Genomic DNA, 139,026 nt, shown 5'->3' with positions numbered 1-139,026 from the left:
CTGTCCCCCAGCTTGGAGAACTGAACTCTGCAGTGACCTTGGTAACATGACTTCCCTAAAACAAAGGCTCTGGCTTTTCAACACATGGAAATCCCCTCTCGGGCTTCTAGACCTTGGGACCAGACGGCGTCCTTGTCCTTCCACTCCACTCCCAGGCCCCGTTCCTGGGAGAGAGGCTGACTCCAGGGAGGGGAGAGGAGTCCACATTGGCAGGCGGGGATGGGGGAAGGGAGAAGGAGTTCTTCTCCTGCAGTCTCAACCGCTACACCAAGACCACCTGCTACCTTCTCCAACACCTACCCCCAACCTTCAACACCAACCACCACCACCCCAACACCAAACACCCGCTCTCCAACAACCATCACCCCCTCAACACCAGCCATGCCTGCCATCACTGTTCTCAGTAGGGCCAATCCTAGGGTCCCAGGACTTTGAAGCCAGAAGTTTTAGAAACGTGTATCAGGGGTGGGAGAGAGGTGGGCAGCTCCAGCCCCAGTTGCCAGCTTGCACTAAAGCCTTACCACCCTGGGTAAACCCAGTCAGTCAGTCAGTCAGTCAGTCAGAGGGTCTCTCTGTCAGAGGCCTGGGTGAGAATTACCATCTTTCAGATCTTGGTGATATACTCAAGAATGGTTTTTAAGAGCACGAGAGTGAGACAGCTCACTTGTGGGCTGCCTGTGAGGGGTGATCCACTTTCCACAAAGGGAATTGAGGGTCAGAGAGGGAAGGAACAGAGCCAGGGAGCCCACGGGTCTGGGATTCCATGAGCTTAACAGTCCGGGATCAACCTTAACCGAGGCAACAAAAGTGTCACCACTGACAGGACAGCCAGCGCCACGGGCCTCCTGACAGCACGCCGTAACGTGACATCGCTTCTGTCTGTGTTGCCCGGCCACCTCCAGCAAGTGGCATGAAATGCCAGCCCATAAAACCTTGGCCTTCACAAACGCTCAAGGTCAGGACACATCGAGTTGGAGACATTGCGCCCTGAAGGAGACCAACGAGGTGGAGAACCAGATGCAACGCAGGAGCCTGAAAGGGATGATTGTGTGTACATGTGTGTACGTGTGTGTGTGCACCAAACTCACTGACATCGACTCAATGTCGACCCATAACCCCCCTCTAAACCCGGGTACAACCACCCCTCTTAGTATCCAAGACAGTAACTGTATGAGAATTGCAAGCCCAACTTTCATATATACAAAACTATAGCTGTTGTTGAAGCTATATAGTTGTTGTTATGTAGGATAGTTTGGGGACAAGAGGCAAAATAAGAATACAAACTGCCTAGATACTAGTATCGTTATCAACTCTTAGTGTTGCTGTGTTAGGCTGGGTACTTTAGAGGAACAAATCCACAGCAGCTCATGAAGAAGAGAGAGGTTTATATAAAGGGTAAGTATGCATCAAGACAACATCCCAACCCAGTGCTGCCCAAGCCCACAAGTCCAATGTTAACCCATCAACCCATATGTCCAACCCTAATCCACAAAGTCCTCCTCAATCTCACAAAACAGAGACAATGATGCCAACTACAGGAGGAAAGCTGAGTCAATGAATGTGTAAGCATCTCAGCACTGGCAGGGGTCTCCACGCGGCTGCTCCAGCACCCAGGGCTGCATCGGGGTAGGTCCATGCGGCTTCTCCTTGGATATGTCTTGCAGGAAGTGAGCCTTGCCAGCTGAAGCAGGGAACTGCTAAGGCAGCTGAACCCTGGTGCGACCATCATAAAGCAAGAGACCAGAGATCTAGAAAGGCGAGTCTCACTGAGCCATTTATCCCTCCGCCCTTCAATTAATCCCACATGTGTTTATTGACCAGGTTGGCACAATAAACTAACTACCTCAGTTGCCGGTTGCTTTGGGGGTCTACAATTCCAATGCAAGGCCACCCATGGGTGCAGAGGACAGCTGTGCTCCCGAGGAACTGCCAAGCCTCACTTCCGAGGAGGCACCCCTGGCGGGCATTGAACTGCCAACCCTACAGTTAGGAGTCCAACACTTAACCATTTGCACTCCTCAGGGACTCCCGCGTCAAGGATAAATTCCCTTCCTGAATTGGGTCATTGTCCGGGTGAGCGGCTGTACAAAAATCTCCTTACAACTTAGAAATACACACCAAAAATTATTCAGAAAGAAAGGGTCAAAATCGCTCTAGGCAATTAAAAAATTAAAAAGACATGGAGGGAGCGTGATACATTGTTCACCATGGGTGGAGCAGGAAGGGCAGTCAACAATTCTCTTGTCTACGCTTGCTTGCCAGTTCTCTGCAAGATCAAACGGCCTTCACATTAGATGTCGTGGCTTCAAAGTCTGTCGTCCTAAGGCTCTGTGTCCCTAAGATTGGCTCTGAGTCTGTTGCACGCATCTGTGGTCAGAGTTCGGGTGAACGCGCTGCTGCAGACACTGTCTAGGGGCGCGGTAAAGACCTTAGGGTGCGGTTAAGGGCACAGAAGGAACAAGGGGCGGGGCGTGGGCGGGACTAAAACACTGGGGGGCGTGGCCAGACCTCGGAGGCGTGGCCAGGGGAACGGTCCCTGGGAGGAAGGGGATGCTGTACCTAGCGCGCCCTCTTGTGGCGATTCCAAGGTCTAGTCTCACCTGGTCCCCGTATCACTTTTTTTCTTAACTCCCCTTTGCTCCTAACGATGTTGCTGGGGTTGGCAGAGTCGCTTCTGACTCCTGGTGGCCTCGTGTGTTACAGAGCAGGGCTGTTCTTGGCGGTGATCTTGAGAATCGGAATCAACTTGATGGCACCGGACAACAACACCAATCTTCATGGAAACAGGTGGCCCGGCCTTTCTTCTGTGGTGCTGGCTAGGTGGGTTCAAACCACCAGCCTTTAGGTTAGTTCGTTCTTCATAAATCTTCCTCCCCCACCTTGTTGTTGATAGGAGCTGTCTAGTGCGAGCGTGGAATTACCCAACAGGGTGTGCTAGACTGTAACCATGGGGCGACCACTAATCTATGCTGGACGTGTCCTATAAACGGGTCTTTTCATCCAATGTGTGGTCTTTTGTGACTGGTTCCTTTTCACTTAGCGTGATGTTCTCCAAGTAACCTTGTGGCAGGCAGGCATGAGAAATGGAGGCATTGCCACAAATGTTTCCAAGAGCAGAAGAGTCGCCCGCGGCGGATAGATGTCTCGGAGCTTCCAGACCAAGACAGATGAGGAAGAAGGAAGAGGCCGACCACTTCCGGAGGATGAGCCACCTAGTGAACATGTGCCCAACATTGTCTGAAGTGGTGCTGCAAGATGAGATTTTCAGGTTGGGGGGACAGAAAAAAAAAAACCACCTCACTGCCACTGAGGCGATGCCGACTCATAGCAACTCTGTAGGACAGGGTAGAACTGCCCTGTGGGTTTCTGAGACTGCAACTGTTTATGGGCGTAGAAAGCCCTGTCTCTATCCCACGTTGGAAGACACTCCAAATAGAACAATGGAAGAAATGTCTCCTCACCGTAGCCGATTATAATCAGGAGGATGGAGCAAAATGTCTGGGACCCTCGTTTGCTGATGAGACCCAATTCAAATATCCGATCAAACCCCAGGCATGTACAGAGCATGCATCTAGGAAAATTGGAAGTTGTCAAAACTAAAACGAAACACATAAAGATCCTGAGATGTGGTTCAAAATTGTCAAGGGTTTCGTTTTTCTTGGAACCACGATCAATGCTCAAGAGATCAAAGGACGCTTTCTATTTGGTCACTGCTGCATAAGATCTTTTGAAGGCGTTGAAGAGCCAGGATGTCACTTGCAGAACTGAGGTGAGCCATGCTTTTGTCCACCATCTCCTAACCACGAGGAAGCTGGACAGTGCATAAGGGGGCTGACCGGCGAAGAATCGGTGCATTCAAATGATGGTGCTGGCCAAGAATTTGGAAAGTACTATGGGCTTGCAGAAGAACAAGCAAATATGTCTTGGAGGAAGGGCACCCAGAGTGGCCCTGGGAAGCGAGGATGGTGAGACTTCATCTCATACTTTGGACATGTTGTCAGGAGAGACCAAAGGGGGGGGGGAAGAGGAAGGACATTATGCTGCGTGAAGTAGAGGGTCAGCGAGAAAGAGCAGGACCTTCAAGGAGCTGGATAGACAGGTGGCTGCAGTAATGGACTCAAGCACGGGAACAATGGGGAGACCGTCACAGGGCTGGGCAGTGCTTCCCTTTTTTTGAACAGAGGGTCACTCATTGTGAGTCACAACCCATTAGACAGCACCGGACAGCAACAAAGGTTAGGCTCCTGGGCATTGGGGAGCTGCCCTAGACTGGGATGGGCCATTTTGAACTCTGCTGGAAATGACACATTCAAGAATGGTGACACATTTGTCGTCAAGAAGAACATTTCAAGGTCTATCATGACGGACAGTGCCATCTGATAAGGTAATAGCTACACACTTACAGGGACGTCTAATTAATGCAACTATTATTAAAATGACGTACCAACCACTACGGCACACACACACACGCACGCACACACACACCACTGCCATTGAGTAGATTTAACTGCCCATATGGGTTTCCGAGACTGTAATCCTTTTTTTTTTTTTTACATTTTATTAGGGGCTCATACAACTCTTATCACAATCCATACTTATACGTACATCAATTGTATAAAGCACATATGTACATTCTTTGCTCTAATCATTTTCAAAGCATTTGCTCTCCACTTAAGCTCTTTGCAACAGGTCCTCTTTTTTATCCCCCTCCATCCCCGCTCCCCCCTCCCTCATGAGCCCTTGGCGTCTCCCTTCATCCCCTTCTCTGTTGTCTGTCCCCCAGGGAGGAGGACACATGTAGATCCTTGTAATCGGTTCCCCCTTTCCAACCCACTCACCCTCTACTCTCCCAGTATAGCCTCTCACACCCCTGGTCCTGAAGGGATCATCCACCCTGGATTCCCTGTGTTTCCAGTTCCTATCTGTACCAGTGTACATCCTCTGGTCTAGCCAGACTAGCAAGGTAGAATTCGGATCATGGTTGTTGGGGGGTAGAGACTGTAATTCTTTATAAGAGTAGAAAACCTCCTCTTTCTCCTGAGGAGCCGCTGGGGGGTTCAAACTGCTGACCTTGTGGTTAGCAGCCCAACGCTTAACCACCAGGCCACCAGGGCTCCTCCCATGACACTTAGTGACAAAGACACTGAAGAATTCTACCAACAGCTTCAGTCTGAAGTTGATCAAACCTGCAGTTGAGATGCATTGATCATTACCAGTGCCTGGAAGGCAAACGTTGGGATCAAAGAGGATGGATCAGTAGTTTGAAAATAGGGCCTTGGTGGTAGATAGATAAGGGAGCTCACATGAGACAGCTTTGCAAGCCCAACAACTTCTTCGTTGCAAAGATCATTTTGTCAACAACCTACACGGGGACTGTACACAGGGATCTTGCCAGATGAAATACACAGGAATCAAATAGATTGCATCTGTAGAAAGAGACCATGACGAAGCTCAATATGAGCAGTCAAATACCGAGGCCAGAGGCTGACTGTGGAATGGACCATGGTGAGATGCAAGTTCAGGGTTGAAGCTAAAGAAAATTAACGCGAGCCCACAGGAGCCAAAATACGACCTTGAGTAATCCCATCTCAGTAACAGATTTGACGTGCTGCATGCTATGGATGGAAAAGCAAACGAGTTGTGGGATGATATTAAGAACATCACACACGGGGAAAGCAACCGGTCATTAAAAAGGGGAAAAAGAAAAGACCAGAACGGATGTCAGAAGACACACTGCAACTTGCTCTTGAAGGTGGAGTCGCGTAAATGAATGGCAAAAGTGCAAAGGGAAAGGGCTGAACGGGAGATTTCAGAGGGCAGCTGGGAAAGCAAACATTAAAATGAAATGTGCGAAGACCTCAAGTTAGAGCACCCAAAGTGATGACCATGCTCGGCATTTCTCCACCTGAAAGGACTGAAGAAAAAAATCCAAGCCTGGAGTTGAACTAATGAGGGATTCTATGGGCAAAATACCGGGCAAGGCAAGAAGCATTAAAAGAAGATGGAAGGAATACACAGAGTCACTGCACCAAAAATAACTGGTCGACATTCAGCCATTCCAACAGGCAGCATATGAGCAAAGCCTCGCGGTTCTGAAGGACAAAGTCAAGGTGCAGTGAAGGCATTGGTGAGAAACTAGGCTCCAGGAATTGATGGAGCGCTAATCGAAATGATCCAACAAGCAGATGCGGTACTAGAAGTTCTCCCTAATCTATGACAAGACACTTAGAAGACAGTTATCTGGCTAACAGACTAAAAGAAGGCCATAAATAATTATGACAATCTATGTACAAATGTGCTTGATACAGTTGATGTATGGATTATTATAAAAGCTGTAAGAGCCCCCAATAAAATATTTTCATAACAAAAAAGACAACTGGATACCCCCTTACTGAAGGGTTGTGGGGAGGAGATGAGCCAGTCAAGGAGCAGGGTAGCAACAATGAAACATACAACTTTCCTCTAGTTCTTAAATGCTTCCTCCCCCAACTATCATGATCCCAATTCTACCTTACAAATTTGGCTAGACCAGATGATTTGCATTGGTACAGATAGGAACTGGAAATACAGGTAATCCAGGACAGATGACCCCTTCAGGACCAGTGATGAGAGTGGCGATACCTAGAGGGTGGAGAGAGGGTGGGGTAGAAAGGGGAAACCGATTACAAGGATCTACCTATAACTTCCTCCATGGGGGATGGACAACAGAAAAGTGGGTGAAGGGAGGCATTGGACAGTGTAAGATATGACATAATAATAATAATTTATGAATTATGAAAGGTTCATGAGGAAGGGGAAAATGGGAAAGGTTGGGGGAAATGAGAAACTGATATTAAGGACTCAAGTGGAAAGCAAATGTTTTGAAAATGATGATGGCAACAAATGTACAAATGTGCTTGGCATAGTGGATGGATGGATGGATGGATTGTGATAGGGATTGTACAAGCCCCAATAAAATGATTTAATAATAATAATAATAAAGAAAAAAGAAGGTCATGTTTGGGCTCATTTCCAAGAATTCCAATGGAATGGGGAAATTATTGAGCAACATTATTAATATCATACTCAAGTAAAATTTTGCTGAAGATAATTCCAAAGTGACTGATGCAGGGTATCAACAGGGAGCTGCCAGAAATTCAATTACATTCAAAAGAGGATGTAGAACGAGGGATATTATTGCTGATGTCCAATGACTCCTGGCTGCAAGCAGAGAATATCAGAAAGATGTTTGCTTGTGATTTACTGATTATGCAAACATTATAACCCACTATAGATCAGATTGTGAAGAATGGCAATTCCATAGCCCTAAATTGTCTCAAGGTGGTTTATATGAAGAATGTGGCATCAGGATTGGAGGAAGGCTTATTAACAACCTGCGGTATGCAGATGACACAACCTTGCTTGCTGAAAATGAGGAAGACTTGAAGCCCTTGCTGATGAAGATCAAAGATTGCAGCCTTCAGTCTGGATTAGGACTCAAATTGAAGAAGACCAGAATCCTCACAACTGGACCAATAGATAACATCACGATAAGGCTGAAGTTGTCAAGGATTTTGTCTTGTTTGGATCCCCAATCAATGCCCATGAAAACAGCAGTCCAGAGATCAAAAGACTGTGGGGTAACAGCTTCCACAATGGAACGGGTCCAAAGGGCAGGTGTGTAATTGAGGGGTAAAATTGGAAAGACATCAGACAAGATAAAGCATTCAAGGGCTCCTCTGATACCATCATGACTTTAGAACCAGGTCCATGCAGAGAGAGAATATATTTCCAACCAAGACTTATATATACTCTAGAGGCATGCCAGTCCCCTTAATTATAGGTAGTCACATGCATAACACGAAGGGATTGTAGATACACATATGTGTGACAGGAAGGCACACACATAACAAGATAGGTGGCCTCTGGAGACAAGATGACAGCCTAACCTTGGTCGTCCCTGAGTTGGCTTGACCTTAGGTGTCTTTGGACTCTCCTTCAGGGGAACAATCCATTCTCCTTATCAGAAGGGAGTGAGCCCAACTTTGGGTGGGACAGACAATAGGACCCGATTACCTTAGGTAGCTGACAACCTTCAGGCAGATAACCTTCAAGCAGCTGACGCCAAGTGTGCAGTCAGCGACCACGTGTTTGCAAACAGAACCTAAGGTTTGGCAAATATCAAGGGGGAACAACCTGTTTCCCACAAGAGACGTTATTGCATTAGGTAAACCTGCTGCACAAGACCTCTTTAAAGTGCTGAGGGGCGAGGGTGTTACTTTGAGGACTAAGGTGTGCCTGACTCAAGCCTTGGTATTGTCTCCATTGCATCATAGACATGTGAAAGTTGGACGTTGAACAAGGAAGACTGCACGAGACGTGATGCACTTGAATGGTGGTGCTGGAGAAGCATACTGAACATCCCTGGACTGCTAAAAGAAGAAATCAATCCATGTGGGAAGGAATAAAGTCAGAGTGCTCCTTGGGGGCAAGGATGGCAAGACGTAGTCTTACATAATTTGGATCTATTGTCAAGAGACAGCAGCCCCTGGAGAAAGGGACCGTGTTTGGTCAAGTGGAAGGCCAGAGCAAAAGAAGACCTACCATGGGACGGATTGACACAGCGGCTTCATCAGTGGGCTCGGGCATAGGGGCAATTGCGAGGATGTGTGGGAAACTGACACTGAGGGAAATGTGACAAGGACTCTATTCCCTCACTTATCACAGAGGGAATCTGGAAAGCTAGTGTTCCACGGTAGGAAAGCCTACACTTTGGTTAACTTAGAGATAAAGTCCAAGTTCATGATCCTACTTTAAATAGCGTTCCCACAGATTCTCCCTTAACAGCTCTGCTGCCTTAAAGTGAATACATGGTGGATTATATCTCCCTACAGAAGCAGACATCCTGTTGCTATCTCCTCCCCGCCATGTCACCCAGGCCCCCTGTCTTCCCTCAATGCAGGTATTAGATTTCCTCACCTGTGAGCTCAGGGACCTTAAGGTAGTTCCCACCCACCTTGTGACGTGCAACTACTGAATATGCATGTCTTATGGCTACCTATAAATATCCCAAGTTAGTAAAGACACTCTCCATTCTTCTGTCTTCTCCTATCTCCCTGTGGACCACCCAAGAGAGACTGAGGTGAGCATGCCACCATAAAATGTGTCTGACTCTTTTATTCTACTTTATTCTCTCTCCTATCCTCTATGACTGCGGTTCTCAACCTGTGGGTCGTGACCCCTTTGGGGGGTCGAACAACCCTTTCACAGGGGTCGCCCGATTCATAACAGTAGCAACATTACAGTTATGAAGTAGCAACAAAAATAATTTTATGGTTGGGAGTCTGAGGTCGTTACGGTTTATTGTGCAAACTTGGCCGATAAACACATGTGGGATTAATTGAAGGGTAGAGAGATCAATGTCTCAGTGAGCCTTGTCTTTCTAGTTCTCGGGTCTTTTGCTTTCTGATGGTCGGACCAGGGTGAAGCTGAGGGAAATGTGACCAGGGCTATATTCCCTAACTTATAACAGGGAATCTGGAAAGCAAAATTAAAGTCCAAGCACATTATCCTGCTTTAAAAGTATCTCACAGAACATATGGTTGATTCTGTCTCCCTGTAGAAGCAGACATTCCTTGATTATCTCCTCCCAGAGGCACCCATCCCCCACCTCATGCCTTCGCCCAATGCAGGTATTGGGTTTCCTCACCTGTGAGCTCAGTGACTTTACTGTGATCTTTCCTTATTATCACTGTACAATTGCACCTACTGGACCCATAATGATGTATTCGAGGCTGGCTTCCCCTGACAATCCTTATTGGATCGGTATGCTGAAGAAATAGCCCAATACGCTGGTTGATGGACAGAACATGTGGTGGGAGGCTCATTAACCACTGGCAGTATGCAGATGGCGCTAGCAGACGTGCTTGCTGAGAGGAGAGAAGGCTTGATGCACTTACTGGTGAATATCAAAGACTACAGTATGGATTAGAACCCAATGTACAGGAAACCCAAATCCTCCAGAAACAACATCGTGATAAAGGGAGAAGGAGAATAAAATTGATATGCATGTATGGATTGTGATAAGTGCCCCCAATAAAATGATTTTTAAAAATTGATGTTGGCAAGAATTTCCGTTTACTTGGGTCCACAATCAGGAGTCATGGAAGCAGCTGTCTAGAAATGCCTCGGGGAAACCACTGCCCAAAGCCTCCTTACGTTCTTCAAAAGCAAAGAGAGCGCTTTGAGGTCTGAGGTGCACCTGACGCAAGCCAAGGTTTGCGTCAATCTTTTTTTTTTTAATCGCCTCATTTGCATGTGAAGGCTGGACAATAGATATGGAAGACCCAGGAAGAGCGGATGTATTTGAAAGACAGTGTTGGCAGCGAATATTGCAAGTAAGAACTGCGGGCTGCCAGAAGAACAGACAGATCTGTCTTGTAAGAAGGACGGTCAGCACGCTCCTTATAAGTAAGGACGATGAGACTTTGTCTCGAATAATCTGGACACATTATCCAGAGGGACCTGATAGTCCCTGGAGAAGGACATCACGTTTGGTTAAGTAGAGGGTTTTGGGAAAAGAGGAAGACTGTGTTAGTCCGGGTTGACTAGAGAGATGAATTCATAGAGATTCATAGGTGAATGAGGTGATTAGTTTACTGTGCCAACCTGGCCGATAAACACATGTAGGATTCGTTGAAGGGCGGAGAGATAAATGGCTCCGCGAGCCTCACCTTTCTTGTCTCTTGCTTTTTTGATCATCGGACCAGTGTGAGGCTGCCTTGCTTGTTCTGTGCCTCCATTTGCAAGCTACACTACCTGTGGGACACCTAACCCGTGGACTGTGTCGCTGTAATTTGAGGTTCCTTCAAGACCTGCTTTGTCACACCATTGGAATTTACCTCTCTTGAGCTGGGGACTGTTGGACCCTGTCATCTGGCTGACTGTTGGTGACCTGCCTTGCTGTTTGCTGCCTGTGCCCAGATAGCCTGAATTGCTCTACAGAGGACTACCCGGCGGCCCTCAAGACTTGAAGGACTGCCAGTGTCTCACAACTGTCTCACAGGAGTGAGTTGCACTGAGCCATTTGTACTGCTTTATAATTTAATTAACTATTTATTTCTTATGTTATATATCTATCTGTATAAATATATATATAACTATTAGCATTCTGGTTTTGTTAGTTTAGAGAACACTAACACAGTGAATAACAAAGAGGTTTTTTTTGTTTTGTTTTTTTAACAATTTATTGGGGCTCATACAATTCTTATCACGGTTCATACATATACATACATCAGTTGTATAAAGCACATCTGTACAGTCTTTGCCCTAATCATTTTTTTCTCCTCTTTTCTTTTTTTACATTTTATTAGGGACTCATACAACTCTTATCACCATCCATACATATACATACATCAATTGTATAAAGCACATCCATACATTCCCTGCCCCAATCATTAACAAAGAGTTTTATATAAAAGAAATTTTATATTAAGAAAACATCCCAGCCCAGTCCACAAGTCCATAAATCCAATATTAGCCCATATGTCCGATACCAGTCTATAAATTCCTCTTCAGATTCACGCAACACGTGCAATGATGACGAATGCAAGAAGATCACAGGCCAGTGGGTGGAAAGTCTTGTGGATCCAGTGGCGGTAGAAGCATCTCAGCGCTGGTGTGGGTTTCCACGTGCCTTCTCCAGCTCCAGGACTCTGGCTCCATCACATAGCTCCATGTAGCTTGTCAACAATAGGAATATCTCCCAGAGAGTGTGTGTGTATCCCCCCCTCCAGGGAGGAAGACAGGAGTTCTCAGAATCCTCAGGAGAAGGCCACGCCCACACAGAAACGTCATTGGCTATGACCTGATTGACAGGCTAGAGTCCACGTCCTTTGCTCAAATTGACAGGCGATTATGTAACGGCTACAAAGACCCTCAAGGAGAGGGACTGACACAGCGGCTGCAACAATGGGCTCAACGTAGAAATGATAGTGAGAATGGTGTGGGCCTGGGGTGTCTTTTGTTCTGTTGTACATAAGGTTTCTATCAGTCAGAACCGATCGGACAGCCCCTGACAACAACATCATCATCTTTTATTATAAGCCATCCTGGGGGGGGTGAACGGTGTCCTGGTGGCACAGTGATTCCGCATTGGGCCGCTCACCTCAAGGGCGGCAGTTTGAAACCACCAGTCGCCCTGAGAGAAAGATGAGGCTTTCTACTCTTATAAAGAGTTGCAGTCTCAGACACTCACAGGGGCAATTCTACAAGGTCCTATGGGGTCACTAGGAGTCGGAGTGGACTCTACAGCAGTGTGTTCAGTTTAGCTGACTCCTATGAAGAATTCGTCTCAGACACCCACAGGGGCAGCTCTACTCTGTCCTATGGGGTTATGAGGATCAGGAACCAACTTGGTGGCAGGGTTGTGTCCCTCTGCCGTGGAGGAGCCCTGGTGGCATACTGGGCTACACACCGAGCTGCTAATCACAAGATCAGCAGTTCGAGACCACCAACCAGCCGCTCTGCAGAAAGATGAGGCAGTCCACTCCGGGAAAAAATGAGGCTTCAGAAAGGCAAAGCTCTCTATTCAGGTAAAGTTTCAGTCTCAGAAGAGTCAGCATAGACTTTATACCAGGGAGTTTGGGTTGGGTTTGAATACCAATGATTTGGGCAGCACTTCCTGTCACCCATTCTTAGCCACTGCCAATCAAAGGCTTTGGCACTTTGCCCTCTGGTGTTTTAGCCTACATATCCCTGCGCCTGCTTATCAGATCTCACCCGTCCTAGAAGCCTGAAATTCGTGTTCAGAACAGCCCAGCCCGCTTCTGTGCCGGAGTGTGTGTGCATATATGCATTCCCATGAAACAGCAACGCGGTCACTTAGCAACTAACCACAGATGGCCACTCCATCTCCCCAAAATTTCTCTCCAGGCCTTTCTTCCTCCCCACTCCATGTGGAATCCAACCGACCACCGCTCAGTCTGTAGCCAGGGGCAAATGATTTGTGCTACCAGGGAACCCGATTTCAGCTCTTCAATCATGGAAAACCCACTGCCAACGTGTGCACTCACCGTGACGATGGAGGACAATGTAGATGTACCCCCCCCAGGGAGTGTCCAAAGCTAAAGTTAAGGAGCTGGCTTAGGGACATTGGGTTGTCCCTCCCATGCCTGCAAGGACCCCCATAGAGGAGGTTGGAAAGAAATCAGGCAACCCTTAGACGTCTATGAAGACCCCAAACTGAGCATGCGCAGACACAAGCCCCCTAGGCCCAGGTAAAACCAATATCTTGGACACACCCACCTGAAGTACATCACACAGGTGGGCCTAACTCAGCCAATGGGGTCAGCCGATACCATCAACATACACCCGTTGCCGGCCTACTGGGGGCCCACATGCCCTTCATCTCTGGGACCCCATTCTCAGCCGCTAGGATTCTGGAGCTTCTGGCCTCCCAGAATCACCACCACCACCACCAGTGCTGCACCCATGGGTGCTCTTTTCCACGTGGTTGTTTTTGGCCCGTGGTGAACCCCTGTTCGGTTTCCATGGCTTCACATGCTTTCCAGAATGGCGTGCACCCTTCTGAGACTGTACAACCTGAAACATGTCCCGTCCCTTGGATGATACAAGCAGCTTCAGAGTGAATTCTTCCACTGTGCGATGCCAAGACCCGAGGAATTACCCGCTCCGGAAACCTGACCCTAACTCTTCACACTTTCGTTCTTCCAACAGTTTTACTGGCATATCATTCACACGGCACACGATCCCATCGTTCGGTCGCCTCAGGAGGAGTTGTACAATCGTCACCACAGTCAATGTTAGGGCACTGGCTTCCTTCTTTTGTTACGTAACCTCGTGAGCTCCCGGGTTTGCCCCAGCCTCCCCTGAAGGCTGACTCTACGCCAAGTGGGTTGCCACGTCGTTCTCCTGAGGAGCGTTGGCGGGTTCGAACTGCCAACAACCAGGTGGTCTGCGGCAGAGTGCTTAACCACTGTGCCATCTCTTAAACAAACAAAACAAAATAAACTTTAATTGCCCCACAGAGTTTCCGACACTGTAAATCTTCACAGGAGCAGACAGCCACGTCTTCCTCCCACCCCGCCCCCATCTGTTAGCACAGGAGAATCCTGACCTTGTGGAGTCCTTGGCGTGGCCTCTGTCGATCAGCCTACCAGAGTCTGTCCCTGCCCCGCTTTCTTGTCCGTGCTGGCTGGGACACATGGCTGCCTCTTTTCTTAAGTTGACCTGGAGTCTTATTTTTCAGTCACCACCTTGGCCTGTGTCAAGGTCATCTATCACGGCCCCGGGGTGGGAGGCCAGGGTGAGAGCCCCCCCCCACTCCACACTGCCCCTTCCCTGGGGAAGGGCGAGGCCCCTTGTTTCCGGTCTTCTCCTTTTCCCAAGAGGCTGCGATGAACCTCCCTGAGCCTGGCTCCAGTGTCCAGTGTCCGAGGGCCCTGCAAGATCCATTAGTGGGCTGGGAAATCAATTCAGCGGGTTGCAAACCAGATCTTTCCTCTAATGAGTCAGATGGGAATGGAATACAAGATGGTCGAGCGCCTTGCACAAGCTGAGGAGAAGAGCTGATCTGTGGGGCTCTTGTGGCCGGTTTAAGGCAAGCCAACAAAATGACCCTCGGATCCATTTTAGGATCAGGGCAACGTGTGTATGGTGGTGTGAGGGTGTCAGAATAGAACTGCCCTCCAAAGGCTGTGACCTTTCCAAAGCAGGTCACAAGGCCTTTCCTCTGAGGCACTGTTTGTAAGGTGGTAGCTTAGCTATCTCCTGTTGCTAGAAGTACCACAAGGGGGTGGCATTCATAAACAGCGATTCATTTTGTCACCGTTTTGCTGAGCGTTTGGGGCCGTTGGGAGCAATCTGGTGCACAACAGGATGCAACAGGGCCGGGGAGGTCTTACACCAGCCTCACCATGGTTGCTATGGCTGCAGCCACTGTGCGGGTTCATCTTTGTAAAGAGGAACTGAGGCACAGGGCGAGTGAGAGGTAAACTGAGGCATGGGGAGCCGGACAAAGATAGCTGACAGGACAAAGGGAGAGCAGAAACAGAAATCGCTTTATTGGGGGGAAGTCCTGAGTGAAGCCCCATGGTCTAACAAGCAGGCCAGTGGAATCGCGGGCTTGGCCTGGGTCTGGGTTTTTTTTAAAGGAAAGCGGGGAGAGGGAGGAGGTTCGTGCTGAGGCACCATGGTTTATGGTCCACGACGTCACCAGTGAGGTCAGCAGCCTAAGAGGTCAGCGGTAAGGTTTATGGCCCAGGAAGCAGTTGATCAGCTCTGGCTGGTAGGCTATCCGGCTAGCGGGGAGTCAGGCATCCCAGGCGCCATTTCTCAGTCTCCTCATTCCAGGGGGCACGTGCTGACCTCCAGGGACGGGTAGGGAAGCGGGGCCCCGACCTGTGTCAGCTTAGCCCGATCCATCTTGTCATGGGATGTGGTAGTTAGATTTTATGTCAACTTGAATTTGTATGAAAGAGTAGCGTGGGGTCCAACCCGTCAATGAGGTCATCGCCTGCTGATACTTCCTGGGCCATCTGGCCTCTTTATGAGAGTCACTAGGGGCCCCTCCTTTTGGCCTCATGCCCTTGGCTTTCATCCTTGCGGGGACTCTGTGTCAGCCTCCAGGGGCGGTGCCCTGTGGGCCGGGCTGCCCGACCCTGAGAGCTGTCAGTGCCCTGCCAGGTTGGCACCAACCTTGAATTCACACACCTGCGTCTACTGGCCTGGGACCTCCCTTCTTGCCGCCTCACCTTTCTGCGTCATCAGCCTGCAGCTGCAGCCCACGTTGCATCTGAAGAGGGTGCCAGCTAGCATCAGACCCAGAGATTTCCGTGGCACCGGGCTGGGTTGCCCTTCTTAAAATGAAATTCGAGATCAAAAAGTTCTTCCTTGTATCTACGTGTATGACCCGTTTTATTTCTCTAGACAGCCCAGCCTAACACATGGATGGTCTTTTATTTTTGCTGCCCCTCTACTTTACCAAGGATGACGTTGTCCTTCCCCAGGGACAGGTCCCTCCGGAAAATGTGTCTGGAGGAAGTGACACAAAGGCTCGCCATCCTTGAGTCTAGGGAGCATCCTGGCTGGATTCCAGAGCACACTTGTTCATTCTCTTGATGGTCCCGGGCATGCTCAGTATTCTGCCCTAATACCATTCTAAGGTATCGCCTTCCCTGGTCTTGCCTATTCATCCTGCAGCTTCCCCAACGCACAGGGGGCAAGTGGAGATAATACGGCTTGGTTTAGGCGCACCGAGTTAGTCTGGGTAGACTTGAGCAACAAATTCATAGACACGCCTATGTGTATAAGAAAGAGCTGTATATACAAGAGTAGTTGAATATTGAGAAAACATCCCGGGCCAGCCCAGATCAAGTCCATAAGTCTGATATTAGCCCATATGTCCGATACCAATCTATAAAGTGACTCTTCAGACTCACAAAACACATGCAATGAGGCTGAATGCAGGAAGTGGGCCAGTGGGGTGGGAAGTCTTGTGGATCTAGTGGCGGTGGAAGCATCTCAGCGCTGGCAGGGGTCTCCACGTGGCTTCTCCAGCTCCAGAGATCTGGCTCCCTCAGCCTCTCTCCATCTGTCTTCTCCACGGGGATGTCTCTGGGGGAGTGAGCATGTGTCCCGTCTGGAGTGAGCTGTTTTTCTCATTAGTGCCTCCAAATAAGGTCATCGAGCTGCTACCTGATTGACAGGCTAGACTCCACCCCTTCACTCTGAGTCCTCAAATTGACCTCAGATTAATGTGACTATCATACGCTCCTTAGTCTTAATGTGACGTCTTGGCTTCTTGACACATTAGGAGGCTAGGAGACTGAACCCAGGGCACTAGCTCAAGGAAAGACTTTCTCTCAGAGAGCTGTGCAGTAAGAGGAGCCTCTTCCCAGGTGATCTGGCATTTCTCTGTCCTCATCTCTGCTCCCTGGCTTGCTAATGGAGTATTCTCTCTCCAAAGGATTTCTGGTGGTATACTGGGTACATGTTGGGCTGCTAGCCTCAAGGTCCAAAATTCAAAACCCCCAGCCACTCCCTGGGAGGAAGATGGAGCTTTCTACCCCCCTAAACAGTGACAGTCTCAGAAACCCACAGGGGCAGTTCTACCCTGTCCTGTAGGGTCGCTGTGAGTCGGCATGCACAACATGGCTATGAGTTCAGTTTGCTAATTGTCTCTCAGAAGAGGCCTTAAGACACATCCTACACCATCATTAACATAACAAAGAACACCCATTCCCTGCTGGTATTATAACCATTACTGAGATAAGATTTCAAAACAGATACATTTATTTGTGTCAGTCTGAGTTGACTAGAGAAACAAATTGAGACACTCATATGTGTATAAGAAAGAGCTTTTATGTAAAGAGTAATTGTATATTAAAAAAAATCCCAGCCCAGTTCAGTTAAAGTCCATCTGTCCAATATTAGGACACTTGTCCCATACCAGTCTGTAAATTCCTCTTCAGACTTACGCAACACATGCAATGATGCCGAATGCAGGAAGATCACAGGCCAGTGGGTGGGAAGTCTTGTGGATCCAGTGGTGGTGGAAGCATCTCAGCGCTGGCGTGGGTCTCCACATGGCTCCTCCAGCTCCAGGGCTCCGGCTCCATCGATATAGCTCCCTGTATCTTGTCAACAGGAATGTCTTGCCAGGAGAGAGTGTGGGTCTGGCCTCCAGTGAGCTATTTATCTCCATCGAGCCTCCAAATGAGGTCATCAAGATGTGACTGGATTGAAAGGCTAAACTCCGCCCCTTCCTCAAGTTGACAGTAGATTATGTAACTGCCACATATATATACTGGGGGGCGGGGGTGGACGCACACGATTCCATCTCTCACAGGTGGGTTTCTAACAGCCCCCTGTACAGTACATAGCTGATCACTTAGTTGTTTATGCCAAATTCCCATGGTCACAGGAGCAGGGAATGTTTTTATGTCATCGTTCCAAAGGACAGAGTTGACCATGGATTTCTTCTGTGAAGGTTTGATGTCGTTGGAATAGGCAGCTCACCAACGATGGCGTCCAGGTGGTCCACAAAAACACAGAGAGATGATCGGGTTCATCGTCCACCTCAGAGATGTGGAGCAATGCGATGATGTGGTACCATTTCACCCTGGCACTGAGAGGAGAGCTAAGCAAATAGACAAACAGAAAATAACAGTTGCCAGGGAGGACGTGGAGAGATTGGAATCATTACACACTGCACACTCGCTGTGGGAAGGAGTCTGACATGTCAGTCCCCCAGCAAACAGGAATAGAAATAGCGCATGACCCAGCAGTCGCTCTGCTTCGTGTACACCCGAGAAATAAGGAGGTTCCGTGAACAGAAAATCATGCCCCCCTATGTTTATCTCATAATAGCACTGGGGAAGGAGCCGGGGCAGCATAGGGGTTACGTATTGGACTGCCAACGGGAAGGTCAGTGGCTCAAAACCACCAGCCACTCCTTGGGAATAAGATGAGGTTTTCTACTCCCATAAAAAGTTACAGTGTTACCTGGTACAGATAGGAACTGGAAACACAGAGAATCCAGGACTGATGATCCCTTCAGGACCAGTGGTGAGAACGGTGATGCGGGGAAGGTGGAGGGAGGGTGGGGTAGAAAGGAGGACCGGATTACAAGGATCTACATATAACCTCCTCCCTGGGGGACGGACAACAGAAAAGTGGGTGAAGGGAGACATCAGACAGTGCAAGATATGACAATATAATAATAATTTTTAAATTATGAAGGGTTCATGAGGGAGGGGGAGTGGGGAGGGAGAGGGAAAAATGAGGAGTTGATGCCAGGGGCTTATGTGGAAAGCAAATGTTTTGAGAAGAATGATGGCAATAAATGTACAAATGTGCTTAATACAACTGATTTATGTTGGATTATGATAACAGTTGTATTAGCCCCAATAAAGTGATTTTTTTAAAACATTAAACATGGCCAATATCAGTCCATTTCCTCTCAAGAAAAAGAAAAATATATATTTATAAATTATCAAGGGTTCATGAAAAGGGGAGGGGGAGGGGGAAATAACTTGATACCAAGGGCTCAAGTAGAAAGAAAATGTTTTGAAAAGGATGATGGCAACGTCTGTACCAATGTGCTCCACCCAATGGATGGATGGACGGATGGATTGTGTTGAGAGCTACAGGAGCTTTCAATAAAATGATTTAAGAAGAAAAGGTTTTCCTTAAGAAAGAAAGACTTGGATAGTTATGGGCCAGGAGATGGAGGAGGGGCAAGGGGGAGGAAACAAAAACAAATTAAAACCATCCGTTCACAGAGCACCCAAGGAAACCCTGCCCGGTCCTGTGCCAGCCCCCCCTCCCCCCACAGTTGCTCCGTTGTAGCCCATGGTTCCCGGGCACTGTGTCAATCCATCTCCTTCAAGGTCTTCCTCACGTCACCTGCCCCAAGAAGGATGTCCTTCTGCAGAGACTGATCTGTCCCGGTCACGTGTCCAAAGTACATAAGACTACACCTGGTCATCGTGCCTCTCAGGAGCATCCTGGCCGGACTTCTGAGAACAATTTGTCCTTCGGGAAGTGCTTGGGACCTTCGATATTCTTCGCCGCCACCATCATTCAAGGTTTGATGGATGCTCCCAGATGGATTTCCGGAGTCCTTAGGTCATGGACGCGGCCACCACCTACCTCCTCACCAGCTTTGGTGTGGGTGGTCACCGATGTGAATTTAGCCAAGACGGTGGGTTTTCGCCCTGCTTCTGGTAGGAGAAAACGGGGCTGAGATCAGAGTGAGTCTCCAGCGGCCATTCCGACTGCAAAGGCGCTCGGTCTGCGTGCAGCACGACCCTCCAGGCTCACAGTTCTGAGCATAGAGATGGACAGAGAGTTAACAGTCGCTAGAAACGCACGCGGGCCAGTCCTACCCTGTCCTATAGGGCCGTTTTGAGTGTCGGCATCGGCTGGAGGGCAGTGAGTATGAAGAGATGGGCGAGGTCCCCTGTGTGATGAAAACCGTTTGTGATTGGCTCCTAACCAAATGGCTGGGGGTTTGAATGAGCCCAGCTAGCTGCGGAAGAAAGGCCTGGCGATCCACTGTGGCAAACTCTCTGTCGCGTTGCAAGCTACAGGGAGGAGAGCGGCTCCTTCCACTAGGGCCAGACAGAGCGAGTGTTGAAGAAAGGTTAGCTATGACTCCTATTCTCGGATTCTAAATTCTCCCAACATGTAAAACGTAATGCCACCCAGTTCCTGGGGACCCATGGCCTAGAACACATGAGTTTCTGAGACTGTAACTCTATATGGGGAGTAGAAAGGCTGGTGGTCTAGAACTGCCGATGTCACAGCTGCCAGCCACAGCTGCCAGCCACAGCTGCCAGCCCAACGCTTTAACCACTATGCCACCAAGCAGGAGCCTACTCCTGAGCAGCCCTTGGCATCACTGGTGAAGCCAAGCCCTGGGCGGCCTGGGGCGTGGCCTGATGAGGGGCGGGGCGTGGGAGGTGAGGGTGGGGCTATGGACAGCCTGGAGACCACGCCCCCTGGAAACTACCCAGAGCGCAGCCCAGGCCAGAAGGAGGCTGCAGGTTCTGTAGGTTGGGGATATCAAGCCCTTCCCCCACAAAGCCCCAGTCCTCGCAGGGGCATCACAGTTGGTGTGGGCCAGTACGGAAACTCGTGGTGAACAGAACACGCCCACCAACCCAGTGATGGCACTGAGTCCCCTGACCAACCTCACTGCCATCGAGTTGAGTCGAATTCATACCGACCCGATAAGACATCGGTTCTCAACCTGTGGGTCGCGACCCCTTTGGGCATGGAAAGACCCTTTCATAGGGGTCGTCTAAGACCATCGGAAGACACATACCCTGTTTCCCAGAAAGTAAGACATCCCCCGAAAATAAGACCTACTTAGAGTTTTGCCTCTCGCTGAAATATAAGGCATCCCCTGAAAATAAGACCTCCCCGAAAATAAGGCCCCCACGAAGCTACCGTGACTCTAGACACTGGACCATAACAGCGGGTGCTGCCACGCAGCTCACTGTTGGCCACAGTGCAGCCGGAGCAGACAAGAAGTGCAAGGTCTCTTTTAATAAAACAATAAACAATACATGTGTACTGTATTCTTCTTCGTGGAAAAATAAGACATCCCCTGAAAATAAGACTTAGCGTATCTTTGGGAGCAAAAATTAATATAAGACACTGTATTATTTTCAGGGAAACCGTATTTCCCATGGTCTTAGGAACCGAGACACCGCCTCCTCTATCAGTCTCCAGGTGGGTCACCCACATATGAGTTCTCGGCGTGAAGACTGTCACCCATGCTACACCATGCTTCCAGACAAAATTTCATTGATTTGTCATTAGAAATAAATATTTCACAATGTATAATGACATTGTTTTTGTTTTGTTTTGTTTTTTAAACAATTTATTAGGGGCTCATACAACTCTTATCACAGTCCATACATATACATACATCAATTGTATAAAGCACATCTGTACATTCTTTGCCCTAATCATTTTCTTTTTTTTTCTCCTCTTTTCTTTTTTTACATTTTATTAGGGACACATACAACTCTTATCACAATCCATACATATACATACATCAATTGCATAAAGCACATCCATACATTCCCTACCCCAATCATTCTCAAAGCATTTGCTTGTGGGAAGCCGCAGCTCTCGCCGCCATTACAAGATGGCACCGGGCAGTCAGGGCGGTGGCCCAGTTAAGTGGTAAACAACCACTTAGAGCATGAGCACTGCTTAGATGACGTAGTCATAACTCCACCCTGGAGTATGCTAATAAGGGTTCTGGCGAACGCACCAATCAATGCACAGCACGTCCCCACAGAGCGCATATAAGCAGCAGTAGTTTGGGGCTTCGGGGTCTTTTTCCGCATCTGCAAATCGAACCCGCATTAAACGCCTGTGGAAGAATCCTGTTGTGGCGCGTCCTTCTTGCTGGCGAGACTGAGCGCGCGACAAGTGGTGCCGAAACCCGAGAACGACCACCTCCGGCACGAGCGGAGACCCCCTGTCATCAGGGAGGATTCAGAACCGCACGGCGTGGGAAGAAACGGTAAGTTCTGAGAGACATGAGCCTGAATGATTGTTAAGCCGCTTGCTGGTGCTTGAGTGTCGGCGTGTGAATACTTCCGCTTTCGGTTTTAACGGCGAACAGCCAGCCGCCTTTTCTTTATCGCGCATAAATTGGGTGTAGATAAATCCATGCGCGCCCATGTGTTAAGTCCTTGTATACATAAGCAGGCAACATGGGGAACGCGGCAATAAAGACTATGGTTACGGCTCTCGATGCCCTATTGAGAAAGAGAGGATTAAAAATTTCAGAACAGACTTTGTGTAGATTTGTAAAAAACATAGATGAGATAGCACCATGGTTTGTTTCCACAGGCTCGCTAACATCCGCGAGCTGGAATAAGCTAGGGCGAGACATAGACCGAGCCGCTGAAGCCGGGCGGCTGAAGCCGGGGATTAGACCCATTTGGAAGCTAGTGAAAGCATGCATTGAGGACAAAGAGTGTGAGCAGCCATTGCGCCAAGGGCAGCAGGCTTTAGAAGATGTTCAGGAGAGCATGTCAGAAACAGAGCGGGAGGAAGAACAAGGAGCTCGTAGGAAGCAGCACAAAGCTGTTAAAAATGAGGAGGCTGCGCAGTTAAAATTAAAAGAGGAAGTTGATCAACAGAAGAAGAGCCGTGCCCGCCATTCGGAGCCCTTGTACCCGTGGCGAGAACTAGAGCTTCTTGAGTTATCAGAGGAAGAAGAGGAACAGTTAGAGGAGGCAGCCGCTCGCTACGAGGAGGGACGGTATAATGCTTTTCAAGTAACTGCTGTGAGCCCGTCTGCGCCACCCCCTTATAGCGAGAACAGGCAGAAAGGGTGTGGATACTCCTTTTGCCCACCCGGTACCCGCAGAACAATACAACAAATGTACCCAGTATTTGAGGACCAGAATAATGCTCATTATCATAAGCCTTTAGAGCATAAGCAAGTGAAGGACTTAGCTGAAGCAGTAAGATCTTATGGTGTCAATGCAAATTATACTCAGTCCCTGATTGAGAGACTTACAGGCAATGTTATGACACCTGCTGATTGGACTTTTGTTACAAAAGCAGTCTTGACAACAGGACAGTATTTGGAGTGGAAATCCTTGTGGCAGGACCTATTAATGGCTCAGGCTAGGGGAAATGCCGCGGCGGGGCAACCCGCATGGAATTTTGAAATGCTGACAGGTCAGGGAAGATGGGTTAACAATCAAACAGCCTTCCCAATACAGGTATATCAACAAATAAATACTGCCGCGAGCAAGGCATGGAGGACCTTGCCTAATAAAGGAGAGGTTAGAGGTAACTTAACTAAAATTATACAGGGACCTACTGAGCCTTTCTCAGATTTTGTCGCCCGTATGTTGGAAGCGGTAGGAAAAATCTTCGGATATCAGGATACAGCCATGACTCTCATTGAGCAGTTAGTTTTTGAGCAGTGTACTAAAGAATGTAGAACAGTTATAACGCCCTGAAAGTCCAAAGGACTGCAGGCATGGATGAAGGCTTGCAGGGAAGTTGGCGGTCCTTTGACAAATGCAGGATTGGCTGCTGCAGTATTGGCGGCCCAAAAAAGAGGCCCCTAAAATGCTTTCAGTTTGGTAAGGAAGGACACATTAAAAAACATTGCCCTACTGGCACCGCGAGTCAAACTAGGATAGGGACCAAAAGGACCCCGGGAGTTTGCCCTCGGTGTGGTAAGGGTAGACATTGGGCCAACGAATGCAGATCTGTGAAAGATAGCAAGGGGCGCCCCCTAGAGCAAAATGACTAGGAGCCAAAAAACAGGAAGCGGGGCCCTCGTCCCCAGGGCCCGCAAATGTATGGGGCAATCCAGGAGGACGGCTTCCGCCCACTGGGGAGGCCACTCCCAAAAGGGCCACTGCAGGATCCGCAGGGGTGGACCTCAGTGCCACCACCAGAGCAGTACTAACGCCACAGCAGGGATGCCAGCCCATCCCTATGGATTTTTATGGTCCCCTTCCAGAAGGCACCGTGGGCTTGCTGCTTGGTAGGTCCTCCACCACCTTAAAAGGCTTAATTGTGCACCCAGGAGTCATTGATCAGGATTTTACAGGACAAGTAAAGGCAATGTGCTCCTCCCCACGGGGAATATATGCCATCTCACCTGGAGACCGTATCGCGCAGCTCTTGGTGTTGCCTAGCAAGCATGCACTGTTCCCAAGTACTAAAGTTAGTAGAGAAAAAATGAGCTTTGGATCATCAGGAGAAGCTGGGGCCTTTTTCTCAGTGCAGTTAGATCAACGCCCAACTTTGACATTGGACATTGAAGGGAAAACCTTTGAAGGTATATTAGACACAGGTGCAGACAAAAGCATTATATCCACCAAATGGTGGCCTTCCTGCTGGCCGGTAACACAATCTCCACAGTCTCTACAAGGACTCGGGTATGCATCCATGCCTATGATAAGCACCAGACGGTTGCACTGGAAAGCTGAGGAAGGACAATCAGGCCAGTTCCAACCATATGTCCTCCCCTTACCTGTAAATTTGTGGGGAAGGGACATGTTGACAGACCTAGGATTAGTACTAACCAATGATTACTCACCTATAAGTCAAGAACTTATGCAAAAAATGGGATATGTACCGGGAAAGGGAGTTGGGAAACACCTACAGGGTCGTCCTGAACCAATAGAGGTAGCAGTGAAGAAAGATCGCACAGGTCTGGGTTTTTCCTAGGGGCCACTGCGGAGCCGCTACCCATTCTGTGGCTCTCAGCAGAGCCAGTTTGGGTACCACAGTGGCCGCTCCCAGTAGAAAAATTAATTGCGGCACAAAGGCTAGTTAAGGAACAGCTAGAACTAGGACATTTAGAACCATCCGTGTCCCCGTGGAACACACCCATATTTGTTATTAAGAAAAAATCAGGGAAGTGGAGATTGTTGCATGATTTAAGAGCCATCAACGCCCAAATGTCACTCATGGGCCCTGTGCAGAAAGGCCTCCCATTGCTATCTGCAATACCTAAAGGCTGGACCGTCATTATAATAGACATTAAGGATTGTTTTTTCTCCATCCCTTTGCATAAGAAAGATAAGGAGAGATTTGCCTTTACCCTACCCTCCATTAATCATGAAGAACCTGACAAACGCTTTCAGTGGCGAGTTTTGCCACCAGGAATGGCCAATAGTCCTACTATGTGCCAGTTATTTGTGGACCACGCCCTAGCACCCGTCAGAGAAAAATTTGGTCAGTTGAAAATCTACCATTACATGGATGACATATTAATAACTGGAGAAGAGGAGCCAGATGTGCAGCAGGGATACAGCGAGGTAGTTAAGGAATTAGAATCCCATCAGTTAGCCATAGCACCAGATAAGGTCCAACAATCTTCAATTGGACAGTTTTTAGGAGCCACAATAAGCCCATGTCACATAACGCCTCAAAAATTGACTATACGGAAGGATCAGTTAAAGACATTAAATGATTTTCAAAAGTTGCTAGGAGATATCAATTGGCTCCGCCCATATTTAAAGGTATCCACTGCTGACCTTAAGCCATTGTTCAATATCTTGGAAGGAGAAAGCCATATTACTTCTCCTTGAGAAATCACTCCTCAAGCCCAGAAAGTATTAGAACAGGTTGAAAAGGCCATTTCTGAAGCGCAGTTAGATAGAATAGACATAAAATCTCCTTTTCAGCTGTGCATTCTAAAAACTGCCTGCGCGCCTACTGCGGTCTTGTGGCAGACTGGGCCTTTGTTGTGGATCCATGCCCACTCCTCACCTTCCAAAACTATTGAACACTACCCTTCTATGGTAGCCACAATGGCCCTAAGGGGTGTTAAGACAGCTATTATGCATTTTGGAAGAGAGCCTAGCAGCGTCATTGTCCCATATACTAGTGAGCAAGTTTCTACACTGTGCGCCACTACGGATGAGTGGGCAATTTTTAAATGCAGTTTTAATGGACTAATAGACAACCATTATCCTAAACATTCCTTGTTGCAATTTGTGACTGCTCATCCATAATTTTTCCCCGTGTCACTGTTAACAACCCCATTAAGGAAGCTTTAGACATTTATACAGATGGCTCTAAAACAGGCAAAGGATGTTATGTAATAAACGATCAAGTGACTACATTATAATTTTTAGCTGATGCACCCCAATTGGTAGAATGTTTGGTGGTCTTAGAAGTTTTTAAGAAATTCACGGAGCCAATTAACATCATATCTGACTCCCATTACGTAGTCAACGCGGTGTCTAAGCTGGAAATTGCTGGCTACATTAAGCAATCCAGCAAGGTAGCAGACATCTTGTCTCAAATTAGAAAATGTATTTTGCAACGAAAACACCCATTTTATATTCAGCATATACGTGCTCATAGCTTGCTCCCGGGACCCATGGTAGAAGGTAATGATTTGGCTGATCAAGCTACAAGAGCTTTCCCTGTGTTAACTAAATCCCACTTTGAACTTGCTAAAGACTTTCATGAGCTGTATCATGTGCCTGCTGCCACCCTACGCATTAAGTTTCCAATTACTCACGCAGAGGCTCGCACTATTGTGTTGCAGTGCGCCAAGTGTGCAGAATTTATTTCCAAACCCTCGGTCGGGGTAAACCCTCGAGGCGTCCGTCCTCTCGACATCTGGCAAATGGACGTTACCCACGTATCTGCTTTTGGAAAGTTGCAGTACGTGCATGTGTCAGTGGACACCAGTTCTGGCATTGTACATGCAACACCCCTAACGGGGGAAAAATCCAGCCAAGTAATTCAACACTGCTTAGAAGCCTGGAGTGCATGGGACAAGCCCACCATGTTAAAAACAGATAATGGGCCTGCATACACTTCCACCAAGTTCCGACAGTTTTGCTTGCAAATGCAAGTGAAGCACTTCACGGGTTTGCCGTACAATCCCCAAGGGCAAGGAATTGTGGAACGATGTCATCGCACTCTAAAGCAATATTTATCAAAGCAAAAAGGGGGAATAGAGACCGTGACGGTCACTACCCCTAGAATGGCTTTATCTCTAACCCTTTTCACCCTAAATTTCTTAAATTTGGATGAGAAAGGCCAATCAGCTGCAGACAGACACGGGCAATGGCCAAAGCCACCAAAGGAAATGGCCCGGTGGAAAAATGTCCTAGACAACAAATTGTATGGCCCGGATCCCATATTAATCAGGTCCAGGGGAGCAATTTGTGTTTTTCCACAGGAAGAAGAAAACCCCATCTGGGTGACAGAGAGACTGGTGAGACTAATTAAGAAGGAGGATGAAGATCGTGGGAGCAGAAAGAATGAAGAGGACAGCGATCCATCCAGCGCTACTATTGACACTAATGGTGATATGGGCCCCGGTAGCATAGGGAATTAAGAACAGTATTGTGTCTCAAACCGCTGAAGCGTTACTGCAATGTCAGCGTGTGGATGCCCATCTGACCTCTGGCATTTTATTATTAAATCAAAAAACAGATTTGCTCCAGCAGCAAATCAACCAGCTTACCACTATGGTACAATTAAGCTGTGTCTCTTCCACCACAGCGCTTTGCATCACTCCAGTGTTATATGATAATTTTAGTGCATTGAGTGCTAATATTTCTCAGTATCTCACAGGACAATGGACCAAAGAGTTGAACCAGCTGCAAGAAGACCTCCTGAATCAAGTTGTCTGATTGAATGGAACACGCGTGGAACCCCTTACCCTTGAAAATTTTTCTTCTTGGCTTTCATCTGCATTTTCCTACTTTAAGGAGTGGGTGGGGGTGTTTACATTTGCTGCAATAATGTGCTGTGGAGGAGTGTTGTTGCTATGGTTGCTCTGCAAACTTAAAGCTCAGCAAAGGCGTGACAAGGTCATCATTGCGCAGGCGCTCTTAGCGATTGAGCGCGGTGGTTCCCGTGATCTTTGGCTTTCTTTGTTAAAAGAAAACTAACCCCCATAAGTTGTCAGCTCTCGCACCCCAAGGGGAAGACCCCATTGCACTGGGAAGAGTGACAGAAATTGGATCTTGGCCAGCCCTTGCACCATGCGGAGCTCTGCTCATTGCACGCATCAGGGTGACCAGATTTGGGTTCTTATATCCATCTTGATCTCCTGGGGCTGCTGGAGGCTCCGGGGTGGATCGATGGATTAGGCCTAAAATAAATAAGAAAGGAGATGTGGGAAGCCGCAGCTCTTGCCGCCATTACAAGATGGCGCCGGGCAGTCAGGGCGGTGGCCCAGTTAAGTGGTAAACAACCACTTAGAGCATGCGCACTGCTTAGATGACGTAGTCATAACTCCACCCTGGAGTATGCTAATAAGGGTTCTGGCGAACGCACCAATCAATGCACAGCATGTCCCCATAGAGCGCATATAAGCAGCAGTAGTTTGGGGCTTCGGGGTCTTTTTCCGCATCTGCAAATCGAACCCGCATTAAACGCCTGTGGAAGAATCCTGTTGTGGCGCGTCCTTCTTGCTGGCGAGACTGAGTGCGCGACATTTGCTCTCCACTTAAGCCCTTTGCATCAGGTCCTCTTTTTTTTCCCCTCCCTCCCCGCACCCCCCCAATGACATTGTTTTTGTGATGAATCACGATGCTTTAATTATGCTCAATTTGAGACAATGAAAATAGATCTGCATATCATAGATGTACATGACGATTCATAACAGTAGCAAAATGACAGTGAAGCAGCAGTGAAAATCACGTTATGGTTGGGGGTCACCGCCACATGAGGAACTGTATGATAGGGTCGCGGCATGAGGAAGGTTGGGAACCACCCCTGTGGACCTGCCCTGAGCATTTCCAACAACGCACTCCTTACGGGAGTAGAAAGCCTCAGCTTTCTCCCAAGGAGTGGCTGGTGTGTTCGAACTGCTCACCTTGAAACCCACTATGTCACCAGTCACCAAGACTCGTACCTTGAGCCCTAGATGCCAGGTTCTGCCCTGCCCCCTCTGAACCCCGAAGTTGGCCCCTTTTGTAAACGTGGGTGTTTCAACTCCAGGCGGATCTTGTACAACTCCTCCCACCCACCCCCCTCCGCCCCTACCCCCACAAGGGACCCTGGAATCTGGCCGCCAAATCCCTGCCTCTCCAGACTCCCTACCCTGATAGACTCAGGACAGTCACGTGGTGCCGCGTCGTCCTTCTGGGGACCAAGGGACTCCTGGCCTCCCTGCCCTTTCTGTCTCCAGCCCTGCGCTTTGACTTTAATCTCAGCAGCTGTCCCTGAACTGGAGCTGTCGGCGTGCCTGCCCCTCCTCGCAGAAAGGTCTGGAACTGTCTGTCGGCTCAGAGCGTCAGCCCTTTGCTTCTCACTGGTGTAATGCGCCCTGTCTGCATTTCCCAGGCCCTCAGGAGCACCCAGGAGCTCTGGGCCTAGCGGTTTATGAGTTGGGGCTGCTAACTGCAAGGTCGTCGGTTGGAAACCACCAGCTGCTCCACAGGAGAAAGACGAGGCTTTCTCCTTCTGGACAGCGTTATAGACTCACAATTCCTCACCCTATCCTATAGGCTTGCTCTGAGTTTGTTGGGTTTTCAGGAGCGGCCCAATTCTGCTCTCTCCGGAAAACTCTGACCCAAACCACCCCTGCAGTGGACCCAGGGGCAGGGTCCCCTCTCCGGTTCTCTAGGACCCGCCCCGTCCCGTCCCGCCCAGGACCGCACCCTTCGCCGCTCCCCAGCCACCCAGGGACTCATGGCCGCAGCCACGGCGGGCCCTGGGGGCCAGCGATCGCGGGCGCCCCGCGCCCTGAGCAGGGTGGTGAAGCTGCTGGAGCGCCTGGGGGAGCAGTGCGGGGACCCCCGGCTCTCCTCGAGCCCCCCCTGCCTGCGGGACCTGCTGCCGCGCATGGCGCAGCTGCTGCGGAAGGTGGCCCAGGCCTGGAGGGCGGAGGGCAGCCGGGACGGTGCCGGCGGCGCCTGGGACTTCCTGGTCACCTACCTCTCCAACCTGGAGACTAAGGGCAGGCAGGTGGCCACGCTGCTGCCTCCCCGCGGTCGATCTGGAGCCAATGACGAGCTCTTCCGGGATGGCACCAGACTCAGGTGAGCACCGCCTGCACCCCCCATGGCCAGCACCAAGGGGATCTGAGGGAGACCTGGGTCCCCCCACTCTGCACCCCTTCCTACCTCCCTTCAGTGCCCTCCTCTCTCAGACCAGAGTCCTGATTCCCAGCCCCTCTTACATCAGGGGTCTAGAACTCCCACCCCTTCCTCCTCAGACTGCAATCCAGACCCCCCAGACCCTAATGTTTCAGGGGTCTAGACCCCCCCCCCCCCGCCCCGCCCAGCTCTTCCTCCTTCAGACTGGAGTCCAGACCCCATTCCCCTCCTCCCTCAGATCAGAGTACAGACCCCAGCCCTTCGCACATCAGGGGTCTAGAGCTCCCAGGCCCCTCCTCCCTCAGACCCAGGACCAGACACCAGGCCATGGCATCTCTTGGGAATACAGAGTACACACACACACACACACACACACACACACACACACACACACACACACACACACACCGCCCAGCCCCCTCTGGGCCGTCAGAACACTCACCCACCGAGGAATCCCAGAATCCCTGTCTGCGTACCCAGCCACACAATTCGTGCTGCACCCACTTACTCTTTCTTTGCTGTCCTCCACTTTACCAAACACTACGGCCTTGTCCAGAGACAGGGTCCCTCCTCATGGGTCCAAATCACAGGAGACAAAGTCTCACCGTCCTCACTTCTGGCCCTACATCTTCCAAGGCGGATTTGGGGCTTCCTTCTGGCCAGCCGGTACTTCCCATATTCTCCGCCCGCAGCATGATTCGTAGGCAACGCTTCTTCTCCAGGCCTCCGCATTCCGTGTCCAACTTTCAGGTGCATAAGAGGTGATTGAAAATACCCTGGCTTGAGTGAGGCGCCCCTTAGACCTCGAAGGAACATCGTAGCTTTTCAACACTCTGAAGAGATCTGGCCCAGCAGATTTACCCAGAGCAAGGAGCCTTTTGCTCTCTTGCCTGCTGCTTCCAGGAGCATTGGTTGTGGATCGGAGCAAGGCGAGATCCTAGACAACGTCAGCCTTTCCTCCGTGGATCATGAGGTGACCTGCTGGAGGTCCGGTTGTGAATATGTGGGTCCTCTGTATCTTATCTAAGGCGTTATGAGTCACAAGCGACTCCGTTGGCGGTGAACTTGGTTTGGTTCTGATCCATACTGAAGGCTGCCATCATCCGGCAGGACCTGACCAGGCTTTTCCTCTGAGCGGCTCCTGAGGGAAGTCTGTGGGGGGCGGGGGGGTGTGGAGGGGCTTGTCCCCCCGTGGGGATGCCCGACAGGGAGCCCAGATCCTTAGAACCCCTCCCCCGCAGGCGGCAGCTGGCCAAGCTAGCCCTCATCTTCAGCCACATGGCCTCGGAGCTCGGCGCCCTCTTCCCAGAGGGACAGTACTGCGGACACATATACCACCTGGCCAAGCCCATGGCTCACACCTTCTGGAGAGGCTGCTGCGGGGCCCGGTGAGTGAGCTGCCACCGGGGAGCCGGGAGCTCCCAGATCTGCTGTCCAGCCCCAATCCCCGAGCCCTCTTCCTCCCTCAGCCCCAGGGGTCCAGTTCCCCCTGGTCCACTCCACACTATGATCCAGGAATCTAATCCCCAACCACCTCCTCCCTCAGACCCAGGAGTCCAGGCCCCCAGCCTCCTGCTGCCCATGATCCAGGAGTCCAGGCCCCCTCAGAGTCAACAGTCCAGGCTTCAGCCCCCTCATTCCCAGAAAACCTCCTGTGCTAGACCCCCAGAGGCCTCAGCTCCCCTTTCTCTCGCCCCCCCCCCACGCCCACCCCCATCCAGGTGCGTGCTTCCCTGGGCCGAGTTTGAGTCCCTCTTACGCACCTGCCACCCGCTGGAGTCAGGCCCCACGGCGCTGGCCTTGCGTTCCACCATCGACCTCACCTGCAGTGGCCATGTGTCCGTCTTCGAGTTTGACATCTTCACCAGGCTCTTCCAGGTCAGAGAAGATCCCAACGGGGGGCCTGGGGGCTGGGCCTAAGGGACCAGACTCCAGGGTCTCAGGGAGAAGCCCGGTGTCCACACTTCTGGGTCAGAGAAGAGGAGGGGGCTATACTCCTAGGTGTGAGAGTGGATGCAATTAGGGGTGTACACTCCAGAGGGAGGAGCACCCCTGGGTGGCTGGGTCCTGGGCAAAAAGAATCCAGAACCTTCCATGTAAAGAGAGATGGAAGGCCCCCATTGGGTTGAGTAGGCTGGACGCTGGAGGCTCTGGAGGCGCGGGCTCCTGCCAGACCCTCCCTGAACATGCCTGCCCCACTCCAGCCGTGGCCCACACTCCTGAGGAACTGGGAGCTCCTGGCCGTCAACCATCCCGGCTACATGGCCTTCCTCACCTACGAAGAGGTTCGAGCTCGTCTGCAGGCCCACAGAGACAAGCCAGGCAGGTAGAAGGGGCAGGTCAGGGGAGAGGGGTGGTGTCCCGGACCTGGGCCAGGGGCTCAGGTGTCCCGGACCTGGGCCAATGGGTGGTAGGAGCCCAGACGTTCTGCAGGGGGTCAGGCATGAAGGACCAGGGCCGAGGTCCCTGGGATTCCAGAGAGGCAGTGATCTCAAGGTAAAAGGCCAAGTGCCGCTCTCCTTGGAACAAACACACACACACACACCAGGATGATGAGTGTTTTAGCACTCTTCCAGTTTCACTGCAAATGGGCTTAGAGAAAGGGATCTTTCCCCCCTAGACCGCAAAAGACCAGGGTATGGGCTTCAGGCACAGCTGGATCCAGGTGCTTAAGCGATAGTCAATCTCCATCGCTGTTTTCCTCTGGGTTGGCTTCATTCCCAGACAGTCTCTCCTCGTGGTGACAGAAGGTTTCTAGAAGCCCCACATGTGTGCTCTGCCCACCTTGTTGGTGCCGTGGATGAAACGTACAGCTCCAAACAGAAGTATTGATCCTTTGATTCCACCAGCTGCTCCGGGGGAGACAGATGAGGCTTTCTGCGCCTGTAAAGATTCGTGAATCCACAGAGGCAGTTCTACTCTGTCCTGCACGGACTCGGAGTTGGCATTGACTTGAGGGCAGTGGTTTGATTTGGGGTAGAAATGGGCCCCTTGTTTCTTTTTTTTTTTAAACATTTTATTGGGGACATATACAACTCTTATCACAATCCATCCATCCATTGTGTCAAGCACATTTGTACATTCATTGCCGTCATCATTCTCAGAACATTTTCTTTCTACTTGAGCCCTTGGTATCAGCTCCTCATTTTACCCTCTCCCTCCCCATTCCCCACTCCCTCATGAACCCTTGATAATCCATAAATTATTATTATTTTTTCATAAATTATTATTATTTTTTCTCCCTTCACCCACTTTTCTGTTGTCTGTCGCCCAGGGAGGGGGTTATATGTCGATCATTGTGATTGGTTCCCTCTTTCTCCCCCCACCTTCCCCTTACCCTCCTGTTATCGATACTCTCATGATTGGTCCTGAGGGGGGGGGCAGTCCCTGGTTTCTGATAAACAACCAAACTCATTGTCACTGAGTCAATGCCCACTCCTAGTGGCCCTATAGGACAGGCTCAAACTGCCCCTAGAGTTTTCCGAGACTGTAAGTCTTTCCGGGACTAGAATGCCCCATCTTTCTCCTGGGAACTGGCTGGTGGTTTCAAACCGCTGACTGCATGATTAACAGCCCAATGGGCTGGATACCACCAACAAAAGCTGCAGGGCAGACTCCATCATTGTGGTCAAAGAAGATGAAAACCAATTACCATTGAGCCAATTTCAACTCAGCCACCCTGTAGGGAGCCGACACCGCATCTTTCTCCCACCTGCTGATCGAAGTGCCCCTTTCCTGTAATGTCATATCACCTATTTTCCCTCCAGTGCTTAGCGCAGCCAGAGCTCATCCACTTACTCTGTCTGCCCCTACGGCCAGAGATCTGACCGATTCACTGTGTCGCCATCGTTGGCTACACCAAATGCCAAAACCAACCAACCAACCAAACTCGCTACCACTGAGTCCACTCTGACTCACAGAGTCCCTGTGAGTTTCCGAAGCTGTAACTCATTACAGGAGTAGACAGCCTCCTCTTCTTGTCCTTGGAGACGCTGGTGGTTTTGAACTGCTGCCCTTATGGCCAACAGCCCGATGCTTAACTTGCTGGGTCTCCGGGGATCCCTTTCACTGTGGCCATGGGTTCTGAAAGGTGCCGACTGGCTGCACAGTATCAGCCGGGTCCAAGTCCCCGAGAAGGAGTGGGGATGCACGCTAGGCAGTTGGTGTTGGTAGAAAATGAAACACAGCAGCTAAGCCCTGTGGTGGTGGAAGGAGATTTAATGCTCTATCCTGGAGAACTGGCTCTGGGAGAGGAGTCCTGGTGGGCCAGCGGTTATGTGTTGCTCTGTTAACCACAAGGTCAGCAGTTCAAAACCATCAGCTGCTCCTCAGGACAAAGGTGGGGCTTTCTACTCCCATAAAGAGTTACAGTCTCGGAAAACCACAGGGACCAGTTCTAGGCTATAGAGTCACTGTGAGTCAAAGTCAACTCAATGGCGGGGAGGGAGAGAGAGAGAGAGGAGCAATCTGTAAATGAATAGATATCAGGGCTCCCAGGAGGGGGGAGGGCTAGGAGGACCCTAAAGGGACAGTGGTGACCACTCCCTGCCCCCCCTCCGCCCCCTTCTCCCTCCAGCTACATTTTCCGCCCCAGCTGCACTCGCCTGGGGCAGTGGGCCATCGGGTACGTGAGCTCAGACGGCAGCATCCTACAAACCATCCCTTCCGTCAAACCGCTGCTCCAGGTGCTCCTGGATGGACAAAGAAAAGGCTAGTGAGTCCCCCATCCTACAGGTGTGGGTACTGGCAACAGTTGGCACGAACAGGTGCAAGAATCTGTGGCTTGTAATACCGCGGTCTTCCAGCAGGTGGCATCAGTGCGCCTCGAAGCAATGGCGCCCGTGGTTCTCACAAAGTCGCTCTATGGGGTGGGGCAGGCCCTGCTCGGGGGTGGGGGGCTTCCGGTCCAACTCCACGGCTTCATTCCTCGATACTGGGCTCAGGAGCATTGAGGTCTTGACTTTCGTATTCTGCTCTAGAGTTTAGAGGAGCCCTGGTCACAGCGTGGGGTATGCAATTGAGCTGCTCACTTCAAGGTCAGAGGTTCAAGCCCACCGGCTGCTCTGTGAGAGAAAGACGAGGCAGTCTGCGCCCAGAAAGAGTTGCAGCCTCAGAAACCCAAAGGGACAGTTCTACACTTCTACTGGGTTGTCCTACAATGTCGCTAAAATCGGGATCGCTCCCTTGATTTCCGCGTCACCCTCCCCTAGTCACATAAATTTAATTTGCTATGCACAGCGACCCTATAGGACAGGGTAGAACTGCCCCTGTGGGTTTTGGAAACGACAACCCTACGGGAGTAGCTGGTGGTTTTGAACTGCTGACCATGTGATAAGCCCAAAGCGTAGGCCAGCAGGGCTCCTCCATCTGTGGTCCTAAGGATGCCGCTGCCCGTTTTACAGAAGGGGAAACTGAGGCCCGGGGTCGCCAGGTGTGTTTGTGAGAGAGCCATTTTGGAGGAAAGGTTGTCTTCTGGCCTGAGGACCCTGTGCTGACCCAGATAGGAAACCCTGAGGGTCTAGAACATCAGTTCTCAACCTGTGGGTCGCGACCCCCTTGGGGGTCAAACGACCCTTTCATAGGAGTCACCTAAGACCATTGGAAAACACCTATTTCCCATGGTCTTAGGATCCCAGACACCGCTCCTCTGTCCATCTCCAGGTAGGTCCGCCCATATATGAGTACCTGGCATGCTATACATGTTTCAAGACAAAAATTTCATTGATCTGTCATTAGAAATAAATATTTCACAATATACAATGGCATACTGTTTTGTGATTCATCACTATGCTTTGATTATGTTTAATGATGTTCATTTTGTAACGATGAAAATATATGAAAATAGATATTTACATGACGATTTATCACAGTAGCAAAATGACTGATGAAGTAGCAACGAAAATAATATGATGGTTGGGGAGTCACCACCACATGAGGAACTGTAAGAAAGAGTCGTGGCCTGAGGAAGGTGGAGAACCGCTGCTCTAGCCCTTGGAGCCCAGCCCTCAGCGCTTGCCCTCAGGCCCCGGTTCTGAGGCTTCTTGGACCTGGCTGTGTGCCCAGGGCTAGTGCCTGCCCTCTCTGAGCTCTGGGTCAGCATCTGTCAATGGAGAAGTGGGGAGTGGCCTCAGAGGGTCCTTGGGGTTCTGGTGGTCTAGACTTAAGAGTTGGGTCACCCCCAGGCTCTGTGACCCAAAGAGACTTCTGTGCTCAGACTAGAAGAATTGGTGAAGAGTGGGGGTGGGGATCCAAGGGCAGTGACCCAGTTTGACCCGTTTCCCGTCTGCTTGACTCTGCTCTCAGTTTCCACGGCCGGAGTCACTTAGGTTTCTCAGGTTCATCTCTGCTAGTCTGAGCCTCGGCCCTGTCCTGGGGTCTGAGAGGACGTGGGTCTGTCCTGGGGATCTAAGGGGACACAGTCCTGTCCTGGAGAGCCCCCATCTGAGGGGAGAGAAGGGAAAATGCATCCCAGGCTCAATGGGCGCAGGCGGAAGCTCATCCAGGGAGCTGTGGGACAGCCCAGCGGGGAGGGGGTCTTGTCTGTCAGGATGGCCCCTCAGCCTGTGCCCGCCTCTCCTCCCTCCTTCCAGCTTCCTCTACCCTGATGGGAAAAACCACAACCCAGACCTGAATGGACTCTGCAGCACAAAGCCCTACCAGCACATCCAGGTGTCTGAGGTGAGACCACCCGGGAGCCCTCCCTTCGGTCTCAGTACTCGGCTGCTGGAGCGAATGACATCACCACTTTGGGCCTCAGCTCATCCTCTGGGAAGTCTGGCCCCTCCTGCCTCTTTACCTCTGAGTGATTAGGGGGCGAAGGGCAGGGACATAGGGAGAGGAGCCGCTGAGCTCATCGGAAGGGCTAATGCACTGCAGCATCCACCAGAGACAGCCCCGAGCCAGCTCTCCACCCTCCCGCCCACCTGCGGGGTGGGAGAGAAAGAGACTCCATGGATGAGGGCATTTCAGAATCAGCGGGTTCCTGAGGGGAACAAATGGCTGAGTACCCATCAGGTCGCAGCCTTGAAAATCCCTGGGACCAGCCTACTCAGGACACTACACGGGGTTGTGGGGGGGGCAGGGACTGTGAGAGGAGGCAGCTGAGACAACAATAGCATAGGGGCATAGGGTTGGTTTTTTTTCCACGTTGGGCTGCTCACTACCAGGTCAGCAGTTCGAATCCACCCTCTGTTCTTTGGGAGAAAGATGAGGCTGTCCTCTCCTCTCTTGACCAGTTACAGCCTTGGAAACCCACAGGGGCAGTTCAACCCTGACCTAGAGGGTCTCTGGGAGTTTGAACTGATTCAACGGCTGGCAGAGACCTTTCAGGACAGAGGGGGAAACGGGCCCTTGTGGATTTCTGATGCCGTCACTCTTCATGGGAGCAGAAAGCCTCATCTTTGCCCCGGGGACAGGGATTCAAGCTGCTGATCTGAGGGTTACCAGCCCAGCTCCTAGCCCACTATGCCACCAGGGCTCCTCCACCCCCTCACCCCCCCCCCACCAGCACCACCAATAAAAGCACAACAAACCTGTTCCTATGGGGTCAATTCCCACTGGTGGGAACCACCCATATGGGAGAGAGTAGAACTGCTCTCTAGGGCCCATGCGACTGTCCTCCATCCAGGTAGAGATGGCCATGGCGCTGGGTTCTGACTATCACCCAGGTCAGCAACTGATCACCGACGACTTGGGACCTAACCTGAGCTATCCTTGCCCGGAGATAAAAACCCCAAACCAAACCTGGTTCATTGCTGATCTGAAATTCATACGGGACTGGAGTACCCCATCTGCTTTTCATTCGCTGAAATCTGGACAGGTTTCCTAGAAAACCCCTGTGCACCACTGCTACAGATGAGAGCCCCCAACACAGGGACTCCAGGATAGATAAACCCCCCAGGGCCAAGGAGGAGAGTAGAGATTCCAGGAGGATTAGAGGAGGGTGGGGGGACAAAGGGGGAATGGATCACAAGGAGCAACCTAGAACCCCCTCCCAGAGGGACGAATAACAGGAAAATGGGTGAGGGGCGTCGGAGGGCGATGTGAGAGATGGAAAAAAATAATCTATAACTTACCAAGCGTTCGTGAGGGAGGAAGGGTGGGGGATGGAGGGAGGAAGTGATGGGGAGCTGATATCAGGGGCAAGCGAATGCTTTGAAAATGATGACGGTGGCATAGGTGCAAATGTGCCTGACACCCTGGAGGAACGTGTGCATGTGATAAGAGATATCAGAGCCCCGAATAAAAGCATTTTTAAAAGAAAGAAAAAATCCCCGCGCATAAGAAGGCATGCGGCAGGGGCAGTGGATGGGAAGCCTTGAGCTTGGGAAAGGCTGGGCTTTCTCCCAGGACACAAGGTGCCTCCCTGTGCCTGGCAACCCCCCACACACTCAGCCCGCCCGTCCCCCCTCCCCGCGCCGCCCCCCTAGGAGCAGTTGCAGCTGTACTGGGCCATGGACTCCACCTTCGAGCTCTGCAAGATCTGCGCCGAGAGCAACAAGGACGTGAAGATCCAGCCGTGTGGTCACCTGCTCTGCAGCCGCTGCCTGGCCACCTGGCAGGTGCGTCTGTCCTCACCTCACCTTCGGCTGCCTTCAGGCCCCTCTCAGGGGCTGGGGGGGCGGGGCCGGGGCGGAGACCCTGATGCGGTCATTGGCTGCTGGCCAGTGGGCTCCCACTCAGAGTGAGCGGAACAGAGTGCGATCAGAGCCGAGCGAGCCGGCGGAGCAGAGCGAGTGGGCGTGGCGTACAGGGAGGGCGTGGCGTACAGGGAGGGCGGGGCTATAGGGAGGGCGGGGCTATAGGGAGGGCGGGCGGACAGAGCGAGTGGGCGTGGCATAGAGGGAGGGCGTGGTGTGACGAGTGGGCGTGGCATAGAGGGAGGGCGGGGCGGAGCAGGGCCCTGTGGCTCGGCTTTGAACTGACCTTCGAAAGCAGATAGCCAGACCTGCCTGCCGGCGATGGGCTTGAACTCTCAACCGCGTCGTTGAGAGATGCACAGTTTGCTCCTCCCAAGGGCCCTGAGACAACTGAGGCTCAGGGGGGCGAGAAGTGGCCCTCCAGAGCGAGCCAGCAGCTTCGCTGTCTGCTGCTGCAGTTCCCAGGCTCTTGGAGCCCAAGCTGCCTCCTTGCAAGGGGGGCTAGCGACAGGTCGTCGTGAGGTTCCCCCTGCAGAGGCCTGGCCCAGAGGGGTCCTGGGAAACAGGCATTGTCACCACTGCCCCGTGGCTCTCCGGCTCTCTCTCTCTCTCTCCATCTCTCTCTCTCTCTCTCTCTCTCTCTCATGCTCTGCTATCTATCGGGCCCCATCACTCAGTTGGGAATGGACGGAACTGGTGCAGAAGGAGCAGGGACCCCTGACCCCCTCGCTCCTCTTTATCTCCTCCTGCAGCAGTCGGACAACCAGACCTGCCCCTTCTGCCGCTGCCAGATCAAGGGCTGTGAGGCCGTGAGTGTCCAGCACTTCCCAGCGAGGCCTGTGGGGGCCAGGCCTGCCGCCAGGGCGGACCCAGGGGACAGCAGTGACCCAGACGACAAGGAGGAGGAGGCTGGGCAGGTTAGAGCACCAGGCAGGACTGGTCTCCGAATTTCCTGCAGCTAAAAGACTGGACTCCTGGGAGGAGGGACTAGGGGCCTGGGTCTGAGGGAGGAGAGACTGGGGGCCTGGACTCCAGGGTCTGAGGGAGGAGGGGCTGGGGGCCTGGACTCCTGGGTCTGAGGGAGGAGAGACTGGGGGCCTGGACTCCAGGGTCTGAGGGAGGAGAGACTGGGGGCCTGGACTCCTGGGTCTGAGGGAGGAGAGACTGGGGGGCCTGGACTCCAGGGTCTGAGGGAGGAGGGGCTGGGGGCCTGGACTCCTGGGTCTGAGGGAGGAGGGGCTGGGGGGGATGGACTCCTGGGTCTGAGGGAGGAGAGACTGGGGGCCTGGACTCCAGGGTCTGAGGGAGGAGGGGCTGGGGGCCTGGACTCCTGGGTCTGAGGGAGGAGGGGCATTGGGACTGGACGCCTGGGCCTGAGGGGACAGGGTCCCTGGACACCTGGACTTGTGATTCCCCATGGGATCTCGGGTCCCTCTGGTTGTGCCTCTCTGAGGTATAGCCTGTTGTCCATACTCTTATCTTATCTCCAGTGAAGAAGAGCATCAGACTGCCCTGCCCCCAGACATGAGGACATGGAGAGGGGTGGGGGGGGGAACAGTGAGGAGAAGGGAAGGGCAACTCATAACCCTCCCCCACCCTGTCTCCCCCAGGTGGTCCCTTCAGCACCCCCTCTCCCCACTCGGCGGGATCCCTCCCCCACAGGAGCCAGAGCCTGCAGAGGTGGTGGACTGAAAGTGGTGAGTCAGGGTCTCCCTCAGGCTGGATGTCCTGGGGGCCCGGACCAAGCCACCCCCGCTCTGTCCCTGCTTACGAACTCCTGAATGACTGGGCCCCCATCCTTCTGTGGCCTCCTTGCCTCTTACCACCCACCCGACCACCAATGGAGGCTTGGGCGTAACTATGACGGTTGAACAGGTTTCAGTGGTATTCCAGACTATTGGTGTGTTAGACCAGGTAGACTAGAGAAACAAATCTAGGGAGATGTATATGTGTATAAGAAAGAGCTTTATATACGAGAGCAATTGAATATTGAGGAAAACATCCCAGCCCAGATCCAGATCCAGTCCATAAGTCTCATATTAGCCCCTATGTCTGATACAAATTTCTAAATTCCTCTTCGGACTCACAAAACACATGCAATGACGCCAAATGTAGGAAGATCGCAGGCCAGTGGGTAGAAAGTCTTGTGGACCCAGTGGTGTTGTAAGCATCTCAGCGCAGGCAAGGGTCTCCTGTAGCTCCCTGTGTCTTGGCTGCAATGTCTCCCAGGGAGTCATCCTGTGTCCCATCTCAAGTAAGCTATCTCCTTTAGCACCTCCAAATGAGGTCACCAAACTGCCACCTGATTGGCAGGCTAAACTCCACCCCTTCGCTCTTAATCCTCTCAAATGGACAACAGATTATGGAACTAGCACAAATGAAGACTAGGAAGAAAGGTCTGGTGAGCTCCTTGGCTTCCTTGCTTTTCCTCCAATGAGACCCAGGCATGCCCCACCTCAAGGCCCTTACATTGGCTGTTCCCTCTAGGTGTCTCTTCATACCGCTGCCCTCCACCCACCTGGCTTCACCTTCTCACCCTCTCCTGATCATCCCACTGAAAAACAGCACCCTCGTCCCACCACCCCCTGGCTCACCTATATCTTCAGGCTGTGTTAGTCTGGGTAGACTAGAGAAACAAATTCATAAATAAACATATGCATAAGAGTTTTATGGATAAGAGGAATTGAACATTGAGAAAACATCCCAACCCAGTCCAGTCCAAGTCCATAAGTCTGATATTAGCCCATATGTCCGATACCAATCTATAAAGTCCTCTTCAGGCTCACGAAACACATGCAATGACACTGAATGCAGGACGATCACAGGCCGGTAGGTAGAAAGTCTTTGGGTCCAGTGGCGTTGTAAGCATCTCAGTGCTGGCAGGGTTCTCTGTGGCTTCTCCAACTTCAGAGGTCTTGCTACATCAGGGTGGGTCCATGTGTCTTGTCAGCTGTTATGTCTCCCAGGGTGTGAGCAGAGAGTCTCTCACCTCCAAGGAGGAAAATTCCAGGTTTCCCACAGTTCTCAGGAGAGGCCGTGCCCACACAAAAGCCTCATTTGGCTATGATCTGATTGACAGACTAGACTCCACCCCTTCACTCATAATCCTCTCAGGCCTTCCATCCGCCACGTGGTTGCGGGTGCAGTTTTGTGGGTGCATGCACAGTGCTTGACTGCTAACAGAAAGATCTGCAGTTTGGACCCACCTCTTGGAAACTCTATTCTGCCACCAGTTAAGGATTTGGATGCCCCCCCCCACACACACACACCCAGGGTTCAAAGGGCTCTTGTTTACCTTTGAGTAGGGAGGCCCCAACGTTTATTCAAGTAGGAATTTGTTTTTAACTCACTGCCAATAAAAATGGAGGCGGAGTTATCCCAAACGGCCGGAGAAGCTACCTCCCAGATGGGGCGCTCCCACTGTGTTTTAGAAGGCTTTTGGCGGGAAAATCTTTGTTTATTCATTGGCTGTCTGGGAGAAGGTGGGGTTTCAGGGAAAGGGGGCTGGGTTATGCTAATGAGATGCACAGGCAGCCAGTCTTCAAGGCGGGGTCAGTCTTATCAAGGGTTGCAGGAACTCAGCACCTGTGTTTTCTGGCCAAGCATGAAATCAACAACGAAGTTGAAATTTAGAAACAAAGCCGAAGTTGACATTTAGGAAGCGTAGAGGTCACAGACGGCACCATTTATTTCTGCAGTTTCTGTTCATTAATTTCTGCCCACTTTAATTCTCGTGGGTGGGGTGGGCGCTCCCTGGCATGTTTTTCATTCAACCAGCTCTAGGGCCCGGACCCTACTGTTCTCAACCGTACTGAGGTGGTTAGCCCCCCGCAGGATGAGACCTGGGTCTTGTTCATTGTCAGTTCCTCTCCATAACTCCAGACATGCAGGGTAGAACTGTCTCCCGGGAGTTTTCAAAGCTGTGGCTTGGGGGACACAGATCACCAGACCTTTCTTCCGATGCACGTTACTCTCCCTTAACACTCCAGTCTAGACCCGCCCCCCCTCCCACCCAAAAAAGAAAGTTGTTAGCTGCCATTGAGTCAGTGATAACTCAGCGACCCCCACGGAACCCCATGCTGCCTGGAGCTGCCCATCCCGATGCCGGGTTGCCGGTCAGACCATGGATTCCAGAAGTTTCTACGGGCAGGTTTTCAGAAGCAACTCACCAGCCCTTTCTCCCTAGCCCGTCTTAGTCTGGAAGCTCAGCTTCCACCTGCTCAGAGCAGCAGAACCACGTGGTGGACAGCCAGGGCGTGGCAGTGTGAGGTGCCCTGGCCGGGAACGGGACCTGGGTCTCCCGCACTGAACCACCAAGGCTGACACGAGCGACCGCCTTGAGCTAAGCCTTCCCAGCAACCCTCTGGAGTGGACATCGTTCCCCGCCCCACCCTCAAGAGGAAAGAAGCTCAGAAAGGCGAATTCATTTACCCAAAGCCTCACCACCTGGCATAGCAGAAGCCAGTGTCGGAGTCGGGAGAGAGGGGGCTGACCAAAAACCCAAGCCCCACTGCCAGTGAGTCGGGGTTCTGACTCATAATGACCCTGCAGAGGAGAGTCGACTTGCCCAGAGGGGTTCTGAAGCTGTACATCTTTGTGGATCAGCTGCCATGGTTACGGTGGGTGGTCATGCTTGCTTCAACCCCTGTATCACTTAGGCTCCCTTGGAAGGGGGCCTTAAAGTCCCCTCCAAGCCAAAGCTCTGGCGGACCTTGCTTTCTGCATGTCCCCCCCAAACCTTCAACCCTCTCCCCACCTGTCCCTGCCAGTGTTTTTTCAGATCCTACCCCTCCACTGAAAGTGGGGGGGGGGGACGGGTAGGGAGGGGGCAGGTTTCTGCGGGCAGGATTAAATCAATACCGCGCCGCTTCCCTTCAAACAAACAGCTCAGGAAGTCCGGGAACATTATTCGACCACAGCAAACAAGAAAGCCAGCGGGGGGGCCATGGGGGGGCGGCAGCAAGGCTAAAAACAGATACAAGCCTCAGCCAAACACAAATGGATGCATTGGAAAGGCTCCGAGGACGAGGGCACTGCCAGCTCGGCCGTCTGACAGGCAGCTCTGGTGGCACCTTCTCTGGGGCTGTGCCCTCCCCCCTGGCCGGGCTTTCACTCCCCCGCCCCCCCACCCGCCTCCTAGAACCCACTTGATACAAAACCCACCCAACTCCTACCCCTCCGTCCTTAAAAACATGCTGCAGAAGGACTTTGTTGCTTTCTAGCTGGGGGGTTTGGTGGCTCAGGGACAGGCTTCTCACCTGCCGGGCGGGGAGACCCAGGTTCGATTCCCAGCCAATGCACCTCACACAGATAGAGGCGGTGCCCCCGGCTGTGTGTTTGCCGGGGTATCGAGTGGGTTTCCACGGAGCTGGCTGACTAGGAAGAAAGGCTGGCCACCCTATGGGTCGACTACAGTGCCATGCCCAGCCGGTCGCAGGCAGCATTTGCTCCCTGGTGCATGGGGCTGGGGCTGGGGCGGGCCAGGCTGCACAGCGGCAGCAGTGCCTGGCCCTACTCCATGACCGTTCACTGAGCCATCAGAACTGCCCGGTGAGGTGAGCCCCTGGAGTGTCCAGAGGGAGACACTGGGGCCCGGAGGTCTGAATGTCTCCAACTCATAGGTGATGGGACCCCAGCGGGTGTAGTGCTTGTCTTCTGTGGGTCTTGATGGGTCTCATCTGTGAAATGGGCTGGTGGTGCTCAGGGTCCCAGCCAGGTGGGACTGCTGTGGGGGACCGGGTATGCAGGGGCAGGGACCCAGAAGCGAACTCTGTTCCTGAGCAAGGTCTCTGCCCGGCACTGGTCGGTCTCCATCTGAGACACCTGCCTCTAGGGGACAACATCGCCAATCGATGGGACCCAGGCTCAGTGCTCAGTGTCCTCCCACTCACTGCTGGGAAACTCCTGGTGCCTCTGTGTTCCCACTGGAGAATTGGGACAAGAGGGACCCCGTCCGCACAGGTCTGGGGAAGTCAGCGAAACTGGATGTGGGTAGCCTTAGTGGGCTCCACTCCCTCACTTCTCAGAAAACCCCACTAGCTCCCCAGGGTGCCCCAAACTCAAGCCCACGACTTTTCACAGTCTACAAGGTCCGCTGATCTGACCCCTCCCCACCCTGTCCACCGATGGTCCAGATCCTGCTGGCATTTAGGTTTCAGATCAGTTGAGGTCACTCCAATGTCCTCCCTCCTGCCAGCCCCCTCCCTTCTCCTGGGCAGTGCTTCAGTCCTCTGGAGAACCCGTCTCCTTGTCTGTGCACTGACTGCTTGATGGCTGAGGATAGAATCCGCTCGGTGAGGGCAGGGAGTCTGTCTGTCTTGTTCACGCTGTCTCCTCCGAGTCCACTGAGAACAGTTCAGTACTCGGGAAATGTGTGTGGAATGAATGAATGAGTGAGTGAGTGAACAGGTGGAGGGACGACAGAAAGAAAGATGGGTGGATGGTAGATAGATAGACAGGTGAGTGTATGAATGGATAGACAGAAAGATGGTTGGATAGGTTGGTAGGTGGATGGATAGATAAGTGGGTAAAGGGATGGATGAATGGATGGATGGATGGATGGATGGATGGATGGATGGATGGATGGATGGATGGATAGGTAGATCAATGGGTGGTTAGGTGGTGGGTGGGTGGATAGGTGGATGGGTGGGAAGCTGGATGGATGGACAGGTGGGTGGGTTGATGCCTGGATAGATGGATAGGTGTGTGGGTGGATGGATGGATATGTGAGTGGATTGGTTTATGGGTAGCTGGATGGTTCTCAACCTTCCTAATGCCACGACCCTTCAATACAGTTCCTCATGTTTGTGGAACCATAAAATTATTTTTGTTGCTACTTTGTACCTGTCATTTTGCTACTGTTATGAATTGAGCGACCCCTGTGAAAGGGTCATTCAACCCCCAAAGGGGTCTTGACCCACATGTTGAGAACCACTGGAAAGGACAGATGAGTAGATGGCTGCATAGGTGGGTGAGTAGATGGGTGGATCAGTTGGTAGATGGATGGATGATGAACACATGAATGGATGGATAGATGGACAGATGGATGGATTGGTGTAGATGATAGACATGGACAGGTGAGTGGATGGATGGATAAGTGGGTAGATGGATGGATGGATGAACAGATGGACAAGTGGGTAGATGGATGGCCAGGTGAGTGGATGGATAGACAGGAGGATGGGTGGACTGATGAACAAACAACTTAGAACTTCTTACTCAAGGCGGAGGGGCCAGGGAGAAAGCAGCATGGATATCACGTGCCCCCTGCCCCATCACTGACTGGCCTCTGAGAAGCAACACCAAGCCCATGACCTCAGATTGACTCTGACATTTCTCCACTCCCCTCCCTAGGCACCTCTGGCCCTCCCCAAGCTTCGGGCCCCACTCCCGCTGCCAAAAATGAGGACGGTGGGCTCAGCCCTGTGGGAAGTCAAAGCCAGCCCCCAGACCAGGGAGGGGCACCCAGAGTAAGCAGAAGGGGACAGCCAAGAGCTGGGGAATCAGTGGAGGGGGCAGGGAATAGAAGGGAACTCCTGAACCCCAAGAAATCAACCACCTCCTCTCAACTCTCTCCACTGCAGAAATTCCTGAAGGGAAAGGCTTTATTCCAAGCGGTCTAGGCCTGGAGGCCAGGTGAGTCTCCCCTCTCTCTCCAGGTTGCCCCACCTGCCCCACCCACAGGACCTGTCTGGACCTGTCCTGAAGCCTCTAATCCGCTTCTCTTCCCTCCTCCCAGGGCGCCAGGGTGTGCTGCTAAAGAGAGCCCTGGGGGCTGGAGTTTTGTGAAGCAGAAATAAACTGCCAAGCCCAGGTCTGTGTCCAAGTCTGTCTGTCTGGTGTCCGGAGCAGTAGTGTGGAGACCGCCAGGGGGCAGCTGGGCCCTGGGAACGGGGCGGGTGGTCCTGAGGAGTCCTAAGAAGCACCTGACCAACTTTCTCAGATGGCGTGTTTCCAGCCCATTCTGACGCGCCCTTTCCCCCCCCCCCCGCCACCCCCACCCCGTGAGTCTGCAGGGCAGGGAGGAAGTACCCCTGGCGAGTGCCTGGTGCTTGGCACCTGTGCCACCAAGGTTCCTGTGACCAACCCTGCAGGGAGGGCGAGTGGCAATCAGTCAAACGTGGGGGCGCCCAGCTCCTCTGGGCTCTGGAGCCCAAGCCCCCCTGGTCTCCACCTCTTTCAGACCTTCAAAGAGAACCTGTCCCATGCCCAGCCTCCTTCTCCTGGTCCTCCTTTCTGCCCTCAGGATTTAGGAGTCCAGACACACACACACACACACACACACACACACACACACACACACACACACACACCATAGTCCATACTGACTCTAGCAGCCCAACAGGACAGAGTAGAACTACCCCTTTGGGTTTTTGAGATAAAATTTCCCCAAATCAGGTATCTATCTATCCCTGTTCTGCTCCTCAGGACAAAGAGACTCCTGGGCTCAGACCCAGGTATCGAGTTTGACGTCTCTGATTAAGAAGACCCACCCTCAGTCTCCTTGAGGTTTATGTATCTTGATCCCGTCCCACCCCCACTTCCCATTATTATCATCCCTCTTTCCTCCATCCCCATCCTCTCAGTAGCAGGAGCTCCCAGTCTAAATCCAGCCAAGGAGGAAGGATCATCGTTCCCTCCTCGTCAGCAGTCATGGTAGAGTGAACGGGCAGTCTCTCTCACTTTAGTTTAAATCAGGCCATATCCCCCGAGTCTCTGTCCTGTTTCCAGGCTGGGAACCCAATGATGATCCCCCAAGCCCCAGTCCTAACTATCCCAGGCCTCCAATAGTAACAGCCCCAAGTGGGATGAATGGGGATGGGGCTATCCTGAAGGGACAGCTAGCCTGACCTGGGCAGTCAAGGAGGGCTTCCAGGAGGAGGGTACATCTGAGAGTTGAGAAGCGAGCACAGAAGGATGTCTGTGAGATTTAGCTCCAAGCAATAGAAACCACCATTGGGGCGGCAAGGGAATTCATGGAAAGGATTTTGGGTCACTCCCAGGATCCCTCCGGGGAGGGATTGGAAAGCCAGGAGCAGAAAACCAGCAAGAGTACTGGCAGCTCTCCAGTCACCATCGTCACAGAACCGGTCTGATGAGGACAGGCTGGTGCCCTGATGACCACTGGCCGCTGCGCTCACCTCAGTGTCCCCGTTGCCTGGGAAACAACAGGATGTGGCTGCTCTTCTCGTTAGCCGGGGCTCCTGACAGATCACTTCAAGACCTCAAGACCGTGCCTTCGTGGTTTCTGTGGGCTCGGCTTTCAGGAAGGGCTCTGCTGGGTGGTAGTGGTCTGCACGGGCATCTCCGAGCTGCTCCATGGGGCCTCCGCGGTGGCTGCACTGGGCTTCCCTCCAGCATGGCGGCCTCCATGGGGTCAGACTGCTTTTCTGTGGGAAGGCATTTTGGAGACCATTTCAGCAGACAAAGTGGGGAGGCGGGGCAGTTTGTAAGGGGGCTTCAAGAAGGCCCTGGGGGAAATCCCATGCTCTTTTAATTTCCTGGTTTCATGAGCTTTTTAAGCCCTCATGCGTGGTTTTTTCTGAGTTTACCGGGGAAGTGGTGGCACCCAGGGCCATCTCCGCCATGTTTGGTGACCGCACTTGGATCCACCGTGGTAAGGCACCCTGCCCCCCTCAGGTCACTATGAGTTGGCATCAACTTGACGGCAATGGTTTGGTTGTGGTTTTCATCTCAACTATAACGAGCTTGCATCTCTGGGAATTTTCATTCCGCGATTGTGTACACAGCGCGCAACACACTTGGCGTCGAGATGAGGTCACAGTTTGTGTCCTTCGGGACGCACATGCCAGGGCTTTGGGGTTCGAAAGGCCGACCTTTCGGATGGCGCTTTCGTCCCGCGCCCCCAGCGCCCCCTTCTGTTAGAATCTCTTAAGTACAAATGGGTGGTGGACTTACACAGGGACGGCGATACAAGGATGAACAAGGCAGGTGGTGCCGTGGACTTGTAAGCGTGGACATTCCCAGTTCTGGCAAACGTGCTGGCGTGTATGTATTCCACCACGTGTTGTATAGATACCCGTGTAGCTACTGGAACCCTGGTGGTGTAGCAGTTACAAGTTAGGCTGCTGGCTGCCACAGGCAGCCACTCTCACTTTAGTCTGAATCAGCCGGTACTCCCCAAGTCTCTGCAAGAGCAGAAGTTCTAAACCACCAGCCCCTCAATGGAAGAAAGACGGGACTTCCGACTCTCTGAAAGAGTTTCAGGCTCGGAAACCCCACAGGGGCAGTTCCACCCTTCCCTCTGGGGTCGCGGTGAGTCAGAATGAGAGTGAGTTTGGATTTGGGTTTCGTGTGTGTGTTCATTGTGGGCATGTGCGGTGTGAATGTGTGTGTATGGCTCATATATTTATTTGTGTGCAAGAAGAACGCTGGCCACCTAACAGTTCAGGGTTTGGTTTCTAACCCAGAAGTTGAGGGTTTTAACCCCCCTGGAGGCTCCTGGGAGGAAAGACGAGGCGATCTGACCCGGTAGGGAGGGGTGACACCCTAGACAACCCTCTGGGGGCAGTTGTCTGTCGCACAGGTCCCTATGTGCTAGTCCATGCAACCAGTGACACCCTGACACCCATGACCACGACGACAGGGCAAGACTGGGATGGGTAGAAAGACCGAATTCGTCACAGGCATTCTTGCTCTGCTCCCCTATCCCCAGACCAGGCACAGTCCCAGGCTCCGGAGACTCAGAGCTGAGCAACATCAGCGGTCCCAGTTCCTGTCCCTGTCTTTACCGGAGCTAGAAAAACAACAACAGAATAAATAAATCACGAAACACAGTCTAGCTGGCAGGGAGAAACGCAGCAGAGGGAAACGTGAAAGCCTGAGGTCTCTGGGGTGAGGGCGGCTGGGTGAGGGGGGATAGGAGGAGGAGCAGGTGAGGGCGAGCTATGTGGCTCTGTTGGGGTGGAGATGGGGCTTGGTGAGCATCACAACTCCTACAGGGTCCCTGAGGCTGGACCTTGGCGCCTGGAATTTGGAAGGGCAAGCCTGGAGAGCTGGGTGGCTCAGAGAAGAATTCTTGAGGAAAGGGGGGCAAGGAGGAGGGAGATGGACTCAGGGTGGTGATCCAGGAGGAGAGAACTTTAGCCTTCTGCCTCTGGGTGAGGCGGCAGCCACAAGGGAGGTTTCTGAGCAGAATGATGTGGACTGACTGACTGACTCACTTTTTAACAGGCTCCCTGATGGAAGCAGATTTCAGGAGACAAGGACGGATGGAGCTAGTCTCCGCAAGTCTGCGAGGGCCCGAGCTGGGACTTAGGACTTCCAGTCTCCATTAAAAATGGAAACCTCCCTGCCGTCGAATCGATTCTGACTCTTAGTGACGCTCTAGGACAGAGTAGAAGCCCCTGTGGGGTTTCCACCTTTATGGGAGTAGAAAGCCTCATCTTGCTCCCACGGAGCAGGCTGGTGGCTTTGAACTGCTGACCATTCGGTTGGTTCGAATGCACTGCTCCACCGTTCTCCATCATTGTCGCCAATGACATCACCGCAAGGCTCCCTCATTCCTCTCTGGTCTTCCATAGTGGTTACAAAGCTTTCACGGGCAAACGAGGTGAGGGTCAGGAGGGACCATGGCTTGGGTCAGGACCTCAGGACCGCCTGAGTCCTCAAGGTGGGACCGTTCCCCCCCACCCCCACCAACCTAAGGACATCATGCTTGGTTAAGTAGAGAGTCAGAAGACAAACAGTGAGAAGACCATTCATGAGACGGATGGACACAGTGGCTGCAACACTAAACTCAAACAAAGCCACCATTGTGAGGACGGTGTGGGCCCGGCAGGGTTCCCTTCTGTTGCTACGGGTGGGAGTGGCCCGGAAGGCACCTAACACCACCTTCCGTGCGTTGCATGCCATGGAGATCATTCTGGCAGGACAGAATCGTCCAAGAGGATGCACAAGGCTCCGTCATGTAAGGGTGGATGTGAGAACGGACTCCGTGGCAGTAAACTTGAACGACCTTTAAAGAAGGAACCCTGGTCACCGTGGGGCACTAAACAAGATCACTGGTTGTCAGACCCATCAGTCAGTCCTCAGGAGACAGACAAGAGTAGTTGCTCCTAAAACCCAAACCAAACCAAACTCTCGTGCCCACCAAATCGATGATGCCCACTGACTCACAGCAACCCTAGAGGTCAGGGTGGAACTGCCCCTGTGGGTTTCCGAGACTAACTCTTTCAGGTGGCTGGTGGTTTTGAGCTCCTGACCTTGCAGTTGGCAGCCCAATTCGTAACCTCTACACCACCAGGACTCCTGTAAAGAACTATGGTCTTGGAAGCGCACAGGGGCGGTTTCACCCTGTCCTACAGGGTCACAGTGAGTCAGCATTGACTCCTTGGTTTGAATTCCAGGGGAGCCGATGGCCAGGGCTTTGTCCAGCAGATTTCAACCTGTCTGTGTCCCCAGGGCTCCTCCTCCGTCCCCTATATTTCAGGTGTCTTTCGCCCACACCTAGAACTTCAGCAGGCTGAGTTATTGAGGAAGGCTGGCTGTCTTTCCAGGCCAGGGCAGCAGGTGCACAAGTGGGGACAGAGGAGCTGGGGTGGCGGTGGCAGGAGCCCGGGCCGGAGTGAGGTTGGGCAGTGTGACCTGGCCCGTGATGATCTCGCTGAGGCGGGGTCTATATGTACATCTCCGGGGCCTGCTCTGAGCACCTGCTCTGTGTCCCCGTTTGTGTGTGATGGGGACACCGAAGTGACCGAAAGCTCACACACTAACCATCCAGAGCCAGAGAAAGACAAAATCGCAGAGGCCAGGGCCGATAAGGGGGAATTAAGGGGTGCTGCAGGATCCCCAAAGGGGTGACTGGCTCAGCCTGGGGCCCGTGGAGGACTTCTTGGAGGAGGAGAGGGTAGGACCCATAAGAAACGGTCACCTTTCCCAATATCGCAAGGCACCGTGTGGGTACAAAATGATTAAGTGGCCAGTTGACCAGGGAAAGGTTGGTAGTTCGAACCCACACATGCGCCTGTGGGGGAGAAACAGCTAGCCCTCTGCTGCCCACGAGCCCAGCCTGGAAACACCTCTGGGGGCAGTTCTCCTCTGTCCCTTGGGGTCCCTCGGAGTGACCTCCATGTCACCTAACAGCAGCCATGGCCCTCCAACACCTGACTTCCTGCAAAGCAATGGTAAAGGCTGACAATCTCTCTAGCCATCTAAAGGGCCCCTCCCTGCCTGACATGACCCCCCTTTCTCTGTCAGAGGCACCTCTTCCAGCATGACTGGCCACTCCCTATCTGACCAGGGCTAGCCTCTCCCAGGTTACCAACAAGGCCATCCCTGCCTGCCCCCGCCCCCCAATTTGTAGTGTTTGGGGGGGACCGTTTGTTCCACTGCGACCTGAGTGGTGAGGTGCCTCTGGGTCAGTCTGACCTGTGACCTCCAGTGTGCTCTGTGACCCCCACCTTCTGCCTGGTGGCCCAGCCCCTTCCCCCCACAGGTGCACCCGCTCCCTCCCCTCCCCCACTCACCTGCTCCCGCCCGCCTGTTTCCCTCCCTTCTCAGAAGGAAGCCAGAGAGGAGGAAGGGGGGCGGGGGCATTCCTAGGATTCCCGGGAGATGGGGGCGGAAAGGGAGGGCCATACGGGGAGAACACGGGAACCCCCCTCATCACACACCCCTCCTCCTCCCCTCCAACCAGGACTGGCCTGACCGCTACTGGGGTCTGGCGGCTCCCAGCTGAGAGTGTCGGCCTGGCCTGTTCCAGACCACTGGTGGGGAGATCCGTCCTGCACACTGGCCTCACGAGAGGCCATGCTGGGAGCAGCCGTTCTGAGCCACTGGTCATGCTGGGAGCCACTGGGCAGTGGTCAGTCCCACCCAGGCCCCTGCTTAGCGCGCAGGTTCACAGCTTGGCCTGGGGGAGACTAACTCAGGCCACCGGTCAGGCTAATTGGACGGAGTGAGTGAGCCCATGGGAGATACACAGAGGACTCTAGGGTCGCTGGGCGAGGGCGGTGCAGGCTACTGGTGTACTGAGACCGGCTGGTTCAAATGGATGGACCAGGTCGCTGGCGAGCGTGGGAAGCCCCCTACCATAAGGTCCTTGGAAAGCCCTAGCGGGGGCAATGAAGGATGCCTGTGATCGCCCTTAAGGTTAGCACCCAGGCCACTGGCTAGACCTGTCGCTTGAGCCACTGCCGCGGGTGGGTCCTGGTCAGCCAAGGCGGGACGCCGGGGCGGGGAGGTGGCGGAGGGAGCCCCGCGCCCGGCCCGCCCGCCCGCGGTGCACAGGGAGGTCCGCTCCGGGGCAGTGGGAGGTCCTGGCCCTGCGCCCGTGCAAAAGGGGGGGAGGGGGGAGCGGCGGGGCGGGGCGGGGCGGAGCCTCCTGCTCCCCTGCCCGTCGCGGCCCGAGCCGCTGGCAGCCCGGGGCTCAGTTGCCACTGCCGCTGCCGCCACGACCATGCAGCCCCCGGACGCGCTGGCTCGGGCACGCAGGGCCTCGGGGCTGCTGCTGCTGACTCTCTTTCTCGGGGCGCGCCCAGGTACGGCTCGGGCTGAGAGCGGAGCGGCACTGAGGGTGGTCCCAGGGGACCCTGGGAGGGGACGGGGGGGGGGGCCAAGCCGGGGGACCCCTAGGAAGAGGCATTTGGGAGCATTAAGGGGTACCCCTCTCAATGGGAGAGCAGGCAGGTGCGCCGGGGACTGCATGGGAGCGGATTTAGAGAGCTCCGCAGAAGTCAAGCCCCATCTTGCTTCGGACCCAGGAGTCCGCACCCTCAAGACCCTGGAATTTGGGTCCTCAGCCCCCTCCGTCCTTCAACCGGAGTTTCAAGCCTCCCGTCTCTTCTTTCTGGACACAGAAGGACAAGCCCGCACGACTCCCGATCCAAGGGTCTCAAGTTTGAGGGGGACATAGCAAAGGACCATGTGCCTAGAAATCAGCCAGCCACACTCCTTCGGGGTCAGAGCCAGGCCCCAGAGAGTCCTCCTGGCTGCAATCCTGGCCTTGGGGACAGTGCAGGGCCCCCTTCCTGGGGCCCCGCCAAAAGCCACCACACACACCTGCGCCTGGTGGGAGGGGACGAGGCCAGAGGGAACCTCCCACCTTCCCCTTGGGTCTGCGACTCAGACCCTGCCCCACAACCCCAACCCAGGGAGAGCTGCAGCCAGAAATGGGGGCCTGGGAATCAGGCTCCGGGCACCGCCTTGGCAAATAGTGGGTCCCCAGGGGCTGGGCCGGGGCCGGGGCCGGGGCCGGGGCCAGGCGGGGGAGGGGAAGGGAAGGGAGGTTCTAAGAACTTAGAGCTGGTGCCAGCCTGCCAGCCCAGACAGAGGGTGAGAGCCGAGTTTTCTGACGAGGATTGCTCATGCCTTCTCGCCTGAGGAGTCAGCCCCCCTCCTCCCCCAGACCCAGTAGTCATCCCCCCTCCTCCCCCAGACCCAGGAGTCATCCCCCCTCCTCCCCCAGACCAAGGAGTCATTCCCCCTCCTCCCCCAGACCAAGGAGTCAGCCCCCCTCCTCCCCCAGACCCAGGAGTCAGCCCCCTTCTCCCCCAGACCCAGGAGTCATCCTCCCTCCTCCCCCAGACCCAGGAGTCAGCCCCCCTCCTCCCCCAGACCCAGGAGTCCAGACCCCCTCCTCCCTCAGACCCAGGAGTCAGCCCCCCTCCACCCCCAGACTCAGGAGTCAGCCCCCCTCCTCCCCCAGACCCAGGAGTCATCCTCCCTCCTCCCCCAGACCCAGGAGTCATCCTCCCTCCTCCCCCAGACCCAGGAGTCAGCCCCCTCCTCCCCCAGACCCAGGAGTCAGCCCCCCTCCTCCTCTAGACCCAGGAGTCAGCCCCCCTCCTCCCCCAGACCCAGGAGTCAGCCCCCCTCCTCCTCTAGACCCAGGAGTCAGCCCCCTTCCACCCCCAGACCCAGGAGCTAGGCCCCCAGTTGCCTCCTCCCTCAAATCCAGGAGCCCAGAACTCTGGAACGCCAGTCCCTCCCATCCAAGAGTCAGGCCCTGGGCCCCTCCTCCCTCAGACCCAGAGATCCAGGTCCTCGATCATCATCCATGAATTAGGCCCCCAGACCCTCCTCCCTCAGAGCCAGAATCCTGGGTCTCAACCGCATAACCTGCTGGAGTGACTCACTTTACCCCCTATCAAAGAAACAAGGTGGGGGCAAGGGATGGGAGGGGGCTCTGGCGCCAAGCCGGGCAGGTCTGAGCCAGCCTATCCCTCCCACATTCCAGAAACCTGCCCAGCCCTGTCCCCCCTCACCACCCCTACACACCCAGCCCGCCTCAGTTCCAGGCCTAGCTGCAGCCCACACCCAGACCCCCCACTTTTGAGGGAGGGTGAGAGACCAGGGACTGAGAGAGATGGAGACTCAGAGAGACAGGGAGAGAGACTCAAGAGAGGGGAGGGGAGGGTGAGGACCTGGGGGTGGGATAGGCGTTGGCCCAGGGCGAGAGCATCCTCCTGCAGAGATGGGGACCAGGTGGAGGCCATCAGGAAGTCGTTGGGGTTTGTGGGAGAAACTGGCAGCAGGTTTGAGCCCAGGTGGTTGGATGGCTCTCCCCAGGGCTCTGCTGCTCCAGGGGAGCCCTCAGCAGGACAAAGCAGGCAGCACTGGAGCCTGAGCTGGGACAGAGATCAGAGATGGGAGAGCCAGAGCGGCTCCTGGGTCTGAGGGAGGATGGGGCTGGGGTCCTGGACCTGAGGGAGGCTCTACAGTCCGGCCGGCTGTCCCTGCTGGCGGTGGGCGAGCCTCTCTGGCTGTCCGGCAGGTGTCCAGGCGGAGTTGCATGTGACCGTGTCGCCCCTGGTGGAGGTGATGCGAGGGGATCCCGTGAAGCTGGACTGCACACCGTCGGGGGTCCAAGACCACTATGTACTGGAATGGTTGCTGGTGAGACACCCCCCCAAAGCCCCCACCTGATCCATCTGATGGAAAAAAATTGAGGCCCAGAAAGAACTCCCGGGGAGCTCTGGTTGGACAGTAGGTTAAGCGTTGGGCTGCGTGCGGCCCGTGAGATCACCAGTTCAAACCCACTAGCCATTCCGAGGCTGAAGCACGAGGCCATCGGGACTCCCAGACTGCCCCAGACTCCGCAAGGAGCAGGCTGGCTCTGCCCTCCAGGCTCAGCTCGCTAGGGTCAATGACCCCCAGCGGGCCGGGGATGCACCTTGTGCAGCATGCTGCTCGGGGGCCGGAAGGCCACCACCAAGCCTCCCTCCAGACCCGAGGAGAGGAGTGAGGGAGGGGAGGCGAGTGGAGGAGGCATAAGGAAAGAAAGGAGGTGGGGTGCAGAATGAAGAGGTGGGGGGGTCCCTCACCAGGGGTGACCTCTAGACCTGTCCTCCCGCAGACAGACCGCTCCGGCACCCGCCACCTCCTGGCCTCGGCCCAGCTGCAGGGCAGCCAGCTACAGAGCACCGTGCACAACCCCCGGGGCCGCAGTCCCCCTTACGAGCTGGACCCCCGGGGACGCCTGGTGCTGGCTGAGGCCCAGGTAGCTGATGAGCGGGATTACGTGTGCGTGGTGAAGGCCGGGTTAGCGGGCACTGCCGAAGCCACCGCCCGGCTCCGAGTCTTTGGTGAGACCCCTGGGGCGTCTTGGGAGTGGGGGGGGGCAGGGGGAGAGTTGGGTTGGGGCCTCCTGACAGTCATGTCTTTGCTACAGCCAAGCCAGAGCCCACGGAGGTCCAGCCCAACCAAGGGATACTGTCTGTGATGGAGGACTCGGCGCAGGAGGTATCTGGGGTGGTCCCAGGGTACAACTGAGGGAGGATGGGGCTGGGTGTTTGGGTCTGGGGGACCTGGGGTCCAGGGGCCTAGGTCTGAGGAGGCTGGACTCCTGGGTCTGAAGGAGGAGGGGCTGGAGTCCCGGGTCTTGGGTCTGAGGGAGAAGGGGACTGGACTCCTGGGTCTGAGGGAGGAGGGGGCTGGGATCCTAGGTCTGAGGGAGGAGGGGGCTGGGAACTGGTATTCTTGCCTCCCAAGTGGGGAGGAGTCTTGGAACCTGGACTCTTGGGTGTGATAAAGGAGGGGGCTGTGGGGGCCTGGATTCCCAGAGACTGGAGGGAGGAAGGGGTTTGGGAACCTATATTCCTGGACCTGAGTAACGAGGGGTCCCCGGGGAAGGAGCTGGCTGGGGAGGCAGAACCGAGAGTCTGGCTCCGAGCCCAGGGCTACGCCTGTGTCGGCCTCAGGTCGCCACCTGCCTCAGTCGGAACGGGAACCCAGTCCCCCAGATCACGTGGTATCGGGACGGGCAGCGCCTGAAGGTGCCCGCTGAGGTGAACCCGGGTGAGTGATGCTGCAGCCCTTGGGGCGGGCCGGAGGGGGTGGCCGGGGGCACTGACTGTCTCCCCTACCTCTGCCAGACGGCTACACGGCCAGCCGGACCACTCGGGAGGCCTCGGGCCTGCAGTCCCTGACCAGCGTGCTGTACCTGCGGCTCCACAAGGCGGACCGGGACACCAACTTCCACTGCACGGCCCAGTATAGCCAGCCCAAGAACCGCCAGGGCCGCCTGGACAGCCCTGCCTTCAGCCTCACCCTGCACTGTGAGTCCACTCCGTCCTGGCCTCTGACCTATAGCCTCTGACCCTTCATAGCACCCTGACTCCCATAGCCGCCCATCAAGTTTGGTGACTAAGTGCCCATGTCGAGCACTCACTCCACACTGCATGGGTTCCCAGGGCTTCACACCTGGCCTCTCGGCTCCCACTGGCCTGTCACTCACACAGACCTCTGAGCCTGGACCCGCAACTTTCGTTTCTCTCAACCTCTGGACCCTGGTCTCACATGACGGCTGAACCTGAACCTGCCACATGTGTGACCTCTAACCTTTGCCCACCTCCCACCTCCCACCTCCTTCCCTTAGATCCCACGGAGAACGTGCAGTTCTGGCTGGCCAGCCCGTCCACCACCGAAGGCTGGGTACGAGAGGGGGACACGGTCCAGATGCTCTGCCGGGGGGACGGGAGCCCCAACCCGGAGTACACCTTTTTCCAACTGCAGGTGAGTGTCTCATTTCCTGACCTGTAGCTTAAGACCTTTGGCCTGGGTGCCCGTGAGCCAACAGAACCTCTCACCCCTGGATCCCTCCCGACTTACCCCTGGATCCCTCCCGACTTAGCCTAGGCGCCCTGGTGGCACGGTGGATTAAGCAGCGTGCCGCTAACCACAAAGTCGGCAGTTCGAACCCACCAGTCGTTCTTCAGGAGGAAGAAGAGGCTGTCTGCTTCCATTATGATGGACAGCCTTAGAAACCATGGGGGGGATGTTCTCTGGTCTACGGGGTTACGATGACTTAGACTGATAGCTGCCCTAGTCCCCTGTGACCTCACGGGACCTCATGACGAGCCAGTCTACTCCCCTAAAGGGTGACAGTCTCAAACCCACAGGGGCGGTTCTACCCTGTCCTCTAGGGGCGCCGTGAGTCGGAGTCCACTGAACGGCAGTGAGGTTGTTTTTTTTGGTTTCAAGTTTGTTGGTGACTCCTGACCCTAAAGGCTGCCCGTTTCGACTTAGGGACCACGGAAGAAAGGCCTGCCAGCACGCTGTTCAGAAAACATAGGCAGCAGTTCTTCTCTGTAGCCAAGGGGTCTCCGGGAGTCGGAGGGGTTTTAAACTTCATTTAAAAGAAAATAAGGTTTTATTCTATTTGATTTTTCCTTAAGACTTTATTTTTAAATAAAATGTATTTTAATTTATTGAAATAAATAAGGGGTTGCATTTTTTTATTTTAATTTATCCTAATATCTGCCCCAGGTGACCCCCCTGAATTGAGAGTCCTGGCTTAACATGATACCTGCTTTGGGTGACCCCTGACCCCTCACTGGAATGGACTCTGGCTGAATATACTTACCTGATGACCCCTGACCTGCCAAGACCCCTGTCCCTTGCCCTGGGAGGCTGGTGACCTAGCAGGCCCCCGCTGACCCAGCTGGTTGCTGAAGGTGGCCTTTCCCCGGTGGTCCCCAGGACCAAGAGGAGAAAGTGCTGAAGACCAACCTGAACGGGAACCTGACCCTGGAGAAGGTGCAGCGGGACCAGAGCACCACGTACGGCTGCCGGGTTGAGGACTACGACGCCCCTGCGGACGCTGAGCTCTCCCAGACCCTGCAGCTGCGAGTGGCCTGTGAGAGTCTCTGGAGGGTGAGGGGTGGGGCTCAGGGCCTGGCATCTGCCCCTTCCTCACCCCCACCCCACCTCCGGACCATTCTACCTCCAACCTCTTTTCTCCATGTCCCGGTCCATCCTGTGTCCACCGTCTCCTCCTTCTCCTCCCTCACCCTCAGCCTCTTTCCAGAACATTCTGTCTCCCTCCCTTTCTCTCCCTCTGGGTTCCTGGCCTGTCCTCCTCCTTGGTCTCCCTGACTCCAACCTGCTGAATGACCTGAGGCCGCCAGAGGTTCTTGATATTCTAATTTTTATTTTTGCTTTGTCTTCTAAATGCATTTATTTTTTGTCTTCTTTTCTTTTTAAATCATTTTATCAGGGGGCTCATACAACTCTTATCACAATCCATCCATCCATTGTGTCAAGCACATTTGTCCATTTGTTGCCCTCATCATTCTCAAATCCTTTGCTTTCTACTTGAGCACTTGGTATCAGCTCATTTTCCCCCTCCCTCCCTCTCTTGAACCCTTGGTAATTTATAAATTATTATTATTTTGTCATATCCTACACTGTCCAATGTATCCCTTCACCCACTTTTCTGTTGTCTGTCTCCCAGGGAGGAGGTTAGATGCAGATCCTTGTAATCGGTTCCTCTTTTCTACCCTACTTTACCCTCCACCCTCCCGGGATCGCCACTCTCGCCACTGGTCCTGAAGGGATCATCTGTCCTGGATTCCCTGTGTTTCCAGTTCCTATCTGTACCAGTGTCCATCCTCTGGTCTAGCCGGTTTAGTAAAGTAGAATTGGGATCATGATAGTTGGGGGAGGAAGCAGTTAGGAACTAGAGGAAAGTTATCTGTTTCATCATTGCTACCCTGCACCCTGACTGGCTCGTCTCCTCCCTGGATGTTCTCTTTTAAGGACAGTTTCTTTCGTTTTCATTGTAGAAAATACACACAGCAACACACACCCAGTCCAGGCATTTCTCCGTGCCGTTCAGGTACAAGGATGACTGTCTCGGAGTGGGGTGGCCGTGCTCACCCTCCTTTGTCTGAATCGTCCCTCCACCATGACCACACAGCCACTGCCTCTCAGTTTCCCAGCCCACCTTTTGAAGTGCTATTGTCACCCCTGAGGGGGGTGTTTGCTCAGTCACCCCCGAGGGTGTGTGTGTTCTCCCCTGTGTCTGTCTATCTCAGCAACCCGGGGGGCAGTTCTGCCTTGCCTTCTAGGATCGCTATGAGTCCGTAGTGATGGCAGCGTGCGTGTGTCTGTATGTGCCCGTGTCTGTGTGTTGCGCGTGAGCGTACTGGACAACGCTTTCTAAAACACAAACCCGGCCTTGTGTGCCCACAACCTGCCATGGTTCCCCAGAGCCCCCGGGGAGAGAGCTAAAGCCCTCACCGAGCTCAAGGCCTGGTCCTGCCCACCCGGCTTCAGCTCACCCTTCTCCCTCCTCAGAGCCCCTCGTTCCTGTGTCCTCCCCACCCTCCTCTCTACCCTCCTACCCTGTTGCCTGAGAAATCTTGGGGTGCTGGTACCTGAGCCCTTTCAGAGGACCCGGTTTCCTTCTCGGAACTCCTGTGTAGGACGTGAGGTGTCCCCGAGTGGTAAGGGGTCACCCCCGTCAGTCACTATAGGCTGAAAGATTTAGTGATTTGAATTTACCCAAGGGCACCTAGGACCTTAGCTGGGCTAAGGTGAGGAGCTGAGCTTTCTCCTGGGGGCACTGGGGAGCCATGGTAGGTTCCAAGCAGAGGAGGGTCGGGCTTGGGCTTTAGAAAGAGCCCTTTGACCCAGCTTCTCACTCTAAAGAGTCACAGCCTGGATACCCCTGTGGAGCACAATTCCAATCTGCATGGGGACTGGACAAGCCACAATGAACTCCATGGCTCTGAGCCCCCACCAGGGCCTCCGTGCCCTGGCCTGGGGGTGGACCTCGCCTTCCCAGAGCCAATCAATGCTAGAGAAGACGCTCTGAGTGGTAACCTTCACTGAGGGGGGGGGGGGTGCAGATCATTCTGTTTGGTGATGCGGGGGGATTGGCAGGGCGTGTTTTAAATAGATAAGGGAGATTTGTGTACCTGGAAGCAGATGCTGGTTCGGAGATGTGCCGGGGGGGAAGTTGGTTGGAGAATACCTTGGAAACATAGCCAAAACAGTGAACTGGAATGTGTTGTTCTTGGGTGCCCACGCACAGGGCGTCCCCCGACAGAAGGAAACACCGCCTGGTCCTGTGCCATCTTGTATCCTGCCTGGTCTTTGCCCAGGCACTGTTACAGTGGCTATGTGGGAGGTCCTCCTCTTCTCTGCCCCGCCACCAGGGCACATAGATCTCTCCTGGTAACAGTTCCAAAGTACTCGGGATGAAGTCTTGCCATCCTCGCTGTGAAGGAGCATTCGGGCTGTACTTCTTTTCCCGGTGATTTCGTGGTGAAGAGTTGCCCTCCTATCTGCAAGGTTAGCAGTTCGAGACCACCAGCCGCTCTGTGGGAGAAAGAAGAGGTTTTCTATTTCCATAATGACTTAAGAGTCTTGGGAACCCTCAGGGGCAGTTCTGCCCTGTCTTACAGGGTCACTGTGGTACAGACTCAATGGCAGTGAGTTTATTTGTTTGTTTGTTTGTTTTGGGGGGTTGGGACTCCTTCCAGGGCAGATTTCTCCAACTCCTGGTATCCAATATTCTTCAATTGTCTCCATTCAATCTCCACTCAGTATTTTTTGCCAACACCCTAGTCAGGCCCATGTGTTGGTCATGGTCTAGCTACCACATGCCAGGGCGGGGTCTGAGAGCACCAGCCAGGGCTTGTGTCAGGCACATCTTCGTCGCTAAGTGGCGTCTTCGCTCTTTAGTACTTATACTCCAGGTTCGTCCGGTGCCAACTTTGTCATCCGTCGACCGTTATCAGTAAGTGTTCCCAGGCATCTTGGCTGGCGGCAGGCACGTCGTGTCGGGCAGGGATCACAGGTTGTGAACAAGCCTTCCCCCAACCCCGAGGCCACGCTCTCCCCAGAGCCCAGCTTCTCCGATGATTTGCTGGGCGTCCTGATCGAATAAGCCTGGTGAGAGGAGGCCGCCCCGAAGCACACCTCCCCTGAGTTTAACCCACCACGTAGTACTCCCTGGTTCTGTGCAAACGACTGCCTCTTGGTCCAGTACAGGTCCTGCGTGAGCACAGGGAAGTGGGAAGGCTCGTTCTTCGAAATGCCACGCCCCGTGTGTGAGCCCCAGCAGTCAGGGACAGGCAGGTAGACATCCTGCGGGCCTTCTCTGCTTCCAGAGCCATCAAGATCCGTCTGACCTCAGCAGTGACAGCCCTGGGTATTGCCTGTTCCCTTCTGAATCCAGTCTGAACGCCTAGCGGCTCCCTGCTGAGGCCTTGTTGGAAGGAGTTCCCAGCAGCACTTTAATTATGAGGGACCCTAAGTGGACGTTCCATAGTCCATTGGGTCACCTTCCTTTGGAATGGGCACATACGTGGATTTTTTTTTTCCCAGTCAGTTGACCCGGTTATCTGCTTTCCAAATGTCTTGGCAAAGTTGAGTGGAAGCTTCTAGTATTGGATCCATTCATGGAAACATCCCTCCCTGCCTGGAACCCGTTTTGTTCCCAAGCCTTCAGTGGACGCAGCTTGGGCTTCTTCCTTGACCCAATGAGTGCTTTTTTCACGTCTTGCCTCCAGCAACGGTTGAACATCGGCCAGATCTTTTTGGTTCGGGGACCCTTGTCCCATCTTCCTTCGAGGCTTCCTGCATCACTCAGCATTTCACCCAAACCAACCAAAGCCAAACTCACCGCCATCGAGCTGATGCCGACGTGTAGTGTGACCCTACTGGACAGGGTAGAACTGCCCCTGTGGGTCCCCGAGACCGTAACTCTCTCTGTGGAGTCAAAGCCTTCTCTTTCTCCCGCGGAGCGGCGGGTGGTTTGGAACTGCTGACCTGGCAGCGAAGACCCAGCGCCTAACAATTGTCACCAGAGCTCCATGTTGTCCATCACTCACTCTCTCACTCACACACCCACTCACACACTCAGTCATTCACACCCTAACTCACTCACTCACATTTACTCACTCACTGTCACTGAGTTCATTCTGACTCATAGCGACCCTGCAGGACAGGGTGGCGCTGCCCCTGTGAGTCTCCCTGACACTTGTCATTCCCCCCCCCACCTTTTTATTTTTATTTTAAAAAATCATTTTATTGGGGGCTCTTACAGCTTTTATCACAATCCATCCATCCACATGTCAAGCACATCTGTACGTACGTTGCCATCATCATTTTCAAACCTCGTTTTCCTCCCCCTCCTGCCCTCCCTCATGAACCCTTGATAATTTAGAATTTTTTTCCCTGTTTATAAAGTTTTATTGGTATTCTTTCATAGCTAGGTCATCTTAAAAGGGATGTAGGTACAGCATCACAAGCAGTTCTACTGCTCCTGCCCTCCTCGCACATTGACCGTTTGCTCCTTCATTTCCTTCACCCTTCCCATCCCCCATCCTCATCTGTAATATTTTTTCATGTCTTACACTGACCACGGTCTCCTTTCACCCACTTTTCTGTTGTCTGTCCCCCTGGAGGGGGTTATATGTGGATCCTTGTGATCGATTCCCCCTTTCTCCCCGCCTTCCCCTTCCCCTCCTGGTATCACTACTCTCAGTATTGGTCCTGAGGGGTTCATCTGTCCTGGATTCCCAGTTCTGTACCAGTGTACATGCTCTGGTCTGGCTGGATTTGTAAGGTCACGACCGTGGGTGGGGTCATGACAGTGGGAGGGAGGCAGCATTGAAGAACTAGAGGAAAGGTGTGTGTTCCGTCGGTGATGTACTGCACCCTGACTGGTTGGAAGATTTAATGAGACGCCTCACCTTTCACCCACGGAGCGCAGTTAACATCACACCACCAGGGGTGGGGGGGTGTCACTTTGTCCCTGGGCCCCTTCGATATTGCAATCCGAGGCTGGGTCTTACTTCTGCCGCTCTCTCCACTTGAGAAATGCCCAGCGCGTCTCTTCCCTTCCAGTTTTCCCACTTCCCTTTCTTACTTGGTCTTCCCTGAATTCCTCTGTACAGCTCTTCGCCTCGCCTGCTATACTTCATTTGGGTTCTCTCTTCCTCCCTGGCTTTTTGGTGCCCTGCAGCTTCTTCAAGCCTCAGCCATGTTTCCTTCCCTTATACATGAGGTCATTCACTGTGAGTCAGCGCCAACCCAGTGGCAAGGAACAGCAGCCACCCCCTCCCCCCTGCCCCTGGGAGTCCGAATCTGCTGGGGGAGGCGTGAAGGCAGCAGAGAAGGGGAGAGAGAGATGTGGGGGGGGGGGGTCTCCCAGACCATGGTAACCAGGCCACAGTTGGCCCTGCTTGGTAGCTGACAAAGCCCTACAGAATTGGCGCTGGGAAGCTGAGCCTTGGCAACCCCGCCCCATAAGAAGTCACAGGCCATGGACTGACTGCCCACAGAATGGGGATGGGGTGTGACCTTGGGTGAGGGGGCCCTCTGCAGCTGTGACTGTTCCCAGCGAGGGCTGACAGCTGATGGCCCGCTGGGCAGCTGGAGGGCTAAATCCTGGGAGAAGCTTTTGGGTTTCCACAACAGGTGGCCGGGGAGGCCTTTCTGAGAAGGGCACCCTTGAGCGAAGGGAGAGAATCAGGAATGGGAAGAGCTAGATTCCAGGCCGAAGGAACAGCAGGCTCAAAGACTCTGAGGCAGGGCCCAGCTCGGCACGTTGGGTGCCCGCCCGGGAGACACTTGCCATATGTGACAGAAGGAAGCACCGCCAACCCCGGGACATCCGCACAGGGTTATGTTGTAGACCATCCTGGCAGCTGTCACCCGGCGCGGTCATTTATGGTGACACCCCTTGCCCTTGGGCCTCCTCCCGTGCCAGGCCATGCAGACTCCATGGTCACATCATCATTGTGAAGCATAGAGCTATCTATGATAAATACAGCCGTCACCTGCTTGAGTGTAGTAGTTCTTAGTTATATGAACACCCTGGTGGTGTGAGGTCCGTGGTTCGAACCCACCAGTCACCCTATGGTAGAAAGATGAGGCTGTCTACTTTTGTCAAGATGTAAAGTATCAGAAGCTCAAAGGGGGTAGCTCTGGCTCTCCTGCTGGGTCGCTGTGAGTCCCAATCAACTCGATGGCCGTGAGTTTTTTTTCCCCCTTTTTAATATGAATGCTGACAGCAAAATTGTTCTGTAAAATCTTGCCACACTTAAAAATTGCCACATTTGTCACATTACTGGGTAATGTGAAGCAGAAGCCTTTTTAAAATATTTTTTCTCCCCCACCCCCCCGGTCATTACTACTTCTTTCCCCCTCACCCCCCCCGCAAAAAAAAAAAAGCTAAATTGAGAAAGAGCTCGCCAATGTCAGTTTTGGCAGCAACACGTGGCTAAAACAATCAGAAAATTGGGCAAAAGCTCTCGCTCCCTGCCATCCAGCTGATGCCCACTCATAGTGACCCAGTAGGACAGGGGAGAACTGCCCCTGTGGGTCCCCGAGACACTAACTCTTTTATGGGAGGAGAAAGCCTCACCTTTCTCCCACAGAGCTGGCTGGTGGTTTTGAACGGCGGGCCTTCTGCTTGCAGCCCCATGCATAACCCACTGCACCGGCCCTGGCCCTGGCTGTGCTGAGGACGCCACGTGGATTGGCAGTGGGTAATGACAGCTCTGACAGGCACCCAGGAACCTCCACCACGTAAACTAGTGTAGAGTTTTGGTTTTTGTTAATCGTTGTATCGAGGGCTCTTACAACTGTGAAAACATTCCATAAATCAACTGTATCAAGCATATTTGTAAATATGTTGCCATCATCATTTCCAAATCATTTACCACTTGAGCCTTTGGTACAAGCTCTTTTTTCCCCTCCCTCTCCCACCCTCGTGAATCCTTGATCAATGATATATTGTTATTATTTCGTAGCTTACACTGTCGTCTCCCTGCAGAGAGTTTTAAAAGGATAGGTTTGTTGATACATGGGCGCTGGGCGGACAAGAAATGTTTTTGGTTATAATCCGCTGTAGTGGGATTTAAAAAAACAAAACATTTCTGCTGACACACTCCAGAGACTTTATAGACATTCATGTTTATGTCACCCCTCTGACAGTGTCACTTGGTGTGGTCTGAGCCCCCCTCTCCCATCGCCCCCCATCCCCTCCCAGAGATGAGTCTGGAGGACAGGAGATGAGGGGGAAGGAGAGATGGGCAGGAGCCACATCAGGCAGCACGGTACGGGCTGTGTGTGCGCTAAGGAATGCAGGCTTGCTGCTGAGGCTACTGGGGAGCCAGCGCAGGGTTTTTAAGCAAAGGAGAGGGCCGCGGGCTGTGCGCTTTGAAAAGCCTCCCAGGCTGCTAAGTGGAGAATGGTCTGGAACAGGAGCAAATGGCAGCTGGGAGACATGGGTGTGGGTGGCTGCTGGGTGAGGCAGACCACGCAGGCGTGGGACATGGGGGCAGTGGAGCAGGTCTGTGTTGGAGGCCGAGGGTGAAAGGGAGGCCTTCTGCTCTCGGACAGATTGCCCGTCTCGGATACCGTGTGAGCCAGCATGCACTTTATGCTTGGTGTCTCGGTTTGGTGTTGGGTGCTGAGCCCATAAGCCTTGAGGACAAGGGCTGGTGGGGTCCACGGGCACAGGGTTTGAGCAGTGAGGGGTAGTGGCCAGGCTTTAGGGCCCCCAGGTTAACTGCTGGCGGCAGCTTCAGGGGGGTTAGCTCTGGAGGAAAGGGCTTGAGTTGGCTGGTATCTCCAGGGACTTAGACTTGTAGCATCTGGCTTGGATGGCATAATGGTGACAGCCCCAGGAGAAGGGGAGGAAGTCTAGGAGCCCGTGTTGAGCGTGCTTTGGACCCCCAACGGCCCAGGAGTGCCCCTGGGTGAGAGGAACTCAGCTCTCTGTGTCCCCCCGCCCAGACTTGGACCCCCTGAAGCTCAGCGTGGGAGAGCAGCTGTCCTTGTTGCGGGGCAGCAATGAGACCGTGGACTGCTCTGTGCAAGGCCTGCCCGTCCCGACTCTGCGCTGGACCAAGGTGAGGGGCTCCAGCCTGCTCCCACCTCCACCGCTCTTCCTTCTGCCTCAAGCCGCCTCTTCTCACCATGCTGCTTCTCCTGTCCCCAGGACGGAGCCCCCCTGGGGGACGGCCCCACCTTGTCACTCAACTCTGTCACCTTCGACACCGCCGGCACCTACACCTGTGAGGCTTCCGTGTCCACGGTGCCTCTGCTGAGCCGCACTCAGGCCTTCAAGCTGCTGGTCCAAGGTGTGGGGGCAGGGCCCCCTGTCCAGGGGTGGGGGAACCCGGGAAAACAGGAGGGGCCCCTTGGCTGGACCATGCCGTCTTCCCCTCTGCCGCACGCACGGCCCCTCCCACTCCTCCAGCGAGTGCAGAGAGGACCAGCTCCGTGGAGTTTTAGAGGCTGCGAACTTTCAGCCGCAGATAGCCAGGCCTTTCTTCCGAGGCACCTCCGGATGGGTGGAGCCCTGTGGGCTTGACTGCGCCGCCCGGGACTGCTGTTTCCCGGTGTTGGGGAGCCAAGACTTCGAAGAGTCGGACCCCACTCCTCGCAAAAGGAAACACCGCCCACCCTGGGGCCTTCCTCCCCATCTTGCCGTGTCCACTGCTGCAGCCACGGCGCCATCCGTCTCCTTGGGGGTCGTCTTCTTTTCCCCTGACCTTCCATCCGCCACTTCCTCTGCTCTTCCTGCCACGCTGGGGGCCCTAAAGCCACCCTGTCTGCTCACCAGTGGCCCCGCCTCTCGCAGGGTCCCCGGAGCTGATGCCAGAGGAGACCCCGACCAAGGCAGAGGGCTGGCAGGAAGGGGAAGAAGTCACGCTGACCTGCTCTGCCCGCGGCGACCCAGAGCCCAAACTCATCTGGAGCCAGCTGGGTGGCAGTGTAAGGGGTCTCTGCCTTCCCCTACCTTCCCAGGCCTTGTGCCCCCGGACACCCCCCCCCCCAGGGGCCTCCCCTCCCCTAAGCCCTTGGAGTCCTGGGTGTGCGTCTGACCTGAGCCCCCTCAGCCAGCAGAGCCGGCCCCCGGACGGCAGGGCTGGGTGAGCAGTTCCCTGACCCTGAAGGTGACCAGCACCCTGAGCCGAGAGGGTGTCTCCTGTGAGGCCTCCAACCCCCACGGGAACTCCCGCCACGTCTTTCACTTTGGTGCTGGTGAGTCGTCACCCCGGGGGTGGGGGCAGGCCTTGGCACACAGAGCCCCGACCCCTCTTCTCCCGCTGACCCTGCCCTGGCCTGTTCCTGCAGTGGCCCCCCAGACCGCCCAGGCGGGAGTAGCCGTCATGGCCGTGGCCATCAGCGTGGGCCTCCTGCTCCTGGTCGTGGCTGCCTTCTACTGCATGAGACGCAAGGGTCGCCCTGGCTGCTGCCGGCGTGGAGAGAAAGGAGCACCGTGAGTACCTGTGTCCTGGATCCAACCCTACCTCACCCACAGCTGAACCTCAATCCTAGCTCCATCCCCAAACCCACCCCATAACTATTCCTAATCCACCTCATCCCCAGCTGAGCCCTGATCCCTTCTCCATCCCCAAACCCACCCCATAACTATTTCCAATTCCATCTCATCCTCAACTGAACCCCATTCTCACCTTTATCCCCTATCCACCTATAGCTATTTCCAAAACCACCGCATCCCCAGCTGAAGTCTAATCCCATTTCCATCCCCCAAACCCACCCCATAACCATTTCCAATCCCATCTCCAGCCGCAATTCACCCCATCTCCATCCCCAATCCCATTATCTGCAGCCTCAACCGTAGTTTCAGCTGACTCTCAAGCCCATCTCCAGCCCCCACCCTATCCAAATCCCCAACTCACATCCAACTCCTGTCCATTCCCAAACCAATACCCATTTCTAAACCTGATTAACCCCTTGCCAGCCCTCAATCTCCTTTCCAGTCCCAAACTCATTCCCATTCCCAAACCCTATCCTCAAACTTAACCCATAAACAACCATTCCCAAACCCAATGTAACCTATCTCTGTCCCCAAATCCAACCCCATTGCCAATCCCAACTTTGAATTCATCCTCAAGCTCAAACCCAACCTATAACCATCACCAAATCCAGCTCTGTCTATCCTTATCTTCAATCCCACCCACTACATCCCCTTTCTCCATCTCAATTTATAACCATCAATTTATAACCAAATTATCTCAAATTATAGCCATCAGCCTCATACCCCAGTCGCCATTCAACAGAGACCTAGCTCTTAGGCACCTGTGTGCTCACCTTCATCCTCTCACCCAACTCCTATCCACCCCCAATCCAATACCCATTTCCAAACCTAATTTAACTCCATCCCAATGTACAGTCTCCTCTCCAGCCCCAAACCCATTCTGACCAAGACCAAACCCCAATTCCCAGACCAAACCCCAATCCTCAAATCCAATTTATAACCATTCTCAAATCCAACTCAATCTCATCCCTGTCCCCAAAGCCAACCCCACCGCCAATCCCCAACCCAACCTATAAACCATCCCTATCCAATCTTATCTCTTCTCCAGCCCCAAACTCATTCCCAAACCAAACCCATACCCATCTCCATAGCCATACCCAAACCCATCCCCATTCTGACACCAACTTAACCACATCCCGTCTCCAGATCCAACCCATCACTACCCCCAAACCCATCTCTTGAAAACATCCTCTTCAACCCCACCTATAGGCCTCCCTGTTTTCATTCCCAACCGGTAACCATCACTAACCCAATTTCGACCCCTTCTTCAAGTCCCCTTGGCAACCCCAATCTTATCTCCAACCTCTTCTGTATCCCGACTCCAAATTTACCCATCCCCATCCCCAACCACAAAACCATCTCCAGACCAACCATTTCTTCAATCCTACCCACCGCCATCACCAATCCTATTCCCTTCCCTAACCCCAACACCGTTGCACCCCCAGGTCCATCCCCATCCAACACACCCTCATCTCTGCCCTGCCTTCCCACCCCAGCCCCTCCCCCAAGCCTGACCACCTGTGGCACGCTACCTCCTTCCTGCAGGCCACCTGGGGAGCCGGGACGGAGCCACTCAGGGTCTGAGCGTCCAGAGCAGACGGGCCTTCTCATGGGAGGCGCCTCTGGAGGAGCCAGGGGTGGGGGCTTCGGAGATGAGGTGGGTGAGAGCTTGGGCACCATGGTGAGGAGGGGTACCCTCTGGCCTCATGGGCACAGGCTGACCCTCTCAACCTCTTCCCCAGTGCTGAGCCTGCAAACCTCAAGTTGGTCACTGGACCCAGAGCTGCAGTGGGCATCAGAGGACCAGCTGATCAAAGGCCCTGCTCACGCCCCTCTCGCCCACCCCAACTTCCTCCTCCCCTCCTTGGCCCTCCCTTCCTTCCTCCACCAGAGCGGCCTGCTGGCTGGGAGGAAGAGGGGATGGGAGGGGGGCTTCCTCTGGGCAGTGTGACTCTCCCAGGCCCCAGAATAGCTCCTGGACACAAGCCCGGGCCCTGGCCTGGGACGAGGCCTCAAGGGGAGGCTCAGCGGCCAGCGCTATTTTTACCTCTTGCCTCCCTTGCTGGTCCCCCCACCTGGCCTCCTGCTGCACAGTCTGACACTGGATCCCCACCCCCGCCCCGCCCCTCATCTGTGGACACTGGAGTCTGCAATAAACGCTGTCACATGTCACGTCCACACTGTCCTGCAGCCAGAGCCTCCTCAGGGGGTGTGGCAAGAGCCATTCAGGGGGAGACTCCTGTAGTGCCTTCCCTCCCTGCTTGAAGTCATTGGGGGCAGGTGGGAGCAAGGAGAGGGGGGACTCAGCTGGACGATGGTGGAGGAGAGGGGGGCGCTGCGCTGGCCCCTGAGGACCAGAGCCTGCTGTCAGGGTGGGGTGGGGTAGAGAGGGGTGCTGTGTCTTTAAATGAGCATTCCTATTGCTAGTGCCTCCATCCAGTCCAGGGAGACTGGGAGAGCTGATAGAATTAGGGATGGAGATGCATCCTATGGGAGGTCACAGGCCCTGGGGAGAGGGAGGTGGTGGGGGATGGCTAGAGAGATGGACTGGTGGTGGAGGAGGAGAGAGAGCCTGAACAGAGGGAGATATGGGCTGGTATGCCCAGATGTGAGAGGCCACATAGACAGACAGACAGAGGGAGGGAGGGAGGGAGGGAGAGAGAGAGGGAGGGAGAGCACGAACTGGAGTTCGGATTATCAGGACCACAAACAAAAAACCAAAACACTTGGCATTGTCTCCACCTGACCCTGGGCGAGCTCCATGGGCCTCCCAGTGGCTGACTTAGCAGAAGTGGGGTTGCCTGGCCTTTCTTCCAAGGCACATCTTAAAGGGCTGGACCACCAAGCTCTGGGAGAGTGGCTCAAAGAGGTCACCATCGGAGAAGGGGTGGGAATGGGGGGATTTGAATCCACCAGCTGCTCCGCTCTATGGGAGAAAGATGCAACGTGATATAAAGATTTCTTAAAAACCCACTGCCAGCGCATGGATGCCGACTCACGACCATCCTGTGGACAGGGCAGAAATGCCTCTGTGGGTTTCTGAGACTGTAACTCTTTTAGAGGACCGAAAGCTTCACGTTTCCCCTGCCGGAAAGATCTATGTAGCCTTAGAAACCCTGTGGAGTACCGCATATGCTCGAGTAGAAGCCGACCTGAATATCCACCGAGGTACCTAATTTTACCAAAAAAATATGCATAAAATATGTTCTGAGAACCTCAGCTCAGTTCTGCTCTGTCCGGCGGAGGTGACGGTGAGTCAGGCTGGCTTTGTTTTTCTCGTTCTCTCTAGAGTAGAATTGACTTCCTTATTTAACAAGAAGGGAGCAGAGACACAGACGTCCCTGGGTCCAGAGCAAGGACTGAGGTCAAGAGACACGCCATTCTGAGGGGAGAGAGACAAGTGGGGGGCAGGGGCAGACAAGCGGGGTTCAGCTGGGATGCTGGAGGGGGTTTGACAGATGGCTAAGGGGAGTGGCTTCAGGGCACTCCTGGGAGGAAGGGATTCTCTACCCAGCACCTGGTCCCAGAGTTAATGAGGAGGAGGACCCTCCTCAGCCTCCCCAGAGGGCATATCTTTACATCAGAGTTCCCTCATCTGCATCTATTTGCATACAGATGGCAGCCTGGGCCGCCCTCCTAGCATGGAGGGGTGCAGGGATGGACCACAGGATGTAAAGATAAGTTTGAAATGAACTCTCCTTGTTCATCAACCTTCTGCAGCTCCCCATTGCTTGAGGGAGGGGGAGCCACCCATGGGACCCTGGCATTCAAGCCCTTCCGAGGGGGCTGTCTCCTCCCCACCATGCCTCACTGCACAGCCACTCCCTCTTTGTGTGTGATTTGGCAGCTGGGACACTTTGGAGGGGTCAATCAAGCTTTCAAGGAGCGCTGGTGGTGCGGTCGTTAAAGCGCTTGGCTGCTGAGTCCCTGGGAGGAAGCGGTGGCCGGTGCTCCCTTTAAGATGAGTCTCAGGTTGCCGGTGGGGGGCCGTCCAGAGACTGGTGGCGGTGGGGTTCTAAAACTTCCATGCCTTTTGTCCACCTCTGGAACGTTAGAGAAACCTAGACTTCTTCTGAATTCATAGATCTTATTAGGGAAGGTATGTTTTGTCGCAAAAAACAACAAAGCCTAACTCAAAATCATGAAATGCCATTGAGTCAGTTCTGGCTCACAGTGACCCCAATTCTGCACCATCCTCACCAGTGCTCTCAGGTGTGGGTCCCATGGTTGCAGCCACTGTGCCAAGCCGTCTCTGTAGAAGTCCTCTTCTTCCTGCCCCTCTACTAAGCATGCCGTCCTTCTCCAGGGACTGGTCTCTCCTGACACCGGGTCCAAAGTCCAGGAGGCCACCCTTGACTCTTAGGCATTCTGACCGCGTACTTCTTCCAAAACAGGTCTGTCGGTCCTTTTGGCAGCCCATGGTATTTACCATATTCTCCACCAGCGCAATTCAAATGATCTTCCTTATACAAAGTCTAACTTTTACATGCCGACTGAAAATACCATGGCTGGGTCAGGTGCCCCTCCGTCCTCCAAGGGACGTCCTTGCTCTTCACCACTTCAAAGAGGCCTCGTGCAGCATCAGTGACACGCAAGCCTACCACAGTCTGACAACACAAAGTGACAGTGGGAGCTAGAACTGGCAAAGTGAAGAGGAAAACCATTTTCCCCCGTCACTAGGAAGTTCCAGAGTGTTCCGGCTTCAGGCATAGCTGGATCCAGGGGCTCGAGCCATCTCATTGTCATGCTCTTCTTGACCTTCTTCCGGCTCTGCTGCCCTCCTGGGCACAGGCAGGGACTTTTCCTTCAGGTGCCACCCACTGCCCAGGAGATTTCTGCCCCACCAGCTTAGCCAAAGAGTGCTCAGAAATCTCAGGGCTAATTCTCATTGGCCAGGAATGGCTCCCGTCTTCATTCATGAGCCAATCCCTGTGGCCGGGAGAATGGAGTGCTCTCATTGGCCAGGCTTGAGTCAGCTTGACTCTGAACCAGGACTCCATGGGGTGGGGTCCCCGTAGGAAAAATGGGGGCGAGGACTGCTTCTGGAGGAAGGGGGAGAGGCCTCCTGGGCAGGTAGAATGTTTGGTGTGCACTTCACGCCGCCATCAGGAAGCCCTTGGCCGGCTGCCCCTGCCTCTTCAGAGAAGGGCCAGCTTTGGAACTGCTTGACACCTGAGTCACCCAGTCCTTTGTCAACAAACACAAGTGGTGCCCAGCCTTATGCATGTGCCTGGTGGGACAGCGTGTGCGTGTGTGTGGGGAGAGAGTCTGAGCAGGAGACCTTCCTGGAAGAAGACAAAAAACAAAGCAAACTCACTGCCATCAAGTCAACTCTGACTCATCGTGACCCCATAGGGCAGGGTAGAACTGCCGATGTGGGAGACCATAACTTTTCTGGAGTCGAAGGCTTCCTCGCGGTTCTGCATAGCAGTCGTTGGTTTTGAACCGCTGACCTCAAGGTTAGCAGCCTGATGTGTAACCACTACACCACCAGAGCTCCTCCTGGAAGAAAGACTGGTTATTTTGATCAAGAAAGCAACAGGGGTCCCAGGCTGAGTCAGTACTTGCAGACGTTACCAAGCAAGTGAGGGGCCAAGCTGTTACTGAAATCTAGTGGCCCTGGTGCCCCCGTCCCCAGCCTGGCCCCAGATTGAAGGAAGAAGAGTAGTAAGATCTAGTGCAGTGGTTCTCAACCTGTGGGTCTCGACCCCTTTGGGGGCCGAATGACCTTTTCATAGGGGTCGCCTAATATATCCTGCATATCAAATATTTACATTATGATTCATAACAGTAGTAACATCACAGTGATGAAGTAGCAACGAAAATAATTTTAGGGTTGGGAGGTCACCACAACATGAGGAGCTGTATTAAGGGGTCACGGCATTAGGAAGGTTAAGCACCACTGATCTAGTGTATGCGGCATTAACTGAAAGGTTGGCTGTTCAAAACCCACCTGGTGGCACCACAGGAAGCAAGGCCTGGCAATCTGCTCCCATAGAGATTACAGCCAAAAAGCCCCCGTGGAGCCCAGCTCTCCTGGATAACTCAGGGGTGGTCAGGTGTCCGGATCTCCTGGGCAGCAAATGGTTAAGTGTGGGTTTGTGGAATCATCAACTCCCATCCACCTGGACAGGTGAGGGGGCCCTTCCAAAAGCTCAGGCTAAAAAAAATATATCCATTCAATTCCATTTTCCCACAGACTTTGGGAAGCCACTTGGCCCTGTCTCCCTCGTGAGCTGGGGCTCGGCTGGCATGTTGTGGCTAGGTGCAATCCAGTTTGTCCCGACTCATAGCCACCCAAAGTACCACACCAGGATCCACTGAACACCGCCCGGTCCAGCCCCTGTCCCCCTAGTGGTCCTTATATTGGAGCCTCTCCTTATAGTACTTTATCAATCATGAGGTCCTTCTCCAGGGACTGTTGTCTCCTGAAGACATGATATTAATTAAAGTACCTGATATTAATTAAAAAAGAACACCTCATGTTGAGTTCAAACCTCAGGCTCGCTGGCAGGCGTGAGGGCCTATGAGTATTTTAGCTTATTTCTCAGAGAAATCGGGACACCAAACATCATGGCCTCCCCCATCAACGGATGCTTGTGAGGCATTTTTCTCTCTGTGTCATCCCATCCAGTCACCGCTGACGTCTAGTGACCATCTGTGCGTTTCTGAGATGGTATCTGCTCATGGGAGTAGAAAGCCTCTTTTTTCCGAGGAGATGCTGGTGGGTTCTACGCCCGCCCCCAAGGCTCCTTGAGGCATGGACTCAGATGCATTCTGAATAATGTGGTGGGTGGGACCACTGTCAGCTATTTGGTAACTCAAGGGCTTGGGGCCAAGTCACTACCCCTCGATGTGCCTCAGTGACTGGTCACTTAGGGTGAGTTGTTTGAGATAATAAAAAAGGACCTTCAAGAAGTTCACGAAGAAAAAAAAAATCCATGATCTTTGCGTTTCATTTCGCGCCCCGGGAACGTTGGGAGTGGGGGGGCTGGCTGATAGGAAGTTGGGAATTCATTGATCAGTACTGTTAGGATGACCAGGACTTGAACTCGGGTCAGGTAGATTTCCAATCCTGGCGAGGTGCCCACCAGGGGAGGGCATGAAACCACAAGCTCGTCCCGCCCTCCGCTGGCCAGGTTGTCCACCTGGAGAAATTCGAAGGGCGAGGTCTCAGGTGCTCCCAGGCCCCTTCACCCCCAGCCCTCGCCCCCCTCCCCCCGCAACCCCCCCCCCTGTGGCCTCTCCAGCTCCCCCAGGCAGCCGGAGGAATGTGAAGCCTCTCCAGCTCCCGCAGGGTGAGACAAAGGGGCCGAGTCAAAATGAAGGACACAGAGCGGCGAGCGGCGGCGGCGGCTGGGAGATAGCAGAAGTAGGACAAGGCCACGGGGAGGGACCGGCGTGACTGCGGCCGGACCCTAGATCGGCCCCACGCGGCCCGGCCGAGCCCGGTCTATGCTGCCCCCTGGCGGGCGGGCGGCGGCAGCGGCGGCGGCGGCAGAGCGGACCGGAGTGTGTGCGGTGCGTGTGTCTTCGCGGAGGGGGGCCGAGGGGGGAGCGCGATGCCGGGAAGGAGGGGGCAGAGAACAGAGATACGGAAAGAAAGAGACCCCCGCGAGAGAGATGCAACGCAGAGACACCCAGGGAGAAACACCGAGGCGCCAGGGAGGCAAGGAGGGAGACAGAGATGGGAGTCGTGGGAGACTTGGGAAGAGACACGGAGACCACGCGACACAGATGCAGCGACAGAGAGCAGACTCCCAGCGACGTCAGGACGAGAGGCAGAGCCGGACCGACCCGGGGACCGGGAGAGGAGCGGCCGGACCGGGAGAGACACAAAGGCGGAGGCGCTCTGCGAAGCAGAGAAATCGGGAACGACACGGCACAGCGACATCTAGGGTTGGAGATTAGGCGACGCTGAGAGCGGCCTTCCTGATGATGAGGCCGAGGAGAGGTGAGGTCTCAGTGGAAGCGGGCACAGAGACACCCCCTCTACGAGCCACACGCAGGTGTGCCCCCCAACGTAGAACACACACACAAAAACCCCAACCACCCATTGCCATCGAGTCGATTCCGACTCCCAGCGACCCTGTAGGACAGGGTGGAAACCGTCCCGGTGAGTTGCCAGGTCTGTAAGGAGTTCCAGAAAGCCTCATCTTTCTCCCACAGAGCCGCTGGTGGGTTCGAACCGCTGACTTAACGTTTAACCTTCGCCTCCGCTCGCCCTAGTCTACTGCACCACCAGATGTGAGCAGGGGAGCGTCGCACCTTTAACCTGAAATGCGGCGGGAGGCGCTCCTGGAAATAGACACCAAGGACTAGGAGAGAACAGGTGAGCGGGGCCACACTGGAGGCGGGGCGCCCAGAGGCTTAGGGGGCGGAGCCAGAACCTAAGTGAAGCCGCGCGCAGTTTGGGGGCGTGCCATGTGGGTGGAGCCTCTGTATTGAAAAGGTGGGGGCGTGGCCGTAGCTCTTTCGGAGCCACGGTAGAATCCTGAAAGGGGTGTGTTGGACCTCCGAGAGGGCTCGGGATTCAACCCCGGGAAAGGCGGGGTCAGGACCTGGGAAAGGGGCGGGCCTCGGGGTCTGGGCGGGGCGCTGGGGGTGGGAGAGGGTCAGCATCCTCGGAAACCAGCAGGTGTGGAACCCTCGGACCCGGGCTGGGTCTAAATCCTGGGCGGGGGCGGGGGTTGAATCCTGGGGACCCGCTCCGCGGAGAACCCAGGAGGGGGCGGGGCCGGAGCCCAGAGTCCACCCGGCAGGGCCCGGAGCCAGGGGGTGGGTCCTGTGACGTCAGCGAGTCCGAACGGCCAGAGCTCGGGGCCCCGGGCGCGGAGACACCGAGGGAGAGCGCGGCGAGAACCGGCCTGGAGTCGGAGCCCGTCAGGCACCTGCTCCTCCGCCCAAGCGCATCGGCGCCCGCTTAGTGGCCCGCGGCCCCGATCGGGGCCCAGTCCCTTCCCGGGCCCTCCATGGCCCGGGCCGCAGCCCTCCCGCCGTCGAAATCGTCGCCGACGCTGCTGCCGACGCTGCTGCTGCTGCTGCTGTTTTGGAAAGCTGGTGAGAGAGCGCGTGGACGGCTCCGGGGACCCCACCCACGCGGGGATCCTCCCCCTCCCGCACCCCCTGCTCCGATCCACCTCTTACCCCGAGTCCGCCGAACCCCCTGGCTCGTGCCCCCTTCCCGGCTGACCCTTTTCTCCCTCCCGCTCTCACCCACCCGCATTCTCGATCTCAACTTCCGTCCACCCCCTCCCCCTCCCTCCAATTCTGCCGCCGAAAGGGTTAAACCCTCCGTTGGCTGTAAGCCCCCTCCCCACCTTGCGCCGAGCGGTTGGCCGGGATCTGCGTTTCCGTCTCCTGTTCCCCACTCTGGAATGCAGGGAATGTCGCCCCTTCCAGCAGGAGGGTCGCGGTGATGGGAGACCACCTCCCCCACCTCCCCTCTTCTAGGGCTGACCCTCGGAAGCCTGGGGGGCTGGGGGCCAGGTGTGGACCTCGAGGGTCTGGGAGCTCGGATGTGGCCCGCGGGGGGAGGGGGGCGAGGGTTGCCTCTCGAATCGGACTTGGGGGTCTCCTAGATGGAGGGTGAGCCTTCTTGGGGACGGGGCTGAGGGCTTCGACTCATGGGCCCCACAACACAAGGGGCTGTGACCGGGGGTGGGGGGGCGATAGAATGATCACCCGGGTCTGTGTAATGGGGTACCAGGTGAACGGGGGCAGGAGGGGCTCACCCTTGTGGGGGCCCTGAACGAGGTCAAGCGAGAAATGGACGTGGGGGAGTGTCTTGATCTGGTGTTCCAGATTTAATGGGGGGGAAGGGCTCCGTCTGCCGGGGTCCAGGTAGGTTTGGAGCCGAGTTGGGGGGCGGGGTGGGTGGGCGGTGCGGAGAGTCTCAATTTCATGGCTTCCAGATTTGATCGGGGCTGGGCGGCTGTCTCCTGGGTTTTCGGCAGACTTGGGGGACGGAGGTTCAATTTCGTGGGGCTTCGAATGGCTGGGTGGGCAGGGGGATGTTGTGGAAGCGCCCTTCTAAGTGGGCAGCGACCGCCTCCGGGGGTCCGGGTCGCCGCGGACATCCCGGGGGAAGTTTTCCCAGCTTCACTTTTGCCCCGCCGGGCGGGGCGGCCACTCCGACTTTCGATTCAGGTTTCGGGACCTTATCTTCGCTCTGATTCGCCTTTGTCCTTCGGAGCAGCCTCGGGGCTGTGGAAGGGAGGAGGAGTCACGGCCCTAAACACCCCTCCCTCCCCTCTGCTGCCCACCCTCTTCCTCCCCCTCCCCTACCTCCCCCTGTCCTCGCTGGCGGGGTGAGGGCCCCGGGGAGGGAGGGAACAGGTGAAGGCGACCTTGGCTCCTCCCCCTTACAGGTGAGCCAGCTGTTTATACTAAGCCAGAAGCTGTTGTTGGTCTTTCCCAGGGGTTTTCTCAGAGATGGGGTACTGAGGGGGCATTAGGAGGGACCCGGCGCTGGCCAGCTTCCCTTATCCCCTCGCCCCCCCCCCCCCCAAAGATGTCACTGAGTCCCTGTCGGCCTTGATTTGGGGCTGCTTCCACCTGCCTCCTGCCTCAGCTAAGGTCTTTGGTCAGTGTTCCTCATCTCGTGGAAGGTTCTAGTTGGCCTTCGCGGATGGCAAACTTCTATTCCCGTTTTGCCAACGAGGAGACAGGAAACTCAAAAAGGACCAACCACTGTTCCTGGGGGGGACCCGGCTCCAGAGCCTGCCTCCTCGATTCTCCAGAGCCTGTTCTCAGCGCTGCTGGGCCGGGTGGGAGCGTTTTCTGACCATAATCCCTGCCCGGTGAGATCCTTGGGGAAGGTACCTGGGGCCCTACCCGTCCCCTTGGAAAGGTCTTAGCGCCAGGGAGGGGATGGTCCCCTTTGGTGACCCTGGAGTCTCCTGCCTCCACTCTCTGCTGGTTCAGCCTGTCTCCTTCCTTACCCCCTCTCTGAAATCTCTTTTTTTGTGCCTTTGCTCTATCTCTGTCTCTCTTCATTTCTTCTCTTTCTCTGCCTCTCTCTCCAGCCCCCCCCCTTTCTTCCTCTCTCGCCCCACCTGAATATGGGGCTCTCCCCCCCGCCCCCCTCTCTCTGCCTCTCTGCATGCACCTGTCTCTACCTCTGCCTGCTGCTTTCTCTTCCTGGGCCTCCACAGGGGATGAGGTGAGCCCCCAGCAGGGCATCCTGCCTGAAAGCACCCCCAACCCCCTCCACCCCACCTCCGCCCCCAGGCTCATTATGCATTCACTGGGGAGGAGGTGGTGGGAGACTGGGGACTGGGTCCCATCTACTTGTCTGTTCTCATTAGGTAAAGGGGGCTGGGCAGAGGAGAAAAGGGGGTGAGCCTGCTGCTCACACACTGGGGGTGGGGGTGGGGGTGATGAGGGCGATAAGATGCAGCCCAGGATGGAGAGAAAGGTATGGGGAGTATCACACATGGATACTGAAAAGGAATTGGGGGTGTGCTGTGGAAGCTAGCACTTAGGGTTGGGGCCTGAGGAAGGGCAGAGGGAGGGAGCTGGACCCAGACCCCAGGTGGGGGAGCAGATGTAAATAACTGAAGGAGACCCCCAAAAGGAGGGTGGAGGAAGTGGGAGGGTGAACATGCTGTGACCTCAAGGCCGCCAGAGCTTGGGCCACAGGGAGTGGTGGACACAGGAGGGACAGAGAGGCAGGCAGGAGGGCCAGCTCCCTCCCCTGGATGCTGTTACATTTTTAATGTCCTCGAGAGGCTGAGAATTGGAGCCGGAGGGGGAGGAGAAAAAGCAGGGACCCAGTTCCAGGGCCCAGGCAGAGCCTGGGAGAAGCTGAGACCCTGAGAGGCAGAGGCCAGAGACCTGGAGAGAGGCTCCAGTGATCCAAGGCTGGGTAGGGGGCAGACCCTGAAGATCAAGGTCTCAGAAATCAGAGGGGAAACAAGTAGGGCATTGTGTAAGGATGTTTGTTCTCAGTAGCTGGTGCTGCTGTAACCCACAGGCTGTGCGTGCCCACGGGTCACGGGCCAGTGTCCTGGCCTGGCATGCCCACCAGTCACCATGCTGCAGTTGCTGTGTGCTCACAGTCCAGGGGCTGGAAGCCCTAAACTTCAAGGCAGGCTCTCTCAGGCTCTGGGAGAAGGTTCTCTCCTCCTTTCCATACCCAAGAAACAAACAAATCTCCTGGCCACCTAGTCGATGCCCACTCATAGCGACTCATTAGGACAGGGTAGAGCTGCCTCTGTGGGTTTTCCAGATGGCAACTGTTTACAGGAATAGAAAGCCAGGCTTTTCCCCGGGAGCCACCGGTGGTTTCAAATTCCTGGACTTTCTGTTGACATGCCCAGTGCGTAGCCATACGTAACCACCAGTGTCCTGCCACCGCCTAGAGGTGCGGCATTTGCTTTTCTTGGTCTCTTTTTATCTCTTGTAAGATAAAAACAAAAAAAGCGATGACAGCCCAGGGAAAGTCCCCCTGACCATCATCACATTAGGCTGGGACCGGCCTAAAGGGTGCTACATCATCCCCTGTCAGCTGATCGGCTGGTCATTTCAGATCACATCACATTACCGGGCAAGGGGATGGCACACCGTTACATAACCGCAGAACATCCCCAGAGCCCAAAGTTGACAGGGATCTTGGGAAGGACACGAGGAGGCGATCGGTGACACGTGCTGAGCTTGGGAGGTCAGGACACAGACAGCTGCGGGTGGGCACGCAGAGTCACCCTGAATGGCACCCTTCCAAAGGGTGAGTGTGCTGCGGGAGAATTCTCCCCCTCTGACGCCGTTGAATCAGAGAGGGGGAGAGAACCCTAGAGACCCGGAAAGCAGAGAACCCGGACTCTGGGAAGTACAGATTCAGAGTGACAGGGAGGGACTCTTGGGGGCAGAGGGAAACGAAAAAAGGCAGACCGTCTTGGAAGCCCATCGGGCCTGTTCTGCTCTGTTCTCCAGGGTCCCTGTGAGTCAAATCAACTTGATGGTAGTGGGGTTTTTTTTTGGTTGTTGTTGAATCTTTTTTGCTGTTGTTGTTGCATCTTTATGGAAGCAGGTCCTGTGCGGGGGGGGGGGGGGCGGGGAGGGGGTTGTTGGGAGGGACGAGGGATGGGAGGGACAAGGGACAGCGGGATTCGAACCACAGCCTCTCGTGCCCTCTGGAGGTCCCAGCAAAGAGAAATTCTGGGAGGGAGAGACCCCTGAGGGGCCCCAGCATGAGACTCTCAGAACCAGACACAGAAAGAGAGAGCAGAGACCCGGGGGTGTACAGAGAAGAGACATGAGAGATGCCTCAGAGAGAGTAAGACCCCCAAGTCTCAAAACCTGCAAGCAGGGGACGACTTTAGTGGACAGAGGCATCGAGATGTTCCCTGGTGCCAGCTTGGGTCAGGCACCGACTGCTAACAAGGTGGCTGGTTCAAACAAACCAGCTGCTCCAACTTCTAAAGAGGAGGCTTTCTGTTCGCCACCAAAGCTTGGCAGGCTCAGAACCTCACTGCGCCCTGTAGAGGTCGCTGTGAGTCAGAGTCTGAGAGAGTCCTTTATTGTCATGTTTTCTACGGCACCAGAACTTGCACACTTTCTCTGCCCCTGGAGGGGTCAGAGCATCCAGGGGAGCCCTTCAGGGTGTTTTGGCCCACCCAGGTGACATCAACTGCATGGACTCCGGAAACAGGGAGGAAGGGGCAGGTGCCCAGGCTCAAGACTGACCGGCAGCCCTACATCCTGGCTGGCCCCAGCTGCGCACCCCCATCCCCACCCCCCAAACCGGCTCCTGGGTTTCCGCTGCGGGGGCGGCACAGTGGTAAATGCAATTAATTAATGAACGGGGTGGCTGAGGCAGCAGCTGGGGCCAGCAAGCAAGCGTCTAAGGGCCATACCATGCTGTGGGGAAGGGAGGGGTGAGTCTCCTAGGTTTTATAGGTCTGAGGTGGGGGGAGGAAGACGCCCTGAGGAGCCAGCCAGCCTTGGGACCCAGAGACCCAGCTTCTAGCCCTTCCTCTCTCTAGGTCCTAGAAATCTTGGGCCCCAGCCCCCTCCTCCCTCAGACCCAGGAGTCCAGGTCCTTTCTCCCTCAGACCCAGGAGTCCAGGTCCCCAGCCCCTCCTCCCTCAGACCCAGGAGTCCAGGTCCCCAGCTCCCCCCTCCTTCAGGCCCAGGAGTCCAGGTCCTTCCTCCCTCAGACCTAGGAGTCCAGGGCCCCAGCCCCTCCTCCCTCAGACCTAGGAGTCCAGGGCCCCAGCCCCTCCTCCCTCAGACCCAGGAGTCCAGGGCCCCAGCCCCTCCTCCCTCAGACCCAGGAGTCCAGGTCCCCAGCCTCTCCTCCCTCAGACCCAGGAGTTCCCTGAGTCACTGGGTGTTCCATGTGGTCTCCCTGCCCCTGGTTCTCTGTCCCCCAGAATGTTCTCCTTGGCTCTCACAGCAGCCTTGGTCGTCCTGGTGTTCCATAACAAAATTGGGGTGGGGGAGGGTGTTTGCAATAAGTACAATTTAACAGGAGAGGAAGTCTGTGTGGGGACCCAGCGATCACCTCATGAAGCTGCCAGGCAGGCTTGTCAGGAGTGCTCGCAGGCCACCCTCCCCCTCTGCTGTGCTGGCCCCCTCCCCCAAGGTCAGAGCATTGGCACACGTGCCCGCAGTGTGCTGGCCACCAGGGTTCCCACTCCTGGCCAGTCGTCCTCCAGTCTTATTGTCCCTGCCGCCACCTGAAATGCACCCCTCTCCCCCCATCCAGGCCCTTCCTGCCCCCAGTCGTTCCCTTCCATAATTCAGAGGGAACCTCCCAAAGCACAAAGCTGACCTCCTTCCTCTCCCTGTCTGTAACTCTTCATGGCTCCCAGTGCCTGTGGAACACACGGCACTTGATTCCCCACCAGCCTTGCCGTGACATCACGCCACAGGATTTAGGGAGCCCCTCCCGTGTGGCCGAGGAACCCTGGCAGGGTTGTGGGTTATGCTGGGTCAGGAGTTCAAACTCACCAGCCGCTCCGAAGGAGAAAGATGAGGCGTCTGTAAAGATCGGCAGCCTCAGAAACACCGCCCACCCCCCATCCTATAGGGTCTCCATGTGTCGGAACTGACTTGATGGCTGGGAGTTGGGTTTGGTTTCCTGTGTGCCAGGCACTGTGATAGACTCTGGGGATACAGCACGGAGCGAGGCAAAGACCCCTTGCGCCCCCATGGGCACTGATGTTCAAGTGGTGGAGAGACAGGGACCCACCTGTCCGGTGGTGATAGGACCTAATCTGACCCTTTCGACAGGTGGAAATTCCTGCAAAGGGGCCAAACAGCCAATCCATGACGGGCTGAGGAGCTGAGGATGGGCATCTCCGAGCCTGATTTTCGGCCCAACTCATGTGCTCATTCAGCTCATGTGTATCGAGCATCCGCTGTGGGCTTGTCTCAGTGGTAGCATCTGGGGATGGAGCTCTGAGACAATTCCCTGTCCCCAAGGAGCTGATGTCCTCAAGGGAGGGGAGCATTAGGAGAGCTCTGCTGGCCCTGTGCCTTAGGTATTGGGCCGCTAACGGCCAGGTCACTGGTTCAAACCCACGAGCCCCTTTGAGGGAGAACGTTGAGGCTGGCTGCTTCTGTAAAAGGCTCTAGCCTTGAAAGCGCCGGAGGCAGTGCTCTGTCCTGTAGAGTATGCATTGGAATTTACTTGGGGTTTTGGCTCAGCCCATTCCTGGGAGAAGGATGTGCTGTCTGCTTCCTTAAAGATTTACAGCCTTGGGCACGCTGTGGAGTTGTCGCGTCTCACTGTGAGTCAGAAGAGATGCAAAAGCAAAGGGGTTTTAAGTGATTAGCACGCTTGGGTGCTAAAGGATGGAGTTTGAGTTCACCCAGAGGTGCCTTGGAAGGAAAACGGGGTGGTCTTGTTTCTGAAGAAAAATAAGCAACTTGGGAACCGATTACAAGGATCTGCATATAACCTCCTCCCTGGGGGACGGACAACAGAAAAGTGGGTGAAGGGAGACGTCGGACAGTGTAAGATATGACAAAATAATAATTTATGAATTATGAAGGGTTCATGACAGTGGAGAGGGAGGGAGAAATGAGGAGCTGCTATTAAGGGCTCAAGTAGAAAGAAAGCAAATGTTTTGAGAAGGATGATGGCAACAAATGTGCTCGACACAATGGATGGATGGGTTGCGACAAGAATTGTACGAGTCCCCAATAAAATGATTTAAAAAGAAAAGAAAAATAAGCAAACCTCTGACACGCTTGGGGGCACCAGCTGTCTCCAGGACAGCCATTCAGATGCCCCTGTGCATTCAGAAAGGTAGGCTCTGCAGAGGACAACCAAAAACACCCCCCGATGAGCCAGTTCTGCTCAATGACACAGGACCCTACGGAGTTAGGATCCACTCACTGGGACCCGACCAGAAGGATCCCCAGGGAGGTGGCGGGGGTGGGGAGGAAACCAGCAGGGCTTCCTGAAGAGGACCTGCTTCCTTGACTGCTCTCCAAGGACGGGGCTTCCAGCCGGTGCAGTCACCGCCGTGGGCAAGCAAGGGCTGTGTGCGCATGGCCTGGGAACCAGATTTGTGGCCAGTGGTATGCAGAAGCAGAAGAGGGCTCTGGGCAAGGACAGCCCTGTATGACGGGAAACTAAGTCACAGAAGGACGGGTCCCACACAGGGGTCTTCTTTGGGCAAGAAGAACCAGCTCAAACCCCTCCACCCGTAACTGCTGCCGTGCACACGTGCTGCCGATGTGGGCTTTCCACCGCCCCAGCATGGTGGCCGGCACTGCTCCCCAAGAGTCCTGCCGCAGCCGAGCCGATGGGCGAAGAGTGGGTGACTGGCAAGACTCTGGGAGAACACTAGGTTCTCTGAGCTGTTTGGTTCCCAACATCACCTCGGGTCCAAATACCGGTCCCAGTGAGTGGATCCCAACTCAGTAGCGTCCCTTGTCATTGAGCAGAACTGGCTTGTGGGGATTTCTTGGTTGTCAACTCAACGCACGTGGCTGGGTGGTTTCTAAGGGTTGTTTGCTTAGCAGCTGGGCACTTAACCTGAGGGTCACCAGGTCTTCTTATGGCTGTTCTTGGTGATGATGGCTGGGACCGAGAGCCAGGGGCTGGAGGATGGAGCTGAGGACAGAGAGGGGCCTGAGAAAGGTTGTGTAGGGGCCTCATGGACCACTGTAAAAAGTCCCCTGGCTCCCTACCACCAAACCACCCAAACCAAACACACTGCCTTGACTCTGTTCCGACTCATAGCGACCCTACAGGACAAAAGGGTTTCCGAGATGTTCCTCTCTACGGGGGCAGGAAGCCTCACCTTTTGTCGCCAGGAGCAGTGGATTTCCCCACTGCTAACCCTGCAGGGATCCGCTCAATGAATAGCCCACCGCACCACCACCAAATCCCTGCCCCGTCTGTCTTTGCAAACTGCACCCCCCACCCCATCTCAGGTTCACCCTCCAGCACGCCTCCTTGAGACCCCTTTCAGGCCCCTTTGAAGTCCTCACCTCCCTCCCTTCCCCTCACGGGTCCTTAGCTCGAGTGACAACCTTCTACGGCTCCCACTTGCCTCTAGGCCCAAACCCAACACCTGGGCTCCCCCCAGGCTCTCCGGCTTCTTCCTGGAGTGCTCTGACCTCACCCAGCTAGAGAGGCCAACTGGGCTAGGCGGACGGGTGCTTTATGGGTGCTTATTAAACGGAGAGACTGGGGTTGGGTGGGGGGCTGAAGGAAGAACTTCCTGAAGGAAGGAGCCTAAAGGGGAGATCTCATTCTTTGCTTCCCTTCTCAGGAGCATGGCCCCATGCCAGGGAGGACTGGGGAGGGGTGGAGGAGGAAGTGCCTGGTAGAAAGAAAAGGGGCTGACTCTCTTCCTCAGGCCCAGCCAAGTTGTTGCCTCCTGGCTCCCTGCTCCTGACTTCTGTCTGGGTTTTTCCTGCCAGCCCCAACCCCAGCCCCATGGGTGTTGGCAGTTCAATCACAGCAGCGTTGGGCCTGCGGGAGGCGGCCCCCTCTCTCGCCAGGCTTCACTCAGGTGCCAGCCCCTGCCGAGAGTGCCAGGACAGAGTTGTTGAGTGGACCGGTCACAATGGAGTCCACAGGGCAGCTCCAATGCCCTGGTTTACCCGTGGAGGCATTTTGGCTCAGAAACCAGGCCACTCAACTGGAAAGAGGTAGAGGCTGCAGGGAGTCTTACGCCCCTCTGGAAGGGAAGGGTCCCATTTCCCGAGGGGGTGCCCCCCCCCTTTGGGTCATGCTGGGAATTCCATGAGGTGAGCTGTGACATGGGTGCTTCAGCACTCCACTGGGCTCTTCCCACAAAGAACTCCTGGAACTGGCCTGCCTGAGGGGTCACCAGCTGCCTGGGGACCTCTCACTAGCCATGTGAACGGTTTGTCCCAGTTGTGGTTACCGATTGGGTTGCTGTTAATCGCAAGGTCAGCAGTTCAAAACCATCAGCCTCTCTGGGCTTTCTACTCCTGTTAAGAGCTCCTGCCTAGGAAACCACAAGGGCAGTTCTACCTCGTCAAGGGTTGATATAAGTGAATATACATATTTTTAATTACCGGTATATTATCATTTTACTGGGGGCTCGTCAGCTCTTATCACAATCCATACATACAGCAATTGTATCAAGCACATTTGTACACTTGTTGCCATCACCATTCTCAAAATATGTTCTTTCTACTTGAGCCCTTGGTATCAGTTCATTTTTTCTCCTTTACCCCCTCCCTCCCTCCTGAACCCTTGATAATTTATTATTTTCTAATATCTTACACTGACCGATGTCTCCCCTCACCCACTCTTCTGTTGTCTATCCCCCAGGGAGGGGGTTATGGGTAGATCATTGTGATCAGTTGCCCCTTTCTCCCCCACCTTCCCTTTCCCCTCCTGGTATCACTACTCTCGATATTGGTCCTGAGGGGGTTTATCTGTCCTGGATTCCCTGTGCTTCCAGCTCTGACCTGTACATGTACTGGTCTAGCCGGATTTGTAAGGTAGGACTGGAGTCATGATCCTGGTTGGGAGGAAGCGTTAAAGAAGTAGAGGGGAGGAAGGGGAGAAAACAAAAACAAAAAAAAAGAGGACCTGATGCAAAGGGCTTAAGTGGAGAGCAATTGCTTTGAAAATGATTAGGGCAAAGAATGTACAGATGTGCTTCATACAATTGATGTATGTATATGTGTGGATTGTGATGAGTTGTATGAGCCCCTAATAAAATGTTTTAAAAAAAAGTAGAGGAAAGTTGGGTGTTTCATCAGTGCTAGATATGAGTCCAAATGGATATGATGATTGGGAATTCTTTGAGTTTTCTGTGTGAGGCAGGACACACACCCACACGCACCCAGCCCAGGTAGCAATTGGCCCTTGACATGCCCTGAGTCCTTAGTGCTCTCAAGCAAAACAAACAACCCAGAGCAAACAAACTCATTGCCTTCCAGCTAACCCTAACTCCTACGCATCCAGCAGGGCAGCGTGGAAGTTCCTGGTCTCCCATAGAGTTTTCAAAGCTTGGACATCTTTATCAAAGCAGAGCATCCTCCCCCTAGGCAGGGCTGGTGGAGTCGAACTTCTGACCCTTTGCTTTGTAGCCCAGCAGTTCCACCACTGGGCCCCCCCTGAGCAACTTCTGAGTGTCAGGAGCCACTTGTAACGCCAGGTTCCCTCGCTGTGTGGCTGTGCGAGTTTTCTACGCCCTGCTTGCTGGACCGTTTCCTGTGGCCTTTTGCGAAGTGCTTTGCAAATAGTTCTCCTTTCTTTCCTTTTCCTTAATTAACTTTTATTTGTGGCAGTGGCCGCCGTGCCTAGACCTAATGGCCAGCCGCATGGGCTACACTTCGCGGGCTGTGACAGCATCCCGCCTGCCTGCCTGCCGTTGGTTTCACGCCTGTTGACTTAAACTCTGCTCACCCTCCTGCCCCCACCTCGTCATTCATGCTTTCAGATAGCAACCCGCCCTTGGGTCTTCTAGCACTCCTAGCGGCCCTACAGGGTGGGACTGCCCCCTGGGGGTTCCTGAGACTGTCACTCTTGCCGGGAGTAGAAAGCAGCTTCTTCCTCCAGAGGAGCTGCTGGTGGTTTAGGAACCGCATCTCTGGTGGCCTGGGTTAGAGCGTGTCATAACGGTAGCCGGGCACCATCTAGTTCTTCCCGTCTTGACGTAGCGGAGGCTTGCTCGTGCTGATAATTAGCCCAACTGTCCAGTTCTCCCTTAGATCTTTGGCTCCCCTCTTTCTCTTCTGTCCCAGTTCTGACTTGTAAGGAACAACAGCGAAACACGGCCACATCCTCCCTGTCCTGTCCTCACAGTTGTTCTGAGCCCACCGCTGCGGGCCCCCGGGTGAATCTTTCTCTATTGGGATGTCCCTCCCGACAACCTGCGCCAAGCGTGTGAGACCAGTCTCGCCGTCGTTGCCTCTAAGGAGCCTCCTGGCTGTACTTCTCTCAGGGCAATCGTTGTACTTTACAACCCAAAGCCAACCTCAGCGCCATCGACTCATAAGACACACTAGAACTGTCCCTTGGGGGGGGTGGCAGGGTGCACGCGAACCGCTTTTGAAAAGCGACTTCTCTGTGGTACGTACATGATACGTGCGTTTCATATCAAACCTGTTGGGAGAAAAAACGATTTCAGGAAACAACGGTCCTTTGGGGTTTTCAAGGCCGTGTGAATCTTTATAAGAGCAGAAAGCCTCATCTTGCTCCAGAGGAGTGAGTGGCTGGGGGGGTCGAACTGCCAACCTTGCAGGTAAGCAGCCCCATTTGTCATCCAGGACCTCACCGGGCCTCCTTTCTGTCCATCTTTATGGCAACAGTCTCCTGTTCCTCTTGTGGAGTGGCTGGTGGGTACGATCTGCTGACTGGTTAGCGGCCGGACGTGTGGCCTACTCCGCCACTGCCAGGGCTGCTTCCTTCAGCTGGCTGCCAGAGTCCACTGTGGCACATCCTCAAGGGGCACACCACACCAGTCCTTGATTTTTATAAGGCACCTAAGAAGTGGGTACAGTTGTTACGCACCTTGTACAGAAAGGGAAACTGAGGCATCAAGAAGTTCAATGACCTGCTCACGGTTGACACAGCCACAAAGCATTAGAGCTGGGATTGGGACCCAGGTAGCTGGTGCGTGCCCGCCCTCCCTCCCTCCCTCCCTCCTTCCCTGCTTTGTACAAATGGGAACCATTTCCCTTTATTCCTAGAAGTGAAAAAAACAGGAGGTAATCTGAAAAAATGACACCACGCGTCCGCAAACGGCTATTACAGCAGCTCACATGTGCTGAACTGATGGCTGGGTAAACAGAATGCGGTATATCCATACAGTGGACTATTACTCGGCCATGAAAAGTAATGGAGTACTAACATACTGCGGTGAGGATGAGCCACCAACATGCTAAATGACACACGCCACCCAGTGTGTGATTCCATGTACATGAGTTTTTCCTGCATAGGCAAATCTCTCGTGACCGAAAGAAGATTCGATGCTACGGAGGGAGAAAGGGCGGGAGTTCTGATGACTTAGATGTTATGACTTGGGCTGCTAACTACCAGGCCAGCAGTTCAAAACCACCAGCTGCTCTGTGGGGAGAAAGACGCTAAATGAAAGGACAGGAGTCCTGGTGGCATCGCCAATCCCATGAAGAGTCACAGCCTCCGAAACCCACAGGGGGCAGTTCTGCCCTGTCCTGTGGGCTCCTTACAAGTCGTCAGCAACGTCCTGGCCTTTGTTGCTGGTTTTTTTCCCTGGGGGGAGAAAGGATGGCGGCTCCTTCACACACAGTGGCACAGCAACTTTGCGCATGGGACTTCCAACCACAGAGGGGTGCTTCAAACCCAAATGAACCTCAGAAGCCCCATGTATATAAAGACTGTCAAAGTCACTGACATGGAGCGAGTTCCAACTCTTAGCAACCCGATAGGGGCGGGGCAGAACTGCCCCCGTGGGTTTGGGAGTAGAGAGCCTCATCTTTCTTCCTCAGAGCAGCTGGTGGAATCAAACTGCCGACCTTCCGGTTAGCAGCCCAGTGTATAATCCACTCTGTCACCAGGGCTCCTTCCAGAAACACTATATAGTTCTATCGAAACCCTATGAAGTCCTATCGAAACTACATAGCTATCGAGCCAGTGCGCTGACTCGACATGGCGGCAGTGGGTTTGGAAGGAGAGGGGACAGTCTTGCAGGGACAGGGGTCCGAAGAATTGTGCTGCAAGCCGAAAAGGTGGCAGTTCAAACACACCAGCTGCTCCACAGGAGGGAGGGAGCTGTGGCCAGTCTGTGTGCGTCCGGATTGTGGCCCTGGTGCACTCCCCCCGGGGGTGGGGGGGGGGGCGTTATTCTGCCCTCTGGAGAAACCTGGGGCTTTCTACCCCCAAGCGAGAGTAGAGAGTTCCTTTCGGAAGCCCTCGGGGCCAGTTCTTTCCACTGAGTGAGAAGCAACTCCATGACGGGTTTTTATGGGGTCACTAGTGGTGTAGAGGGTGACACTGAGCTGCTAACCACAAGGTCGGCGGTTCAAACCCAGCCTTTGCCCCACGAGAGAGATTAGACTGCCTCATCTCTCATCCACAGGACACCGAAACGGGCAGTCTGACTGGGCCCGGTAGGGTCGCCGTGCGTGGGAATGGGTTCAACGGCTGTGAGTTTGTTTGCGTCTTTGCTTGGGTTCCAGGGTGGCTAGGAGCTGGAGGGTACCCCAGGCACCCAACCAACAAAAGGAGGTGGGGTAACGGGCTAGGGAGGAGTGGGGCATGGCTGCTGGGATTGACGAAGACATTCTGAAATTGATGGTGATTAGATGTGAATACACCCAAACCCATTTGAATTGTACACCTGAAAGGATAGGATTTCATGGTGTGCGCAGGATGCTTCCATAAAGCTGTTTAAAAATAAGATTGCTCAAAGGGTGCGGGTGAGAGGCGTCCGAGAAAGGGGAGAGTGTAAGGTTTAGGATACACTTCAAACATCACAGGTGTCGGGCCCCTGGAATGACCTGGGAGCCTCCCCTAGAGGTGACCTTGGGCCCGAGGTGGCCACAGTGGCTTCATCTTGTCCTCCATCGTACGTTGCCTTCTGCTTAGTTCGGACTCCTTGGTGACCCGATAGTGTCAGAATGGAAGTGTGCGCCCCAGGGTTCTGTCCCCAACTTTTATTGTCTCTCTTGTTTTTCACACCTTTAAGCCTCTGGAGAGTAAGCTGCAGCCCTGTTATGTCAAGGTGAGGAGCCCGGATGGTGTAGTGCAGTGGTTCTCAACCTGTAGGTTGAGACCCCTTTGGGGGGGGTCAAACGACCCTTTCACAGGGGTCGCCCGATTCACAACAGTAGCAAAATGACAGTGATGAAGTAGCAACGGAAATTATTATATGGTTGCGGGGGGTCCCCACTGCATGAGGAAGGTTGAGAACCGCTGGTGTAGTTAGGTCACCTAGCGGGCTGCAATTCAGGGGGTCAGCAGTTGCAAACCACCAGCAGCTCCTGGGGAGAAAGGCTGGGCTTTCTAGTCCCGGAACCAGTTATGAGTGAGTATTGACTCGATGGCGGTGAGTCTGGTTTATCGTCTAAGCCTTAGAAGATACGGTGAGGCGCCCTGGTGACTAGCAGGGTACACCTTGGACTGCTAGGTGCAAGGTCAGCAGTTCAAAACCACCAGCCGCTCCAAGGGGGGAGAAGACAGGACTTCCGACTCCTGTAAAGCATTCATTTTGGAAACTCACGGGGGCAGTTCTGTCCTGCCCTATAGGGTCAGCGTGAGTTGGTATTGACGGGACCAGTGGCAGGGAGTTTTTGGTTACCTTCTAAGAAAAGGCACTCTTGCTTGTAGCCCAGTGGTCCGGTGCTCAGCTGCTAATCAAAAGGTTTGGGGTTCGCTTACTCTAGCCCCAAATCCAAGAACAGTTGGTTCTTAGAACGTGACCCTGCTCCAGATGGGCCTTCATGAAATGACCACTGAAGATAAGCGCGTTACTGCAAAGGATGGCGAAGAAAGCAGATGGTGCCCGGCTTTCCGTGGGGATCATGTCTGGGGTCTTAAAGGCTTAGAAAGAAGTCGCCATCTAAGTGAGGCGTCAACTAAGTCCACGCGGAAGAAGCACACCAGCCGGTGTCATGCAGAGAGCACAGATAGCAAAATTCAAATATGAGGAGAACGTATCGTGTTTAAATGGTGAACACCCAATTTGTAGAAGGCTGTGGGGGTCCAATGAGGGCCCCAAGTCCATGTGCAGACTGCATCGTCAGGTTAAGCCTCTGGCAGATCCCTGATAGTCACAGGCAAGGGGCTAACACAGCTTTGCTATCAGATGGAGATTATTGTAAACTTGACTGTGGTGGATGGAACTATCAAGGTATAATATGATACCCAGTCAGTTCACCTCCCTCTCCACCCAGCCCCCATTTGCTCTAGGCTTAAATCTCTCTCTCTCTCTCTGTTCCACACAGAAATTTTTTCTCTGGCTTGTTTTAATGTTCCGGATGGTCGTTTCTTTTCAAAAGTGACCTAACTACGGAAGGGACGGCATGTGAATATAATGTCAATGAAACTATAAAAATGTCCTTACCGTGTTAGGAAGTACTGATTAGTATCCGTTTGTGGAGATCAGTGTGTTCTTTGACCTTGTAATCCCAGGGCCAGGGCAACTCGCTAGACGACATGCGTCCATGTGTAAATTCATCCGATGGAAGGCTAGTAAGCAGTTTTATAACTATGATCCTGCTCGTGAATGAGTGACAGAATCCAATACAGCCGTCATTTCAAAGTCCCTACTGCAAGTGCGATTGGACAAAGTCTATGAAAAAGAAAAGTCACTAGCTTCTAACACTTTGGACAATATTTACTTTAAAAAAAGAAATGGAAAAGATTGGTGGTTCAGAGTCACCTTCGCCCGGTGGGAGGAGGATGAGGCAGTCTGCTTCCGGAGTGATTCCAACCTGGGATGTTCTGTAACAAAGGTGCGCTGTCCTGTCGGCTTGAACTGGGAGGTACTCAATGCCTGGTGTTTCTGTTTTGTCTTTTTAAAAAATAAATCGTTTTCTTGGGGCTCACACAACTCTTATCCAAATCCATACATGCATCAATTGAGTAAAGCACCCTTGTACATTCGTTGCCCTCGTCATTCTCAAATTTCGCCTTCCACTTGGGTTCCTGGAATCAGCTCATTTCCCTTTTTTTTCCCTCCCCCTCCCTCCCCGCGCCCCCTTCCCCTTCTGTTTCATCTCCTAAAGAGATGACCACCATGATGCGGGCACCCTTTCTTTCTTCTAAATTTTTGTTTATTTTATAGCAATTGTCATGATTAGAGAGGTAAATGACACATTTAAAAACCTTCTCAGGGCCAGAGCACTTACAAACACAAGGTGGGGGTGGGGGGTGGGAGTCTCAGCAGTAAGACACGAGGTCTGGGGCTGGGATTGCACTCAGAATCCTGCCCCAGGTCCTGAGCCACCAGGACTGTCCCATGGGCCGCAGTGTGGGCCCTGGAGCATCAGGTGGCTGCGGGGTTCTGCTTGGTGGGACCTGGTGGGAGACCCACCAAAGCTAGACCTGTGATTTTGTGATTCGGCCTCCTACCTGGGGTGGGGGGCTTCTTGCCCCACAGGCCAGCTCTTAGGGGGCGGGCACCCTTTCATGGTCCCACACCCCCCCACCCCCGACACCTGGGTGGTGTCAATGGTGTGCTTGTGGCTGTTCACCAGAAGACTAGTGATTCATTCAAATTCTTGTGAGAAAAAGATAATAATTTTTTCAAAAAGCCAACTGACCGGGCTGGTTGAGCCTGGAGAGAGCCCTTGGCCTGTGGCCCTGAGACTCTCTTCACTCTTTGAGCCGAAACCCATCCCTGAGAATATTTTGTAGCTACAGAGTAGATTGATTCACCAACTAATGAGTCACCCATAGGACTTCGCTCCCCAATCATTACGGCTGTTACCAAACAAGGAATCTTGGTGCTGGAGTTGGCTTTCAGCTTAGCCGGAAGTGTGGCCTGTCCAAATCTGCCAGCTGTCCCAGTCAGCTTCTGTAAAAAGGTTCACGGCCAAGAAATCCTGTGAGGGTACTTCTCTGTCTGGCAGTGTCAGGCTGAGCCTGACCTGACAGCAGCGGGTTTGTGGTTGGTTTATGTTATTACGTCCTGCGATAAACATTCTCCAAAGAAATAATTGTACAGACGCAAGCTTCAGCCAGGTCAATGGAGCTAGGGGCCATTAAAAAACATATCAAATTCTCTTCTGACCTCAGTGAGGGAAATGCTTGGGAAAGAGACTGCTTTCCTCAGGTAGGAAAGTTTGGCTCGCAAGCTGTGCTCGCCCGTCTACCACATAAGGAGAGGTAGCCGTAGGGAGAACCAAACCTCGGGAGGAGGTGGGGGAGTAACAGGCCAGATGGAGACTCTGAGTCAAGGGCATAAAGTCTGCGTTACGTAAAGTGACCGTGCAATTCATCATTTAAACCAGGCTACTTCGCAGAGTCTAAAGGACAAAGGGGCACCAGCTAAGACATAGGGACAACCCTAGAGATAAGGCAGTTGGGGAGATCACCCTGGAACTTGTAAACAGTGTAGGACTGGGCTCTGACAGGGATGGCGACACCCAACCAGATACAGAACACTACCCCTGAGGTGACGTCTCCATGGAGATCAAGTCTGGGATGCCCGCCACTGCATCCCAAGGGATGGAGCCGGTGGAGCTGCCCATGGACCTGTCTCTCCAGGGAGAACCTCCGTTACATTCTCACGGCTGCTAACCTTGGGGGGGGGGCGGGGGGGAAGAGGGGATTGTGGGCCAGGTGCTGTTCCCACTTGACTTCAGCCAACTTAGGGTGGCCCAGGGGTCTTCCACAGAGCAATGGCTGGGTTCTCCAGAGATTTGGGGGGTGGGGGGGGGAGGGTCTCTGCACGGATGGCTTTCCAGTTGAGAGAGGGATCCAGGAGGTGGCGCAGGTGAGGGATTCAGAGTGAAAGGACTGGAGGGAGGGTTCCCTGTATCTTCAAGCTTCAGCAGAGGGGGAAGGAGGTAGTCTTAGCTCCAGCACAGCACCATCCAGCAGACGTCGGTCAATGAAGACAAGGAACTGACATCCCCTTGGGCCCTGTGCCCCAGAGTCAACTGTCTCCATTTAGCTAGGCTTCTGCTTCTTCTTCCTCTTCTTCTTCCTCCTCCTCCTCCTTCTTTACGCCAAAATTATTGTCTTGAGTTTAAGCGGACTTCTGTGAGGTGTGTTTCCTCGGGGGGGTGCTTCTTCTGGGAGCAGGCTAGGTGGCTCTCTTTGGAAGGGCACCCTGGAACTCGCCCAGCCTCTGCAGGGGCAGAGGTCAGCCAGGGCACGGCAGCTTTCTTCTCCAGGGCCTGCTCGGATCCACTGCTGGGAGGCAGGTGTCCCTTTTCCTTGTGGGAAGAGGCGGGATGCGCCAAGTGCCATCCACCTTCGGAGTCTTCTTTTCGGGGAGGGTTGTGGGAGGGGGGTGTTCTGAGGGCAACTTAGGCACCTTGCTAAGGGGCTGGGCTTCAGTTTCAGAAAGCCTTTCCGTTCCAAGAGCCACCACTTAAAAAATAATTTTTTTTTTAATCGGGAGCACTTATAGCTATAACAACCCATAATTCAAACAGATCAAGCATAATTGTACAATTGCTGCCACCATCAGTTTCAAAACATTTTCTTTTTGAGCTCCTTGATGTCAGCTCCCCTTTACCCCCTGGAACCCTTACTATATTGTAATTATAATTATTACTATTTGCCGTAACTTACACCATCCAGTGTATCCATTCACCTACAATTGTTATTTGTTCCCCTCCAGTGGGGTTATACAGACATCAATGCGACTAGTCCCCCCACCGTACCCTTCCCTTCCCATACCCTCTGGGAATCAGTCCTTCCATTACTGTTTCTGAGGGGCTTTGGCTTTCATGCATTGATTAATCTTAATTGTACAAATGAACCTAGACAGGTCTAACACGATCAATGAGGTAAAACCCAGGCCATAACAGTAAGGGGAGGAAATATTAACTGGAGGAAAGTTACATGTTTCATCGGCGCTATGTACCAGCACCCTCGATCCACCATCCCTCCTGTGGAGCTCCCACTTCATGACAAGACTTTGGTGCTTGGAATTCCCCCTTGCAGGGCTCTCTTAGGAGGCTCCTCCAAATCCAGATGGAGGAGCATGGTGGATGTGAGGGCAGGGGATGCTCAGAGAGCAGGTGGAGGAACAGAAGAATGGGCGTGACTCAGCCTCTGCTGAATCCCAAAGAGCGGCCTCTGGGGAACCCCAGGGTACCGTGGGCGGGAATGGCTCGCTGACCCTTCTAGCCCAGTGACTGTGCAAGTTGTAGGGAAGACTGTCAAGATGTGAAATGTGTCAATGATCCGGGCACTTTGTTGTCTCTGTCGTGTCAGAGCAGTGGGTCAGCAATTAGCTTTTAGGCAAGGAGTCCAGGACGAAAAAGAATGCTTGGAAACGGATTGTGGTAGCAAGTGTACAATTCTGCTCGCCGTGATTGAACTATGGGATGATAGGATACGTGTATTCACTCCCCATGAATACTAAACAAAAGAAAATTGCCTTTAAAACCAAGAATGGGGGGAAAAAAAATTTAAAAAAAAAAAACCAAGAATGGTGGGAAACTTGAAGAATGGGAACAAAACAGGGCGAACTGAGCTCACAGGACCTTTCACTACACTTTGATGAATGTAACGGACACCAGGAATGTAACCAATGCCATAAATGTAACCAGCACACTTGAACAAGTTGGCTTCTGAAGTGATTGAATGGAAACGGAAACATTGTGTCAACCTTCCCCAGAAACCCTGTGGGGGACCAGCCTCCACAACTGAACGGGTTCTAAGGGATGGTTGGGTAACTGAAGGACAAAGAGAAGTCAGACAAGGCACGCAAGGGCTCACCTCTTCCATGAAGAGACCAGAACCAGAGAGAGCAAATGTATTTCCCACAGGCTTTAAAATCTCAGGCATGTAAGCCATGCCATGCACATACGTAACAGGAAGGGCTGTACATTGGAGGCATCCAGGTAACAGGAAGAGGGCAAGCTAGTGGTGTACACAGGACAAGACGGTAGGTACCTAATAGGATGGGCTGGTTCTAGAGTTAAGATGGCAGCCTAACCTTTGCCACCCCTGAGCTGACTTGACCTTAAGTGTCCCTGAGCTCATCCAGGGAGGGATTCCATGATCCTTATCAGAAGGGAGTGGGCCCTACCTGGGGCAAGATGGTCTGATAGCCCTCTATGGCAGACAACCTTCAGGCAGTTAACCTTCTAGAGCAGCGGCTCTCAACCTGTGGGCCACATATTTCCCATGGTCTTAGGAACATAGACACCGCTCCTTTATCCGTCTCCAGGTGGGTCCGCCCACATGCAGATACGCCCACCTCCGAGTACCTGGGCATGAAGACTGTTCCCCATGCCGCACCATGCTTCAAGACAACATTTCATTGTTATATCACTAAAAGTAAATATTTCACAATAGATAATGACATCATTTTTTGTGATTAATCACCATGCTTTCGTGATGTTCCATTTGCAACAGAGAAAGCACAGGTATTGACATGACGCAATTCATCACAGTAGCAAAAATGACCGTGATGAAGTAGCAAGGAAAATAACTGTATGGTTGGGGGGGGGGGTCCCCACCACATGAGGAGCTGTCTGAAAGGGTGGCGCCCCTGAGGCAGGTGGAGAACCCCTGGTCTAGCAAGCAGCATCTTAATACTGGCATTCTTACGGGGTGGACCTCGTGGAGAGTCACTCTTCCTTCGGAGAAGGTGACTGGGGTGCCCCGCCAACCCACGAGCGTGGGAGCCTTCTTCCACAAGCGTCTCGGCCTCCCAGACGCCTTCAGATACCAGCGTCAAGAACTTTTCCGCATACCCTCGGTTCCCGGTTCTGTTTCCCAGGAAGCCCGCTTCCTCAACCCCAAGCCCACTGTCCGAAGCGACCCTAGAGGACGGAGTAGAACCACTCCTGCAGGATTTCCCAAACCGCCAATCTTGACAGGAACGAATGACTCGACCTTCCTCCTGTGGAGCCGCTGGGGGTGGGGGTGGGGGGGCTTGCAGAACCTGAGGTTAGCAGAAAAACACATAATCCGCTACACCGTGAAACAGTATTACTAAAGATGGCTGGTGACTGGGAACCAGCCAGTGGTGCTTTGGAAAGCCCTGGGGATCTGCTTCTGAACATCGGCCCCTGACAAGTCTGGGGAGCTCAGCTCGTCCGTCCTCCCGAGGGGCTGTCAGGAGTCAGAATCGACTCAGGCCCACAACTACACACTCATACCCCTCCCCCCAAAAAATCTCTTTGGGGCTAGTTCTCTTTTGGAATTGGTACCCCCCGAGTTCCCACATGCCCCCTGGGGGGGCACCCTTCTATGAGGACACCCGCGTCTGGCATCTGTCTCACCTCCCGCTCTTCTGTCCCCACAGGCGCCCAGGATGTGCGTGTCCGAGTGCTGCCCGAGGTCCGAGGCCACCTGGGCAGCACCGTGGAGCTGCCGTGCCACCTGCTGCCGCCGGCCCCGGACATACGCATCTCGCAGGTGACGTGGCAGCGCCTGGATGCTGCCGGGGGTACCCCCAACGTCGCCGTGTACCACCCGTCCTACGGCCCCAGCTTCCCCAGCCCCAAGCCGGGCAAGGAGCGGCTGTCCTTCGTCAGCGTCGTGAAGGACCCGGAGAAGAAGCTGCAGGATGCCACGCTGGCCTTCAAGGAGCTGACCATGGAAGACGAGGGGAACTACACCTGTGACTTTGCCACCTTCCCCAATGGCACCATCCGCGGGGTGACCTGGCTCAGAGTGATTGGTGAGCAGGGGGGGACGTGGGGGGTGTATGTTTGTGGGGCGGGAGTCCCAGCTGTGACATTGGCTCACCACCTGACCTCCCTCACTGAGCCTCGGCTGTGTGCCGGGCACCAGGTCCTGGTGGTCCATGTCTTCAGCGTGGGCGGCTCGGGTTCCAACCCCAGGCAGGGCACCTCACGCACAGCCACCACCTGTCCGTCAGTCGCCGCGATGCCTAACGGGTTGTGGAGAAGCTTCCAGGCGCTAAGGCGCAGACCAGGAAGAATGTCCAGGCCGTGTATTTGCCAGGTCAGCCAGTGAAAGCCCACCCAGTTGGGGGTGGGGGTGGTGCAGCATCAGGCAGCGTTTCCGATCATGGGGGGGGGGGGGGCGTCGCTGTGTGCCAGGAACATTCCAGGTCCTGGGGGTAAAACTGAAGACAGACATTGCCTCGTGGCACTTTGAGTCCAAGGAGAGCCTCCCAGAAAACGAGACTCACTGCTGTCGAGTTGATCGGACTCACAGCGACCCTATAGGACAGAACTGTCCTGACGGGTTTCCTAGGCTCTGAATGTGGGCGGAAGCAGAAACCCGCATCTCTCTCCCACGGAATAGCTAGAGGATTCAAACGGCTGGCCTTGCTGTTAGCAGCCCAGCTGGCAAACCCACTCCGCCACCGGGGCTCCCGAGAGTGGGCCTCCGCGTGTCAAAGGCGCCAGAGAAACATATAGGCTGTCAGGGGGTGTGGTGGGAAATGGAGCAGGGAGGCAGAGAGGTGGGCAGGTTGCCATTACAGCTAGGCAGGCCTGGGAAGGGTTGATGGGCACAAGGGAGCTCTGAAGGCACAGGGAAGGGGGCGGGCGGTATGGAGGTACACGGGTGGAGTGGGGAGAGCAGTCTCCCAAGCGGAAGCGCGGCAGGTGCAAAGGCCCTGAAGCCGGGCACATGGAATATCTGCAAGCATCCAGGAATTGAATGGCATGGTGGCGGGAAATGCAGGAAGTGGGGAGAGCCAGCAGGGAGGAGATGGAGGTGGTGATAGAGAGGGCCAGGCGTGGCCTCCCCCCCTCCCCCCCACCCCCGGTCACGGTGCCCTGGACTTTCCTCTGAGCAGAGGAAGGATGTGGCCTGGCTTGGTTTTCCCAGGACCCCAAGTCCAGCCTGTGTGAGGGGGGTATGGGGTGGAAGCTGGGCGCAGTCCTTGTCCCGGTAGGAGTGGGTAAGGAGACTGGACCAAGGTGGAGGCAGCAGGATTGGGAGACAAGACCTGACCCCGGAGGTCTGCTAGAGGTGAAGGCCGAGAACAGCAAAAGTCTCACCCAGAGGGGCCGTCAGCCTGGGGTGACGTGAAGGAAGGGCCTTGGTGCCTGGTGGCCTGGACATGGTCAGGGAAGGCCTCTGACTAGGGGGTGTGGGGTGTGTGTGTGTGTGTGTGTGTGTGTGTGTGTGTTCTGACGTGGAAGAGGCAGCAAGAGCTAGGAAGTACAGGCCAGCTTGACTCGTTCTGCTGCTGAGAAGTGGGTTGACAGAGTAACACACACACACACACACACAATCTTCAAGCCCACTTTGGCTCATAACTCATAAGAGAGAGGAGAGAGAACTGCCCCAGTGGGTTTCCAGGACCATAATTCTTTACCCGGGCAGCCAGCCTCCTCTTTGTCTCACGGAGCGGCTGGTGGCTTTGAACTGCTGACCTTGCGCTTAGCAGCCAGCCCAGTCTACACTGCGCACCAGGTCTCCCTCTGTGGCTTTGCTACAGCGCTTCCGTCTCTGACTCTCCTCACAGGTCCACTTTCCCTCTGCCAGTCTCTCTCCTCTGGGCCCCAGTCACATTGGGTGAAGCCCCTCAGGTCCCCTGTACTATGACCTCATGTGAACTGACCCAGATGTGCCTTCCACCCAAGGTCAGGCTCACAGGTGCCAGAGGCTAGGGCTTAGGCCTTTTTTCCTGAGAAGGCACCACCGAGACCCTAGCAAGCTCGTGAAGGTGGGCGAGGGGGTTGAACGCCCCTCCCTCGGGGCCAGAGAACTCATGGGTCAGCCTGCATGGTCCTGAGAGTCCAGGGGGAGGAGGCTGCGCGCCATCCTGCGGACCACTTGGAGCCATCGGACTGGTCTCTGACAGTCTGGGCAAATGAGTGGAGGTTCACTGGGGCATGGGGGGGGCGGGGGGGCAAGGACATATAAGGAGGATGTGGAGTGGGGGTAGGGAGAACAGAAGGGTAATGAACCTTGGTCTGAAAGAGGGAGGGAGCAGCTGTGGAGGTCCAGAGACCAGAAGAGGCATCTGTAAGCCCTGGTCTTTGCCTAGGAAGAGTGGGGAGCCCCGGGAGTGGGGGGAAGGAAATCCCCTGGGAGCCCCTCCAGCGGGGGGTGTCCAGCACGGCCACCAAAGCAAAATAATGAAGCCTTCCCCAAGTGGGTTTTTTCCTCCCCCCCACCAAAAGATGCCCTTTCTTACTGCATCTCAGCAAAGCACTCTCCCCCGGGGTTCCCCTGGAACCCCCACCCCGCCCAGGAACTCCCCAGAAGACAGATTCCTCAAGAGCCTCGATTTTCCCCCTCTCAGCCCCAGAAGGAGTGAGAAGTCCCCCCAGCGCCTTCTTTGAGAAACTACTTCCCTTTCCAAGAGCACAGAAACCCCGTGGTTTTCCATCTCCCAGAACTCCGTGCAGGAGGCTCTAGGCAGCAGCTGCTGCCGCCAGTCCTGGGCCACTGGCAAGGGCGTGGGGCAGTTCCTCTCTGTCACACAGGGGTCACCATGCAGAGGGATGGACGGGACGACAATGGATGGGCATGGACATGGCCCGGGGCCAAAATGGCCAGGTGTGCGCCCTTGGGGTGGGTGTGGAAGGCACTGAAGGGAGATGGGACGGGAGGGCCTGCCAGGTCAGGGAGGCTCCCTGGGAAATGAAGTTTGGACTGAGGGTACCAGGAAGATGGGAACCCGGGCCCTCCCAGGCAGGAGAGGCTACTGGGAAAGCATGCCAATACCCCTCCCCGCTACCTTTCTGGGTGGGGGCACAGGCCAAAGGCAATCCAAAGGGGTTGGCCCAGGATGGCTGACACCGGGCTTTGGGAGCCCAGGGAGACGTCTGAGGTCTGTGGTCAGTGCTGGGAGGCAGGTGGGAGGACATGGGGAGGCCTGTTGGAGTCTTGCCAAGGCTGGGGCTCGGGGTGTGGGAAGGGAAAAGCCATCCCAGGGCTGAGATGCCCAGAAGATCCACACACCGGTCTGCAAGGCAGCTGCAGCGCCAAGTCAGAACAGAGGGGACCACGTGGGTCCGGGGGCCGCATCCTGAGTGAGTGCTGGCATGATTATACCCTGCTCGGAGGTTTTCTGTTTTTTTTCCCGTGTCTTTCCCTTCTGTTTCCCAGGAGGACCAGGGGAAAGGGCAAAGGATGACCAGCATTGGCAATCTCAGTTGGCAATCTCTATCTAATCCCACCACAGGGACCACCCCTGCGGACAACAGGAAGTGACTTGGGGCCAGGGAGGGGCATCTTGTCCACTGTTCCTTTGAGCCTCTTTTGCCACCACCACCCCCCCCACACCCAGGCTTTTTTTTTTTATTATTGTTATTGGCTTTTCTCTTTGCATCCCTTCTCTGCTTTTCTGGCTGAGCAGGACAAAACAGTATTATTTCCTGTTGAAGCTCACAAAGGCCAGGGGGCTGTTGGAAAGATGGGATTAGAAAGTGATGGAATTTCCCCACAAAGGACACGGACACACACACACACACACACACACACACACACCATGCATGCTCATTTATGACAGGCATTGTTAGGATACCCATTTTCCAGAAGTGGAAACTCAACTTGGGGAATAAGTGAGGTGCCATGGAGCTGGGACCTTGAGCCCAGGCTGGCTGTGCCCCCCACCCCTCCCCGGCCTAGCCCGTGTTTGTCCCAGCAGCTGCAGCCGCAGGCATGTGGTGACCGGCCCCCTCTGTCCCTTCCGCAGCCTCGCCCCGGAACCACGCCGAAGCCCAGGAGGTCACCCTCAGCCAGGAGCCTGTGCCTGTGGCGCGCTGCCTCTCCAGGGATGGCCGCCCACCCGCCCGCATCTCCTGGTCATCGCCCGTGGGCGGGGACGCCACCGAGAACCAGGTGCCAGGGTCCGTGCCCGGCACCTTCACCGTCATCAGCCGCCTCACCCTGGTGCCCTCAATCGGAGTGGACGGCACGAAGGTCACCTGCAAAGTGGAGCACGAGACCTTCCAAGAGGCCAACCTGCTGCCCGTGACCCTCGTCCTGCACTGTGAGTGCACTGGGATGTGGCCGCGCCCCTGCCCCCACCCCACTAACACCGCCCACCCTGCCGCCTTCTGAATGTGGCCTCCACTTATGACCCTCCCTCCTCCCTATGGTCTCCACTGTCTCTAGCATTTCCATTGTCCCTCCATTCTCTGTACTGGTTTCCCCGGACTCACTCTGCTGTCCCCAACAGCGATATAGCACAGTGAGCTCTGTAGAAGACACTCTGTCCACTTCTTCCAAAGTCTACCCTCAGTGAAGCCATGTCGGCAGGTAGAATTGCCCCTGTGAGTTTCCAAGATTATAACTCTTTACAGAGAGGAGAAAGCCTCATCTTACACTAAATGACCAGGGCTCCCGAGTTGTCTCCATCAGCTTCCCTGGGCCCTGTTCTTTGGGCCTCCACACTGACCCCAGCCCCCTAGGATCATTCAAATCACCCTGGCCCAGCCCTGGCAATTCTGACCCTTCTGGAAACCGACACCCCGTCATGCTACCCACAAACGCTGGTGGGGTAGCGATGAAGCACTCTCCAGCGAACGGGCAGCAGAGGGAGAAAGGTGTGGCGGTCTGCTCCCATAAAGATTTAGTCTCAGAAATTGTATGGGAGTGGTTCTACTCTGCTAAGCAGGAGGTTGACGGTTCAAACTCACCAGCCTGCTCCGAGGGAGGAAGAAGAGGGATCCCGGCAGTCTGTCCCACTTCAAGATTGACAGCCTCAGAAACCCTGCCTAGAGTCGCTATGCGCTATGCGTTAGAAGTGGCCCTCTATTAATAGGCTTGAGGTTTGAATGTCACTCATAGACCCCTCCTGGGCAGTCTCCATGTGAACCCTGCCCAAGGGGAACTTCATCAGTGCTGGTGACCACTGTTCCAACTACCCCCACTCCCACCCCTACCCCCACAACTCAAGTGTTTCCGAGGTTCCCTGGGGCAACAGCCATTCTCTGCACCAGTCCCCACCCCCACCCCCTACCCCCAGCATCCTCTTAGGAAGTGCAGGAAACACCACACAGGTGTGATCTTTGGTGGCTTCAGAGCAGGCCTGACCCTGGACAGTCACATCCCATTCCAGTCCTTTCCCCAGTGACTCACTGACATTCCTCAGTGGTTTTACCCTGACTTCAGACCAATCTGGACTGGCTCACCCTTGTCAGTTCCCTCACTTCCATGCCTGTCACTTCCATGTCTGTCCCCGCCTTTGGAATGCTCCTTGGAATGCTCCCTGTCTGAGCCCCGGTGTTCCTTTCCCCAGACCCCCCAGAGGTCTCCATCTCGGGCTATGACGACAACTGGTACCTGGGGCGCAGTGAGGTCACCCTGAACTGTGACGTCCGCAGCAACCCGGAGCCCACGAGATATGACTGGAGCATGTGAGTCCTGGGTAGAGGTGTACCTGGTCTGAGGGAGAAGGGGGCTGGGGGCCTGGACTCCTGGGTCCAAGGGAGGAGGGGTCTGGACTCCTGGGTCTGAGGGAGGAGGGGCTGGACTCCTGGGTCTGAGGGAGGAGGGGGCTGGGGACCTGGACTCCTGGGTCTGAGGGAGGAGGGGGCTGGGGACCTGGACTCCTGGGTCTGAGGGAGGAGGGGGCTGGGGACCTGGACTCCTGGGTCTGAGGGAGGAGGGGGCTGGGGGCCTGGACTCCTGGGTCCAAGGGAGGAGGGGTCTGGACTCCTGGGTCTGAGGGAGGAGGGGCTGGACTCCTGGGTCTGAGGGAGGAGGGGGCTGGGGACCTGGACTCCTGGGTCTGAGGGAGGAGGGGGCTGGGGACCTGGACTCCTGGGTCTGAGGGAGGAGGGGGCTGGGGACCTGGACTCCTGGGTGTGAGGGAGGAGGGGGCTGGGGGCCTGGACTCCTGGGTGTAAGGGAAGAGGGGCTGGACTCCTGGGTCTGATGGAGGAGGGGGCTGGACTCCTGGGTTTGAGGGAGGAGGGGGCTGGGGACCTGGACTCCTGGGTCTGAGGGAGGAAAGGCCTAGAGTCCTGGATTTCTGGGTCTGAGGGAGAGTGAGCCGGCTGTGGCCTGGCCTCCAGGGTCTTCACAGTTCAAGAGAGTGGCCATGTGGGGGTCTCTGGGCTCTGCCCTGGGGGTACAGTTAGTGTCCATTGGTGATTTCAAACGTCCAGCTGTCCCACAGGAGAAAGAGGTGACAGATGAACTACTGTTCACCGCCATCCAGCCAGTGACAGGCTCAGAAGCCTTGGGGAAAGGTTCTATTCTGTTTTCAGGGGCGCTCTGAGCTGGAATTGACTTGAAGGCAATGGATGGATTGGGGTGGGGTGTACGTTTTGGGTCCAGAGGTCCTGGCTCCTCAGGACCTGTGAGCAGAAACCAGGCGTGTGCTTCCTGTCTGGCCTGTTCTCCCTCACCTGCCGCCCCCACGCCCCGCCCTGCCCCCCAGGACGTCAGGCCCCTTCCCCGACTCGGTGATCACCCGCGGCCCCCAGCTGCTCATCCACTCGGTGGACAGAATGCTGAACACTACCTTCGTCTGCATGGCCACCAACGCCGTGGGCACGGGCCGCGCCGAGCAGATCATCCTCGTCCGAGGTGAGCGGGTCTCGGGGCAGCAAGCGAAGACCCCCATCCGTTCGTCTGTCTGTCTGTCTGCCCCCTCACTGTCCCGGCCTCCTGGGGTGGGGCCGTAGGGCCAAGGCCCGGGCAGGGGCGGACCCGCCTCGCTGAAAGAGACAGGGCAGGTGGCGCCCCCTTCTGGCCCCGGGCTGGAATCCGAGAGGATTGCCATGGAGCGCAGGCGCCAAGCCCGGGCTGGGGGGTTCTGGGAAAAGGAGGGCGTGGCCAGAGGCGGGTCTTTGGGAGGAAATCCGCTTGGGAAAGACACGCCCCTTCCTGCGCCCCGCCCCTCAGACAAGCGCTTGGGAAGGCCCCGCCCCTCCCGGCGCCACGCCCCTCAGATAAGCGCGTCTAGACGTCTGGGTGGAAGCATCCACGTGAGCACCTGGCCAGGTAGCCCGGAGGAAAGGAGGGGGGCATTGGTGCCAAGTAGGCCGGGGTGTGGGCTGCCGGAAACGGGCCGGAAGCCCAACCAAGGCCCCACATCTGGTGGAGCAGGGAGGATCCTTCATCCGGGCACCTGGGGAGATTTCACCCCAGCTCTGCATTAGGGACATCGAGACGCGTCACCCCACGGCACCCAGCCATTGGCGCGAAGACACCCCTGAGAGGCAATCCAGGGCGCACGAGACCCGGAAGGGCCGTGGCCTGAGCCGGGAGGGAGGCTGCAGGGGCACCCAGGGGTGTGGGCTGCCCTTGCCCTACAGACTGTGGCCCTTCTTAGGAGTCCTGTTGGCGGAGTGAGTTACACCTCTCGCTGCTCACCTCAAGGTCGGCAGTTTGAAACCACCGTTCACCTTGTGGGACAAAGATGAGGCTTTCTGCCCCCATAAGAGTTCCAATCATAGGGGCGGTTCGACCCTATCGGATATGGTGGCTATAACTCGGGGCTTTGGAGCGAGACACAATAGTACATCACATACCATTTCTCCAGCCTACACACATGTATTTGCCACACGCTACACACTGACCGCACATGGGCTACGTGCACACTGCGCACCACATGCATGCTTGATACATGTGCACACTCCACACATGCTACGTGCACATTGCACACACACGTGCATACACATTCTACACCACAGGCGTATCTCACACATGTCCGCATATACATGCATACCTCACACTTACACACCAAGCACACACATGCTACATATGCACCCCACTCACACCCTCATATACTTACTATGTACATGTCACATCCCATGTATGTACTACATGCCCCCCACATATCTCATCCGTCGAGCCCACACATCCCAAGCATAATGTGCACACTCTCCCTCACCTAGATAGGTGGGTGTAGACTGAGATGTACCCCAAGGAAAACCAGGGCCTGCCCAGAACCACCGCCCTGACCCAGACGCCCAGGCAGACAGCCCTAGCCCCGCTCCTGCCCACTAGCCAGCCATGCTGGTGGCCCAGCGCCCACTGAAGGACGGGTGTTACTGGCCCAGGTGCAGGGAGTTTAGACACCCAGATTCTGGGAAAGCTCCAGCCACTCCCAGGTGCACGCCCTCCGAAACTCCTGAAAAACCCCTGAACTAGCTTCTCAGCCAACACACCGTCACCAGGCAAATATTTCGTGTGATTTCCTCCTTGCCAGGCCTTCTGTGAAAACATTCTTTGTGAGCAACACACGGGCCCGCCCCTAAGGCCTGGCCAGGGAAGGGGAGGTGCCACACACCTGGCCAGAAACACCACCCCACCCCCCAGTGGCCAGATACACAGACACCACACCACCCACTGCAGGCTCACCCACCCCACCAAAACTCGGCCAACCCCACCAAACAGAGTAGCACCCTCAGGAGAGGCCCCAGGATTGTCCCTGCCCTCTCCAGTCCAAAGGCCACACTTGGCAATACGTGGCTGTGACTTCCGCCCAGCCTGCCAGCCCTGTGCCACCCCCATGAGCGATGGTGGATCTGCCCGCCAACTGTGATGCATGGGATTCTCAGAAACCCATCTCCAGGCCTTTCTTCCTAGATTGCTATGGCCTGGGCAACACTCACTCCTGCACGGTCAGCATGGAAGACAAAGGTTCTCTCCCCTTCAGCAACAGGCTTCCCCTGCAGTACACACCCTGGTGGTGCTGTCCCGTAAGTGCTAGACTGCAAGCCACAAGGACATTGGTTCAAACCCACCAGCCGCTCTTAGGAAGAAAGCTGAGGCTCGTCCGCTCCTCCTGTCAAATCGACAGCCTCGGAATGATGAACTCTTGTTTATCCTATTTCGGTTTTGTTCTGGTAGCACACAAACGCAGGAGAAAGTGGAGGCATCTGCTTTTGCCATCCCCTCCCCCCCATCCCAAGGGCCTGGGCTTTGGGAAGTACTGCTCTAGGGGGTCACTGTGGATTGGAATCTACCTGATGGTAGTGAGTTTGGTTTCAGGCCCTAATATAATAGCACCCCCGTCTACCTGCTAGCCGCTAGGTCCAGTGGTTTAAACCTACCAGCCTCTCTGAGGGATAAAGGTGAGGCTAGCTGTGTTCCCCTAGGAAGATTTGCAGCCCTGAAACCCTAGCTGGGAACCTGGACCAGAGTTTCCTTGATGACAGTGGGCAGTGGTAGGTGGGACAGCGACTCAGAGCCCAGCCGAGTCCTAGAGTCTCACGCCCCCCCCAAGAAAGAGACACGCCCTGAACAAGCTCACAGCAGCCCAGGTTTAGCCAGTGCTAACACAGCGACGCAGGCCTAGGGAGAGCATGCTCCTACCTAGTCTGGGTCTCTTAGCAATTCGTGCAGTCAGTGTAACACACACACACACACACACACACACACACACACACACCAAAGCTGCAGCAGGACACCCTGGACTGCCTGTTCCCGCTCACCACCTGCGGAAGCACGGCCCAGCGGCCATGCCTCGGATGTCCAGCTCCCCGCCATGTTTTGCACTGGTCAGCGCCCATCATACAATGGTGTCCCTGGGTGATGTGTTGGAGTTTGGAACCGCCCACCACCCACCTGTGCCGCCAAAGAATCGATGTCCAAGAGACCAGCCCTGAAAACCGGCTGGGGCAGTCGGGCTAGGAGGCATGCAGGGAGCTGCCCTCCACGGGATGTGGGCCTCGGGGGACACCTGCCGCATCGCTGGACACCCCTACAAAAGTGAAAAGCCAAACAACCCCCACCCCCCCACCGCCCTGGAGTCAGAATCGATTCTGACTCAGAGCAACCCTATAGGACGGGGTAGAACTGCCCCTGTGCGTTTCCGAGTCTGGGACTCTACACTGGAGCAGACAGCCTCACTTTGCTCTCGAGGAGCCCGTTGGTGGGTTTGAACCGCTGAACTTGCAGTTGGCAGCCCATGGCATAATCCATTCCACCCCCAGGGCCCTTTCATCTGCCCTCTCCAGACACATAACTCAGAAATTGAGGGTTATCTTTCCATTCCATTTGAAGCACCCTGGTGCGTCCATGTACACACACACACACACACACACACACGCGCGCGCGTAAAACCGTAATTTATGGTACAATGATTGAGCACCTGGCTGTGAGTGGAAGAGGCTAGCAATTCAAAACGGCCCTGAGAGAAAGAGGCGGCGGTCTGCTCCCCTCAAGATTTGAGGTTTTGAAGAAGCCTTCAGGGCAGCTCATTTGGAGTTGGGAGTTCATTCGCCAGCACCTCACAACTCCACAGCCTCCCCCACTCCCAGGTTTTTAAAGAAAATCCCAAAACAGGATGTGCGCGCTTAGCTTACCTTTCCTGCTTGAGACGACCTGGTTTTCCTTTTTCACAACTAACCAGATTTGACAGCCCAGTCAGTGGGTGGGGGCCGGGTTTGAAAACGTCACGTGCGTAGAGCCCCCTCCAGTGCAGGTCTGTTTTCTTAGCCCTTCCTGAAGGTGGGGAGTCTGGGGGTACCAGGGAACCTGGGAGATTCCTCCCATTGGGCCCCGCATATGCGGGCGGGCCCAGGCAGATGCATGGGAAGGTTCTGGTTGCATCCCTGTCTTGTTTCTTGCTTTGGGCTCCCCTCCCCTCCTCACCCCTCTCCGGCTTCCTCTGTCCATTGCCCCTCCCCCCCATAAACCTCCCCACTGAGCTTAGCCCCTTTGGGGTGCCCTGGGGAAGGGAAATCCGAGGCCAAAGAGGCCAGTGTAGGCTGGGCAGAGGCCCTGGCCCTTGGGGGGCAGTGCTTGGGGTGGGGGTGCGGTCCTTGGGGGTTGCACATAATGAGGTCCCTCAGAGAAAGGCCCCTGAAAGGTCTCAGTCAGGGATGAGGGGTGGACAACCACTGCACATGGGGGGGGGGGGCGGGGAGCGAGGTGCTGAGTCAGAAAGGACTGGTTGCCACCCAACAAGAACAACTGCCCCCTCTCAGCCCAGAGCGCACCGGGCGGCCCGTCTGGGGCACATTCCGAAAGGGCACCGATGCCCTCAGCTGCTGATAGCAATGCGCAGGTGTGAGGAAATGCAATGGGGGGTGAGGGGGGCACCAGTTGGGAGCCCCCACCCACATCGGACAAACCCAGCCTACAGCAGAAAGGAAACCTCTCCGTCCCAGTCCACCCCTCTGCTCCTCCTCTGCCCAGGCAGGGACCTCCTGCTCCCCAGGCCCCAATCCCCGTCACCACCGCCCCTCCTATCCTATGTCTTCCTCCCCCACCCAAATTCTCCTCTTGACCTCCATCTTCCTTTCTCTCACCCCTTTCTCTCCTCAGACGCCCCCCGGGCCTTGCCCCGAGCCGTGGGCCCAGAGGTGTGGGGGGCCGTGGGGGGGACGATCGTGGTGCTGCTGCTGCTGGCTGGGGGGTCCCTGGCCTTCATCCTGCTGAGGAAGAGGAGGCGGAGGAAAAGCCCTGGAGGAGGAGGAGGAGACCATGGCAGAGGGCCACTCGATCCAAAAACTCAGTTTGGGAATGGGGGTCCTGTTTTCTGGACCCCATCAGACCCTGGTCCTTTGAGGCCAGATGGTAAGGAGGAGGAGGAGGAGGAGGATGAGGAGGAGAAGAAGGCAGAGAAAGGCCCGATGCTGCCTCCGCCCAAGGAACCCCTGGAGGACGACATGGAGTCCCAGCTGGATGGCTCCATTATCTCGCGGCGGGCAGTCTACGTGTGACCCAGAGACAGACAGCCCCGAGGATGCCACACTCACACACACACCCCCTTCCAGTGGAGCCGTAGAAGGTTCTGGACTGGTTGGACCTGTTAGTCTGGACAGCACTTGAGTTCGAAAGTCAACCTCCCCGACCACCACCTACCTGTGCTGGGATTCTGAGTGGCGGGAGGGCGTCGCGTGCACTGGACTTCCGGCCCGGGGAGGGGGCTGCCTGGTGGGGCGGGGCCACCACTGCTGGGACCCCGGGAAGAGGCCCCAAGGACTGGTCTTGGCTCTGGCCTGCCCATGTCACTCAGGAGTTAATAAAACACATTGGAAGAAAGTGGTGGGGTGTCTTGTGATACCTCAGATTTCACCCTGGGTCTTGGCTTGGGGTGGGGACCAAGCCAGGTGGGGGTGGGGTGGGGCAGGGACTACTGGGTCTCTGGGGTTGGTGAGGGGGAACTCTTGGGGTCCCCAGGAGTTTAGAGATGAGGGAGGTAGCCTCCAGGTCCTGAGAGATAGGTGGCCTGGTGCTGGGTCTCAGCATTTGGTTCTTTGGACCCCCATTCAACACCTGAGACACCTGCTCCCTCCCACCGCCGCCGCCTGCAGGTCAAGGGGCAGGGAACCAGGTCAGCTGGTCTGCTTTCCATGCAGTGTCTGGAACCCCCAAAAGTACGAGGGGTCAGCACTAGGGTCCTTAAGGGATCAGGGAAACCCCACCTCCACTACCCACATGGGGCCTGATCTCCTTCCCCCCCCTTTCCTCTTCACCCCAACCCCACTTACCACACTCTCCAGCCAGAATAACATCCCACCACCCCCCACCAAGCAGTGGAGGGGAAGGAGTAGGGTTCAAATCCCAGCGCCGCCTCTCCTGCCACATTACTCGGCAAGTCCCCTTTGCCCTTGGCCGCCTGCCTCCAGGAAGGGGCATTGTGTCAGAGCCTGCCTGGCTGGTTGGTGGTGGGGTTCACGGGAAGTGCTGGAAGTGCCATCCCGGCGGGGCTGAGCCACCAAACGCATCTAAGCTGCCATCTGCTTGCTCCCACTTACTCCTCAGGTGCTGTACTGTGTGGTGCTGTAGACACGGGGTGGGGTGGCCAAGACACCCAGGGCTGCCCTCCTGGCCTCTGTGGGCAATAGTGGCTCAGGGATAATCCGCCACTTCAGAATGATGGCAACACGGAACCCGATGGCACAGTGCCCGCTCTTTGGGCAGCTAACCACAAGGCTGGGTCCAAACCCAGAGGCCACAGCTCGGGGGGAAGACGAGGCTCCCTACTCCTGTGAGGCATTACAGTCTCAGAAATCCACAGGAGGGCAGCTCCACCCTGTTCCACGGGGTTTCTGGCTCTGGAATCAACTGGCTACGAGTTAGAAAGATGACGGTGGTGATGGTTACCTCCCTCCACTCTCCAGCACCAGGCTACATCACAGGAAGTGGGAGATCTGATCACCCGGGAACCCACCCTTGGGCGTTAGGCCGCGAACAAGCTGGACGTTCCGATCCAGGCCAAGGCACTTTGGAAGAAAGTTCTGGCAATCTGTTTCCAAATGGTTAAAAAAAACACCCTCAATTTGATGTATGTATGGATTGTGGTAAGAGTTGTATGAGCCCCAATAAAAAGATTTATTAATTAAAAAAACAACAAAAACGAATCCTTATTACTCTCAAATCCATCCTCACTACTCGTGTCCTAGTGACCCCAGAAGACGGGGTAGAACTGATGAGTTGAGGGGTATGTCTTGTGCTGCTGCTCGTTACAACTTCGGCAGTTCGAAACCACCAGCCGCACCACTGGAGGAAGGAGGGTTTCCAAAGGCGATGGAAATCTTTCTCCTACAGAGTTGCTGTGGGGTTCGAACCGTCAGACCCGGGGTTAGGCTGTGGAGCACTTAACCACGGCGCCACCAGGCCACCGCCTTGCAAAACCGTGCCGTGATCTGACACCACGTGAGGTCGCTGTGAGGCCACATCAGTGACCAACGGGGGACCCAGGCTTTAGTCCTCCGTGGACTTTTTTTGGGGGGCGGAGGGTCAAGTAATTATTTTATTTTACATGTTATTTTAATTTTGTTGCTTTGTTCTACTGCCCAGGAGATTCCTTTGCCTATGTTTTAAATCTTTTTTAAAAAAATCATTATATTGGGGGCTCATACAACTCTTATGACCATCCATCCATTGTGTCAAGTACATTTGTACATCCGTCGCTATCATCCTCCTGAAAACATTTGCTTTCTACTTGAGCCCTTGGGATCAGCTCCTCGCCTCCACGGCCTTGTATCTTTTCATCTGCAGCATGGGACTGATGGACCAGGTGAAAGTTTTGTGGGTGCCCCTGTGACTGCCCTTAGCCAATGTCAGAGTCAGCCACTAAATGGACTCTCATCTGCCCTCAGCCCCCAATGCGCCCTGGCTGGAGATGCCTTGGGCTGAGCAGGGCCTGAAGCTCCCTGGGACGAGTGTGGAAATTAACAAGTGATTGCTCCCTAGTCACTTCTTTAGCTGTGGGCGTCATCGCTCAGCCACTTTCCCCGCCCCCACCCAGATGACTTGATTTCCATGTGAACCAGGGAGCTTGGGTCCTGATCTGAGAACTGAGTCTCCCCTGCTCCTGCGGGCTCTTTCCCCTTGTTGGTGTACCCGAACTTCCCCTGCAGATCTTGGCTGACCTGTCACCTTCTAGGATGGCTTCCCTGGTAAACATTACGTTGGGCACTTCCTGATTCCCTCCCCCACTGTGTATAGAGGCCTTAGGCCACTTTGTCCCCAGCTTGGCAGTGGCTTAGATACTGTCTGTGCACATTTGTGGTCCTCCCACCAGGAGTTCCAGGAGGGTGTGGGCTACCTCCACCCCAACTGGGGAATTCTACTAAATATTTGTTTATAATCTTTTTGTCTAATTAAAAGATCATTTTATTAGGGGCTCTTATAACAATCCATACATCAACTGTATCAAGCCTATTTGTACATACCTTGCCATCGTTATTTTCTAAACACTATATTTGAGCCCTTGGGATCAGCTCCTCTTTGTTCGCTCCCTCCCCCGCTGCTCCACCCTTCTGATCCCTTGAGAAATGATAAATTACCTTCACTTCACCAACCAATGTCCTCCCTTCCCTGTTTCCGTTGTTTTCGTCCCCCTGGGTGTGTGTGTGTGGTGGTTGTGTGTTATCATTGTGGTTGGTTCCCCCTTCATCCTTCTCCTCTCCTCACCTTTTACCTACCTTCCTGGTATTGCTACTCCCATCCCTATTCCTGGATTCCTTCCTATTCTTGGATTCTGAGCTCTCTTCTTTGTATCTGTGTACATGCTCCGGTCTCACCTGGAGTGAAAGGCGGGACTGGGGTCATGACAGTGCCGGTGAGGAAGCCTCAAGGAAACAGAGGAATATTGTGTTTCATTGGTGCTATACTGCGCCCTGGTTGACTCATCCCTTCCTTGTGACCCTTCCGTGAGGGGATGTCCCATTGGCTACAGATGGATTTGGGTCTCTTGCTCCGACTCCCTTGTTCTGGACAGTATGTTTTTTGTTGTTATTTGGGGTCTTCCGATGCCTGGTGCCCCTGTGCCGATGGTGTGGGCCTTTTTGTGAAAGGCGTGTCCGCCCCTCTATTACACAGCTGATGGGTGTCCCCTGCCCTGTGGAGAGTGGGTGGGTAGGCAGGTAAGGGGCAGCTCTGGGACTCAGGAGCTGCAGCTTCCTCCTGGAGACCCCCTTACGCTGTCTCTCTTGCCTTGCAGAGACCCCCAGCACAGCTGGCGCAGGGGCCACCGGTGGCATCATTGGGGGCATCATCGCCACCATCATCGCGACGGCCGTGGTCGCCACAGGCATCCTCATCTGCAGGCAACAGCAGAAGGAGCAGCGGCTGCAAGGGGCGGAGGAGGAGGATGAGTGAGTGATGGGCCCCGAGAAGCAGGCCAGGGTAGGAAAGAGCCAAACCCAGGGGTGGGGGGTAAAAGGTGGGAGAGGATGGAACCCAGGAGCCCCCACACAACCGTGACCAACAGTTGGGGGAAGGTTTACTTCTCTCCCGTAGAAGCCTGAGCTGGGAGCATGGCTCTACTCAGTGACATCGTCTGACCTCAGGCTCTTGCTATCTTGTTGCTCCACCTTCCCTGTAATTGGTCCTTATCTGCTTTCCAAAGTAGATCTCCATCCTAGGTGGGGCCATTCCCATCAAGATCTATGTACATGACCACCCCCCTGTCCCCCGAGGTCCCTGGTACTTCAGCCAGTGAGGAGGGGGCAGGAGAGAGCGCATGGGTGGCTGCCCAGAATGGGAAGAGCTGAGAAGTTACACCTGCCATTCGTTCTCTCTTCTTATTCGCCATAGCTTAGTCACATGGCTAGCTGTAGCTGCAAAGGATGCTGGGAAATGTAGTCTTATACTGGGGTGGGGGGGTATGTGCCCAAGTAGAATCTCTGTTCAAATGTCCATGACTGGGTGTTGGGTAAATACCTAATCTGAGTAGAGAAGGCTCCCAGACTTCCCTGAGTAGAACACTTGTTAAAGCACAATGAGGCACATTTTACACATCTGTCCCGGTGGCACTGGTGGGTAAACCCGTTGGCCTGCTAACTGCAAGATGGGCAGTTCAAGCCCTCCAGCCGCTCCTTGGGAGAAAGATGAGGCCCATCTGCTCCCATAAAGATGGATAGTCTTGAAAAATTTATATAAGGTTGCTAGGAGTTGGAATCAAAGGTAGTGGGTGTAAGCACCCTTGGGCGTAGGCACCCTCGAAGTGATTCTCACGCACCGCCCTCAAGTCGATCCTACAAGACGGGGTACAGCTGCCCTGTGGGTTTCCAAGATGGGAGTAGAAAGCTCCGTCTTTCTCCCGAGGAGCCCCTGGTAGCTTAGAACTGCTGACTTCGAGGCTGTCAGCCATTCTGCCACTAGTCAGTTAGGGCTGTTATGTGGTTCTGCGTCGGACTGCGACCCCACATGGTCGCCAGGTCGAAACCACCTGCAGTTCCGAGGGAGGAAAACGGGTTGCAGTCTCCGGAAGCCACATGGGGTCGCTATGAGTCAGCACGCACTCCACGGCAGAGAGGGAGAATCATTTCTTCGCCTGGGCTCCCGGAGGGGAAACAAAAATGAAAACAGCCTGCGGTTAGAGTTGTCTTTAGATCTATCTCCTCTTGACCTTCACCCAGAAGGAGAAGCAAGCACCACAGCCCCAGGCTGACCTCAGTGGGAGGGCGGAGGTTACACAGGTGTCCACCCGCCAATCTTTTGACCAGTTCTGACCGCATCTCCTGGTGCTGCAGTAGGTTCCCTAATGGACCGAGAACTGCAGGGTTAGCCAGTCGAAACCACCCAGCTGCTCCTCTGGAGAATGAGGAATGAGGCTTCCCGCTTCTGCCAAGCATTACCGTCTCACAGGGACACTCCCACCCTGTCCTACCGGCTCACTGCGTCGCCATGGACTCAATGGCTGTGCGTTTTGCGTGGAGACTCCAGCCATCCCTCCCCCAGCCTGCCCTGCTTCGCTGTTGGGTTGGATAATTTGTGGCAGGGGCCACACACAACTTCATACATCATTCTCACAATGATGGGGCGCGGTGGGGCATAACGGCTTACAAACTCAGGATCGGAAACGACTCAGGATACAGTTCTTCGGTCAGGCTGCTCCCGGGCCTATTGGCCTTCTGTCCCTTGGGTCAGCCAGGCTTCTGCCCTGCTTGGGCAAGTGTTAACGAAACTTTTCAGCTGTGTTAGCAAGAGGCCCCAGGACACCCCACGCCACCAGCTAGCTTCCTGATCTCTCCTCCTCGGCTCCGTGGGCCACTGCACCATTTCCTGGTGGTTTCTTGGTTCTATTTAGGCTGCTTCTCTGCCAGGTCCCATCTTCAGTGTGACAGCACTGTTTCCTGAGTCTAAGAGGCTCCCAGCACAGAGACCCTGGGCTCCAAAGAACACCTCCTTTCCCGTCTCTCAGTAGTAGCGTGGCCCCCTCTTCTTACCTCCAGGATGGCTCATCTTAAGCCTAGTGGGATGGCAAAACTGACCAATGCCAATCAGCAAGGCGCCCCAGTGGCTATGTGTTCATCTGCTAACTGCAAGGTCAGCAGTCTGACCACTCTTTGGGGGAGATATGCAGGTTTCTTCCCCTGTTGTAAGTAAAGAGCTGACAGTCTTGGAAAACCCACAGGAGTGGCCCTGCCCTAGGTTGCTTCGAGGCACAGTTGACCCGATCTGTTGTGTCTGATGTTTTTATTTTTGCTCTTAAGCCAATCCTCTGGTGGGCCGGCTTCCCAAGGCCGTGGCTGCTGCCATTGTGACTCCCACGATGCCGTGGGGCCACTGCTGACTCATCTTTGCGCTCCCAGGGGATCCCCGAGACTATCACTGTTGGCGGGAGTCGAAACCCCAGTCTCAACCCCTCAGTGCTGCTGGTGGTTTTGAACCGCCCACCTTGCAGATCACAGCCCAACGCCTAACCCCTCCGCCACCAGGGCTCCATCGCTGGGTGCCGTCCGGTTGTTTCTGACTCATAGCGACTCTGTAGACAACGGAAGGAAGCCCCACCGGGCGCTGCACTCTCCTTGCAGTTGTGATGTGTGAACCACAGTGTCCATCCATCTCCTGGCGCTGCCCCTCCACTTGACCAAGCATGATGTCCTTCTCCAGGGACGGGTCTCTCCTGACCACACGTCCCAAGTACAGGAGCGCGCTGGCCGCCCATCTTCCCGAGACAGATCTGTCCCTGATGCTTCCAACCCTCTTTCACCAGCACCTTTGTTTGAAGGAATCGCCTCTTCTCCGGCTGGTCTTCTTTACTGGGTGTCCCCCTCTCACAGGCACAGGAGGCGAGGGAAAGCACCATAGCTGGGGGGCAGGCACCCCTTAGTCCTCAGAGCAACCTGCTTGCTGTTCCCAACCCTTCCAAAGAAGCCTGTCTTGTGCGGTAGATTTGCTTCCTGGAAAGGACCAGGCTGAGTGAGTGACTCAATGTATCACAGATACCGTGCCACGGGATTCCCAATCAGAGCATGCCACGGGCGGCCACCCCACCCGTCTGTGGAGACTTGTGTGTGGCTCTGAGGTGGAGTAGGTGTGTAAGTCTGCGTTGACTAGAGAAACAAACCCAGAGGCGCTCGCAGGTGTATCACAGAGGTTCTCAACCTGTGGGTCGCCACCCCTATGGGGGGGTGTGTGTCAAACAACCCTTTCACAGGGATCGCCCGATTCATAACAGCAGTTAAATGACAGTGATGAAGTAGCAGTGAAAATAATTTGATGGTTGGGGGGGGTTCACCACAACATGAGGAACTGTATTCAAGGATCGTGACATTAGGAAGGTTGAAAACCACTGGTGTCTAAGAAAGAGCTATATAGAGAAGTCATTGTATATTAAGAAAACATAACAGCCCAGTCCAGATCAAGTCCGTAAGTCCGATACCAGTCTGTAAATTCCTCTTCAGACTCACGCAACATGTGCAATGACCTGCACCAAGTGCAGGGGGATCACAGACCAGTGGGTGGAAAGTCTTGTGGCTCCAGTGGAAGCATCTTAGCTAGAGCTGGCGTGGGTCTCCACGTGGCTCCTCCGGCTCCAAGGCTCTGGCTGCCATCAGCATGGCTCCGTGTGGCTCGTCAACAGAAATGTGTAGCAGAGACTGGAGTGTGCACCTGCCTCCCGGGAGGAAGACAGGAGTTCCCAGGATCCTCAGGAGAAGGCCCTTCCCCTCAGGAGAAGGCCCACACAGAGGCCTCATTGGCTATGACCTGATTGACGGACTAGACTCCACCCCTCCGCAAGTTGACAGCGATGATGGAGCGGCCACAGTGGGTCTCAACGAAGCTTCTAGACTCCAACAGACTAGGTAGAAAGGTCTGGCGATCGCCTTCCAAAAAATCAGCCAACGAAATGCCTGAGGATCCCAATGGGGATGGCACTGCATCGGGCAGCCTTATATTCCACTGGACCCGGGCCCAGCTGGATAGCCACTCACAGAAACCACCACTGTCCAACCTCCATCCTCCTCCCTATTGGCAGGACATTCTGGTCTGCGAGTGGGGGGTGGGGGCTGTGGAACGAGGGCTGAACCTGCCCTTAGGGACAGAAAAGCACAGTTCCTTTCTTCTCTCCTTCATGCTTCAGACGAAGTACATCCTGGGGACACAGTCAAGGTGACTTGGCCTTCTCCCTCCCCCACCTCCCAGCTCCCAGCTGGGGGGTAGAGGGTGAGGCCCTTACCAACCTGGTATTAGAACGCTTTACACACAAACTCAAGGAAGTACAGGGGGGAGAGGGGCCCGTGCAGCAGGTGCTCCTGATGGATCCCAAGCATCAGGGTGGGGTTGAGAGGGTGCAGACAAGGGATTTGAGGGATGAGTAGGAGTCGGCCGGGTCGGAGAGAGGCGGGGATGGAAAGGCAGTTCCGGACAGATGGAACAACGCCTGCACTGACTCGGAGGGAAGAGTCCTGCTTTCTTGGGTCTCTGTCTCCACTTGACCTCCCTCCTACCCCACAGCCTGGAGGGACCGCCGTCTTACAAACCCCCCACCCCAATGTCAAAACCAGAAGAGCCAGAGAAGGTGAGCACTTCCCCCGGGGCCCAGGCTGCCCCGCCTCCACCTCCCCTTCGACCACCATGGCTGGGGCCAGGGAGGTGTGAGCCTGCCGCCCACATCCCCCAAACCGCCTCAACCATTCCTTCCTCCAACATGGCCAGGGCTGGGAGGGGGTACTGGGAGGGTCAAGACTGGCTGGAGGGTCCTGACTTTCCCTCCCTCTCCACCACAGCCCTCCCAGCTCTTCACCCTGGGGGCCTCCGAGCACAGCCCCCTCAAGACCCCCTACTTTGATGCTGGTGTCTCCTGTGCTGAGCAGGTAGGAGCTAGGGGGCAAGGACAAAGGTGGCTCTGGGCTCTGTGTTCAGGATGCAGCAGCGGAGATCAGGCTGAAAAGGCCCAAGGCTACCACGGGGTTGGAAAGTGAAGGTCACACGTTCTAGGAGGCTAGCATCTGATGGCATTGTGGGCTATTAACCACAAGGTCAGCAGTTCGAACCCCGAAGCTGCTCCTTGGGAGATGGATGAGGCTTTCTGTTCCCATGAAGATTTACGACCTCAGAAACCCATAGGGGCAGGTCTACCCGGTCGTAGAGAAGGTCCCTGAGTCAGATTAAACTGGTGCGTTTGGGTTTTGGTGCTAGGAAGTAGCTTTGGCACGAGGGGGTTAGATGTTGGGGTTGCTGCCAGGTCAGCAGTTCAAACCCACCAACTGCTCTGACAGAGAAAGATGAGCTGTCCGTTCCCACAAGATTCACAGCCTCAAAAAAATAAATTAAAAAAATTAAAAATAAAAAAGATTCATAGCCTCGGAAACCCCACATGCATTAGGTCAACATGCATTCAGCTTGGCTGGCCGGGCAGCGGGTTTGTTTGGTGCTAGGAGCTGGGATGGGGCAGAAGGCAGCCACTCCCTGCGGTGGCCTGAGGGCCACACATGGAGCCGGGAGAAGTACAGGCTCTAGGGCATGGTTCTGGGCTTCAGAGGCAGCAATCAAAATCAAGATTGAGGTTGAAGTTCACAGGGAAAGGCTTGGGGCCCTGGGCCTGAGAGACAAAATTAACAAAGGTGAGGCCCATGCCTGAGCTTGGGGAATAAAGTGTATGTCTCTTTGACCTGGGGGGGGGGGGTTCAAAGGATGAGGTCAGGTCTAGTTGGCATGGTCAGGATTCTGGGGTCCCCTTGGGGTTCATAGACCTTCGACTCCCATTCCCTCCCTCCGCCCCACAGGAAATGCCTCGATACCATGAGCTGCCCACCCTGGAAGAGCGTTCTGGGCCTCTGCTCCTGGGGGCCACCGGCCAGGCACCTCCCATCATGGTGTCCACAGTGCCAGCCACTGTGGAAGGGGTCTCCCTGGAACTGGAAGATGAAGAGGAGGAAGAGGACTACCTGGACAAGATGAACCCCGTTTATGATGCCCTGTCCTACGGGAGCCCCTCCGAATCCTACCTGGGCAAAGGCTTCGTCATGTCCCGGGCCATGTATGTCTGACCTCTGGGCTCTCTGACCTTGGCCTCTGGCCAGACCACTGTCAGTTGTCACATGTGAGTCCCCATCGGTGACTTCTACCTTGGTGGTCCCACTGGGACCTGCAGCTCCGAGAGATCAGGCTTCCCTTGGCACCTTATTTCCTGAGGTCACAGGGGCCCATTTCCATACAATCTCTGACCCCAAGGTTCCTCTCAAGACTAGAGCATCCTCCAGTGTCTCCACTGACATCTCCAATCCCCCTTCCCCTCCCAAAGAAGACCCCAGACCTCTGATTTGTCCTTAAGCAGGAAATGTCCCCTAGCTCTGCAGGGGTGGGCCTGGTGAGGCTCCCTGCTGCTCCGACTTGAGCCCTCCGGGCAGCAGACCCCTTCCCTCAAACCCTTCTGCTCTCTACCTAGGGAGGCAGGGAGAAAGCAATTCCCTAGCCCAAACCAGAGTTCTCTAGCTCCTCCTGCCAGCAGGAGTCTCAGGGTCTAGACCCTTCCTTGAACCCTACTACCCCAAGTCGGATCCCACTTCACGGCACCTCCCAACAGAGACAATGTCATTCCCATGTGTGCGTGGTGAAGAAGCGGGTCTTCGAGCCCCCAGCCCAGGGCTAGATGGGCAGCACCAGCTGGACGTGCCTTGAGGGACCCAGCCTTAAGTGAAGAATTTGCTGTTACCTTGAAGACTACTGAGCCCCCCTCCCCCTTTGATGGGGACCTGGGGACCCAAGCATTCCCCTCCTCACTCAGAGCAGAGGGGTCACCTGGCTTGGAGGGTAGGGGACCTGTTACTGTTTTGTACACTAACATTTCCTACCAAATAAGAGTTTATACTTTGATCAGGCCCCGTGTTTTCTGTGGGATGTGAAGGGGATGAGGGGCGGAGGTGTGCGATCCAGCCCCACAGTCGAACGGGTCCTTAGAAGAGGGGTGTGCAATTAGAGAAATTAAAGAAGAAAGAAAAGTGAGGGCTCCTCTCCGATGTTGGACTAGGAGTAAGAGAAAGTTTATTCCACAGCCAAGGCATGCAAACCTCCAGCAGGCATGAACACAATAGAAATGGGCAGTGTCTTAGCCCTGGAAGGCCCTGAGCACCACAGGGGAACACCCTATCAAAAGTCATCAAAGGGAATCCACTGCTCCTTGAGCAGGAAGGACAAAGAACGTGATTGCTTTTAAAGCCTCATAGTGAACATCCATGTTCTTTGAGGCGACATCTTTACAGTAGCCTTCTTCTGGAGGGCTATTGTGGGGACATCTTTCTGTCTGGGGAATGTGTGTTTGACCTTGATCTTATCTCAGAGCTGAGATCTTTCCCTAACACTAGAGCTGGTCTATGAAGCCCTGTGGGTACAAATGTAGAGAATGTAAAGATTAAGCCCTCCACACTCACTCCCTTCCAGGTCTTCAGTTTTCTAACCGGGAGGCATGATGGGTAATGCAGAGGTAGCCCAGGGGGCCAATAAAGGGAAGGAATTCATGGCTGGACTAGGTGACAGGTGATGGCTTGGTGACCTTGAGCTGGTAGCCTCCAGGTCAGCAATTCAAAACCACCAATTCCTGCTTCGGAGAAAGATGAGGTGTTCTATAGAGTTACAGCCTCGGAGACCCACAGGGGTAGTTCAATCCTGCCCTAGAGGGTCGCTGTCAGTGGGAGGTGAGTTAGAGAAGAGGTCAAGGTGGGCTACACATAGATGGAGGGAGAGGGGCAGGCAAGGCGCCCAGGACACGGTGCAAAAGAAACATGAATCTGTGCTCCAGCCGTCTAGTGGGTAATGGACCGAAATAAACTGGAACCAGGATAGAAATAGCAGTAATTAAGGCTTCGGGTTGATGGGTAAATGACAAAATTAGGCCAAAGGCGAAATGATGAGGAATGTTGGAATAGAAGCCCCAGGGCATGCTGGGTAATGGATCGGAATGAATGAGCCCAAGGCGGTGCGATGAAGAATGGAGAAATCTGGGTCGCGAGCACGATGGGTAATGGACAGGAATTAACAGATCCCAAACTTGATGGGTGATTGAAGGCGAAGGGCCGGAAAAATGATGCAAGTGACTAGGCAGGAGAGGGCCAAAGGCGCGACAGGCAATCAAGCTGAAATGAATGGGGCGGAGGATGCTGGGTACTGGGATCCGAATGAATGGGCCAAAGATAGAAAGTGCAGGGACAGGATGACGCAGAATGCTGGGTAAGGAAAGGGGTGGGTCAAAAGGTAGGGTAGGCGTTAAGCGGTAAAGGATCATTACGGGTAGCAAAGGAGCGAGGAGAGGTTCACATCACCCGCACAGCGTCGGCCCAAGGTGCTGTGGGAAGAACCGGCACTTCCGGTTTTCGGCCGGCGACTGACTCCAGATCCGAGAGCGGCTCCTCTGCCGCGGTGCCTGTTGGGAGGCCTGACCTTGCTGCCTAACAGTTCTGCCGCGCAACCCACCTTCCCCACTGTGTCCTTCGACCCGGGCCTGTCAGCCAATGAGCGCGCCTGGTGCACTACGTCGTCGGGGTCGGCCCCCTTAGGCAATCGCAGCCAATCACTACGCTGAACGGGGTACAAAACTGACCAATTATCATAGCGATATCGTCGAGGGGCGGGGTCAAAAGAAGGCACCCTAGAGGAGAGGGGTGGAGGCGACGACTTGGTGGGCGGTGCAAAGTCTGCAACGCAAGCCAATGGCGGGGAAGCACTGGAACCCGCGGCGTCGCAGGCCAATCGGCGCGGGCGACTCCAGCCATTAGAAAGCGAGGGCGGGACGCCGCGCCGCGCCTGAGAGCACGGACCACTAGAAAATGACGTTCGAAGAAGCTGGGCGGGACTTCCACCCGCGATGCCCAATGGCAAGGCTGGAAACTGGACCTGGTGGGCGGAGCCCGAGGCCAGCCGAGCGAATGGGCCCGCCGGGGCGGGGCGACGGTGGAGGCGGCGGCGGCAGCGGGTTCGGTTGCGCGTGGCGCACGGGGTGGGAGCGGGAGCCCAGGCCGGGAGCGGGAGCAGGCGCCACCGGCGCCAGTGAGAACCGGGGCCAATAGCTGGGCTGGGGCTAACAGCTGGGCCTGGGGCGCGTGGGCCCTGACCTCCGCCTCTGACCTCTCCTCCGTAGGCGACCATGGGCAACGTGTTGGCCGCCAGCTCGCCGCCCGCTGGGCCGCCGCCGCCGCCCGCGCCCGCCCTCGTGGGACTCCCGCCGCCCCCGCCCGCGCCGCCAGGTTTCACTCTGCCGCCGCTCGGAGGCGGCCTGGGCGCCGGGGCCAGCGCCGGGCGGGGCGCGGAACGGACCCCCGGGGCCGGCAGCGCCGCGGGCGCCGCGGACGATGGGGCCTGCGACCGCCTGCCCAACCCGGGCACGTTCGAGGAGTGCCACCGGAAGTGCAAGGGTGAGGGGCGCGGGGCCTCGCGGGCGCCGATGGTCCCTGGGGGCCTTGGGGAGTGCGTGCGGAGCCTCCGAGTCGTTGGACAGTGTTGGGGGTTGACGTTGGGATCCGCCTGGTGGAGCGTGGCCTCTGGAGCTTAGAATGCTGGGATCAGCCGGTGGAACTTGTCGCGGCATGGATGCCGGCCCAGTAGAAAAGCCTAAGGCGCTGCGGGCACCAGCCAAGCCAGCCTCGTGTGACTGGAGAGGGAACTGAGGCCCAAGGTCACGGTGTCAGCGAGGTGTCATGGTGGGGCTGGAACCCCAGGCCGCCGGATGCCGACTTGGAAGAATTGCCATGGTAACAGTGGTGGCGACTGATTGAGGCCCCCCGCTAGGGTTCACTGGGCATTTACTCCGTGTGCCCTTGGCGGTGATCCTATTCAGGGGCACCCTCACCAGACAGGGGGGTGTGAGGCGCACTGAGAAAGTCACCTGGTGGCACCGGGATTTGGATGCGGGCAGAGGCAGCAGCACTGCCGGGTCACTAGCCCCAGGTGGACTGCCCTGGCAGATGTTCTGTGCGTGGGCTGGGGCTCCTGGCGGAGGGAAGAGGCTGTGAGCAGGGGACGTGGGCGCCGAAGTGTGACCCCCCCCCCACTATCTCCTCTCCAGAACTGTTCCCCATTCAGATGGAGGGTGTCAAACTCACCGTCAACAAAGGGTTAAGCAATCACTTCCAGGTGAGTTCAGAAAGGTCATCCCCAGCCAGCCTCCTGCATCTTCTTCCCCCTTCAAAGTCTGCCCCCCCCCCCCCGTGCTTAAAAAGACTCAAGTCACAGCACCACGGTGACTGCTTTAGTGGGGGCTGATAGTAGGATGATGTGGGGGTCCAGAAATTAGCTGCTGCCCCACCTCCCTTTTGCCCAAAGTTCATCCTTTCTGAACTTCTCATCCAGCCAGGCCATGCCTCATCTTCATCTTCTCACCCCTGCCCAGCCCGGGGACCCCCAGCTACCTCACCCTTTTGTGGGTGGGGAAGCACCCAGGCTTGAGGGGTGGGCCCTGCTGGGGCTGTCAGGGGAACGGCTTCCCGTCTGTCTCTGCCACAGCCCCTTTCTCTTCCAGGTGAATCACACAGTTGCCCTCAGCACACTCGGGGATTCCAACTACCACTTTGGAGTCACGTACGTGGGGACGAAGCAGCTGAGCCCCACCGAGGTGAGGCTCCCTCTATGGTCTGTTGGTTTGTGCACTCGTTGTATCTTGGAACAAACATGATGCAGTCTATGACTGGGCTGGTGCTGGGGGCACCAGGTGACCCCTTCCTGTTGATGACCCCCTCCCCAGTGGGCAGAGCTTTGTGTCAGGCTCCAGTGTTTGGCAAATTGGAAGGGAGGTCAGGCAGTGTCTGATTTTATTTAATGTGTGTCGCTCAGGCTGTCCCGGGGGCCATGGAGGGTAGGGGGTATAGAGGCAGGAGAGATGTGGGGCTGAATTAGGTCCTGGCCTTAGCAGCCCAGGTGGTGGCTGGGGGGCGGGGTTACAGGTGGGGCTGCAAATCCTAGTCCTCTCCCTGCCTCCCCTGTGCATTCACAGCCAGGTGTCAGGCTGGGGGATGGGGGTGGGGAGCAGGGAAGAGAAGACCTGCCCCAGAGTGACGTTTGCAGTGGACCCGGGTAAAATGGGGTGCTCTGGTGACACAGCAGTTCCAGGGCCAGCTGCAAACGGAAGGGCCGCTGGTTTAGACCCATCAGCGCCTCTGAGGGAGACGGATGCGGCCTTCTGCTTTTGTAAAGGTTTACGGCCTGCGAGACCCAATAGGGCACGGCCGCTCTGTGTGTGGTTGCTATGAGTCAGAGTCCACTCGATGGAGGGAGGGGCGGGGGATTGAAGATTCTAACGGACGGATAGAGTTCTGTTGGTGAGGCCGAGGTGGTCAGGAAGGGCTTCCTGGAGGAGCAGGCCTCTGCCTGAGGCTTTCTGGCCTATAGCTTCTCATCTTGTTCCCTGCACTCTGACCTTGCCCTCCGCCTCCCCAGGCATTCCCTGTGCTGGTGGGTGACATGGACAACAGTGGCAGCCTCAATGCTCAGATCATTCACCAGCTGGGCCCCGGCCTCCGATCCAAGATGGCCATCCAGGTGAGTGGGGGGCCTGGGGCCAGCGGTCTCACCCGTGTAATGCTGCCCCCCTGTGGCCTTCATGCTTGCCGCCTTCCCCACAGACTCAGCAGTCCAAGTTCGTGAACTGGCAGGTGGATGGGGAGTACCGGGGCTCCGACTTCACAGCAGCCGTCACTCTGGGGAACCCCGACGTCCTGGTGGGCTCAGGTAAGAGGTCCTGGTGGGTTCGGCGTGGAAGGCAAGAGGGGGCTCTACTCCTTCCTGGAGTCAGTCTCACTTCTGGACCGGCTGGTGTCAGAAACGGTCAGGGGTGCTGTTAAAGTGGGGTTGTGGCCGGGCTCCTCCACCTCTCGGCCTCAGTTTCTCTTACTTGTCCAGTGGATGCCTGGCGCGGTGACTGAGCATCCTCTCTGGGTTAGTCAGTGTGGAAAGCTTCGGACAAAGCCTGGTGTGGGACAGGTCCCCGTGAGCTGCTCTGGCCCTTGTCCCTCCTGGGGCTGGGACACCCTTGGGGACACGGAATGGACCAGCAGTGGGCCAGGGCGGCAGAGGAGAGGGGCCGGTCCAGACCCTTTGCTCAGTCTGTCTATGTCTGTGTGTGCTGTCTCTAGAAATGGTTCCCCCCTCCTGCCCATCCAGCTGTCTTTGCCCTCCTCTTTTTCACTGGCACAGTGCCCTTCTCCTGAGAGCCGTCCTCCTGATGACAGTTCATCCTGTCCTGGCTTTCCTGGCACACTGGCCGGGCCTCTGCATGGTGACGCGGCCGCGGTCAGTACAGCAGCGCTGCTCTCCCGGCCAGTACCCTCACGGAGGGCGTCATGGGTCTTGGTCTTGTCTCATCTATGACTTGGTCTTGTTCACTATCCAGCTTTCACGTCCATCTGAGAACCTGTGGGCAGAGCGGCTAGAGTGGGGCAGGGAGCCGTTCAGGAAGCATTGCTGCCCCCTGCTGGAGCCAACTGCGCAGGGAGGGCAGGAGCCGCCTTCCCTCCTACAGGCTCCTCCTGCCGTCTGGTGCTCAGCCCTCAGTTGGGCCCTTGTAGAACCACCTACTTTTCCCACCCCGTCTTGAAGTGCAGCTTGCCCACCTGTCCGTAGGGACCCACCCCTGGACTGTACCACCCGCTCCTCCTGGCCCTGGCTTTTGTGGAAGCCCTGTGCTATGGTCTCCCACTGGGTGCCAGCTCTTGGTGGGCCTCCTGGCTCACTCGAGAGCTCCCCTCAACAGTCAGTTCCAGGTGCTGGGAAAATGCTTGGGGACGGGGAGCGGGAGGTCCCGAGGGGGGGGTGGGTGGGCTCCCAGGACTGTCAGGCAGCCACTTCCATCCCTCGGCCATTCTAAGCACTGGGCATAAAGCGATGGGGAAATCAAGCCTGCACAGCAGCCCCGTAGGCAGGTGCTGCCACTGACCCCAGCGTCCAGGGTGAAACAGTCCTGGTGGCACTGCAGCCAAGCACTGGCTGCTAACTGCCAAGGCCCACCCCTTCCCCCAACCCTGGGCTGCTAACTGCCAAGGTGGCATTTCAGCCTCACCAGCTGATGGATGGGTGGAAGGGGTGGGTGGCAGGCCGTGCCCACACAGACCGACCGTCTCAGCAAGCCGTTGCTGGGTCTCCATGAGTTTCGCAGCGTGGAACAGGCCCAGCGACGTCCCCGGGCACCAGCCTCCCCGTGCTTCTCTGACACCACGCTCTGGCTGGCCGCTCCTGTGTGCCCTCTTCCCCGAGCCCGGGGTCCCTGGCAGGTTGTCTTCAGTTCTTAACGGGCACTTCTTCCTTGCCTCAGACACATGGGTCTGAACCTGCGCTGAGCACAGACCCTCGGCCCAGGCAGCTCCAGCCCGTCCACCTCTGACCTCCAGACAGTGGCCCTGGGCCTCCATTTCTTGGTGGGGTGAGGGTCGGGTAGTATGGCGGCAGCCCCCTTGCAGGTGGAAGGGACCATCTCCTGAGCAGGGGTTTCAGGATGCTGGCTGGATCTTAATGGTGCCCCACAGTGGCCGGGTGGGGGGGGGCAAGGGGTTTATTTTCCGGATGAGAGCAGCGAGGCCCTGAGATGAAGTCTTTTGCCTGAGACCAGCCAGCCAGCAAGCAGCAGGCCTGGAATTTGAACGGAAGCCTGACTTGGGCCCTGCCTGCTGCCCCTCTTCAGCCTCCATTCTGAGCACCTAGGTTGCACCGGGCCTGGCTCCCAGGCCTGATGGGGAGACGTTTGCCTTTACTGCTGGGCCCTGGTGAACCGCCTGGGAGGGGCCGAGGGGGCTATGAGGACTAGAAGCTGGGTCCTCAGAGGCAGGTGAGGAGGAGGCTGTCAGTCAGAGTGGTGAAGTAGGTGCTGGGGTGGCTGGCACCCTGCACAGAGTCTCCATTCCTGCCTCTGGGGACTTCCCCTTGTAGGCGGGTTTGGGCCCAGGCCAAGCAGGGGAGAGGCCATGGCTGCAGCTGCCCTCCTGCCTGGCCCAGCAGCTTGGGGAGCTGGCCTCTTCCAGACCTGTCTCAGCCCCAGGCTGCTGCTTCCTGTCCCACAGACCTGACTCTTTTTTTTCCTCTTTAAGGGGTACCTGTAGGGCCCTCCTGTCTGCCCTCGGGTGGGGGGTGACTGGTGTCCCCTTGCTCTCAGAACATATTCTGACTGGACACTTGTGAGCCGTCTCTGTCCAGCTGGCCTGCACAGGTGAGGCGGCCAGAAGACATGGCTTGGTCAGGCCCACCTCCGCCCTCAGTAGTGCCCTTCCTCTTAACTTTCATCAGGGTTGGTGGGTTTGGGGTAGCTGGCTCACCAGTGCTCCACGCACGCCCTGGGCCTTGATTGTGGCTCTCGGGACAGTGAGCGCCTCTAGTTGATTGTGGCCGTCGCTACCTCAAGCTGGGTTTCCTGCTGATGGAGTCCGCCTGACTTGGAGCAGGCAGGGGCCTGTCACCTGCTTGCCACAGGCTTCCTCCTCCACGGAGTCCAGACCCGGGAGCCGCAAACCTCCCTGGAGCCGGACAGGCCCTCGTCGGTCTAAGTCCCGGCTCCACGGTGATCTGGAATTCCCGTCCTTCTGAACAGTCTCCATAGTTGGTTAGGAAGAACGCAGGCATCGTGGTGGTGAATACTGGGCAGGGCCTGTCAAAAGACTGCTCCCTAGATTCTTGCCTCCTGTACTTTGGACATGTCAGGAGAGACCAGTCCATGGGGTGGGGGGACGTCAGCTCGGTAACAACAGAGGAGCAGTGAACGAGAGGAAGCACTCCTCCTGCAGTGATGCCGAGGCGGCAAGAGGGGACCCAAACCTCACCTGTGAGATAGGGCGGGGTGTCGTTCTGCCTCATGGCTGGCCATGGGCCGGAACCCACGCCACGGTCCCTAACAGCAGGCCATGGCCGTGGCTGGTTTCGGTGTTAGACACTCACAGGACCTGCACCTGGGGGTTGCTGGCATCCGGGGCTGAGCTGTTCTTTGTGGAGGGACCTGCCCTGTGCAAGTGAGGGCCCTGGGAGGGGAACAGGTCAAAAGGTCAGGGGTTTCTGAGGCACAGCTTCAAAATTGAGGGAGGAGGAGCCAGAGGAGACCCGGTGCTGCTGCTGTGGCTGAATACAGGCAGGGGCATGTGTGCACGTCTAGGTCTCAGTGGGACCGCCTGTGTCTCCTGCTCTGCCCCCATCTGTTATGGCATCCCGTCTGACCTGCCTTCCTCAGCCACATGCATCAAGCACCACCCAGTCACTCCCATGCCAGGTGGTGTGGCCCCTCATCGCGCCCTTGGTCTGAGCTCTGACGTAGGCGTGACCCGGCCACTGTGACCCCCTCTGCCCACAGGAATCCTCGTGGCCCACTACCTCCAGAGCGTCACGCCGTGTCTGGCCCTGGGCGGAGAGCTGGTCTACCACCGGCGACCTGGAGAGGAGGGCACGGTCATGTCTCTCGCAGGGAAATACACGTGTGAGTCTGAGGGAGGAGGGGGCTGGGGGCACCGAGCCCCAGGTCCCCTTGGTCACCCACCACTCTTCCTCTCACAGTGAACAACTGGTTAGCAACGGTGACACTGGGCCAGGCCGGCATGCACGCGACGTACTACCACAAAGCCAGTGACCAGGTGAGTGTGGGAGGGATTTGGACGGGTCAGAAGGCTTGTCACCGGGATGGTGGGATGCTAAGCTAACTTGGTGTCCGGCCCCGCAGCTGCAGGTTGGGGTGGAGTTTGAGGCCAGCACACGGATGCAGGACACCAGTGTCTCCTTTGGCTACCAGCTGGACCTGCCCAAGGCCAACCTCCTCTTCAAAGGTACCGGCCTCCGTCACAGCTCCCAGGGGGGTGTGCAGTGGCACAGGTGACTCAGGACAAGTAATACCCACCCCCACCCCGTCACCTCCCTGGGTGGCGGGAAAGCCACACACCGGTGTTCGTGCGCCCGCTGTGCGGGGATTTGATGGTGACCCAGGTGGTCTGGACTCTGGCTGCACAGCATGCCACCCCCTCCTCACACTCTCCCCCCCGCCCCCAGGTTCCGTGGACAGCAACTGGATCGTGGGCGCCACGCTGGAGAAGAAGCTGCCACCACTACCCCTGACCCTGGCTCTGGGGGCCTTCTTGAATCACCGCAAAAACAAGTTCCAGTGCGGCTTTGGCCTCACCATTGGCTGAGCACCGCCCTGTGGCCACCCTCCTGCCCTCCCTCCTTCAGCCCCCACCTCCCGGGCCACGGAGGGGAGGCCCCAGCCCCCTCCCCTTCCCTGCCTCCTCAGGGGGCCAGGAGCATCGGAAGGAGGGGGACCCTCACCCCAGCAGCTGAAGAGGGGCTTGTGGAGCTGAAGGGGCACCACAGGATCCTGAGCCCCGGAGCAGGGTGTTCTCAGTGGCCTGGGGGCCCCAGAAGGGATTCTGGAATCGAGGGGCCACTTGGCGTTTTGAACACCGCCGGGCAGGGGCGGCCAGACACCTCAGGGAGAGAGGAGTGTCAGGGTGCCCCCAACTCCCAGGGGTCCAGGGCCCGGTCCCCCTTCTGGGGCAGCAAGCAGGAGCTTCCCTGGCCCACAGCCTAGCCTCCCCCTTCCCCCCACCCTCAGTATAAATCATGTTTATAAGTTATGGAAGAACCGGGACATTTTACAGAAAAAAGAAAAAACAACAAAAAATAGACATGGAAAAAACAAACGTGTGAGACCGGATGCGTCCTTGTCTTGCCCGGGGGCGCACGCCTGCCCTCCCAGGACCGACCCGCAGAGGGGGCTGTGGGAGCGCCGGCGCCACAGGCAAAGCCGCGCCTTCAAGGGGAGGTGGTGGCTGCTGATCACGGAGCCCTTTGATCCCCTCCTGCATGCTGGGTTTGTCTCCAGGTCACTCACCCCTGCTCTACGGGCCACCAGGGGCTGCTGGGGACTTTGCCCCCCTGCTGACTCGATGGCTGTGCTCTTGAGTTTTTTCTGGGTACTGAAGCCAATAGGGGAGTGAGTAGGGACTCCCTACACCCTGTCCCCCTCCCTGGGGACATTACAGTTCAGCCAGCACAGTAGGCCCCCAGCAATTGGTGAGAGTTGAGGTCCTAACTTAGGATCTAGGGACCTGCAGGGCCTAGGAGGCGGGGTTGGGGGTGTAGGCTCCTGATTACAATCGAGCTGCAGGAGGGAGTGCACCTGTGGCTGGAGGGGGTGGCTGGAGGGGGCGGGTGTTGTGCCGAAGTGACCTTAAGTGCACTGCAGACACTCCACCCTCCCTGGACAGGAACAAAGACTAGCTAGCTTTGTCCCCTCAGCAGTTTTGGGGGCTGGGCAGAATGACCCCTAGTTACCCCAACAACCCACCCCACCCCCTGCCAGGCACTGAGGCCAAGACAAGCATTCAGTGCTGGCATGTGGCCTCTGACTCCCATGGAGCCCAGTGTCCCCACCCCCTCCAAGAGCCAAGAATGCCGCCCTGCCCCACGTCTCCCTGGACCCCTAGCCCCTCGACTGTCCTGCAGCTAGGGGTTGCGTAACGGCAGTGGCAGCCGAAGTGTGGCCACAGCCTGTTCCCAGTATTTGGTTTGCTGAGTGGGAGCCCGGCTGCAGTCCACGTGGTCAGCAGTCACGTGGTCAGCAGTTTGAAGCCGTCAGCAGCTCTACAGGAAAACACGGGGGGCTTCCTGTGCCCAGTCCCCAGCCATGGGGGCATGCGATGTAGCCATGAGTCAACATGGACCCCGTGACAGGGAGTGGGGTCTGGGGTTAGTTGGTGTCTTCACACTGGTTACATTGGTAAGAAAGGGATGCTGAGCAAGGCTAAGTCATCTGACGAAGGTCACAGCTGGCAACCCCAGCACCCTGGTTGGTTGGTCCAGAATCCGGAGCCCTAAAGCGACAGCCTGGCATCAAAGCCCAGTAGAAGCAGTCATGGACACCACCCCGCCTGGGCTGCAGGGTGGTGTGGCCCTGAGGGGGGCTTTGAGGACCTGGAGGTCATGGAGGACCAGGATTAAAATTCCTCCCAACCTGTGCTTTTTAGCAGTTGCTGAAGTTCTCCAGACCCTGGAATCCAGACAAAAAACCCCCCATCCCCAACCTCTTGTCCTCTGAGAATCAAGCCTTGGTCCCTGCAGTGTGGTGGCCCTTTCTCCTGTGTTCTCCCAAATGATTGGATGGGGCTATGCAAATGAGGTGGTGTGGCCCACCGAGGTGATAGAGCAGCTTACAATGAAGCAAATAAGGTGTCTGAACCCCCCTGTCCAGGGGATTGACCATCTTCCTAGGCTCACGAAGAGCTTGTGCAGAGGTGGAAGTGGTACCACAAGACCAAGAGAGCTAGGAGGCTTGGTGGCAGTACCTCAAAGGCCTAAAGAAGAGGCCAGCCCCTCAAAGTTTGCTCTGGTTGAAGAACTGCATTCTAAGCCGTTCCTGAGCCTGAGTTGTACTGTTTCTAAGTTCTCTGTGGTCACTGTCAGGAAGGGCTAGGGCGATAGAGAGTGCTATGGGAGGAATGGCAAAGGCAGGGCCAGTGTGAAGGTCAGGGTGGAGGCCAGCCTGACCTCTACATATGAATAGGCCTTGGGTTGTGGTTCTTGATTCACCATCCCTCCCCTGGAGTCAGGGGTGGGGGTCAGATGCCTCCGCCTTGCTATTTACAGTTCAGCGACCCAGTGATCCACAACTCCAGCCCCTCCTCCTCCTGGGTCCAAGAGTCTAAGCCCCCAGCCCTTTCCTTAGACCTAGAAATTCAGACCTGTAACCTCTTCCCTCAGGGTCCAAGAGTTTCAGCCCCTGGACTGGGAATTCAAAGCCGTACTCCCCTTGCCCACACCAAAGAATCCAGAACCCGGAACACTTATCTCAAACCTGAGACCAGATCCCCCTAACTCCGGACTCTCAACTCCTTCAGACTGGGGAATCCAGGCCCCCAATTCCCTTCTCTCCCACAACCTGCAAGTCCAAGCCTCACTAGCTCCCACCCCAACTTTTATACATCAACCAAAGCGGAGGGAGGGGTGTTCATGCTTAATCTACTCCCGTGCCCAGCCCCTTCCTCGCCCCCCAGGATTGAGGGGAGCTTCCAGGGTTACTAAGTGAATGTCACCTCCCTTCTTTGGGGGTGGGGGTGGGGAGGGGGAAAACACGGACCACAAGGTCCTCCAAGTCCCACCTCCTTCCTCTGCCCTCCCTGCAGAGTGGGTGGGGACAACCCACCCCGTGACAGGGGGCTGGCCCAGAGGGAGGGGCGGGACAGGGCGTGGGGGGGGAGCCCTATAATTGGACAAGCCTGGCATCCCCAAGTCCTACCCAGACCACGCTGAGGCGGCAAAGAGCTTTCATCCCCGGAGCCGGTGAGACGCAAGATCGGGGTTTTGGGGAGGGGGTGTCTAGGGACCTCGGGGGCCCAGGCAAGTAGGAGGGGAAATAGTGGGGGGTGGTCCTCCGAGGAGAGCGAAGGAAACTCAAGCTAGCTGCTGGCTGCGCGACTCCTGGGTCAGAACGAAAGCGGGAGCAAGGGCTGGACCAAGTGTGGGGGGGCTGGGGTGCCCCGCTCAGCCGAGAAAAGCCGTTGGGTGCATAGACACCCAGGGTCGAGCCACAGCCAGGTACATCCCAGCGTCCGTCACTGTCCTGGACGCGGCACCGACGACTGTGCCTTTCCTTGGCCAGTGACCTGCAGGGCGGTGGGGAGGGAGAAGGTGCTGGGCGCGGGCGGCGTGGCTAGCTCCTCAGTTTGCTGGAGGACTTTTTAAAAGTCGGGGTTCAGCTAATTGGCGAGATCGGGGAGGTTGGAGATGACCGTAAAGGCGGAGCGAGGACTGTTCCATTGTGGAATTGGACCGGGACCCAGGCTGCAAGTGGGGGTGGGGGTGGAATTTGACCCCAGGCAGAGGAGGAAGGGATGTTGGTCCACCTGGGCTGGGGAGATAAGAGACACTACGAAGAAGACCCTGGAGGGACCCTTGTTGGAGGGGAAGGAGGGTGTTTGGGTGGGGGCGGGGCTCGGCTCAGGTCTGAATTGTTGATGGACGGCGCTCTCCACCCCTAGACTGACCAATCGCGGCCGGACGATGAAGGTCCTGTGGACCGTGTTGGTGGCGGCCCTGCTGGCAGGTATGGGGATAGGGCTTGCTCACCTTCCCTGTGTCCTCCCCTCTTTCAGTTCAGTTTGTTTTCAGGATTGTCGGGAGCGGGGCTCGATAAAGGAAAGCCGGCACTGGACAGACAGGACGGCAGTAGTTTTCTGGGGTCTGGGAAGTGCTCCGCCTTGGCGGGGTGTAGTCAGTCTCTCGTTCCCGTTCTGCCAGCAATCCTTTAGACCAGAAACAAGACCAGAGTCGCTGGCCTGGCCCTGTGGGCTTGCGAGACTGTAACTTCACGGGAGTAGAAAACCTAGACTCCATCCCCCCACCCCTTGCCCCTCGGCCCCAGGAGCAGGTGGTCGTTTTCAACTGCTGACCTTGCAGGTGAACACCCCAAAGCGTAACCGCTGTACCAACAGGGGTCCTCAGCGACCTGTTTGTTTTAGGGGGGAATGTATGTGAGTTTTCCAGCTCTCAGAGGTTTTAGGTAAGAAGTACTTATAAGTAGTGGGCACTGGATAAACACCGGAGAATGCTGTTCTCACTCATTACCCCCACCTCTCCCCCCCATACACCCACCCGTACCCACCCACACCCCGATGTAGCCCTGCATGGACGGGAGAGGGGGCACGGTCATTCAGTCAATGCTTGTCCTGAGATTAGCCACCCCCACCACCAAATTGCTCCCCAAAAGACCCAGGAAAATCTGGGAGCACCTACTGTGCACCAGGGACCTAATCAGCTATGAGCTTGCTCCCTACAGGATGCCGGGCCGACCTGGAGCCCGAGATCGAGGTCCCCCTTGGGTTTGAGCAGCCTGGGATGCAGGGCAGCCTGGCCTGGGAGCAGGCGCTGAGCCGCTTCTGGGACTACCTGCGCTGGGTGCAGACGCTGTCCGATGAAGTACAGGAGGAGCTTCGCAATACCCATGTCACCAAGGAGCTGACGTGAGTGACCCCACTCCTGCCCTGCTGAGCCCCAGCCTCCTTGGGGCTCTGGGTTTCCCTCTGTCCCCATCACCAACTCTTAAGAGTCTGGATCTCTCTGCCTCTCTGGGTTGGCCTCCATCCTTCTTGCGGTCTCTCACACAATTCCAAAGAGTCCCTAGGTGGTGCGAGTGATTAAGGGTTGGGGCTGCTAGCCAGAAGGTTGTTAGTTCCAGTCTGCCCCGAGGCACCTGGCAATTTGCTGGAAAGGCCTGGAAAATTGCTATGGGGCAATCTACTCTGTAACGCATGGGCGCGCCAGGAGTGGGCACCGGCTTCGTGGCAACTCGCGGCAAGCTTCTTTCCTCTTTCACGGTCTTGCCCCCAGCCCGGTCTCTTTCTCATCCCCGGGTGCCCCACTCGGCCTGCAGGGTCCTGATGGAGCAGACCATGAAGGAGGTGTCCGCCTACAAGTCGGAGCTGGAGGCCCAGCTGGGCCCGATGGCCGAGCAGACGCAGGCACGCGTGGCCAAGGAGCTGCAGGCGGCGCAGGCGCGCCTGGGGGCCGACATGGAGGATGTGCGCAACCGCCTGGCGCAATACCGCAGCGAGACCCAGGCTATGATGGGCCAGAACGTGGAGGAGCTGCGCAACCGCCTGGCCTCGCACCTGCGCAAGCTGCGCAAGCGGCTGCTGCGCGACGCCGAGGACCTGCAGAAGCGCCTGGCCGTGTACCGCGCGGGGGTCCGCGAGGGCGCCGAGCGCAGCGTGAGCGCCTTCCGCGACCACCTGGGGCCCTTGCTGGAGCAGGGCCGCATGCGGGCCGCCAACGTGGGCACCCTGGCCGGCCAGCCCCTGCAGGAGCGCGCCCAGGCCTGGGGCAAGCAGCTGCGCGGGCGGCTGGAGGAGATGGGCAACCGGGCCCGGGACCGGCTGGATGAAGTGCGCGAGCAGGTGGAGGAGGTGCGCATCAAGATGGAGGAGCAGGCGGCCCAGATGCGCCAGCAAGCCGAGGCCTTCCAGACCCGCCTCAAGGGCTGGTTCGAGCCCTTGGTGGAGGATATGCAGCGCCAGTGGGCTGCCCTGGTGGAGAAGGTGCAGACGGCCGTCAACGCCGCCAAGGCCGCCCCTGAGGCCATCGATAATTACTGAGCCCACTCCTGCCCCGTGCCCTGTGCCATCCCCCCGCCCGGCACAGGAGGCTCTGCCCCTGTTGAATAAAGAATTATCCGTTTCACAGCAGCTTCTGAGCTGGGAGTGGTTTCTCACAGCTTCCTCTCCCTCAGTGGCCTCCTGGCCTCGGACCAGCCGCCTCTGACTGAGCTGTGTCTGGCTCCACATTGCCCCTCTCTTCATTTCTCAATGCTCCTTTCTGATGTCTTACCGGGCGGGCGGGTGGTGGCAAACAATGGTGGGCTCCTGGATCTGAAGGTTGGCGGTTCCTACCCACCCAGAGGTAGCACGGGAGAAAGGCCTGGAGATGAGAGTTCGACCATGAAGACCGGACGCTGGACACCATGGGCCGCTGGTGGAGTCTGGCCCCTGGGAGTCCCGTTTTCTGTTTCTGCTTCCACCCACTTCTTTTTTCTTTTTCATAAATCATTTTATTGGGGCGCATACAACTCTTATCACAATCCATACATACATCAATTGAGTAAAGCACCCTTAGACATTCGTTGCCCTCGTCATTCTCAAAATTCGCCTTCCGCTTGGGTTCCTGGAATCAGCTCATTTTCCGTCCACCCACTTTCCCTATGGTACATTCAGTGAGGGTTTTGTCCAACAAAAGTGTATGCACATTTGGATTCAATGCAGCCACCCGAAACACCCCGCCCCCGGACCATCCCATATCCATCCATACACTTCCTGCCTGTGTCTCCTGTTTCCAATCTTCCCTTCCCAACCTCCCTTGGGCACAGGGGTACAGTGTACAGTGGCTGATGATTCTACGGGGGGAGGGGGGCACGAGTTCACGGGGGGTGGTTTTGTTCTATGGTGGGGGTGAGCTCCCTACCAGACCTGAAGGGCTTGTGGGTGGTTCTAGGGGATGCAGGTGGGGGGGTGGGTAGTGTCCCGTCGGTCTCCATGGACTCCCCCCGCCCCCCACCAATGCACTACACTTTATTGTAGTGAGATTAGCAACACATGGACCATGTCAGCAATGTTCTCTGTTCACATTTGCATTCCACGTTCACTTGTTCTCCGCCTGTCTAGTCTCACCTGGCCAATGACCCCTCCAGGCAGGGAGTTCGGGACAATCAGTCCTTGAATCAAACAAACGCAGCCCTCTGCCCAACTGAAGATGGCGACATCAAGTGACACCAAATGACCCGCGGACGCCAGTGTCCTGACGACGGAGCCACTGGCCGCGCGGTGGGCTAAGGACTGGGCGGCCGGCCTTTCAAACCCACCAGCCCCTCGGGGCCAGGGGCAAAGATGAGGCTGTCTGCTCCCCGTAAGCAGGCACAGACTTGGAACCCCTCTGGAACACTGCTCTTGTCCTCTGTGCCTGCTATGAACTGGAATGGATTGGGTGGCGGTGGATTTTTTAAAATTCTTATTTCTATTCACTTCGGAGTCTTCCCTCCCTCTGTCTCCCTCTGATCCTACCTCCTCCCTCTCCTGGCCTCCGCCCCTTTTTCCAGCTTCCTGTTTTTCTCTCCTTTTCAACAACAACTTTTCTCTCTTCTGAGATTTCTCTTGCGGAAGTGGGGTGGGGCGGGGCGTAGGGGGTGGGCCCTGCTGGTATCTCTCCCCCCACTCCCCTTCCCCTTTTAGTCGGGAGTTCTCTCTCCCATCCTACTCGCTTACTTGTAAATCTATGTCAGAGAAAATCCAAAAGGGATTAGGATTGTCATCGGAGTTCTAGTTCCCGCATGCACGGGCTTATTCCAGACAAGCCTGGACGGCGTATCTCTGTGATCAGCAGGTAGGTCTACCGACACCTGACATGGTCTGTCCTCGATGAAAACAGGTCTGAGTGGCCTTAGGTGGCCCCTCCCGCCCCCGCCAAAAGAAGAGCCAATCAAAATAGGGGCTTCCTTGGGGATCCGCTGGGCGTGGGAGATTCCAGGCTGAAGGACCGGCTCAGGAGGTGATGGTCACTGTTCTGGAGGATTCCAGTGGAGTCAGATAGGGGCTAGTTCCTACCGGAAGTTGGAAGCTGGTAAAAGTTAAAGAGTGCGCCAATTCAGGCCCCAAAACGAAGGGGGTTACACTTAAGAGTGCG

General features: G+C 55.4%; 5 protein-coding genes across 6 annotated transcripts; all 5 read left to right on the top strand.

Moving 5' to 3' along the window:
• Window positions 1-29,670: 29,670 nt before the first annotated feature.
• CBLC (Cbl proto-oncogene C) lies at window positions 29,671-46,186 on the top strand. Its single transcript, XM_075536623.1, has 10 exons — window positions 29,671-30,020; window positions 31,319-31,465; window positions 31,799-31,955; window positions 32,282-32,403; window positions 34,654-34,791; window positions 36,668-36,755; window positions 38,507-38,638; window positions 39,469-39,633; window positions 40,327-40,413; window positions 46,067-46,186. Exons 1-10 carry the CDS (start codon window positions 29,671-29,673, stop codon window positions 46,184-46,186), a joined length of 1,506 nt encoding a protein of 501 aa, XP_075392738.1.
• Window positions 46,187-53,132: 6,946 nt separating this feature from the next.
• BCAM (basal cell adhesion molecule (Lutheran blood group)) lies at window positions 53,133-70,398 on the top strand. Its single transcript, XM_075536622.1, has 15 exons — window positions 53,133-53,214; window positions 55,449-55,570; window positions 56,031-56,259; window positions 56,346-56,416; window positions 56,875-56,971; window positions 57,049-57,231; window positions 57,552-57,688; window positions 58,655-58,811; window positions 66,713-66,828; window positions 66,918-67,059; window positions 67,563-67,696; window positions 67,822-67,966; window positions 68,060-68,204; window positions 69,813-69,924; window positions 70,010-70,398. The coding sequence occupies exons 1-15, from the start codon at window positions 53,133-53,135 to the stop codon at window positions 70,013-70,015; spliced, it is 1,878 nt and encodes a 625-aa protein (XP_075392737.1). The 3' UTR covers window positions 70,016-70,398.
• Window positions 70,399-77,044: 6,646 nt separating this feature from the next.
• Window positions 77,045-121,722, top strand: NECTIN2 (nectin cell adhesion molecule 2). 2 transcript variants are annotated; one of them, XM_075536361.1, is made up of 9 exons: window positions 77,045-77,327; window positions 98,636-99,013; window positions 102,962-103,258; window positions 104,510-104,627; window positions 105,656-105,804; window positions 114,626-114,779; window positions 119,371-119,434; window positions 119,643-119,729; window positions 120,642-121,722. In XM_075536361.1, exons 1-9 carry the CDS (start codon window positions 77,240-77,242, stop codon window positions 120,903-120,905), a joined length of 1,599 nt encoding a protein of 532 aa, XP_075392476.1. In that variant the 5' UTR covers window positions 77,045-77,239; the 3' UTR covers window positions 120,906-121,722. The 2 variants fall into 2 exon arrangements, with proteins under 2 accessions (XP_075392476.1, XP_075392477.1); XM_075536362.1 differs by lacking the exons at window positions 114,626-114,779; window positions 119,371-119,434; window positions 119,643-119,729; window positions 120,642-121,722 and adding an exon at window positions 110,497-111,218 and having other exon boundaries at window positions 77,052-77,327.
• Window positions 121,723-123,820: 2,098 nt separating this feature from the next.
• On the top strand, window positions 123,821-131,501 carry TOMM40 (translocase of outer mitochondrial membrane 40). Its single transcript, XM_075537030.1, has 9 exons — window positions 123,821-124,262; window positions 124,913-124,980; window positions 125,366-125,458; window positions 126,280-126,381; window positions 126,465-126,570; window positions 130,166-130,288; window positions 130,366-130,442; window positions 130,529-130,631; window positions 130,852-131,501. The coding sequence occupies exons 1-9, from the start codon at window positions 123,995-123,997 to the stop codon at window positions 130,989-130,991; spliced, it is 1,080 nt and encodes a 359-aa protein (XP_075393145.1). The 5' UTR covers window positions 123,821-123,994; the 3' UTR covers window positions 130,992-131,501.
• Window positions 131,502-134,047: 2,546 nt separating this feature from the next.
• Window positions 134,048-137,034, top strand: APOE (apolipoprotein E). Its single transcript, XM_075536256.1, has 4 exons — window positions 134,048-134,139; window positions 134,838-134,902; window positions 135,635-135,818; window positions 136,229-137,034. Exons 2-4 carry the CDS (start codon window positions 134,860-134,862, stop codon window positions 136,947-136,949), a joined length of 948 nt encoding a protein of 315 aa, XP_075392371.1. The 5' UTR covers window positions 134,048-134,139; window positions 134,838-134,859; the 3' UTR covers window positions 136,950-137,034.
• Window positions 137,035-139,026: the final 1,992 nt, after the last annotated feature.

The sequence above is a fragment of the Tenrec ecaudatus genome, chromosome 18, assembly GCF_050624435.1.
Source record: "Tenrec ecaudatus isolate mTenEca1 chromosome 18, mTenEca1.hap1, whole genome shotgun sequence".
Lineage (NCBI taxonomy): Eukaryota > Metazoa > Chordata > Mammalia > Afrosoricida > Tenrecidae > Tenrec > Tenrec ecaudatus.
The sequence above is the reverse complement of the archived record's forward strand: the minus strand, read 5'-3'. Positions and strand labels throughout refer to the sequence as shown.

Bases quoted from the DNA above. Each gene is read 5' to 3' on its own strand.
- CBLC (XM_075536623.1), top strand. From the start codon at position 29,671: ATGGCCGCAGCCACGGCGGGCCCTGGGGGCCAGCGATCGCGGGCGCCC. The intron at 38,639-39,468 runs GTGCGTCTGTCC...CTCCTCCTGCAG, and splicing joins GCTGCCTGGCCACCTGGCAG to CAGTCGGACAACCAGACCTG. The intron at 39,634-40,326 runs GTTAGAGCACCA...TGTCTCCCCCAG, and splicing joins AGGAGGAGGAGGCTGGGCAG to GTGGTCCCTTCAGCACCCCC.
- BCAM (XM_075536622.1), top strand. From the start codon at position 53,133: ATGCAGCCCCCGGACGCGCTGGCTCGGGCACGCAGGGCCTCGGGGCTG. The intron at 53,215-55,448 runs GTACGGCTCGGG...GCTGTCCGGCAG, and splicing joins CTTTCTCGGGGCGCGCCCAG to GTGTCCAGGCGGAGTTGCAT. The intron at 56,417-56,874 runs GTATCTGGGGTG...TGTCGGCCTCAG, and splicing joins TGGAGGACTCGGCGCAGGAG to GTCGCCACCTGCCTCAGTCG.
- NECTIN2 (XM_075536361.1), top strand. From the start codon at position 77,240: ATGGCCCGGGCCGCAGCCCTCCCGCCGTCGAAATCGTCGCCGACGCTG. The intron at 103,259-104,509 runs GTGAGTGCACTG...TCCTTTCCCCAG, and splicing joins CGTGACCCTCGTCCTGCACT to ACCCCCCAGAGGTCTCCATC. The intron at 105,805-114,625 runs GTGAGCGGGTCT...CTTGCCTTGCAG, and splicing joins GCAGATCATCCTCGTCCGAG to AGACCCCCAGCACAGCTGGC.
- TOMM40 (XM_075537030.1), top strand. From the start codon at position 123,995: ATGGGCAACGTGTTGGCCGCCAGCTCGCCGCCCGCTGGGCCGCCGCCG. The intron at 124,981-125,365 runs GTGAGTTCAGAA...TTTCTCTTCCAG, and splicing joins GGTTAAGCAATCACTTCCAG to GTGAATCACACAGTTGCCCT. The intron at 130,632-130,851 runs GTACCGGCCTCC...CCCCGCCCCCAG, and splicing joins GGCCAACCTCCTCTTCAAAG to GTTCCGTGGACAGCAACTGG.
- APOE (XM_075536256.1), top strand. From the start codon at position 134,860: ATGAAGGTCCTGTGGACCGTGTTGGTGGCGGCCCTGCTGGCAG. The intron at 134,903-135,634 runs GTATGGGGATAG...TGCTCCCTACAG, and splicing joins GGTGGCGGCCCTGCTGGCAG to GATGCCGGGCCGACCTGGAG. The intron at 135,819-136,228 runs GTGAGTGACCCC...CTCGGCCTGCAG, and splicing joins CATGTCACCAAGGAGCTGAC to GGTCCTGATGGAGCAGACCA.